General features: G+C 44.2%; 1 protein-coding gene across 1 annotated transcript; it reads left to right on the top strand.

The window, feature by feature from the left end:
- The first annotated feature begins 49,358 nt into the window (after positions 1-49,358).
- Positions 49,359-141,387, top strand: SPRED2 (sprouty related EVH1 domain containing 2). The gene is made up of 6 exons (XM_088477251.1): positions 49,359-49,829; positions 101,853-102,027; positions 108,767-108,935; positions 113,772-113,836; positions 131,438-131,644; positions 133,744-141,387. The coding sequence occupies exons 1-6, from the start codon at positions 49,804-49,806 to the stop codon at positions 134,389-134,391; spliced, it is 1,290 nt and encodes a 429-aa protein (XP_088333377.1). The 5' UTR covers positions 49,359-49,803; the 3' UTR covers positions 134,392-141,387.
- Positions 141,388-144,179: the final 2,792 nt, after the last annotated feature.

The raw sequence follows: 144,179 nt of genomic DNA, 5'->3' as shown, positions 1-144,179 counted from the left end.
GAACAGAAATAACTAGAATAGACTCATGAGATATGTAGAATAGGATAGCAGGGTGAGGAAAAAGAATAGGAAAGAGACAGTAAAAGTAAGTTTGAAGCAAAGAAAGCAGAGAATGTAGTCAGTGTAAAAAACAAATGCACAGATCACTTCCCTAACTCCTGGGCTGGAAATTTCCAGAAACAGAGAGGCTGAGACTTTGAATAACAGACCTAATATACCAGCAAGGCCCAACCCCCAAAGAGCCCTATAGGCCAGTGGTTCTCAAACTCAGTCCTCAGGACCCCACACAGTTCACTTTTTGCAGGTCACCCAGCAGGTGCACAGGTGTATTCATTAGTCACTGACATGTTTTAAAAGATCCACAGGTGCAGCTAACTGTTTCACTAGTAATTATGTGAGGAGACCTGCAAAAACATGCACTGTTTGGGGTCCTGAGGACCAAATTTGAGAAACTGTGCTATAGGCCATACTTGCCAACTCTCCCTCATTGTCAGGGAGACTCCCTGAAATAGCAGCAATCTCCCTGTCTCCCTGCAGAGTCTACCAATCTCCCTCATTTCACCTTACCACCATTATGACACTGTTATATAAAAGAAAAAAACATATATACATTCAAATGGGATCATTATTATAATTTCACTGCCTTGGTTATAAGGCACAATGATCTCTATGGTTACATGTATTTTCTGAGAAGTATCATTGTGTTTTCATCAACAAGTAGATATTACTAACTGCTTTGGGGCTTATTTACATGTGGATGTAAATCAATTTTATGACACGCCTCTCAGATGTAGCAGTACACGCCCACTTTACCGCCACGCTCACAATCTCCCTGAAATGCTTTTTCAAAAGTAGGCAAGTATGCTATAGGCTAAAGCTGGCCACACATCTAAAGATTATCTGTCCAACCAGCCAACTAGTTGATTGGTTGGAATGAAAATCTGGTAAGGTATGAAAGCAAATGACAATCAGCAATTTGCTCCCAAATGCTGTAAAATGGACCAAAACTGTTGTTTGAACAAATTGTTTAGATCAAACATTTAACAAACTTGTCTGAACGACCATTTTCATCTGTTTTCTGGCATTTAGGAGCAAATTGCTGATCATCAGTTACTCCCATTCCTTACCAGATTTTCATTTCAACCAATCAACTAGTTGGCTGGTTGGATGTAAGTTGGTCTAGTGTGTGGCCAGCTTAAGACTAATGATTGACACCAACATCAAAGTCCTTAAAGGTATAGTGCTACCACAACCACAGGGTTTAACCTGGCTCAGTCAGATTGCACCTGCCTTACGCTGTCCTTCTCAAACTTTTCAGGATCAGCTGCACTCTAAACTGTACTCTCACCAATGATACCCGAGTCTCTCAGACCTCAGGGCACCTCTCTCATTCTGCTCCCAACACTTGTCTGATAGTCACTTGATTCACTCTGAACTTTCAACTCGTCATACTTAAAACTGGCAACACTTCCATTCTTAGTGCTGCACCCTTATGCCAAAGGTGGGAGCGTTGCATAAAAACTGCATTTTCCTCTGCTCTGTATTATGACTGCACAGGTGTTACCTAGATTGTTATTCAGAAAGGATACATGCAATGTGAATAAGTATTCAACAGCAGAAGTTCATTCAGTACTGTAAAATATTTGTTAAATAAATGAGCCTAAATATCATAGTTCCTGTGGGTAATGTGGTTTTACAGTTACAAGATACCTGTTAGATATCAAACCAAGGAAATCCTGCTCCACGCTCAGATCTGTTTGATCTTTTCTCATGAGACGCAGTTCAATAGTTCACTGAGAGATGTTCTTTTCTGAAATCAAGCAAGCCCTTCGCATTTAGGGGCTGATAGTGAGTTGGGAACAAAGCAAATAAGAGCAAATAACTTTGCACTTTGATAAAACCATGTTGCACTCTGGTGGTGGAGGAGGATCAGATGTAAAATGTGCATAGGGATTTAGATGTGAGAGGGGCGTGTCCGAATTCAGAACTGTAGTGTATAAGTAAAGCTGTCCAGCGTTTGTGGGCTACATGCAAAAGCAGCCAGGATTTACCCTGCATGCAAAAAATACATTTATTTTAACCCCTTGCATTGCAAAATGGCTTGTTCCAGATACAGAGTTACTTTCTTTTTTCTTCTTTTTTTTTTTTGCTTTCTAGCTCAGAATAAGATGTGATGCCCCAATACAGACTGTCTGGCCCTAATGGAAGGTCTTGTTTATGTGAAAGGACACTGGCATTGAGGGGGTTAATCATTCCCCTCACATTGTGACATCAGTGGGTAGCAGGAGGGCTTTAGGACCCAGGGGACTCAAACAGAGTGAGTGAGAAGCAGGAAGAGTCCTGCGAGAAAATAGCAGCCTGACCTGTGAACTGAGGAGGCGGAGCCTGTTAGGAGGGAAAACAGAGCTGTGAGGAGAGCTGGGCTGACAGGAGCAGGCACGGAGCTTGTCAGGATCCAGTGTGAGCTGCAAGAATCAGCGAAGAGCGGAGGCTGAAGAGGCTGCTGAGTGAGCAGGTGTCAGTCACTCAGATCAGGGGAGCGGGTAGCGAACGAACACACGACGGGCAGGAGCCGCGCCTGTGATACTGCCACGGGTCTGGGACTGACGGCAGGGGCCAGAACACCAGTTTTAACCAGGAGCCACAGACATCCGAGACAGCTGATCCTCCAGGTAAGCCACAGGGGAGACCAGCTGAAGGGGGTGGCCAGATAAAACAGAGATAACACAAATGGACAGGTCAAGAGCCCTCAGTGCTCATCCCCAATTGACAGCCCACTAGTTTGTTCCTCACTGAGGAGTGTTCCAGCCAACCCTGCACCCAAGGGAAAGGACTTTCATTAACTAGGTAGCCAGTATAAGCTAGCTGCAGTATTCAGCCCTACCCACTGTAAGGAAGTGAAAACTGAACTTATACTCACTACTCTAAAGGGGGGCATCCACTACACGATTTTAGCAGGCGATTGCACGATAACGACGTTGTTATCGTTCAATCGTTTAAAAATTGTTTATAAATCGTCCAGTATTTGGTCATTAACGATCAACGATGAGCGGTCCCGCTGGTCATTTAATCGTCTCATCAGTCGACTGAACATGCAGGTCAGTTTCACTTGATCTATTAAAGATCGTTTGTAAATCGTTCAGACTGAAAGATAAACTTTCAAGGGAAAAAATCAAGGGAAAATCGTTAGAGATTGGAGAGGGAGTAGATCGTCTAGTGGATGTGCCCCTTAATGCTATAAGGAGATCTGTATAACCTGCTGTACTAATTCTACAGGTAGATTGCCATAACTTGCTATCCTAATTCTACAAGGAGATTTGCATAACTGGCTATCCTAATGCTACAGGGAAAACAGCAATAATTGCTACCACATACTTTGAGAACTGTGTTGTCTGCTACCAATACTAGCAGGGAGGACTGCTATATCTGTTTCACAGTTAGCTAAGAGTACTGTCTTGAAGGGCTATGTGAATATGTAATGCATGTAATGTGATCCTGAGATTGTAGTTGCATTTGTGAATTCTGTTTTACTCTGAAATGCAGTTATAGCCAACAGTAATTCCACTACTGTATGTTGATTTGCATAACTGACCTTTTATTCACCAAAGTACCGTGACACAGTGTTCCAGTTAAATAAAATTCATAGTCACTGTCCAAACGTGTAGTGACTTTGCTGGGGGGTTCTCTGGGGGGTCCTTGTCTCTCTGCACACCGACTAAGGGATTCCAGGAGTGGAGCGTGGTCCAAAAGCTGACGGAAGGTCCGGACCAATTACAAGTACAGAAGGAAATTGCTAAAAGGCCAACACAGCAAACGCAAGTTATGAGTATATGAACATGCAGGCCAATAGGAAGCTTTTTGTCCGTGCAGTCACCTACAATCCAGCCTCTTTCTGTTCATATGCGATGCATGAGCAGACAACAGAACTGCGGGCACAAATTTGTAAACAAGGTTATGGTATTGATACATCACCATATAGCTTTAAGTATTGCACTCTATTAGATGGAGTCAAATAAAGTTGATTAAATACAACAAAACAAATTTCCACCGCAAGCTGAATCCAACAGCATTACATCCTATGATGGTGAGTCAGACATGAGTTGGTGTAGAAAGCTCACCATAGGTATCAGGAGCAGGAAATCCCAAAGAGAACAATATAAAATTTAGATCTACCATTGCTACTGAGTCCTGCTAATTGAGGGGCTAATGAAGAGTTCACTGTAAGCCCATATGCAGGACACAACTTGCATGTTGTTTGCTCTACGCATACTCTGGAACCGAGTGTAGACAAGGATGGGCGATGGAGTGTCCTATGCAATTCAGTCCACTTGTGACTGAAGGGATGTAATTGGGTGGTAATGGGGTTGTATTGACGGATTTACACACACACACATATATATATATATTTACATATATATCAAAATCAAGAGGGCACTCTTTTCAAAATCTGTTCCAAAAGAAAAAAGACATCTTCATCACCACCCAGTGTAAAGCAAGTTTAACTTCTGGCACATGTTGATAGTCACGCCAAAAAAACAATGTAGATGAGTATTCCTCTAACTGTTAACATGGTATTTGGATCCATTTAATAGCAGTAGACAGGCCAATGCATCTCAAAAAAATCAATGATACTTATTCAGACTGAATAAGTATCACTGGGCGGAATTCAATTGATTTCGTGGCCCGCATCTCCCGTCTAAAGTGACAGGAGATCGCGGGCCGCTATTCAATTGTGCCAGCGTTTCACGCTGATCGTACCCAAAGTGGTCGGGTTTAGCCGCGTAAAAAGGCTAACCCCGACCAAAGTGCTGGGCGCGATCGCGAAAAGTGCCGTTTGGGCGCCCAAACAGGACACTTTTCGCCGATTTCAGCCCGCACCCCTCTGGGGCTGCGAGCTGAAATTGAGCACTAGCAGCTGATCGCACCCGACAGGAGCAACAATAGAATAGCTCCGTCGGGTGCGAAGGGGGGAATAATCAATTGAATTCCGCCCACTGATTTTATTGAGATGCATTTACAGTACACTGGGTGGTGGTGAAGATGTCTTTTTTATGAATGAATTAAAAGAAACTTTTAGAAAGAATGCCCTCCTGATTTTGACTTATTCTGATGGCAACATTAATTTTGTTAGCCTTCTGAGTGAGCACCTTGAAGGTAGTGAATTAATTTTTGCGTATATATATATATAAGAAGGAGGAGTGAATTAACTTTTGCGTATATATATATATATATATATATATTGCAACCCGCCCCAGCTTCGCACAGGAGCAATTTCATCTCGCCACAGCCCCCTGCATCTCATAACAACCTACGCCTAGTCACCACAGTCCCCTGCATCTCACCACAGTCTCACTACTGCCCCCTGCATTTCACCGCAGCATCCTATATTTCACCACAGCCCCTTGCATCTCCCCACAGGCCCCTGCTTTTTACCACAGCCCCCTGCATCACACCACAGGTCTCTGCACCTCACCAGTGTCACCACAACCCCCACTGCTGCTGCCCTGAAGTTGGCTGGGGCCTGGCCACTGGACTGTGCTGGGAAGAGCAGGAGGATCATGGATGAGAGATTTGTATTGCAGCTACCGTAAGTATTATCACCTGTGCTTATATCCGCAGCTTCCATGTGCAACCCTCCCCAGCTGCTGAACATGGCGATGAGCAATGTCTTCTATGCACAATGTGCCCTATATTTTCTGGGCTTCCTGTTGAGCTTCTTTGCTGTGGTGCCCCTGTTTGAGAACAGAGCTGACTTCCATGGGAGGTGCCTCCTGTTGGCCGAGAGCATGTGGCTGAGCGGGAGCATCACGCTGGAGAGGGAGCACTTCACAGTGAAGGAGTGGTGGCCAAAGCCCGCCTGGAGGATCAGCTTAGGAATGAACATCGGAATCTGGTGATTACTAATCATCAATGTTTTGGTTCCGATTGTATTGTTTGTACCATTTGAATATGGGGGTCCGATGTTTGCCACTATTTAATGGAAATCATTCGATGTTGTTCCGATGGTTGTTTGTTTTATTAAATTCCTGAAAGCTATGCCTCCTCTGGCTCCTTCCTGGCTACTGTGACTGTATCAGGGCATCTTCATGGGTTCGTTGGAGGCTGTCTCTCACTACCTGGCTCCCTCCCCTCTCTAGGCTGCTGCTAAGCAACAGGGCACATTGCTAGCTCTGATTGGCTCTCACTTTGCTGGTTCAGCACCATGAGCATCTACTCTGCTTCAGCTTGGTGTAAGATTAGATATTTTTGCTGTAACTGCTTCACTAAACCTCACTGCTCAGCTCCCTTTTGAATGGTGCACACCTAATCCGTCCAGTGGTTCAAAAGCTTAGCCCAAATGAACAAGTAGACTCCAGAACCAGGAACTTTATTTTATATATACAGTGCCTTGCAAAAGTATTCACCCCCTTGGCTTTTTACCTTTTTTGTTACATTACAACCAGTCATTTTTTATTTTTTTTATCTGAATTTTATGTGATGGATCTGCACAAAATTAGTCTAATTTGGTGAAGTGAAATGAGAAAAACATATATAAAAAAGAATTCTTATAAATAAAATTCTGAAAATTGGCATGCCATTTGCTATGAAGCCCCTCAAAAGTTCTGGTGCATCCAATTACCATCAGAAGTCACATAATTAGTGAAATGAAGTCCACCTCTGTGAAATCTAAGTGTCACATGATCTGTCAGTATAAACACACCTTTTCTGAAAGGCCCCAGAGGCTGCAACACCACTAAGCAAGAGGCATCACACTATGAAGACCAAGGAGTTCTCCAAACAAGTCAGGGACAAAGTTGTTGAGAAGTACAAGTCTGGGTTGGGTTATAAAAAAATATCAAAATTTTTGATGATCCCCCGGAGCACCATCAAATCCCTCATCATCAAATGGAAAGAACATGGCACTACAACAAACCTGCCAAGAGAGGGCCGCCCACCAAAACTCACAGACCGGACAAGGAGGGCATTAATCAGAGAGGCAGCACAGAGACCAATGGTAACCCTGAAGGAGCTGTAGAGTTCCACAGCAGAGACTGGTGTATCAGTGCATGTGACCACAATAAGCCGTACACTCCATAGAGCTGGGCTTTATAGAAGAGTGGCCAGAAAAAAGCCATTACTCAGTGATAAAAATGAGAAGACATGATTTGAGTTTGCCAAAAGGCATGTGGGAGACTTCCCAAATGTATGGAGGAAGGTGCTCTGGTCAGATGAGACTAAAATCTAACTTTTCAGCGACCAAGGAATACGCTATGTCTGGCACAAACCCAACACATCCCATCACCCCAAGAACACCATCCCCACAGTGAAACATGGTAGTGGCAGCATCATGCTGTGGGAATGTTTTTCAGCAGCTGGGACTGGGAAACTGACTCGAGTCAAGGGAAAGATGGATGGTGCTAAATACAGGGATATTCTTGAGCAAAACCTGTTTCAGTCTGCCTGTGATTTGAGACTGGGATGGAGGTTCACCTTCCAGCAGGACAATGACCCGAAGCCTACTGCTAAAGCAACACTCAAGTGGTTTAAGGGGAAACATTTAAATGTGTTGGAATGGCCTAGTCAAAGCCCAGATCTTAATCCAATAGAGAATCTGTGGTCAGACTTGAAGATTGCTGTTCACAAGCGGAAAACATCCAACATGAAGGAGCTGGAGCAGTTTTGCCTTGAGGAATGGGCAAAAATCTCAGGGACAAGATGTGGCAAGCTCATAGAGACTTATCCAAAGCGACTTGCAGCTGTAATTGCCGCAAAAGTTGGCTCAACAAAGTACTGACTATAGGGGGGTGAATAGTTATGCACACTGTAGTTTTCTGTTATATTGTCCTAAATGATGTTTGATTCACAATATAAAAAAAAACACAACTTCACAGTTGTAGACATGTTCTGTGAATGAAATGATGCACACCTTCAAACAATCCATTTTAATTCCAGGTTGTGAGGCAACAAAACATGAAAAATGCAAAGGGGGTGAATACTTTTACAAGGCACTGTATATATATTTTTTCTATCTAAGCTCTGATCGTGAACAACTGCTTTAAGTGCCTACTGTACAGGTGACCACATGCCGGTAAGCGTTTTTACTTTATATTAACCAGAAGTTGTTATGGATTACCACCATTTTAGCAAGATCCCAGGTGTTTACATATAGGTTCATTGGCCCCGTATTGCATATCTTTTTTATAGACACCAGTCTATCTTCTATTTTAACTGTCTGTGTAATACATGGGAGTGTCATTTTTGCTGCTTTCAATTTTTGGTTATGTCAACTGGGATTTTATAAGTGTCAGTCATTACATGGATAAAACCAATAAACCCGCTTTTATAACTACAGGGCAAAGAAATGTCTGTGTGCTTTATCTCAGCAATCACACCATGGGCTGGTGATTTGCTAAGCCTTTTCCGGTCTAAGTACATTTTATATATGCTTCTTGCTTTAAGACATTTCAAAAACTCTGGACTCTGAAACTGGGACATAGGTGAACTGAGAAGCAGGGTGTTGCTACATTTGCACATGCAATCGATATGGGACTTGCAGTAAATTATACACTTCTAGAAGGAATAGGTTTAGTGCCAAATGTAATAGGGTGCTATTTATGAAAATTTAAAGCAAGCTTGTTTTTGCCTTTTAAAAAAAAACACTGCTTTAAAACCTGAGGTTGAATAGTTGAAAATTGTCTTTTTAAATAACTTATACTCTATTACATCACCCCCTTCATGATAAAGAGGTGTCAGTATTGTGCACCACAAATTTCTCATTGCATATTTTAGCCAAACGCATGAAATGAATTCTGCAAATATGAACTACATTGTCATGTTGACTAAAAGGACCTGTAAAGGGGCTTATTTAGTTACTTACATTTGCATATTTTACCTGGGTGCAGAATTGGCTTTCGAGCAACCTATGTTGCATGGCATGCTCACGGATGCTGCACACACTGAGCAGGCAGATCTGTAACAATGCATTATTGAGCTGGGTTAGGCCACTATCGCCTTGTCCTTCTATATCACATGATGTATTTAATCCCTTTCCCACACACAAACACACACACAGCACAAAATGGTGTTTAACACAGCTGGGTTTGCTCCTACCTCTAATACCCCTTTTACACCAGTCCCGTATCTGACTCGGGATTTGGAATACGTTTCCAACCCGGATCAGACCCGGGACAGACCCCCTTTTACATTGTGGTGCAGACCCGGGCCATGCCCTCCCCTTCAGCGACCCCCTTACCTTACTCTGCAGCGGTCCGGAGGCAGGGAGCACGGGTGTGGTGCGCTGCTCCGTTCTGGTTGGCCCGGTAGTGGACGCTTGGAGATGTTGTCATCTCCAAGTGCCACTGAAGCCGGTCATTCGGGGGGCATGCCGTGACCGGGAAAGACCCATGCTCAACCCTGCAAGGCAGCCGAGTCAGATCCCCGGGTCACTGGACCCGGGTTGATCCATTTACGCCGCCAAAAATCCAGGGTAGATGCGCGTAGCATAAACCGGGGCTCTGCAGGAACCCTTAGCGCAGCCCGATACTTGAATGTAGAATTTGCAATCATGTAAAAAATAGTTATGCGTAATAACAACATAAAGTCAATATCGGGACCTTTATATGCAGACTTTCCAGTAATTAAGGATCTGACAGCCTGTAGGCCAGCATGATGTGGGTTGCAGGTATATAAGCTCACCACATCAATGCGGTGTCATGGTCAGATCAACAGGGACAGTATAGATAAAGAATGTAATAAAGCAGAAGTGTCCTTCAAATGGGTAAACAAAGGGCCGTAGCTAGGGTAGTACGGCCGGTGCCATCGCACAGGGCACCACAGGTCAGGGGGCGCTGTTTGGGCCTGTCAAATTTCTGTTTATTGTCATTCTTGCTTGTAGCTTCCTCTTATTTCATCCCCAGCATCTCCTGGCCTCTCCTATCTCTTCCCTGGCCCTTCCTCATGAAGTCATGGCCCTTTTTTTGGGTGCATTATGTCCCTTTGAAGAATGAGGGGGGCGCCAATGCTCTTTCTGGCACAGGGTACCAAAAAGTCCAGTTACGGCTCTAGGTAAACATACCTGTGATGCAAGGCTGCAGATAAGCATCGATGTATGCAGCAATAGGTTCACACAGAGACCCCCTGGTGGAAATTATAGGCCTGCCAGGAGGTCTCTGTGAATTTTGAGGATAATATAAAATATTGGGACCTTCGGTGTGAAATATTCAAAACTTTCTGGACCTCCTTGTCGATAATGCCCTGTGTCACAGCCAATTCTAATATAGTATCAAGTTCACATTGAAACTGGTAGGACCACGGTCTAAAACAGCATAAGTCTCCTGTTCTGCCAATAAACAGGAGCATTCCTCTCTATACATATTCACATCCATCACATCGATGACTCCCCCCTTGTCCGCTCCCCAAATCACTATATCCTGTCGCTCACGTAGCGATTTCAGAGCCGACTGTTCATCACTAGATAGGTTCTTAAAAAATGGGGGATTAAACTCCTGGGAGGATTGCTCTAACATTTGAGAGAACGTCTTTATGGATGCGTTAGAGGTTTGTAGGTCAAATGTGGATAAGGTACAACTTCTGAACTTGTTGAAGAAGATCCATCTTGTTGTGTCCAGGGTAGTTTAAACGTTTTCCAAAAAATTATCTTAACCGCAATTTCCTTTGAAGCTTGTAGTTATCAACTTTCCATTGAAAAGGGTTATATCTGTTAGCCGGTACAATACTCAACCCTTTGCTCAAGACACATTGTTCCTCATGAGATTAGGGGTTTTGGATAAATTAAATACTAGATCCTCAGTTCTTTCGGGGGCTTGTTGCCTTCTCTGCCTTTACGATTGGCCCCCACGTTTAGTGGGTTTGTTCTTGATCCTGCCTGTGTAGCAAGGGTATCCACCCCTAAAGGGACAGCATGGCTAGGAGTAGCATTAACTTGTGGAATATCATAATCACTGGCCGAGGTGCTTGAATAACCTGTGCGCTTTGGTCCAGGATTACGTCCATGCACTCTCCTCTGTCTTGTCTCACCTGGGAGTCTTGTAGCTGTATCTAGCCAATTATACACTTTGTGCTGTGCATAGAGCATAGTCTTGTTGGACTTTAATTAGTTTTTCTTTTTTGTAGCATATTAACTCTTATGTCTCCATCAGATTTTTTTTAATTTCTCAATCCAGTTGGTGGAGGAATCTGTACATAAAGTGCTTAAGTGCTTAGCTTGAGGTCAGGATCTTCTCTCTAGAATTATTAAGCTCCTTGGTGGACTCAATAACTAAAAGTATGAGGTCCATGGAGCATTTATTTAAAATTGAAATCCACTTGGTACAAAAGGAGCTCTATACTTCCCAATCGTGAGAGTGTTATGCACTCTGAAGCCCCTGGGCAGGGCCGGCTCCAGGGGTTGGAGCAACCTGTGCCGGGCCTTAAGTAGGTGCCCATACATCGCGCGTGGAAAAATTGGGGGCATGGCCTAATTCCCATAGACCACGCCCCCTATGTGACGTTGTTTGGAGGCGTGCCTGCATGCCTCCAAATAACGTCAGGCTGGGGGTAAAGCCCAGCCCTCCGTCACTGGCTGGGCTTCCCCCAGCCCTCACCCGTCAGTGAATGGATGCCACGCGCATGCGCGCAGCATACATTCACACTCCGGGTGTCCGCACCGCCGCACAGCTGTGGCGGTGGGGGTCCTCAACCTCCCGATCTGACCACCCGCGGGCCACTTCGGCCCACAGGTGGAACAGCAGGACAATACTGTCCCGCTGAAATCAGGATGCTGGGGAGGGGTGCGCCCTCTACGGGTGGCGCCCCTGTGTGACCGCACTGGTCGAACATGCCTAGAGCTGGCCCTACCCCTGGGGATTTGTTTGTTGCGACAATAGTCTAAGAGCGTCATCCCATGGTATAAAAGGTGCCTTGATGGTCCGCAGTGTTCTTAGCACAGAACAAACCATCGACTTCAACAAATCCGGCACTCAACATGCGAGCATAAAGAATTACTTACCAGGGTGCCCTCCTTGTGGATAGCACACCTCAAGCATAAAATCCAATAAAGAAAGGCGGCACTCCCGAGCTTGCAAGTGCAAAGTAGCAGGTGCTTTAATCAACGTTTCGGGTAGGACCCCCCTTCATCAGGACACACAAAAGAAGTACAGAACAGTGCTAGTATATATACTGACAGAAGGTGAGCTCTCTCTGCAGCGTGCAGCCCGTTATCCCTGACGTCCGACCACTTCCAGTTTTGGGTGTGACGTCGTACTGGAAGTGACGTCCTCTGGGTCCCGGGACTGACGGCGCTGCAATGAGAAAATTAAAAGCACATAAACAAAGTGTCATATTGCACTGGTGTAACCAGCTATAAAAATGCAAGGAACATTCCTGAGTACAACAAAAAACTGAAAGAGGATGTGGGATACAAAATATAAATGATCAGAGCTGCACTTGGCACCCATGGTATAGCCAAATGGAAGTCAACTGCTAGCATATAAGATTTAAGTGCTAACCATAGTATAAAAACTACTGTATACAGAAATAAACAATATATATGCTAAATGTCAAGTATAACAATATACACAGGAACTTATTAGATAAATATACAGTACTATAATCCATATGTGGCATGCAAAAAGAGCTGATATTCCTTAATGCCTAGACTGTTATGAAGCTGTATCAATGGACCAAGAATGTATAAATATACCATAAACTCTGCTCTTCATAACAAAAATCATGTAAGGATAAACTACAGAAAACAAGTTCAATGCTTCATTCAACTCATTGGGGATAAAAACTTTATAGACATTCAAATTACATTAAACAATGGTCTAATTAATACATCGCTTTATACTAAACCTACAGACCGCAATAACTTATTACATATGAAAAGTTTCCATCCCTATCCACTGAAGATTGGACTGCCTTCATCACAGTTATTGCATATCAGACTTACTACATCTGATCCTGTTTTGGCAGAATCTCAGACGGATACGATTATACATACATTTCTTGAGAGGGGCTATGATTTGAAGCTCCTTAATGAAGCTAAGGCTAAAGCACTCAGCTTAGACAGAGATACTCTCTTTTCTCTCTCATCCACTAGGGGACACTGGAGGTGCTTACGCTGGGGTATAGAGGCGTGGATAGCTGGAGCTGGCACTTTAATTAATTTAGAAGTGTGAAGCTCCTCCCCCTCTATTCCCCACCAGCCCTCAGTTTAGAAAATGTGCCATCGGAGCTGGTCACAATTTGCTGTGATCCAGCAACACATATGTTTATTGTTTTCTTTTATTTAGGATATTTATTTATTTTCCTACATCTTTTACATTTACTAAGTACCCTTCGCCACCTCTCTAAAGGTGGGGTCCGGGTACCTGGCGCCCTGTTCTTAAAAGAACAGGAAGGAGTGCACAGGGCTTATTAAAAAAAGCGCTGACAGCTCCTTTATCGCCACAGCACATCACTAACATCAATGGTTTACCTGTTTCCTCCGATTCCACTAATTCCTCGTCTACTAAAACGAAGGAAACACGAGTCGGCCTTAGTCATTCTCGTGGCACCGACCTGGCCTCGGAGGAGTTGGTTCTTCGGTCCTTCTTGTCAATTGATCCGGGCCACTTCCTCTTCGTCCGGACCTTCTGCAGCAGGGTCCTTTAGTCTACCCCAACTTAGCACAACTGCGTGTAACGGGGGTGGCTCTTGAATCCGATAACTTAAGACGGAAGGGCACCCCAGACTCGGTTATTCCCACCATGCTTCGTGCCAGGAAACCGGTTTCGGCTGCGCATTTTCATTGCAAATGGTGTTACAGTTGGGGCCTTCCGTTGGGGTGTTTCGTTCTCCCATTTTTACTTCTCTCCGAACGGGATTAGATTCTAGTCTTTGCCTGGGATCATTAAAAGTGCAGATTTCTGCTTTTTCTATTTTCTTTCAACGCAGGTTGGGCCTCCTACCGGCGATGCAGACATTCTTCAGGGGGTGTTGCGGGTGCAGCCACCTTTTGTACCACCTATGGTTCCCTGAGTCTTGGTATTTTTTTTTGTTTCTTCAGTCTTCCATGTGTGAACCTCCCAAGAGGTTGATATTAAGTATTTGTCTTGGAAGACGGTCCTCCTCCAGGCTTTGGCTACGGCTCGTAGGGTTTGAATTGGGGGCTCTGTCTTATAAGCCTTGTGTTTCATGATGCTAGGACGGAACTCAGGACACAAGCTACTTTCCTAACTACGGTTGTGCCTGTTTTCCACATAAATCAGCCTATTGTGGTACCTTCTTTGGTAGGGGACGCTGGTGTTTCTTCTACCCTAGAAGTGGTTAGAGCTCTACGCCTCTGTTGCTTGGACGGCGTCCTTACGCGAGTCTTAGTTGTTTTTTTTTTCTTTTTGTGTCCTTTTATAATGCTGTTCGGAAGGGTTAGCCAGCATCCAAACAGGGTTTGCATGTTGGCTTAGACTGACAATCTGTCAAGCTCTTCTCAGCAATTATCGTCAGCCTCCTATGTCCATGTCGGCTCATTCCACACGTTCTGTGGGTACATCATGGGAGGCACGTAGGGGTGCCTCAACTTTACTATTGTGCCGTGCGACCACTTGGTCATCGGTGCTCACTTTTGTGAAGTTTTATAGATTGATACATTTGCGGCTTCAGCATCATGTTTTGCCGCCTTGTACTGCAGGTTCCTCAGAGCATTCCCATCCGTGGAGAAAACTTTGGGGCATCCCCAGCATAAGCACCTCCAGTGTCCCCTAGTGGATGAAAGAGAAAATAGGATTTTGGTACTTACCGGTAAATCCTTTTCTCTGATTCCACAGGGGACACTGGACGCCCACCTCAGTGCCCTTCGCCTGTCTGTTCAGTTTGTTCCATATGTTGTATGGTTTTGTTGGTGTGTGATATTCTCTTCCTTTCACTCCGGTTGTTCTCCATCTCATCTCGGTCTTCATTTTCTAAACTGAGGGCTGGTGGGGAATAGAGGGGGGGGAGCTTCACACTTCTAAATTAATTAAAGTGCCAGCTCCAGCTATCCACGCCTCTATACCCCAGCGTAAGCACCTCCAGTGTCCCCTGTGGAATCAGAGAAAAGGATTTACCAGTAAGTACCAAAATTCTATTATCTAAGCAAAATAAAATTACCATTCTTAAATCTTCACCGTGGTGTCAGGATGCAGTCTGGGATCGGCCGTTACTCACGTCTGCGATGGCGTCTTCGGGCTCCTAAGCGTCCGGACGCCAGCCGTGGAGACAGGTAGTGGCTGAGTATTCTGCCCAGGGACTGCTAGAGCTTTCATGTGTGCATCCTGGTTGCTGCAAGTGTAGTCCTGGGTGCTGCCATGTTGGTTCATGTCATCTGATCAGTATCCTCCTATGGTAGTTCTGTGGTCAGTCAGCTGATGTCTCTGGCCAATGACTAGCTACCAAGGGGTATTTTAGGGCACTTCCTGCAGCAGGAAGTTGCCTGTACAACTTTGCTCCTATAGTGGTTTCTACTGTGATTGCGTCTCATGCTCCGCAGTGTTCCTTCCCAGTGAAGCCTCGTCGTGACTATCACCGCTGTTCAGCTATTCATTCCAAGTGCTGACTATCACTGCTGTTCAGTGTTTCATACCAAGAGCTGACTACCATCGATTCACAGTGTTTCATATCAAGTGCTGGCTACCTTTGCCTCCGATGTTACTCGATGTTACCGATTGTTTCATACACTTCCTGGAGATGACATATGTTACTAAGGGAAAGTGGGCGTCTTGTGACAGGCTGGTGGGCATCTAAATTCATAATGTGAACGCACGGCAAGACATAGTGGGCATGCTAATGTCTTGTTAACGATCGAGGTATTTGCATACTTTGTCTGCTGACGGCTGCGTGCAAACGCATCCTAGCGAGCGGGTCTGAATCAGGCCCCAAGTTCCAGCAGTTGTAGCCTATATACTGGGCGTGACACATGGGTCACACAATTTAATACCGCTAGTGCACAGATCAATCATACATCCAAGCAGCTATGGCCAATGATTCAATTGGATCCTGAATTGAAGTTAAATGATGTTAAGTTAATGGCTAGCTACAAAAGAGGCCGCAATCTTAGAGATTATTTAGTTAAATCTAATATTACCAGGCCAAAGACCTCAAGCATCAGCCATTTCCTTATGGGCAATAAAGATTGCATTAAATGTACATGCACGACATGCAAGTACCTGATTCCGGGTGATGCATTTTTCCATCCGCACTCAGGAAAGAGATACAGTATACTATTAATTACAAACTGACCTGTAACACTAGGTACACGGTCTACCAAATTATATGTCCATGCGGGCTTTCCTACATAGGGAAGACAGCGTACCTTTAAGGAACGCATGGCTGCACATAGGTCATCCATACGTGCAGCGTTACTAAGTGGTAATAGCAACCAGCCTGTGGCACGACATTTTTGCCAAGCCCCACATCCCCTATCAACCTTACGTTACCGCATGATTGATCATGTCCCCCAGTCCATTAGAGGGGAAGATTGTGCGCATAAATTGCTCCAATTAGAGAGTCATTGGATCTTTAGGTTGGGGACCCTTGTTCCCAAGGGACTCAACGACCATCTGGGATTGCATAATTTCTTATGATAGGTGGACCTTAATATTCACTTCTTTTTTTTTTTTTCTCTCTTTTTTTTCTTTATATATTTAGAATAGACCTTTGATCTAGGTTTGTGAATAAAACTTAAAATTAAAGCCATGATGCGATTGATTATACTAGCCAGCCGATAATACAGTAGATGTACTGTACATCCATGTAGGTAATATAAGTGATATATATTTCACTGTATAATTTCCACAGTGTAATTCAGGATATACAGTATAGTACTTTCCATATAGGCAAATGTCCTTATACGTATTATACAATATATAATTTTTGATACAAGTGACAATATCTGCTTTATCTATGATGTATTAGTGTAACTATTTTATAGAGGCCCTTCTTTATGTACGGTGACGTTACAGCAAGTTATTCTGCTCATTTGTAATGTTTAGCTCTCTTATAGAGCTGCCATACATGTATGTGTTTTGTTTTTTAGTAACTATGGTGATGGGCACTGAAACGTTGCTACTGTTCAACTCTGATGTATTAAAGTTCATTACAAGTACCCTTCAAATTCTTCAGCGATGGTTTTCCACTCATCCACGGTTGTAGGTAACTAGAAAAAGATTAAAATATCGGTAAAAACATGAACATAAATTTTTTGATTATTTTTTTCTCTTCAGACTCCCACCCAAGAACTGGATTTGTCGGGGATTCCTGACTGCAGTCTGATTGGAGAAAGTGAGGTTGATGTATCACTTTCCCCATGCCCACCAGCAACTGCTACTACCCAGAAAAAATGGCGTCAGCAGGGAAGAAAGCAGCCACACACCACGCAGCCTGCAGATGACTTCTTGAGGTAGGCTGACGCGGACTTAAGAAGGCCCCCCGACCACTGTGATCACCTTGCTTCCCTCATAAATAGCTCCTTGAGGCAGATGAGGCCTAACATGCAGTGGCGGAACTATGGTTTTTGGAGCCCAGGGCAAGTTTAAGAATGGCGCCCCCCCACGCACACATATAAACACCCCCCAAAAAATGGGGTGTGCCAACATAACACACCACCTTTTTCTCGTCACCTGGGAACATTCCTTTCCATTCCATATGCACCTTACCTATGCGGTGGTTTCTCACAATGTGGTACCTCTGAAGAGATGTACGATGGGTCTTCAATCGGTATTCAATATTCTGGAAGATGCCTGTTTGTGTAAGAATATTAACATGGTCATCATCATACAACAGTGATTCAACGAGACTCCTTCCCCCTGTGTAACTTCCTTCCCCCTGCGTTTCCCAGCCACACAATCTCCCCCTTGTGTTGTCTCTCAGCCACGCCATCACCCCCCCGCGTCGTCTCTCAGCCACACCACCGCCTACCCCCCTGAGTCATCTCTCAGCACACAATCATCTCCCCCCTGCGTCATCTCACAGCCACACCATCACCTCCTCCCTCTGTCGTCTATCAGCCACACCATCGCCTCCCCTCCGTGTCGTCTCTCAGCACACCATCACAGATACACACACACTGACAGACACACACTGACACAGATACACATACACACTGACACAGAGACACAGTGACACACATACTGACAGATACACACACAGTGACACTGACACAGACACACACTGACAAAGACACATTCTGACACAGACACACACAGTGACACACGCACACTGACACACACACTGATACATACACACACAGTGACACGCACACTGACACACATACATACACACACTGACACAGATACACACAGTGACACATGCACACACTGAAATGGATACACACACACAGTGACACACATACACACACAGACACAGATACTGACACACATACACACAGATACACACAGTGACACACGCGCACATTGATACAGATACACTCAGTGACACACACACATACTGACAGATACACACACAGTGACACTGACACAGACACACACTGACAAAGACACATTCTGACACAGACACACACAGTGACACACGCACACTGACACACACACTGATACATACACACACCGTGACACGCACACTGACACACACATACACACACTGATACAGATGCACACTCACAGTGACACACATACATACACACAGTGATACACACACACATGCTGACACACTGACACAGATACACACACAGTGACACACATACTGACACAGTGACACACACCTTTCACACAGATGCAGCCAGCCAAGTAAAAACAAGGCTGACATCAATTGAAAGTTACCCCCCCCATCCCACAACTGGCAGCCCGACCTCCCCTCCCCCCACCAGCAAGACACATTCTGACACAGACACACACAGTGACACACGCACACTGACACACACACTGATACATACACACACTGACACAGATACACACAGTGACACATGCACACACTGACATGGATACACACACACAGTGACACACAGACACAGATACTGACACACATACACACAGTGACACACGCGCACATTGATACAGATACACTCAGTGACACACGCACACACTGATACAGATACACACACACCGTGACACGCACACTGACACACACATACACACACTGATACAGATGCACACTCACAGTGACACACATACATACACACAGTGATACACACACACATACTGACACAGATACACACACAGTGACACACATACTGACACAGTGACAAACACATTTCACACAGATGCAGCCAGCCAAGTAAAAACAAGGCTGACATCAATTGAAAGTTACCCCCCCCATCCCCCCACTGGCAGCCCGACCTCCCCTCCCCCCACCAGCAAAAAAAAAAAAATACTTACCTGGCTGTTGTGGCTGGTCCGGAGCAGAGACAGCGCTGGGGAAGGAGAATCATCCTGGCCTCCGGCAGTAGCTCTGAATGGCAACACTGCCTGGGAGGGGCTGCGCACTTCTGCTGCAGCTCCCCCTACAGTCTCCAGCCGCACCAGCAGGCAGTGGCACACTTGCCTGCTCTTCACAGTAATAAAGTCGTCCGGTACCTGATGCAATGGTGGCAGGCGGGCGTTGCGGGTACGATGTCCTGGCCGACTGCGTCCTCCTCTGCTGAGCCTGCCACGGCGCCCAGGGCACGTGCCCTGCTCGCCCTGCCCTAGTTACGCCACTGCTAACATGCATTTTGAATTTCAGTGTCTGCTGTATTATTTGGTGATCAGAGCGCTCAGAAATAATTTGTCTCTAGCCACCTACATCCCTAACCACCTGCCCCTCCTGCCTCTGTGATGCCTCCCACCCAGTCACAGCATACTCCCTCACCCACTAACCCGTCTACCTCAGCCAGGCTAATTATAGTGACTTTTTGGAACCTGAGGAGGAGATTCTGGGTTTTACAACCTTTAACAGTTTTATGTTTTTATACAATTATCAACAAGTTTTATCTTTCTCAATAGCTACTCTATGGTATATGGTGGTGACGATGCTGATTGGACACGGTCACTAAACACATGGCGTAAGGACAGATTGATGGAAGCCGGGGCCACAATGTGTACTTGCACCATGTGTTTCTTGGACTATTCAATCCGGTGTCTGACCCACCGTATACCATAGAGCAGCATAGCTCTATGGGTTAGGGTTAGGCTAGGGAAACGGTGGGTTAAGGTTAGGCACCCCCAGGAGGGTTAGGTTTAGGGTGCGGTAAGGGGGGGTTAGGGTTAGGCACCCCCAGGGGGAGGTTAGGCACCACTAAGGGAGGGTTAGGGGGGTAGAGGAGTAGGGATAGGGTTCTTACCTTTGGACTGCCGGTGTCGGGATATGAACAGCCGCGATAGGTATCCATCACCACAAAATACAGGATAGAATGTAGTATAGAACACACTTTGTTAAAGGCAGGCCAAAAACAAAGCAGAGCACAAAAGCAATGTACAGTGGGCCCTCCCACCCACCCTTATGTTGTATAAACAGGACATGCACACTTTAACAAACCAAACATTTCAGCGCCAGGGTCTGCCACACGACTGTGGCTGAAATGATTGGTTCGTTTGGGCCCCCACAAAACAAGCTGGCAATTAATCTGTCCCTGCACAAACTGGCTCTACGGAGGCAAGATGTCATCCTCATCCTCCTCATCCACCGATTCCTCACCCTCTTCAGTGTTGTGTACATCCTCATCCTCACATAGTATTAATTCTTCCCCGCTGGAATCCACAACCACAGGTCCCTCTGTACGTTCTGGAGGCTGGTCTCCCTGGAAGAGTTGATAATTCATTTTATGAACATCATCTTCTCCACATTTTGTGGAAGCAACCTCCTACGCCTTTCGCTGACAAGGTTCCCGGCTGCACTAAACACTCTTTTGGAGTACACACTGGAGGGGGGGCAACTCAGGTAAAATAGAGCCAGTTTGTACAGGGACCTCCAAATTGCCTCTTTTTCCTGCCAGTACAGGTACGGACTGTCTGACATGCCTACTTGGATGCTGTCACCAATGTAATCCTTTAACAGAGAGACGCATGCTTGTCGCTGCTGCTTTGAGGATGCAGATGCGGCTACAGCCCACACAATTCACAAAGACAGAAGAAAAAGAAGAATTTTTTAATTTTTGTGGAGCGCACTTTGAGGGTTACACCACCCTTTAACAGACAAGCGCACGCTTGTCGCTGCTGCTTTGAGGATGCAGGTGCGGCTACTGCGCATACATTTCACACACAAACACAGAAAAAAAGAAGATTATTTTTTTTTGTTGGGGCGCACTTTGGGGGTTACACCACCCTTTAACAGATAGACGCATGCTTGTTGCTGCTGCTTTAAGGATGCAGGTGCGGCTATACCCACGCATTTCACAAAGACAGAAAAAAAAGAAGAATTTTTTTATTGTTTGTGGAGCGCACTTTGAGGGTTACACCACCCTTTAACAGACAGACGCACGCTTGTCGCTGCTGCTTTAAGGATGCAGGTGTGGCTACAGTCCACACAATTCACAAAGACAGAAAAAAAATAATAATTTTTTTATTGTTTGTGGAGTGCACCTTGAGGGTTACACCACCCTTTAACAGACAGACACACGCTTGTCGCTGCTGCTTTGAGGATGCAGGTGCGGCTACAGCCCACACAATTCACAAAGACAGAAAAAAAAGAAGAATTTTTTTATTGTTTGTGGAGTGTACTTTGAGGGTTACACCACCCTTTAACAGACAGACGCACGCTTGTCGCTGCTGCTTTGAGGATGCAGGTGCGGCTACTGCGTATACATTTCACACACAAGCACAGAAAAAAAGATTATTTTGTTGGAGCGCAATTTGGGGGTAACACCACCCTTTAACAGACAGACGCACGCTTGTCGCTGCTGCTTTAAGGATGCAGGTGCGGCTACAGCCCACACATTTCACAAAGACAGAAAAAAAAGAAGAATTTTTTTATTGTTTGTGGAGCGCACTTTGAGGGTTACACCACCCTTTAACAGACAGATGCACGCTTGTCGCTGCTGCTTTAAGGATGCAGGTGCGGCTATAGCCCACACAATTCACAAAGACAGAAAAAAAAGAAGAATTTTTTTATTGTTTGTGGAGTGCACTTTGAGGGTTATACCACCCTTTAACAGACAGACGCACGCTTGTCGCTGCTGCTTTAAGGATGCAGGTGCTGCTACAGCCCACACATTTCACAAAGACAGAAAAAAATTTTTTTTTTATTGTTTGTGGAGTGCACTTTGAGGGTTACACCACCCTTTAACAGACAGACGCACGCTTGTCGATGCTGCTTTAAGGATGCAGGTGCTGCTACAGCCCACACATTTCACAAAGACAGAAAAAAAAAGAATTTTTTATTGTTTGTGGAGCGCACTTTGAGGGTTACACCACCCTTTAACAGACAGACGCACAGTTGTCGCTGCTGCTTTAAGGATGCAGGTGCGGCTACAGCCCACACATTTCACAAAGACAGAAAAAAAAGAATTTTTTTATTGTTTGTGGAGCGCACTTTGAGGGTTACACCACCCTTTAACAGACAGACGCACGCTTGTCGCTGCTGCTTTGAGGATGCAGGTGTGGCTACTGTGCATACATTTCACACACAAACACAGAAAAAAAGAAGATTATTTTATTTTGTTGGAGCGCACTTTGGGGGTAACACCACCCTTTAACAGACAGACGCACGCTTGTCGCTGCTGCTTTGAGGATGCTGGTGCGGCTACAGTCCACACAATTCACAAAGACAGAAAAAAAAAGAAGAATTTTTTATTGTTTGTGGAGCGCACTTTGAGGGTTACACCACCCTTTAACAGACAGACGCACGCTTGTCGCTGCTGCTTTAAGGATGCAGGTGCGGCTACAGCCCACACATTTCACAAAGACAGAAAAAAAAGAAGAATTTTTTTATTGTTTGTGGAGCGCACTTTGAGGGTTACACCACCCTTTAACAGACAGACGCACGATTGTCGCTGCTGCTTTAAGGATGCAGGTGCGGCTACAGCCCACACAATTCACAAAGACAGAAAGAAAAGAAGAATTTTTTTATTGTTTGTGGAGTGCACTTTGAGGGTTATACCACCCTTTAACAGACAGACGCATGCTTGTCGCTGCTGCTTTAAGGATGCAGGTGCTGCTACAGCCCACACATTTCACAAAGACAGAAAAAAGAAGAATTTTTTTATTGTTTGTGGAGCGCACTTTGAGGGTTACACCACCCTTTAACAGACAGACACACGCTTGTCGCTGCTGCTTTAAGGATGCAGGTGCTGCTACAGCCCACACATTTCACAAAGACAGAAAAAAAAATTTTTTTTATTGTTTGTGGAGCGCACTTTGAGGGTTACACCACCCTTTAACAGACAGACGCACAGTTGTCGCTGCTGCTTTAAGGATGCAGGTGCGGCTACAGCCCACACATTTCACAAAGACAGAAAAAAAAGAATTTTTTTATTGTTTGTGGAGCGCACTTTGAGGGTTACACCACCCTTTAACAGACAGACGCACGCTTGTCGCTGCTGCTTTGAGGATGCAGGTGGAATCTAGACGGGATTTGGAACCAGGGACACACTACCTCCATCAATTGTCTAAATCCCACTGCACTAATGGCGGATACCGGACGCACGTCTAACACCAACATAGCAGTCAAGGCCTCAGTTATACGTTTTGCTTCAGGATGACTGCTGTCGTACATCATCCTCCTCGCTAGGGACTGTTGGAGGGTCAATTGTTTAGTAAAAGTAGTGGTGTTCCTACTTCCTCTCTGGGATGATGAACAACTCCCAGCAGCAGCAACAGCACTAGGAGGAAGTGGTTCTTGATCTTTCCCTATTTTATTTTTATCGGAGAAAGTTTGGTCCTCCATTTATGTTATATTGATATATACGTGCAGCTAAGGCGCACACAAACGCAGAAAATATTTTTTTATTTTTGCTGGAGAGTAGTGCACTTTGTGGGTTACACCACCCTTTAAGAAATGAGCCAGCCGGCCCTTTAGTTATGGGACACAGGCGCACGCTTGGCGCTGCTCCTTTGTTGATGCACGTGCAGCCACAGTGCACACAATTCACAAACACAGAAAAAAATGTTTTATTTTGTTTGGAGTGCCCTTTGGGGGATACAGCACCCTTTAGTGGTCAATCCAGCCGGCCCTTTATTTATGGGACACAGGCGCACGCTTGGCACTACTTTGTTGATGCACGTGTGGCTACTGCGCACACAATTCACAAACACAATAAAATATATATTTTTATTTTGTTTGGAGTGCCCTTTGGGGGATACAGCACCCTTTAGCAGTCAATCCAGCTGGCCCTTTATTTATGACACAGGCGCACGCTTGGCACTACTTTGTTGATGCACGTGCGGCTACTGCGCACACAATTCACAAACACAGAAAATATTTTTTTATTTTGTTTGGAGTGTACTTTGGGGGTTACAGCACCCTTTAACGGTCAAGCCAGCCGGCCCTTTACTTATGACACAGGCGCACGCTTGGCACTACTTTGTTGATGCACGTGCGGCTACTGCGCACACAATTCACAAACACAGAAAATATTTTATTTTTTTTTGCACTTGGGGGGAGCACCCCTGATGGACAGAGCACCCCCTGGACAACACTACAGCACCCCTTTAGGACTGGGACTTTGGAGTGGACACAGCCCCTATGGACAACTGACTGCACAACACAGTCCAGCCAGCCCCTATGGACTTTGGAGAAGTGGACACAGCCCCTATGGACAACAGCAGCACAGCACAACACAGCCAGCCCCTATGGACTTTGTAGGTAGTGGACACAGCCCCTATGGACAACAGCAGCACAACACAGCCAGCCCCTATCAACTTTGGAGGAGTGGACACAGCCCTTATGGACAACAGCAGCACAGCGCAGCACAGCACAACACTACACTGCACTACACAGCCCAGCCAGCCCTAACTCCCACCCTCCCTCTTCACTGTCCACAGCCGAGTGAGAAAATGGCGCCGACGCGGGTACCTTATATAGGATCCAAAACCCGCGAGACCCGGAAGGCGGGATGATGACGTTTTGCCCCCGCCTGACTCGGATCTGCCTCGGATCGGGGGGGTTCGGATTTCAGAAATCCGAACCCGCTCACCCCTAGTCAAGACCATCGGGCTTGCAACGAGACCCTTGTGGTAGAGTCTCATGGCCGCTAGCCCCAGAGAGCTTCTGGCTCAAATAGAGCCGGAACCTCTTCCACTGACATCACTGGTGATGTCAGTGGAGCCGCCCACAAACAGCAGGCGTTCGCTTGGGAATGCCTCCGTTGTGAATCCACCCCCCCGCCACGCCTACAAAATGGGGCGAGCTGTCGATCAACATCGACAGCTGCCCCTTTTGTAGTGAGCCTGCACTGCGCGAGCCCTGGAGTGAGCACAAAAAGCACTCGCTCCGGGGCTCACGCACGAGCAGTGCACACTCCGCGCGAGCGCACTGGGCCACCATCGACCCTCTTGCGAGCGGGTCTGAATCAGGCCCCGTGTTCAGCAGGTATAAACCAAGCCTCACTAGACACAGAGCAGACCTAAGTGCACAGACCTAAAATGGCGCCTGCTTTATATACCCCCTAGTTAGGCCCGCCCATTATTTAAATTTTGCTGATATCTTGAAGATCATCGTCAGGTGTTTGGTAAGCTAACGATATACCGTGCATGAATCATACAGTATGATCTAACGATAGATCGTTAGATCGTTGGTCAGATTGGACAGTTTTTAGCAACATATCATGTCCTGGAGTGCCGGGGAGAGTTCAAGGGAAATCACGATATCACATCATGAGCACATTGGCCCTCATTCAGAGGCGGTCGCAAGAAGCGAGCGCTCGCTCTTAATGAGAGCGGTCACTTGACTTTTCAAGTGCGGCCTCCTGGTCGCTAGCTAAGCTGTGGGTTACCACCCACAGCTTTAGCGACCGACCAGGTTGATGGTCGCGATGGTCAAGACCATCGCGACCATCGGGGCTTGTGACAAGACCCTAAGGTTGGGTTTCGGCAACCGCAAGCCCCAGGGAGCTTCCTGCTCTGATCGAGCAGGAAACTCCCCACTGACATCACTGCTGATGTCAGTGCGGCCGCCCACAAAACGGCAGGTGTTCCTTAAGGAACGCCTCCGTTTGTGAAACCACCCCCCTGCCACGCCTACAAAACGGCTCGAGCTTTCGATCAACATCGACAGCCGCCCCTTTTGTAGTGAGCTCCGGAGCGAGACAATTTCTCTCTCGCTCTGGGGCTTGCGCACGCGCAGTGCGGCCGCTGCGCGTGCGCAGGGCCTAAACATCGACCCGCTTGCGAGCGGTCAGCGCTTGCGACTGGGTCTGAATGAGGCCCATTATCTAGTGTGTACGCACCCTTAGATCTGTGAATGCTGTGCAAGCAGTCAAATTATCTGAACTAGTGCCCTCAATGTCACTCAGCAAGGCATGTCCCCAATGCACTCAGCTACCACAGATGCTGCGTCCATGAGTGTGTCCATAAAACCAAGTGAAATGGTGCAAAGGTAGTTGTATTATGTCACAAAGGGCCGCACTCAAGCAGCGTTACAATTCCGTCCTTGCTAATATGCAAATGCAGCAGGAGGTGTATGATACCCTTGCTGCATTTGCGATCCCAGCACTGCGATCGAGGTCGCAGGCTGGGATCACCATCGCTACCATTGGTTACATTGATGGATGCCGCCGGGCCGCCGGCCAGCTTAGTAAGCCTCAGCTTACTCAGGGTGGCTGGCTTGCGAGGCCAGGAAACTGTATCTGTGGCCTTGCCACTCGTGGAAAACGGAACCAACGCTCCGTTTCAGGCAACGCCGGCCGTCCCTGCCCCCGCACCCCTCCTTAAATGCCTCTGCCTGTCAATTAGGCAGAGGCATAGCAGGGGCTGCGTGTAATCACACAGGACCCATTCTGCCCATTTGCAGATCGTGTCCTCCGCCTGTGCAGATTCCCGGTAATCGGGCATCTGCTTTCAGCATTGCACATATGACTTAGCCCCAAAGAGCATTGCAGTTTGTAAATCACACTTCCTAATGTAGTGAATTGTTGCATTTTACAACTGATGCAAATATAGTTCAAGAAAATTAAATTTTAGTGCTCAAAACATGAATTAATCCTGCCCTACATCTTCATCAGTGTACCATAGTGTATATGAACTAGTTTCTGTCCCTAGTGATAAAACCAAGCTGAAAATCTAGTTCATATTGGTTTCATCGTAGTTACAAAATAAACTTAATTCGGTTTCTTTTGCATTAACCCTTTCACTTGCCACTCGATACTTAGCCAAAACCGTGCAGGACATGTCATGACCCGTCGCGGCAGAAGGTAACGATGGAATTAATCATGAACATAAAACATTCCCTTATACAGGAAACATTTGATTTCCTCCTGCCTGATCCTGCAGACATTGCTGTACAGTGGATGCGGTGTTGACTTCATCAATTCAAACAAACAAATACATTGACACTACAGTACTTCAGTGACGATTGCTGACTTTTGTTAAAATAAAATAAACGTTGAAAAAGTGTTAGTAACACAAGAGTGATTATATAAGATCCGCAACATTGAAAAAGCGTTGTTAACACAAGAGTCATTATATAAGATCAGCATAATTGGACAGTACAAAAACAATCCCATATCTATATCACAGTTGCCTACCCTCCCGATTTTAGCGGGAGGCTCACGGTTTTTAATGAAGCCTCCCGCTCCCCCGCAAAGTGTACATCAACTCCCGGTTTGTGGGCGGGGCCTGTGAGGGGACATCATGACGGCATGTCATTTCACTTAAAAGTCAGCCACCGCGGGGTTGTGGGTAGCGGTGGCCGGCGCTAGTGAGCAGTGCGCACACAGAGTGTGCTTGGGTGCGACAGCGGTGGCAGGCGGAGCCTGGTAGCAGCGCAGGTGTCAGGCTTCTGTGAGTAGCCGCATGGAGACACCAGTGTCTGGCTCCAGCGGCAGTAGCAGCGGATCCCTCCCCCCTCTCCTACCTGCACATGGGAGCTGCGGCGACTGAGACATGGTGGAGGAGTCCTGTTGGAGCTGCAGAGAGGAGCTCTGGTCTGGCGGAGACAGCGCTGTGCTGTTCGGTGGAGAGGCTGGAGAAGTGCCCGGTCCCAAGGTGAGTGCACTAATCTGTGTGTGAGTGTGTTTGTGTGAATGTTTGTTTGTTTGTTTTGAATGTGTATGTGTGTGTGTTTGGAATGTGTGTGAATGTATGTGTGTGTGTGTGAATGTGTGTGTGTGTGTGTGTGTGTGTGTGTGTGTGTGTGTGTGTGTGTGTGTGTGTGTGTGTGTGTGTGTGTGTTTGGAATGTGTGTGAATGATGTGTGTGTGTGTGTGTGTGTGTGTGAATGTGTGTGTGTGTGTGTTTGGAATGTATATGTGTGAATGTATCTGTGTGTGTGTGAATGTGTGTAGGGCATCAAGTAATGTGAATGTGGTAGGGCAGAGCTATATTAATGTCTGTGGGGGAGCTAGGGTCTCAGTTTATAGGACTATATACACCCATAGGTTGAGCTAGACATGCCCTTTGGGGCAGGCCACACCCCTGAATGGCGCGTCGCGATTTGCGCGGCGCATTCTGCTGCAATCTCCCAGAAAGTATTTTTCAAAAGTAGGCAAGTATGATCTATATACACCCCTAGCCAAAAGTAAGTAGATACCCCTTCTAATCAGGGCGTTTGGCCAGTTCAGCCACAGCCATTAAACAGGTGCATAAACTCAACCATAGACCAATGCAATCTCCATAGTTCTTTGACTTTCAACATGGCAACTTCCCAACAAGATAAGCTTATCAAATTCTACCCTGCTAGATCTGCTCTGGTCAACTGTAAGTGCTGCTACTGTGAGAAGGAAATATGTAGTAGCATCAACAGTTCAACCACCGGGAGGCCACACAAGCTCAAAGAATAGGACCGCCGAGTGCTGATGTGAGTAATGGGTAAAAATTGTCTGTCCTTGGGTGCAGCACACACCACCAAGCTTTAGACCACCTCTGGAAGCAACATCAGCACAAGAATGTTCGCCAGGAGCTTCATGGATTGGGTTTTCATGTACGAGCATCTGATACCAGCCTCAGAGTACCAGACACAATGGCAAACATGGTTGGAGTGGTGTAGAGCACACCATCATTGGATGTAAGCAGTCAGAAAGCACCAGAATGTCGACATGGTGCCAGAGCCTACTGCACATGTGCCAGCGCCGTGTTCCCAGTGGCTTCTCTATTGCACACGCACAAATCTCCAGGAAAATGGCCGCTGCTACATTTTCCCTGTGATTTATGCAGATCCGACGCAGGAATCCGGAGAGGTGAGTATAATATATGCACCTATTATAGATACGCCACTAGAACTGAGTGTGTTTCTTTTTCAGCTAACACAAAAGTTTGACACAGATCATACCTAAAATGAAGAAAATTATATTTGCAGATGAACAAAAAAGTGACTAGACAATAAGCTTTCTAGAAGCACAATAAATTCTGGGGGAGTACCGGGTATGTGTCCCCCGTGTCATGTGGGTCTGGAGCTGACCCAATCCTGGTTGGCATTATGGTGATGGTATCGCCATGTGCTCTGCTCACACTGGGCCTGACTGGGTATTGCACAGCCGAAAAGAGCGGCTGTGCAATACCATACAACAAACTGCAAATGTAGCAGGAGAGGTCTATAGGAAATAGACGCTTCCTTCATTGCATTTGCAATCCGAGTGCAGCGTCCATAGACGTTGCCTCAGATCACCATCGCAACCAGTTGCTCCTTTGGCAAGTCTGGTCAGTGCCTGGTCACTTGCGAGGCTAGGAAATCTGCATCCACCGACACAGACCCTGGCCTCATCCCTCCTGGAAAACAGGCCAGCCATGCCCCCGCTCTGGCCCCCAAATGCCGCAACATGTCAATCAGGGGGGACTGTGAGCCCCTTATCAGCGGTGATGAACGCTAACCATTGGGTTAGTGTACATCTCTGAATCAAGCCCACTGTACACATTTAGAAACTACAAGTCCCAGCAACACCTTATGTCTGGGGTGAGACTCAGTGGTGAACGAAGACGCGACCTTGGCTGCACCTATTGGCGGTCGTCCGTCTGCGTCATTATGCAAATGCTTATTCCTTCCCTGGTGTACATTTGTGCATATTGTGATACCCTAAACTATTAGTTTATTCACAATGTAATCAGACAACATAGTATAACAGTAAAGACAGAGATAGTGAATAATTTCTTATGATTATTTTACTTTGCAAGAACAAAGAAACACTTGGCAATATTCATATATCAACAATGTATTTCAGTAGACAGTAACACACACATTAACACTCTCGTTTATTTTATTCTTCCGGAACCTGAAGATCACCAGCGAACTCTGGACTTTGAACCTGCAAACTATAAATGGGTAAGTATTCTCTAGTGGCAATTATCAAATGACTAATTTTGCAATTCCCTTAACATCTCTAAAATATATACAAACAACCTCACGTGAGTAGGATAAGGTTACATCAAGAATACAATTGCAAACTTGTTTTACTTTTCTATATACCTGTTTAGGAAAACGTTTTCCTCACACCACTGCTCTTTACAAGTCTTATACAATGCTAGTTCAGCGCTGAAATAGTTAATAGGGTGCACCCTTCGTTGCCCGGGATATGAAGAACAGTTCTTTGGGAATGATTTAACTGGCAATCTACTCTGTATTTGCCAAGTCCTGTACAGATGTTCTTATACTGTTCCAGCTACAGTACTTGTCTGTATTTAATGCAACACTGTAATCCTCTGTATATTATCCTGCTGCGATGGTGTTGGTGCTACTGTCAGTTCCTTCTCTGCTTAGCAACCTTAGTTCATAGCGAGAGTATTACAGGTGCTGGCACTGAAGTGTCGCCCTAACACTGCTGGTACCTGTTGTACCTAACCTCCAATATGCGGTATCAGGGGGTTACTCTTACTATTATGATGCAGTCTATAAACCCCAGGCTGATCTCTGCAGGGACTGCTGTGCATATGTAATGGTGGATAGCTGTAGGCCTCCAGTTAATAGGAGCTAATGTCACTGAGTGTCTATTTGGGAGGTTGCAGCAGTTTTCTTACCCCTCCAGTATCAGCTCTCAACCTCCGGCTCCTTTACAAGCTCGGTCTCTCTATATTTCCGCAGCTCCGCCTGAGGCACTCCCTTAGGGGTCGTCCGACACACCCCTCTTATGCTGATTGTTCTCAGGAACCTCCCCGGATGACACAGCTTGGTCCCATTGGATGTTCCCCACCTCAGAGACCTCCGCTGCTCGTCCCGGAGTACGGCCGCAGCCCTCAGGTAAGCATCAAGGCAGCGCAGCCCCTTCTCCTGTCCAGCTACCTCACCAACTGCACACACCAACTGCCATTTTTCTCTAGTTCAAATCCTTGAGCCTGCTACAGTACTCACTGGTCCCCTGACGTCCACCACCACTGAGGGGGCAGTGCAAATAGTCCCTGAACATTAATGAAACCAGTGAAATCATGCCCTATATTAGACAATGGCAGGAGTCACATTAATATTTTACATTTTCATAGAGGCACATCAGTGTGGGTAGGAACACAGGGTGTTGGTGGGGTGCCACAATATGAATGTGAGACGCCGACTATGAGTGTCTGCAGGCACTGTAATACCACCTGATGCAAGTTTAGACACCACCATCGAAACTTGCACCAGCCACATGCTAGGTAAAGCTTTTCCATCTGAGTATGGCCTCTTATATGAGCGATTAAGCTCCTGAGTTAGCAACCAGTTCAGCGACGCGCCCGTGACACTCCCATACCACGCCAATAAGACGGACCCTCCTCGTGCGTCTGAATAGCCACCACTCAGGAATTCCCAGCACATTTCCTATACAGGTGGTGCATAGGAAGAGCTGGTGTTGTCCATAGCAACCAATTATTCTTGTCATTTCCTAGAAATTGAAGTTTAGAAAATGAAAAACAATTGTCTAGTAATAATGTTATGGACAACAGCACCTATTTTGAAATGGGTTGGCTACGGTATCCCGACGGTCAGGATGCCGACAGTCAGAATACCGACAGCAGCATCCCAGCAGTCAGAATCCATACAGAATTTCGTAAGTAACCCTAACCCTCCCCCCTAACCCACCTTTCCCGCAACCTAACCCTTCCCTCCCGCAGCCTATCCCTCCACCCTACCCGCAGCATAACCCTAACCTTCCCCTCCAGCAGCCTAATACTAACCCTCCTCCTAGTGCCTAACGCAATCCCTAACCCTAATACTCACCGTCGGGATGTCAGTGGTCGAGACTCTGGAGCTGGGATTCAGACTGCTGTCGGGATTACCGTGCCGGGATTCTGACCGCTGGCATCCCTACTGTCGGGATGTCGACTAGACCACACTGAAAATTATTTCCAATAAAGAATGCTAGACAGCACCAATACCGGAAAAGTTAGTGATGCATAATATTTACCGCTGAGGAAAAGCAACACAACATTTAACTACAGGGCTGTTTAGTATTATAGTACATGATTCAGAGCTGGTTGCAAAGGCGAATATGCACGCAGACCGATCGATTGTTTGCCATCACGCATGAGTATAAGCCGCACTGCGGTTGCGCAGCGATTGCATTGCGACTACGGACGCACAGATGAATCCATCACAGAGCGATTGACAGGATGTCAGCATTTGGGGGGGTGACGGACGGTAGTCTGAAAAACGCAGGCGTGCCTGTCCGTTTCAACGCTGTTTCAAGGGCATGCATAAATTAGCCACTGCGATTGCATCTGCAGCTCTGCGTGTCAGAAGAGCTCCCAAGGCTGCGGCAGGTCAGACCTACCGCAAGGGCAAAATGGCTTTTCGATGTGCGTTGATGTTACCAATATTTATACAGGTAAGCGACGTTGTGCGCATATGAGAAGGCAGCAGTGGATGTCCTTATGCTCGGGAAAGCTTTGTAAAAACATTTGCATATATTTACAGCTGCGTTCGCATTAGCGTGCGTCTCTGAATCAGGCCCATAGATTGTCAGAATAACAAATTAATGTTCTCTTGATTATAAAATGACAACGGTGGGCCTGATTCAGATGTGGACGCTATTTCTATGTCCACGCAGCTATTGGTGGACTGCGCACGTGTCTTAGCTGCAAGGCGCACGCGCTGAGATTGAATTGCGATCAAATACAACTACGGCTGTAGTGATGATTTATTCACACATGAATGACAGACAGGGGCCGTTTTGTGGGAGATAACAGAATGATGGCAAAAACCTGGGCGGCTCGTGACTGTTTTTGCGGCGTGTAACTGCCTACATCTGCATATGCAGAAAATATGGTGTCAGCGTCTCAGTTCCCACGGCCATTCTGCGCGACCATAGGGTTATTCAAGTGGCCGATTATCGAAGGATCTGCGACCACCGCTCTGTATTTGCCCTGGAGTCTATTTCGCTAGATATTAAGGTTGTCCCCAAACTTTATACTTTTTCACCCCCTTTTTCAAAGTAATTTTTGGGGGTGTTCTTAAATTTTTTTGAATTTTTTTTTTACACAGTTTACCTTTGGGGGCCTGTCCCAAGGGAGCAGGGTGGTTCCCTCAAGATTTCACCCCAAAACCCCAATTCTGCACTCTTTTTCGACAGCTTTCATAGGCAAATCTTTTTCGCCTATTCCAATGCATTGACTTTCCGTACCGGCGAAAAGTCTTTGGAATTGAATACGGGGATAAGTTTTCACTGGGTGAAATAACGTCACCGGCAATACTTTTCCGCAGAAACTGGCTTTTCGTATCTAATTGAATACGGCCCTCAGGCTCTGTACTCATTAGTGTAACAAATTTAAAAACTGGAAATATTATTATAGAACTGTGTAGGTTAACTACTAGATATACTATGATCAATTTTGTTTATTAAATACTTCATTTTCTGTTGTGACACTGGGCCTGATTCAGAGATGAAGGCAGTGTTTGCGCAGTTGTCCGGTGTTTTTATACTGCGCATTCATCCCGATGGTTAACGCCGGCCACCGCAGAATGAATTTGTATGCAGAGAGACACAATTTTGGTGGGTTTTCCTGGGAGGGAACAGGGGGGGTCGGCTAGTTAGGCGCAGACATGTCTCGGCCGGTGACTGTGTCCAAAGACGCAGTAGCACCGGCGGCCATGTTTTCTACAGACATTCTGAGCAACCATAGGGCTGCTCAAATGTCCGATGGTGCGACCGAGGTGAGTTCGATGGTGTTACTGTGGCGGATTACAGAAACAGCCAGTGGGTGTCTCAGTAACAAACTCATCAGCTGCGGCATTAGCATAAATTTGCAGTTGGCCGTCTGTGGTCGTTTGGGTGCGGAGAGGGGATGGCGACAGGCAGCACTGCATAAAACGAGGGCGTGTTACCACCATTTCCTAGGTATGCTGAAGCCAGTGGCTACGTCTTTGGACAAACTTGGGGAGAAGACCCAATTCGGGACTCGGTTTGACTCAGAACTCCACAGTGATCCAAGCTGGGACCCGATTTGACTCGGAACCCCAAAGTTCGGGTGTGTTCAGTTTTCAGAAAATTGCTGAACTCTACTATTTACACAAGACACCTCCTGCATCATTAGCATATTATCACACATCCGCTGCCGACAAAGACACAGTGGCTGTGTTATTAGGGGATGTTGTCGGCATCCCGGTGTGCTGGGCGCTGACGGTATGAATACCGGCGCCGAAAACCAGGCAGGTCGGGATCCCGGCACCAGTATCCCGACCACCAGAATCCCAAAGGTAAGTATCGGGGTGTTAGGGGAAGGTTAGGATTAGGTAGCGGGGTTAGGCATTAGGGGGTGGGTTAGGATTAGGGTGCGGGGAGGAGGAGGTTAGGTATAGGCACTGGGGAGGGGGTGTTAGGTTTAGGGGAGGGGGAGGTTAGGCTTAGGTACAGGGGGGAGGTTAGGTTTAGGCCCTAGGGAGAGGTTGTTAGGTTTAGAGGATGGGGATGTTAGGCTTAGGCATTAGGGGGGGAGGTTAGGGTTATGCACTTCTGGGGTTAGGGTAGACATTAGGAAAATACTTACATTCCTTCCTATGGGTGTCGTGATTCTGGCTGTTGGGATGTCGTTGTCAGTATTCTGACCAGCAGCATCCCGACAGCCGGTATTTCATACCCAATCCGTTATCATTGTGCATTTCTGAATCAGGCTCTGTCTGTGTCATTTCACCATCTCTTTAGGTTGTTAGGTTGTAATAACCACTGAAAAACAGTAGGAGGTGCTCACATAATTTAAAAGATGGGATTACCAGTAGTGCAGTGAAATCTCTGCATTTGCTTGTCCAGAGTAATGGAATTCTAAGCTGTAGCTGCAAAGGAACTGAAAGAGAAACTGCATGAGGATGTGATTTACCTACAACATTTTATAATTGTAAGGAAATTAAAAGATTTTGTATGGATATAAGAACAACTGTGGTGCATGCAGAGTATAATATAGTACCATCTACTCACCACTAAAAGACATTTAGAACTTTACAGTAAAACTTTTTTAAATGATCAAAATATCACACTGAGGGCCTGATTCAGAAATGTACGCTAAACCATACATGCCTACCCTCCCGGAATCCGCGGGAGGCGCCCAAACCCCCCGCGCCCCCAGAAGGGTAGGCATTTCTCCCGCATTTCTGCCCACTTCCTAGTGAAGTTGGCAGAATGGGGAGCATTTCCGCGGTGATCGCGGGTCTCCATGTAGGGGGCGGGGATTAATGATGCGATTCTTCACTAATCGCTTCATTTGGCCCCGCTCCTATTTAGATTCGAGCCAATCGTGGCAATTTACTGCGATGGGCGGGGCTTAATGATGCTAATTGTCAGGCCCCCCCGTTGCCACCCTCCTGCTTCTCCCGGGAAGAGAAAAAAAAGTAGGCAAGTATGCGCTAGCCTGATAGTTAGCGCACATCTCCGATTGTTTGAGGACTGCACCTGTGCAGGATGTGTACTACATGTGTAGCTCTCCATCTGCAAGTCAGCTCGCAGTGTCTACCAGCCGCAGCTTGATTGACTGGCTGCAACATTTATTAGGACGGAGCGGGGGCGTTACTGACGTGTCGCCTCCGTTTTCTGGGAGGGACAAGGCCAGGGTCTAAATAAAACACCACAAAATGGATAAGGCATAGGGCCTTATCCAGCAGCGCACGCTAGTGCACTGCTGAACGCAGATTCCTGATGGTCAGGAATCTGCGCAGGCGCCGGATCCGTACTGCGGTACAACGCAGCTCGGATAAGTAATGCATGCAGACGTTATGCCTTCGGCTCTATTACCATAATTGCAAGGACAGAATTGCAAAGATGCTTGCGTGCAGCTTTGTAATTCCGTCCTAAGCTGAATCAGGCCCATAGGACTATGGGCCTGATTCAGAGCTGAACGCTCTGACCAGAGCGCTCGCTCTGAATCAGGGCCCTACTACCTTTTTTTGGAGCGTCCTCATGGACACTCGCATAGCTGTGGGTTACCACCCACAGCTATAGCGAGCGTCCATGATGATGGTCGTGATGGTCTTGACCATCGCGACCATCGGGCTTGCGACAGAGACCCTGCGGTAGGGTCTCGCTGCCGCAAGCCCTGGAGTGATTTTGGCTCTATCAGAGCCAAACCCACTCCCACTGACATCACTAGTGATGTCAGTGGGGCCGGCTTGAGACGGTAGGCGTTCCCATGGGAACACCTCCGTCTGGCAGGCACGCCCCCGGCACGCCCACCAAAGGGGGCGTGCTGTCAATCAACATCGACAGCACGCCCCCTTTGGTGCGAGACCTGGAGCGATGGTGAGCCCGTCGCTCGCCGGGTCTCGCGCATGCGCACGACGGAGCTCCCTCCGTCGTGTGCATGTGCAGTGGGGAACATCGACCCACTTGCGAGCGTCCTGCCGCTCGCGAGCGAGTCTGAATGACCCCCTTTGCCCTCACAGTTCTGATAAACCTTGTCAACCCACCAATTAATTCTGTAACCAGTCCCATGATTCAGTATTCACTATATAGTGCTGCACATTGTGTAGGCGCTATATAAGAAACTGTTAATAAGTAAATGGAACCAGGCTTTCATGTTTGTGGAACAAGTTAATCCCAGCCATCACCAGCAGCATAAATCTAATGAAGCTAATAATTATGTCTAATATTTGTGATCTTAGCTATAGTTTTATTAGAAGAAGTAGTGTAGAATACCTCCAACATGATGCGATGATCCATTTAGGCCCGTATTCAATTAGAGGCGAAAACTCAGAAAGGTTTCACCTGTCCTACTGTCCGCCTCCTTCACCTGTTTCAGAGGCGAAAACTTTTTGCGTCCTCGCTTTTCACCCTATTCAATTCCAAACCACGTGAAAACGAAAAGCGGCGAATGCGGAAAGTACTGTCAGAAGTGGAAAAATCAGCCTGTACCCCAATAAAAGATGCACTAACAGGGAATCAATGTATAAGTGTACTAAACTAATAGCCCTAATAAAAGTGTTTGGTGTACTTAAGTAGTTTAAATTGCTTCTTATTAACGTCTATGCAAAAGTGGTGAAGAATGGCATAAAGCAATATTTTTGGGTGAAAATATGTAGTCCAGTCAAATTTGGGGTACTTGAAACTGGGTGCTAGCATATTTTTATGTTTCTAAAGTGAACTTTTAAAAAAATTTCAAAAACGCACCTGCAATCCTAAAAACACCTGACCCATCCTTGCAGACCCCCAAGAAGTCTATTTCGCTAGTTTTTATGCTTATACCCCCACTTTTTAAATTTTCACCCCAAAAATGAAAGTACTTTTTGGATGTATTCTTCGTTATTTGTATTTTTTTTTTGCCACATTTACCCTTTGGGGGTCTGTCCGAAGGGTTCTGGGTTGTTTCCCCACCTTTGCACCTCAAAATAAAGATTTTGCACTTCTTTTCACCTGCTATTCTTAGGTGAATCTTTTTCACCTATTACTTTGCATTGAGTTTCTGCTTAGGCGAAATCCGGCTGGAATTGAATTTGGAGATAAGTTCCGAACAGGCGAAAAGCGGCAATACGCAAAACTTTTTCGTCGATTACGGCTTTTCCCCTCTAATTGAATACGGCCCTATAGTAGTTGCAGAGGGAAAATGTGTCAGTGGTTTTTGAGCAAGATTCCTAATCTATCAAACATTAATCAATAAGACTGGACTAAAGCGTTATGCATAAATTGACGTGTAGTTTAATTATAATAAGAGATTTTATCATTCCAGAATCCCACCACTGTTGGAGCGTACCATTGAATATAACTTGTCCATCTGGCCATAGCCTTCAAAGCATACTGGAGAGGAGGAAGGGAAGAATGTACAAACGCTGGCAGGGATTAATGCCAATACGTCTGAACTTTGGGCCTGATTCAGACCCGCTCGCGAGCGGGTCAATGGCCGGGCAGTGCGTGAATTTTCACTTGCTGCAGGACTCACTACAAGACGGGGCGGCTGTCGATTGTGATTGACAGTTCGCCCCATTTTGTAGGTGTGCACTGGGGTTGCTGGACAAACTGAGGCCGTTTGTGGGCGGCCCTACTGACATCACCAGTGGTGTCAGTAGTGAACTTCCTGCTCTAATAGAGCAGGAAGTTCACTGGGGCTTGTGGTGGACGAGACCCTACCACAAGGGTCTCGTCGCAAGTCCGATGGTCGCGATAATCGCGACCATCGCCAGGCCCCCTGCTAAAGCTGTGGGTCATCCACAGCTTAGCGAGCGGCCTGGAGGTGGGGGTTAAAGAAAAAACACCCTGATTCAGAGCGAGCGCCTTTATACAATGCGTCATTTGAGTTTACACAGGGGGAGATGTACTGAGCCTTGGAGAGAGATAAAGTACCAACCAATCAGCTTCTGTCATGTTACAGACTGTGGGCCTGATTCAGAGATGGATAGAATTGCACAGCCGCACACAAGCGGATCTGCAATTCCGTCCATTTAAAATGCAAATGCAGAAGGAGGTGTCACACACCTCCTTGCTGCATTTGCGTGATCCCAGCGCTGTGACCCAGGTGGCAGCCTGGGGTCACCATCGAAACAATCGAGACCATCGGTCACGATTGTTGTTGATGTTCCATTGGCCAGGCTGTGGGAGCTAAACCTTCCCGCAGCCTGGCCGGGTCCTGGCAGCTTGCGAGGCCAAGAAGTCTGCATGCACCCACGCAGACCCTGGCCTCGTCCCTCCCGGAAAACGGGGGCCACGCGCTGCCAGGGAACGCCCCCGCCCCGCCTCCCAAACCCCACAGCCTGTCAATCAAGCTGTGACTGGGACACACTGCAAGCGGGTTTCCAGTCGGAGGGCTGCACAAATGCGCATTACACCTGCTGTGCATGCGCAGTCTGCCAAACATCGGAGATGTCATCTCTGAAACAGGCCCTGTGTTTGAAAAATGACAGTTAGGAGCTGATTGGTTGATACTTTATCTCTGTCCACTTTATCTCCAAGGCTTAGTACATCTACCCCACAATGATATAGCTTGAAATATTTGGATTTAGAATGGATTTGAAGCAGGGGCATTTCAAGAGAGGAGGGGGTCCGTGTGCACATCTCCGTCACGGGCCCTCCTCTCAGTCTGGCGGCCGACAGCGCACTGAGCGCAGCGCGGCCAACACCGCACTGATAGACTCTGGGCACTAGAGTGTGCCCAGAGTCTAAAGCACATGCACAGGTCAATTTCCTTGTACTGCGCATGCGCAAAATGACGGGCCGAGGCGGCCATTTTCCAGGCGTTTTTACAGCGCTGACACCGGTGCTGACGAGGGACTCCGGAGAAGTAAGTATAATATGGGTGCACCGCACACCCTGCACCCATTATAAATACGCCAATGATTTGAAGGGAGGAACCCGGCTTGATCTCCCAAGCAGGCAAAAATATGGTTATCCCTAGTCTCTGACGTTAATCAGAAGTGGCTCCTGCCTACATGAGGGGGGCTGCTGCTGGTCTGCCAATGGGCAGCCTGGTCCCGGTGCTTCTGCAATGAATCTGGCAGGCGCTGGGACCGGCGCTGTGCATAACACTGGCTTCTGGGACTGCATTGGTTGCAGCCCCAAGAAGCCCTGTAGGGCTGCTCGAAAGGTAGAGCACTACTACTGGAAGGCACTCTCTGCTAAACGGCAATGATGTGCGTTCAGGTGAGGCAGAGCCTTTCCTGTCATACTTCAGTATACTCCAGAGTTTTGCCTATAAAATGATAAGAAAACATTTAAGAAAATATTATAAATATCTTCTTTGTATTATTCTAATCATTTTTATAATCAAAACTCTGGAGTAAAATGTGTTTGGCAGGTGAGGCACTGCCTCCCCTTACTACCTTTTCCACGCATCCCTGATCAAAACTCACCAAATTTCCAGCACTATATACTGCTGCACCTTTGTATAATGCCCATATGAATCCTCGGGTTCATATATGTGTAAATATGGCTCTGATACTAGCCAGTGGCTTCTCAGCCATTTACCTCACCACATGTCACTGCTAATCGCCGCCCGGACTGGCAGTCCCAGGGGGAGGAAACACATCCCCCTGGGGGTGCCTGCCCTTTGCATGACTGGCAGGTGGCGCTTCCAATGGGAAGACACCTCCAGTCATGGTGAAGTCCAGTGCAGTCACAAACTGCAACTGGCTCACTGAAGTAGTGAGATTTACTGTGGGGGGGGGCTGCAGCCCCTAGGTAAAATCCGCCACTGATGTTAGAAGAAAGCACTGGTGAGGAAAGAACTCAAAGCTCTAGCTTTGGTATCTCCTGGATATCTTTAAGTTCAAATGTTTCCAGAGAAGATGTTTAACCAAGAAGAAAAGTTTCTATTCAATGATTCAAGTGACGGTACCAAAAATGTTCATAAGGATTTATATTGGCAGTGGATTAAAGTAGGTGGAAACCCCACATCTGCCCAGAAGTCCCCCATAGTGAAAGCAGACACTGTATTGCCCATTCAATGCAGTTTGCTGGCTTAGCGCGGTGCTAACAGCCTTGTGTCTGGCATTTTAGTGAGAGAAGCCGGCTACCGTGACTAAACACCTAGCTTATGGCGCTGTAACTGGCATTCTCCAACTTAAGTGGTTCTAGTCGGGCTTAACAGTGCAGTGGATTGAATAACTCCGGGAACTCCTTCCCGAGGCAATTCAACATTGCGCTGAATTGAATCGCCCCCTATAAATGTGAGTCAAAATATATGTACACTGTACATTTTTCCTATGAAAAAAGGTACCGGTATTACAATGCTTGGCTAGATTACATTATGTAACCAAGGCACCTTACTGGGGCAGCAGCAGGGTACCTAGGCCTGTTAGCAGGTGATCTGTATATTATACAAATCAGTGGGCCTGATTCAGAGTTGTACGCTATGCCGATATTTCCGCAGATGGCTGATGTCTTTATTACAGTACATGTGTCTAAGTCGAAGGGCGCATCAGTCCCGGTGCCTCTGTGATGTCGCTCGCAGAGAGGTTTGAGCGCAGTGCGATTGACCGCTATGGGCCGTTTGTGGATGGTAACGGAGGGGTGGTTAGTAAAATGCAAGCGTGTCACAACCGTTTTATAGTACGGTCAAATCCAGCGACTGCGTCTTTCTTATTAAAAAATAATGTGGATATAAATCAATAGGTCGTCTTTTTATTTTTCTAATTCTGTTGCACAGAACTTTCTTGGAGCTAGAATAAAATGTATATTAATAGAACATACATCGGATTACTCGGCATTTCCAAGTGTGAATACTTCATTCACATGTGTGGTTTAGAGTGTAAACATTCCTGGAAAACAAGACAGAAATACAATTAAGAAGGAACAAGAAGGAACACTTAATTAAAAGCAGTGATGTGTAAATTATATTGTCCTGCTTTTGTTTATTAGAGGTGCTTAAACTGTATCCATTTTCTTTACTTAATTGTGTTGAGTACATAGGGAATATATTAGACACAGTTTTACACTAGCCGTACCTCCAAACATTCACTGTTTGGGACTAAGGAGCAGGGGTGTATCTAGGGATCCAAGCGCGCCTGGCAATGTAATGGACTGGCACCCCCCTAACCCTCTCCCCTATGCTGTGCCCCCAGTAGTAAACCCCCTATACAGTGCCCCCAGTAGTAGACCCCAGTAGTAGTCCCTCCTATACAGTGCCCCAGTAGTAGACCCCAGTAGTAGTCCTCCCTATACAGTACCCCCAGTTATAGTCCCCAGTAGTAGTCCCTCCTATACAGTGCCCCCAGTAGTAGTCCCCCCTATACAGTGCCCCCAGTAGTAGACCCCAGTAGTAGTCCCTCCTATACAGTGCGCCCAGTAGTAGTCCCCCCTATACAGTGCCCCCAGTAGTAGACCCCAGTAGTAGTCCCTCCTATACAGTGCGCCCAGTAGTAGTCCTCCCTATACAGTACCCCCAGTTATAGTCCCCAGTAGTAGTCCCTCCTATACAATGCCCCCAGTAGTAGTCCCCCCTATACAGTGCCCCCAGTAGTAGACCCCAGTAGTAGTCCCTCCTATACAGTGCGCCCAGTAGTAGTCCTCCCTATACAGTACCCCCAGTTATAGTCCCCAGTAGTAGTCCCCCTGTACAGTGCTCCCAGTAGTAGAACCCCCTATACAGTGCCCCCAGTAGTAGTCCCTCCTATACAGTGCCCCCAGTAGTAGTCCCCCCTATACAGTGCCCCCAGTAGTGGCCACCCCCCCTAAATTGCCCCCAGTAGTGGCCACCTCTATACAGTGCTCCCAGTAGTGGCCACCCCTACATAAATTGTCCCCAGTAGTGGCCACCCCTATACAGTGTTCCCAGTAGTGGCTAACCCCCCATAATTGCTCCCAGTAGTGGCCACCCTATACAATGCCCCCAGTAGCGGGCACCCCGCTTACACACAAAGAAGAAAAAAAAATTCACCTTACCTGATCCCCGCTACGGACGCGACCGCCGCTGTCTGCTCTAAGTCCCGGCCCGCTCTTCTCCTGCATGGGAGAGACATCATGACGTATGACGTCTCTCCCATCACATGCTGCGGGGGGAGCCGGAACACGGAGCTCATGAGTGAGCTACAGCCGGCTCCCTCCGAGGATGATGCAGCAGCAAATGAGAGTCTGTCTGCCTATCATTGGCTGGTTGCTATTACAAACACACAGCCATCGCTGGTGGCTGTCTGTTTGTAAACTGTGTAGGGCAGACCGCTATCACTGCGGTCTGCCCTACACTTGTGGGCCCGGGGGACTTGTCCACCCCTTGGCTGCTGGTGGAACTGCTGGACGGCGCCCCCCCTTTGGTCGGCGCCCCTGGCGAGTGCCATCCTGGCCAATGGGCAGATACGCCCCTGCTTAGGAGCTCATTCAGACCCGGATGCTAAGCTGCGCTCTCACGCAGCTAAAAGGGACCGGGTATGCAAATGCTGCGATCGCACTGTCTGGTCAAAGGACGCCCTCTATGTCTTAGAGAGTGACGGCAGAGCGAAAGCACGCCAGAGTATAAAGATGCCCACCTTTCTATCTTAGCACACGTCATCTCCAGGAAGTGTGTGATTAATCGTTAACATCAAGAGCTATCGGAACTGCACGCAGCGCTTGAGGTAGACCCTACCCCACCGCAAGCACTGCGATCAGTGCTGGCTAAAATACAACCAAGTGACGTGTACAGTAATGTAAAGAATGTGAAGAAGCGACCAATAGCAGCGAGAAGGCTGCTATTGTTGACTTCTTCACATTTTTACATTATGGCTTGTCACTATTTATGGTTATTTTATCATTTATAATTATATTATATTTTTATTGATTTTCTTTTTTTTGTATGGCCATATATGAAATTATTTTAATGGAAGTTAAATACAATTATTTTTAAGATATATATATTTTTTCATTACAGATCGACATCAGGATTTAAAATGAATGTCTAAGGCGCTTATGCAATTGGAATAAGGTGAGCAGGATATTATTTACTATTATTCTGACTTGATGACAACCGATTTGCACTACGGAGGCATGTTTTATTTTCTCCACATAACGACTACTGTCAGGATTTGAGACCCATCCAGATCGATTCATCGTTGCTATTGCAACCACCGTAGGACCACGGTGTTGATTTGTGTCCATTGTACTGATCTCACCTATAAAGGGTGAGTATATGTCTATATACTTTCTTTTTTGGTATTTATCACAGATTTACACTATATTTTTTTCCATTCTCTTTTTTTCCCCAAAATAACACGGTTCCTTGGGAGCGCCGGAATACTTCTATACAAAAAATATATATATTTCTGTACAAGCAACGGGCAATTTAGTGGCTTGTGTCTCTGTTTTAAACCTCAGGACATGGCTACATACCTAATGGTAGACGTCTCAATACATATACTGATGTCAGACCCATCCAGTGCTATAAAGTGGCTCAAGTAATTATATTTGAGAGGATTAGTACAAAGGAATAAGGATACCAGGAGGGGATATATGCAAGTTAAACTCTGGAAATAGATTTGGTAACAGTTATACAAGTATGTAACATGAATAATTTCATAACGATATGAGAAAAGCACTTTATAAATAAAATTATTAGTAGTACTATTATTAATAATAATAACAATAGATTTACAGTATCTCTGAAAAGTGTACAAAGGATAGATAAAGGGGAGTACGATTCACTGAAAAGGTAAGTTAACACTCTCACTCTTCAGCAAATGTATTTTAATACATTCCATCAGTATTTGGCCCTGCTTCACCTTGATAATGGGCAAAGCAGGGCCATGTATTTTAAGATCTTTAATGGCCACTTTGATACATCTCCTCAGGGCCGGCTCAAGGCATGTTCGACCAGTGCGGTCGAACAGGGGCGCCACCCCATTGAGGATGCACCCCTCCCAGCCATTCCCGATTTCAGCGGGACAGTCCCGTCTTTCGAGCACTGCCTTGCTGTTCCACCCGCGGGACGAAGTGTCCCGACAGTGGTCGGAAGGTTGGGCACCCCCATCGCCGCAGCCGGCCCAGAAGAAGAGGAATGACGTGCGGCATCCATTCAGTGCAGGAAGAGGGCTGAGGGCAGCCCAGCACTACGTTAACGGGAGACGTGCCATACGGGCACAACCCAGTTAACGTTATTTATGGGGCATGGCCTATGATAATTAGGCCACACCCCCATTTTCAGAAGCGAACGGCGAAGCCTTGCGCAGGTAACGGACCCATAAGTCCCGTCCTGTACAGGGCACAGCTACCCCTGGAGCCGGCCCTGCATCTCCTTCTAAATTATTTACAGCAGTGGATAAGTTTGCATAAGTGACCCTATTTTGCATATTTAGAAAAAAAAGTCCATTATTACTGTTTATATCAAGAAATAAATGACTGAAGAGTGGAGAATTTGCAGATCTGCTTGCAGGACAGTCATTTGTAGAATTTTCCAAGGCAGGATTGCAATATACAGTATATGTGTCATGAGTACATAAAGCAATAAGTTATATACAATGACCGAGAAAGTCCAACATTACTATCGAGGATTAATTTCTTGCTGTACTATTAATCACTAGCACTGCAACATGACATGCTCATGACTTGCGCAATGGGCTTCTTGCTCACTTTTCTTGATATTACAGTACAGAAAACATTGCTCATTTTTGCTCAAACTTCATCAAAAATAAGTAATGTTTAGTACCACCAGTTATATCCAGTGGAAATTCAAGCTTAAGACTTCGACAGGTCACGATTAACTGAATCTGCCCCTCTGTTTTCTAGGGTGAACCTGTCATCTACTCAAAGTTAAGGCATCCATTTTGTGAGCCAATAGGCAGCTTATCCATTTGTTTGGAGCTGATGACATCACTAAGGAACTGCCCGAATTATATTCCTCAGGAACGCTTTATAGAGAATGGATAGGCTATACTCTGACTAGGTACAGCTTATTTACTGATCCAACTCATGATAATTTAACTAGAGGTGAAGTGCAACAGTCACATCATGAAAGCCTAATTACAGACAGCGCGCCTATTTTATGGAACTATAAACATTGATGTATAATTGTTGCAGGGACCTGGAAGCTCCCTACTGCCTCAGGATAGGTGTACAGAGATGTTAAAAATAAAGACTTCGAATTGCAAGACGTGATAAATAAAAGCGCTAATAAGGGATGTGCTTCTCTATATATGACTGCGTTCCTGATTTCAGTGGGCACCACAGGACTCTCAAGCTGTGCAATGAGACCAGAAACTTAAGGTGCCTATACACGGCACGATATAGCACCTATATCGTGCCGATCCATTGGCACGATATAGGTGCTATATCGTGCCGTGCATGGGCACGATATCGTACCTGATATTAAGCTGCGCGCTCCCACGGGATTGTAAATCGCATCCCCAGATCTTCCCGCAGGTTGATATGATCTGGGATGCGATGTACGATCCCATTCAGATGGTGGAGGGGGCAGCCTGCATATCGTGCGGTCAGCGGGGACCACGTGATTGTCAGCGGGGACAGCACGATCTGTCTACCGACGGATCGGCAGTCGCCCTACATGGTGCATCGCACCATGTATGGCCACCATTACAGGTAACAAAGAACAATAATTTCATGATTTTTTTCCATAGAGACACACTACAAACTATGGGCTCGATTCAGACCTGCAAGCTAGATGCGTTTGCACGCTGCCAAAGTATGCAAATCCGCAATCGTACAGTAGCATGCCCACTATGTCTTGGCGTGCAATCGCGCTGTGTATGCAGAAGCCCACCTGCCTGTCTTAAGACGCCTATTTGCGCACGTCATCTCCAGGAAGTGTATGCAACCATCGGTAACATCGAGTACCATTGGATGCATACACTGCACTTGTGGCTGACCATACCCTACCGCAAGTATTGCGAGCGCTGCAGTGTAAAATTTAGCCTAGTGACGTGTACTATGACGCTGCCTCTTAATTATGCACGCCTCTGAAACAGCGTTAAGACGCTCAGGCACGCTGCGTTTGTACCTCCACTCCCCCGTTTCGAGTGGCCAGCCCCTGTCACCACTTCTCCTGTCACTCATTCAGCCGGGCTGTTTATGCACAGCGAGCGAACGCTTCCCGATCGCTTGGACTGGTTCACGCACTGCGATGCGTACACATGCGCAGAATGCAAAACATTGGCTGGCTGCGTGCGAACGCATCCTAGCGAGCGGGTCTGAATCGGGCCCTATTTGAGAAATGAAACTAATATATTTAATAAGAATAATTTTTAATTTTTGACTCTTGAAATAAAAGCAGCTGCACTATGCCCATACCACTATATGAAACATGAATGACTGTGAAACAAGAAGCATATTGGGAAAATATTTAAATAGGAGAGATAGGATGAATGTGACAGTGGACACACACCACATGATAATCCTTCAGATCCGGCCGATGAACAACAGTTCTGCAAGATTATCATTCAGTGTATACACATGAATAATGATCATTCTTAGCCGCGAAAAGCCGAGATCGGTGAAAAGCGCAATGTTTTTGCCTCATTTGCATGTTTTGAGGCGAAGTTTTCGCCTGCTTACTCAATGCCCGCACCCGCTTTTCACCCTATTCAATTGTAAAACAGGCAAAAACGCATATTGATGAATGCAGCGAATTGCGGAACTGGCGAAAAGATCCGTTTTTTGGGGGAAATCAGTCTGTACCCCCAATAAAGCCTATCTTACCCGGGGAATCAATATAGAAGTGTATTAATAACCCTAATAGAAGTAATTAGGGTACTTAAATTGAGACAAAGGGCTGTTATATGCATATTTGCATAAGTGTGGAAAAATTATGGTAAGCATTTTTTTGGGGGGAAATTGCTGTAGTTAATTTAGGGGTACTTTAAAATGGGTACTAGTATATTTTGGTGTCTATAAAATGCAGATTTAAATGTTAAAAATACACATGCTGCGGCCACCTGCAATCCTAAAAACACCTTCCCCATCCATACAGCGCCCCAAAATACCTGTCCCAGTACTTTAGACCCATTTTCCAACACTTTTAACATTTTCGCCACAAAAATTACGTCTTTTTTGGGGTGAATTAAGATAATTGTTTATTTTGCCTAATTAGCCATTAGGGGGGTGTCCAAAGGGTTCTGAACCAAGGCCCTGATTCAGAGCTGGACGCTCTGACAGAGCGCTCGCTCTGAATCAGGGTCGTCCTTCCTAATTTTAGAGCGGCCTCCTGGCCGCTCGCATAGCTGTGGGTGACCACCCACAGCTATAGCAAGCGGCCAAAAAGATGGTCGCGATGGTCAAAACCATCGGGCTTGCGACGAGACCCTTGTGGTAGGGTCTCGTTGCCGCAAGCCCTGGAGTGCTTTCGACTCTATCAGAGCCGAGAGCACTCCCACTGACATCACTTGTGATGTCAATGCGGCCGGCCCCAGACTGTAGGCATTCCCATGGGAGCGTCTGTCTGGGCAGCCACGCCCCCGGCACACCCACTAAAGGGGGTGTGCTGTCACTCACCATCGACAGCACGCCCCCTTTGTAGTGAGACCCATAGCGATGGCTTGGCCGTCGCTATCCGGGTCTCACGCATGCGCACGACAGAGCCGGCTCCCTCGTGCGCATACGCACTGGGCTAACATCGACCCGCTTGCGAGCGGGTCTGAATTATGCCCCAAGTTCCCACATTTGTACCGCAAAATATGGATTTTGCACTGCTTTTCTCTTGCCTTTTGATAAAGAAACTTTTTCGCCTAGGCGAAAACGTCCTGGAATTGAATAGGGCGATACTTTGGAAACAAGTGAAAACTTTTCGCCAATCGCGGCTTTTTGCCTCTAATTGAATACAGGCCATTTGCCTGATAACAGCTGAAAAATAGTCTGGATCATAAAACGTGATTATAAAACCTGTCCCATCCTCCTGACTTGTCATTCAGCGGATTCCACAGTGGAAAGCTCATTCCCATAGATCATGCAATGTATGGAGGCATGACAATTATTGTTCAAGTGCTCAGCTCTGAACAATCCGTTTCGATGGATGGCGTGGTTCATCGTGCAGTCTATGGCCAGCATTCATGGTGACCGTCCCACTTTTCAAACCGCAAGGCCTACAGCCATGCATATAGGTGGATGCTGTCCTGTGCTAAGTTTTGCTTTTTGTAAATTATTGACCCTTGGAAAGAGTGTGAGATGGACTTTATGATGGCACCAACCACTGGATTACATCTGGATGAGTTTGTGAATATACACAAATAAGTAAAAGTTGAGCTTCCCTTGTACAAAATGTTTTTTTTTTGTTTTGTTTTTTAAGGAGAAATGCGGATCCCTAATGCGAGAGATGAAAATGACCTGAGCACAATTTAAAGCCAGTCAGCAGTGTAACGTGCAGATCTGTGCCAGAGAGCTTCTATAGTGCAACTATGCTCAACCAAACAATAAAGAAGAATAAATCAGAGGTAGCCAGCAGACATGTATATAGCATATGTGCACAGTGATGATCCTCTCGTACTTCCTGGCTGGGTGACATGAATGAGCCCTCCCGCCCCCCGAGTTGTGGACCCCAGCCAGCCCCATTCCTCCCCTCCTGTGTGCCGTGTGCCTGCGCTCTCCCCTCCCGCAGCTGCCGCTTGTTGCTGGGGAGGGTGACGTCATCGCTTCCGCCCCGCTTCCTCTCTGTCTCTCTCCTCCTTGTCCCTGCGGCGGCGGTGGCGGCGGGTGAGAGGCTGCGCACACCGGCAGGCACACACAGCGTACTGCGAGAGAGGCACCGCGGCAGCAGCAGGCGGCATGGAGTAACCGGAGATGGGGCTCGGACGGGGCCACCACCAGCAGCCACACGGGCGGGGCGCAACGGCAGCCGCCTGCGGGCTACTATAACCCGTTCCCCACACACCGGAGGAGGAGGACGACGACGACTGTGTAAGGGGCTCCTCTATCCATGCTAGACCAGCAGTCCCCTTCTCTCCGTAGCCTAGGAAGGATGAGCTGCTCGGAGCCCCCCGAGGCGGGAGCCAGACGGTGATCAGGACAAGATGAGCGAGGAAGCCCCCCCTGAGGAGTAAGTGCCCCTCTCCCTGCGCTGCCTGTGCCCGCTGCCGGTTGCTCCTCTCCCCTGCTAGCTGCATGGCTGCAGATGCTGGCATTGCACGCAGCATGGGGCACAGTTACAGCCCGGTTGCTGGCTGCATGGGCCGCAGTGCTGTTGCCATGCTACTGGCAGGGCGGCTGCATCCACATACATGCCTAGGATGCATAAGAGCATGTGGGTATCGGGTGGCAACTTGTGGCAGATGGCACAGATGGCATTACTACTCTACAAGTAGCTGCAATGTTAGCATGTTTATGTGCACTAATATATTATGGGAAACGTATGTTTATGTGCATATATAGATCATGGGGAATAATGCTGGTATGTTTATGTGCATCTATAGATAATGAACATACTAACATTATTCCCCATGTGCATATATAGATCATGGGAAATAATGATAGTATGTTTTTGTGCATTTATAGATCAAAGGAAATGCTTCTGCATTAATGCTCCTTGTGGAAAAATAATGGTTGCATACAAAATAATAGTAAATGCCAGGCTTGCAAGCCCACAGAACAAGTGGCAAATAGTGAGATTAGTGGACCTAGGCACAGCTGCTGCAGAAACTCATGTTACAAACGTCAGTCTCTTATAATGGCATTGTTTAATATAGCATGTTTGAGTGGTAAATGCATCTGTGGAGTTTCTGCTGCAATTGAAAAATGACATGCGGATGGCCGCAAGTCGTACATGTCACCCATCTAGTGGGCATTTGACATTTTAAACCTGTATATGGTGGTTACTGCTGAGACTGTTATAGGGGCTTACCTGAGGCATTGACGCATTTTCATGTGTACAAGTTTCATAGCAATGATGGGCTTAGCTTCGACTAGTACTGTGATGCTGGTGCTTGTATTGCAATTTTGCAACATACAATTTTGTATATTCTTATCTGCAGTGTTTTTATAATGATCTGCAGTTTACATATTACATAATGCATAAGTTCACTCTTCCCAGGCTTGCCACAGTTTGTGGTGGGACTATGTAGCTGTGATGTTTAGCAAAAGTCTCGTAGCTGTCAGAAGTGTATATTATATGTATCGTATTTATTACATAATGGCCATATATCTGAAATCTTGCATCGTATGTATGTTTTACAGTTGTTTCTTGTGAACACAGCTGTGGAGTGCTGCAGAACATAGTAAGTTGGGGCATCCTCTGAGCATAGATTGCAAATTCCATTACTGAGTAGTGAAATACAAACCGAGTCGTGTCATGTTATTCATAATAATGCAACATGGGTCATGTTTTTTCTCATGTTGTTATGGGTTGTCATAATGTATCTATATGCAGCTCTGACACATGACCTGGCATTTATATTTACTTATCATCCGACCTAGTACAATCTATTTTAATTTTATTTATTTTTTTTTTTATTTTGTGTGCTTCACATGACAAACGACTTTTAAAAAAAAATGTAAAACAATTACAAGAAAACAAAAATATCAGGTTTGGTAAAGATAATCTCTCAGGATGTGAGAGATGCTATCATTCATAAAAAATATAATCTACAGTGTGATAACATTGGTGTCCACATAGACTGGAATTGATGTATCTTGAGCCCCCATCTGCTCATAGTACACATAGGGAAGTCTCTGTTTTTTCTTTCAAGCCACAGTGTGAAATATAGTAATATCTAACTTTATACATTGAATATCACGGTGTACTGCTTATCCTGTCAGGCCACACTAACTATGCACTTTGCGCGTGGGTTACCTTACCTTAAGGCCTGCCATTCATTTTAAGAATTTGGTTACCATGTAATTATAAACCATTCAGTAGGCTTGATGCGTTGAAGGGCCCTGAGGGGAAATTATGTATGACTTGTCATTAGATACCAGCTGTAATAAAATGTTTGTCTCTCGGATGGTTAGTTTGTCGAGTTCTATTGCGTATGCGCTTTCCAAATGGTGTTTCAAAAATTCTGTATCTGAAGTGTGAAATGAAAACAGAAAGGGTCACGGCTCTGGCATCGAAGATGTTTTACATGCGCACTATATTATTATACTGTCATAAATATAGGCTGTATGTAGTTATTACACAGTACTGTAATGCTGTGGTAAGATGCACAGTGTGTTCATATATTTGAGTGATTATGCTGATATTTATGACTAAGTTATTTTTCCTGCTTGGGGCTAAATCTGTTTTTGAACATGGTAGTCATGGTCGTTTTATGGAACTTGAAGATATTCTTGTTTGGCTTCAGGTAAATTAATGTTTTGACTGATAAGTAGTTATTTCACTAGGGATGTACATGTGTTAGGGGGTCTCCCCTCTAAACTCTAGAAAAAAAGCGTTGTGCTGAATTCCTTGTGCTAATTTTCATCCATAAATATTACCATAGCACAGTGCTTCCAAAACTTTTTTTGAATCATGGCATCCTAGAGTATCAACATTTTTTCATGGCACCCCTAGGCCAAAAGTTTCTTATTGAGAAATTCAGAAACAAAAATATTGAATTAAGTAAACAGACCTATCTGGCGTCCTTAGGTTCAGTTACGTGGTGGTGGACAAGGTTGCACGTCTGCTTGTCCACATTTTATGATAGGCAAAACCAGGGCTAGTGGCTGCCAGTCACATTGGGCTTGGTTCAATTCAATGCAAATTGAATAGCGCCAGGAATGAGCTCAATTCAGTGCGCTGTTAAGCCAGACCCTCCTGTGGTGCGAGCAGAAATCGACAAAACTCCTGGCGCGATGCTGTTGTCTGCCCTTAGCGCGGCAAAAACCGGCTTGCGCCAGGCAGTCAAGTCAGATAATGGCCATGTTTAAGGCGCAAGAACGAGCATTCTCTGACGTAACAGCGTGCTGAATTGAATAGCTCCGGGAGCTCCTTCTGGCGCTATTCAATTTGCGTTGAATTGAATCGTGCCCATTGACCATAAAACATTTAATTTGGTCTTGGGCAACCAACCTGTGGCACCCAAGGGTGCCATGGGGATCGGTATGAATAACTGCCGGTCCTATGCGTGGCTGTTCAAATCCCGACAGTGGATGCCCGACGGAGGGGATCCCGACAAGGTAAGTATTTTACCTATTCCTAACCCTCAACCCTCCCTTAGGGGTGCCTAAACCTAAGTCTCCCAGGGGGGTGCCTAATCCTAACCTCCCCCCAGGGGTGCCTAAACCCCCTTCCTCTAGCCTAACCCTCCCGGGGAGGGTGCCTAACCCTAAGTCCCCACTGGGAGCCCTGAAACCCAACCCTCCCCCCTGTGCGGCTGTCCGCGCCCGGCTTACCTTCGTTTGGTATGTCGGGCTCCCGGCGATAATGATAGGCGTTGGTATTTTGACGCCTGTCATTAGTCCCCATTCGGAATTAGACAGTCGGAAATTGCGACCGTCGGCTTCCTGACTGCATCCCGTGCCATGGCACCCAGTTTTGTAACAACTGTCATAGCATATTTTGTGAGCTCATGTGGGATATGGCATATGCACCACCATGAATAAATGTGTACAGACTATATAAAGATTACTAATTTTTGAAATGCATGGGGTAGATTTCATTAGCCACAATGTTTTATTGGAACTTCACATACTAACACTACGCAGGTTAACCGGGCAGAACAACCTCTTGTTTTTGCTCGCATCCCATATGGGTACGAGCACAAACCAAGCAGGCTTTTTCCTATGTGTGCAGCCGCATGTCAGAACCTCACACTTAATTGAATCTGCTATTTAATGTGTTGGGTGCTATGTGTTTTTTGATTCCTGCTGGTTTTCTGAAGGTAATGTCACACAGGGCAACAAAATGCTACCATTTAGTGACTAAAGAAAGGCAGCGTTCACCACTATTGTAATATGTGGATCCTGGGTTCCTCTGGGTTTTCCAGCTCTGCATACATAACAATGATTAAAAAGAGGCGCATATGAAAGCATCTAGCATTTTGTAGCTTTTTTTTTTTTTGGCATGAACATTACCCTAGGCAAGCAATATTGAAATCTGCTAGATATGTCACATTGCTTATGCTGGACATAAATTGTATAGTGTATCTGTCCAATCTGGCTGGTTCAATCATTATATGGTTTTAAATACTGGAAAACAGACAAAATTGATTGTTCAAATTGGATAAATGTGTTTTATTTAACCAATTTGTCTGAACGACCATTTTTGTCTGTTTTCCAGTGTTTGAACAAATGTTCGACTGTCATTTGCTCCCATACACTTCCAGATTTTCATTCCAACCAGCCAGATTGGACCGATATCTGACAGATAATTGTATAGTGTATGCCCAGTATTAGTTAAATGTGTTTTCTGTACTCCTGTCCAATTCAGTTCAGCGTGATATGAATAGCACCAGAACAGAGGGCCTGATTCAGAGCCGGACGCTATGTGCGCTCGCTCGCTCAGAAAAAGGGGTCGGCTATTTAAATTGAGCGCTCGCTCTTTGCGGTCTGTTGACGCCTCTATGTCTGAGCGAACGAAATATGCGCTCGCTATTTTGTAAAGAGGCCCCCTGGCCGCTCGCATCATACGTCATCTCCGCTATTTATTTGATTAATCGAGTACATCGAAAGGCATCTGAACTGCTCGCAGTGCTTGTGGTTGGATTTTCCTACCGCAATCATGCGAACAGTTCAGGCTAAGAAACAACCAAGTGACGTGGTCGATGACGCTGCTTTGTTAATTATGCACACCCTTAAAACGCCCGTTTTGACCTTTTGGCACGCCTGCATTCGGATCTCCACTCCCCGTTTTCAAGCACCTTCCCCCGTTACCACCCACAAACGCCTCATCCTGTCACTCAAATTAGCAGGCATTCGCTATTTTGCAAGCACACAATTTCCGACCGCAATGAATGGTTCGTGCATGCGTATTACAACCCATACGCATGCACAGTTGTGCGAACATCGCTCGGAGCAAACGTCTGTCTGATTACCGCATAACACTTCGTAATGTAACTGTCCAGTATCAACTTTCAATTGAAAAGAAACTTGGGTCAATGTACTAAGCATCATTTTTCAAAGCGGTCATTTGAAAGGCAAAATCAATCTGGTTTTGCATTTTAAATGACTGCTACTTTAAAACATTGAGCAGTCTTGCACTGGACTTGCCGATGCTTGAAGTCCACATCCTATTACGGGTGTATTATGCATGGCCGGCGGTTCAAATCCCGACAGCAGAAGCCCGGCTGGGTTGAAGATCCAGAACGTCAAAATGTAAGTATTAACTAACCCTATTCTACCCCATAACTGTCCCTTAGGGGTGCCTAACCCTAACCGCCCCCCTTCCCTGCAGCCTAACCCTAAGTCTCCCTGGGGGGTGCCTAACCTCCCCTTCCCCTAGCCTAACCTCCTGGGGGGGTATCTAACCCTAAGTCCCACCGGGAGCCCCCTAACCTAACCCTTCCCCCCCCTCCCGCGCTGCTGTCCGCGGCCAGCGCCCGGCTTACCTTCGATAGGTAAGCCAGGTGTCGGGCTCCCGGCGTAGGTCTACTAACAGGCGTCTGGATTTCGATGCCTGTCATTAGTACCATGCCGGGATTAGAAAGTCGGTTAGCCGGCGGTCGGGATTTAGACCGTCGACTTCCTGACTACGTCCCCCTATTACATATACCCCTGTGTCTGTGGTTACAGCCACTGGCTTTAAAGAGGCAATAATATTAAATACAAAAACATGCCTGGTTTAGCATTTATTACTGTTGTCCCTTTTAAAATAGTGGCCAAAGACGCGTCTGCTTAGTAAATTAACCCCCTTATGTTTATCTGTACACCTAGGGCTATTGATCTTCCAGATGCTGAAATAATGGAAAATATATGGGGGGGGGGGATTTAATTATTCCAGCATGACACCATGTGCTGTTCCCCATTGGCACCTTGTGTTTATCTGCATTGAAAGTTTTCCCTTGCCACCCATAGGGGTGCGCAGGGACATTTGAGATGTTGGTACTACCGTGTCTGGCATTTATCTGTGCGGTAATTGAAGTGTTATTAGGGCGCTATTGCACCTCTGAATTACTTGTTTAAAATGTTTCACTATAGTGAAATATTCTATATAGCAGAGGTTCCCAAACTCTGTCTTCAAGGCACCCGAACAGTCCAGGGTTTAAGGATATCCATGTTTGACCAATGGTGGCTTAATTAGTACCTCAGCCAATTTGATTTAACCACCTGTGCTCAACCATGGATTTCTCTAAAACGTGAACTGTTAGGGAACCTCTGGTATATAATATACAAATGAACATTGCTGGTATGAACACGGCAAGCTGCGGTTTCCATGTAGGTAATGTAGTACTATTGTGTGTTGTGGAGGCTTTGCCTGTGTGCCAGTGTTATGTAAAGCCTGTTATTGCAATGCTGCAGAACTCACTGCGGAGGCCATGAATGAGCCTCTGGCAGCCGAGGGGATGTCCGAGCGCCCCCTCCCCTCCATTTCCAGCTCTGTATATGGAAATTAAGTATGCTAAACTTCCCAGGAAGCTAGTGCTGAGTCTCTCCTCCCCCGGCCCCCAGGTCTATAGGTGGCTGCTTCCCCGTCAGGTTGCCCTGCCTGCACCTACAGCTGTCCCTCTCTCCCTGCTGCCCCCTTGTCGGCAGGGGAGAGTTTCCTACGTCACACAACACCCGGCTATGGGCCAGGGCGAGCCTGGTCGGTGCTATAAGCTTGGGCTGCAGCTGACCAGTATTTGTGCTGTTGCTGTGTTTGCTCCTCTTCCTCCCTCCCCCGTCCGCCATCTTTCCTTTTGACTTGCCCTCATTTGCATGCTGCAGCTCTCATTCATAAAAAGAAGACTGAAAACATTAGTGCAGCCTGGTTGTTCGACATAACCTGCGGAGGCATGGGGCACCAACACCTTCCCACTTCTACCTTCCCTGCTGCTCTGCCTTTGTCACGGTGAACAAGTCCCAAGTACAATGGGTGGGGTCGGATGTAGGGGTTGAGTGAGTGAGGGGGGTGTTGCAGGATCCTGTGTCTGCAGTGTACAGAACAGAACTTTGTGAATAGAAAAGAACATCGCAGACCCGGCCGTCACGTGACCGCGGCCATTCATAAATCCCACAGCGGCCTCTTCCCAGGATCACGTTCTATCTACGGCCGGCGGGCGGCTGCAGTGCTGCTCCGTGTGCCTGGCTTAGTGCTATTCGCACCGGTCACTGCCTGTAACGTGTGGGTGACTTACACAAAATCTGGGTAGCTGTGTGTAGGGATATAAACAGTATGAAAAAACAACTTTAGTTTCCTGCGCATACATGTGTTATCTGTGCATGTGCAACACGTGCGGATGTGTGGACATACGTGTATCCTAAAATCGGACCAAATAGCCTCATGTGGTGTGGCACGGCCTTTGCGATTTAGCTGCACTATGCTACTTAAAAGTGTGTGTGTGTGTATTTTTGTAACAAAGGAATTTGCGACTTTATACCAATTCCTTTGTTCCAAAAATGGTAATCCTAAATATTTAGTATAATTAGGCAAATTAAGATGCAAACTTCAGGAGAAAGTATGTGAACTGGGTAAAAAGGCAAAAGAATGTGACCCACGTCAGGACTCGCACCACGTATACTTGGGGGGTCTATTTACTAAGCAGTGTTAGGAGACCAAGTGAAAAGTGATAAGGTGCCAGCCAATCAGCTCCCAACTGTCATCTCACAGTCTGTGTTTGAAAAATGACAGTTGGGGGCTGATTGGCTGGCATCTTATCACTTTTCACTCTTGTCTCCTAACACTGCTTAGTAAATCAACCCCTTAATCTGCAACTTTATTCCAGTTTCTTTGTGACAAATTACTAATCCTAAATACCTAGTACACTGAGCAAATCTGTATGTGACTCAGGCCCGTATTCAATTAGAGGCGAAAAGTCTGACAAGTTTTGCCTGTCCGACTTTCCGCCTCCTTCACCTGTTTAGAGGCGCAAAGTTTTTGCGGGTCCCCGCTTTTTGCCCTATTCAAGTCCTAAACCTGCGAAAACGGAAAGCGTCGAATGCGTAACAGTAGTTAAGTACTGTCGGAAGTGGGGAAATCAGTTTGTACCCCAAAACAAGATGCACTAACATAGGGAGTAAATGTAGATGTGTACTAATAGCTCTAATAAAAGTGGGGTACTTAAGTTATTTAAATTGCTTTTTATTAGTGTCTTTGCATAAGTGGTGAAGAATGGCATAAAGCAGTATTTTTGGGTGAAAACAAGTATTCCAGTCAAATTTGGGGTACCAGAAAATAGGTGCTAGCATATTTCTATGTCTCTAAAGTGAACTTTAAAAAAAAAAGTCAAACGCACCTGCAATCCTAAAAACCCCTGACCCATCCTTGCAGACCCCCATGAGGTCCATTTCGCTAGTTTTTATGCTTGTACCCCCACTTTTTACTTTCCCCCCAAAAAATAGTACTTTTTTCAGGTGTTCTTAGGGTTTTTTTTTTTTATTATTATTGGTGTGTGTTTTTTTTTTTTTTGTAAGATTTGGCGTTTGGGGGACACTGCCACAGGTTCTGGGTCGTTTTGCCGCGTTTGCACCCCAGGATAAAGATTTTGCACCACTTTTCACCTGCTATTCTTAGGAAAAACTTTTTCACCTATTACATTGCATTGTTTCCACTTAGGCGAATTCCGTCTGGAATTGAATTTGGAGATAAGTTCCGAACAGGCGAAAAGCGGCAATAGGTGAAACTTTTTCGCCGATTACGGCTTTTCTCCTCTAATTGAATACAGCCTTAAAATGCAAAGTTCAGGAAAAAGTAGGCAAGCAAGAGATTCGCCACCCATAGCGCATCATCTCAGTTGTGCCTGGTGTCTTGCGCCATATATGCTCAAACAGGATCAGTGTATGAGGACACATCCTGTATGTACCCTTTTAAATGTTAACCTTTTTTTATTCTCTTATAAGTGGTTTTGTTATTAATCGGAGAAAGTAGTGTATTGACTTTCACCGCATCCTAGTGTGACTTAAAATATTTAGGGCATTATTCAATTGTTTTATAGCGCCCAATCTCCCGTCTACAGTGACGGGACATTGCGGGGCGATATTCAATTGATTCCGATTATCGTGCCCAAAGAGGTCGTAAAAACAGCTAAACCCGACAAAGTGCTGGGCGCGATCGTGAAAAGTGCCATTTTGGTGCCCAAACGGGTCACTTTTCGCGCATTTCGGCTAGCCACCCCAGGGGGGTGCGAGGTGAAATGCTGGCGCTGCCAGCTGTTCGCGCCCGACAGGAGCAACAATTTAATAGCTCCGTTGGGCGCGAAGGGGGGGCAGTTGCCGGTGCCAACAATTGAATACCGCCCATGTCAATGGGCTCAATTCAATTAGGCGCGACTATATCACACCAGTGAGTATATTCGGATATTTGCCGAACTCTGGGATTTTTATACAAAGCCCTATGGGAAAGCGAACAAAAATCCACGAGTATGGGAGATTGTGCCTCGAGGAGTGCTAGTTCTGCTGCCGTTGCAACTCGCTTCTAATTGAGTTGACCCCAATGTCTCTTTGTAATACGCTCTGTTGTTACTCTTAAAAAAACAATTAAGAAAAAACCTGCAGAAGTTACAGAGAAGGGCTTGGAATTAAATTTTTGTTTAAATTATTTTTATTTTTCGCACCATTTTCTTGCTGATTTTTTTTATTTATTTTCCTTTTGAATGACGTCTAAAACAGAGTAAAATTAATGATACTCTGCTACTAGAAAAATAGTGTTCCTCATTGGCATCACTGACCTGAAATATGCAAAACATCTCCCCTTACCATAATAACCATATCAAAAGATGTTAAATGTTGGTATTTTACATACAGTAGGTGGCTAAATTAGTTGAGATCCGGCAAGATGGTTGCTATCATGACTGAGACCAGTTACTGTGTTTGGAAGAGGGCGATCATCGTTATCTTTTAACCACATTTACTAACCTTCCTGATAATGAAGATTCAGCCAGACTGTTGGGTATTGTTGGTGTTTTCTGGCCTCATATAATGGCCGTTTGCCAACCTATAGTTTAGTGATCTTTTGAAACTTGTTCAGCGTCCCTTAACCATAAACATTAATTTAAATTTTGCCCCAATAAGTAGAAACATCTGTCTAAATTCCATATGTTGATTGCTGCATCTGCTTACCAGCTTTCTTGTTTCCTGCATGGAAGATCTACCATAAAGTTATAAGTTAGCACTTTCCATCTGAAATCTAAAAAAATAAATGCTTTAATGTTATTATTTAACCTGTATTATGCATATAAGAACCCAAATCCGATTGCTTTAAGAGAAAAGCTACCTTTTTCCACTATAACTGACATGATTTGTTTTATTCTTGTTAAGTAATATTTAAAAATATAGTGACAAACTAATAGTAAAGTCATTTGAAACTTTGTATATAACTTTTTTCTTCTTCTGCCCACACTGACCTGCATTAGCTTGCTAAGCTTTCCCTATTAATAGTAATATACTTTTGAAATGTTCATAGCATCCCACTGTGCTCACAAAGCTATTTTTACTAATAGGTTTACAACATACGGTAGCATTGATTTTATATCTCTTCCCAGTTTATTTTCCCTGAGGCCCGTTTTCGCTGATTTCCACACCCATCATCACCTTTTGACATGTTTCTTCAAGTTATGGCACTTGTACATCGTGCGTAAAACAAAATATGTTTGTGTAGAGCTCTGTAAAACTGCAGTGTAGTGGCTGGTAAGGATCGCAGATTGTCTAGATGATACTTCCTCAATGGATATTGAAGACGATACTCCAAGAACATATCCTTTAAATAATTTTAAGAGCGGCAGTTACACTTTACGGAGTATGAAGGAAGAGACAATTGATGATGAAATACTGCTAAAACTGCCAAATAAGGCAAAATTCTTCATTTACAGTTCAGGGTTTAAGCTAGTTACACACTACACGATCGTGTACCCCGCCGACGGGATGACACGATGTAACAATACATTCAGCCATCTGTACACATTGCGGTGTATGATGGCGTGATGTGTCGTTCCATGGCGTCGTTCAGTGCAGCACAGCAGATGAGACGATGCGATGAATGACCCATGGGTACTTGCGATCGGGCATATACACTATGGGTGCGATTCAATTCAACAGGAATAGCGCAGGGAAGGCAGTCCCGGAGCCATTTTCTTCAGCGTGCTGTTATGTCGGAGAATGCTAGTTCTCGCGCCTTAAATATGGTGTTTAGTCGTGAGAACGGGCATTCTCTGACCTAACTGCCTGGCGCGATGCTGTTTCCGCAGCGCTAAGGGCAGAAAACAGCATCGCGTCACCCAGGAGTTTTGTCGGATCTCTGCTTGCACCCCAGGAGGTCGGAGCGATACTATATATCATAAGACGGAACGCATAGTATACACCCAGTTTTAGATTTAGTGCAGTATTCAGCTGAATAAAAGTAAAAAATATAGGTTCACTGCTTGACTACCATAGTCTAGGCTCCACATTGGTCTTTTTGGGGAAAAAAAAATGTTTTATTTAATAACTCTCACCTCCTACAGGGGGAGATTTATCAAAACTTGGAAAGTGATAAAGTAGGGAGAGATCCAGGGGTAGATGTATGATGCTCCATTACAGGGTTTAGCGGTATCTGCGCACGTTATGTGCTGTTGGTACCGCTTTTCCTCATGTATTAATGTGGGGTTATGTGTTAAATTACTGGGGCACTATCTACAAGATAGTTCACCGATGTGCCAGCAAATGTATGAACGGTCAGTGGCCCCACCATAGCACTGTCCCTGACTGCGGCCGCTGAGTTCCAGGCTGTGCAGTGGAGATTTTGCGATGCTTGCGACATCTCGTGCATGTCCACTGGAGCCAGTCGGGAGATGATAGACAGCGCATCAGCACTAGGCTCTGGCAGACGAGATGTTAATACATCTTGTCATTACTGCTTCCGGCTTCGCCTCAGTAAAGGGGCGAAGGAGAGAGCTATAGTGGCATGATCCGTGCCACTATAATAAATCTGTCCCATTGTACCAACCAATCAAATAAAATGACATGGCTCAATCTAATTAGGTGCGGTGTTCTCGCCTCCGTTCAAAAATCCACAAATATGGGGGCGAGATAGGGCTTTGAGGGGGGTGAGTTCCGATGCCGGCGTTTACAGACACAAGAAATTTACTCGTCACTGTGCTCAATAAATAGAACCATGCACAGTCTATAATAGACAGGCTCGAATAGTGCATTACCAGGGAACACCATTCATTTTTAACGTCTAATTAAAACGAGCAAAAGAGAAGTATGTATCAACAGGCTTGTCTGACAAATCTTCCAGGCGCTGCGATCTAGATCTCTGCAGCAGAGAACGGCGACTCCACCTGTTTTAGCACGCCCGATCTCCCGTCTAAAGTGACGGGAGATCACGGGGTGCTATTCAATTAATGCAAATCTTCGCGTCGATCCCGCCCAAAGTGGTCGGGTTTATCCGCGTAAAACGGGGGTGCGAGCTGAAATGGCAGCTGATCGCACCCGACAGGAGCAACAATGCAATAGTTCCGTCAGGCGTGAAGGAAGGCTCACACAATTGAATTCTGCCCATAGAAACTCTCCCAACCAAGGTGAATGAGATTTTGGGCTCGATTCAATGTGAATTGAATTGCACCTGGAGGGAGCTCCCGTAGCCATTCAATTCGGCACGCTGTTTTGTAAGAGAATGCCGGTTCTGGCGCCTTAAACATAGTGTTTAATCGTGAGAACTGGCATTCTACGACTGAACTGCCTGGCGCGATGCTGTTTCCGCGGCACTAAGGGCAGAAAACGGCATCGTGTCTGGAGTTTTGTCAGATTTCACCCCAGGAGGGATGCGAGAAGAAATCCTTAGCAGCACGCTGAATTGAATAGCGCCGGAAGCTCCCTCCTGGCACTATTCAATTCGTGTTCAATTGAACCGCGCGCGTGTGTGCTCTCTCTAGGTCCGGCAGCAGGCAGGCTGCTGGACCCAGAGTAAGGGCACTTCTGCGCGTGCCCGAAAAGGGGGCGTGTCTTTATGGCGCATCCCCCTTCTCGGAACTTACGGACATGCCGGGCAGGCCCCATGCGCTGCGGTCATTGAATGGATGCTGGGCACATGCGCCTGGCGGTGACCGCTGCTCTGCCGGTTTCCCAGCTTGCGGGACACTGCGGCCCGCGGGTGGACAGACCCCGCAGGGTGCTTTCTACCCTTCAGAAATAGGACAGTGTGCGTCGCCCTGCTGAAACAGCCTAGCGGGAACATATATATATTATAAAAAAACTTTATATTTTTATATGTTTTCCGATGATAATTATTATGCAAGAAGACATCCTTTAGATGGACTAAATAGCACACTGCTAGCCTCCCGGGTCTATTCAGCATCGTACTGAATTGAATTGCCCCCTATTTTTCCCATGTCATGCCTCACATTTATGTTAACACCCCCTCCTTGAATATTCCACATTTTGTTTTTCTGTGTGTTGCATTGTAATAGATATAAGATTTATATTTTAATAAACCTTTCTTTAGTACACCATCAGAAGTACCCTACTTCTCTCTTTTCTCCTTTGATTATAGAACCATTTGGGTACACAAGTTGCAACTTACAAATCCCCTTTTGTGCGGGAGTGGTTGTTCTGTACGCATAATTAAAATACTAGTGCGGATGATATTTTTTCTTATTTATTACATAAAAGATTAGAATAAGTGAGCACATGTATTGTACGTTACGTTAAAAAAAAAATCATGAATAGCCTATGTGGTTTGTCCTTTTTATATAAGAAACTGTTAATAAATAAATAAAATTGTGTGATATTTATACAACTTGCAATATGCACTCTGCGTGTTTTTCATGAGCTTTTTGCACGTCTTAAGATTAGCCATGGTTGAGTCACTGTTAGTACAATGTGTGTTTTCCAAGTACTTGTTCCTTGTACTGTGTAAATAATAAAAAAGGCAGTGTACTAAAGCAGCCTCCTTTTTTTCACAATGATACTTATGAAAGTCATTTTTGCTTTGTGTATATAAGAGGCCACTGAAGTAGTTATAACCATCTGTGAGACATTTGGAAGTGTATCTGTCCATTTTGTGGGCTGAACTTCTACAGTATAGATTCCGTAGGAAGCAGTGACATCACCAAGGTGTGAGGGACTTCTTGCACAATATAGGGCTCAACCAGATTACACGTGATGTACTTGTGAGTGCGAGTCATCGCGACAACAGGCACACTTGAAGGCAGCCAGAATTCGCATACAATTGCTCGCAGCCCCATAGGGCTCAATAAAATTCTGTGAATTCTGGTTCAGAGCTGGCCACGAGGGGTGTGAGATGCCATGCCGTTGGTGTTTAACGCCATGGCAATGGCAACTTGCACCATTCGCAAGCATTTGGATTGACACAAGAATACAGTATTAAACAGTACAAAACAATGCAGGGCAAGGACACTGTTTATAAACATTACTGCATTAGCTATCCTAACAATTAAATAAGCAGCAGGGCATCAGCAGCCAAGGGGTCAATCCAATTGGGTGCAAATTGTGAGTAGCGTGTTTGTTTCTTGAAACTCACAGACTTCACACCAATGTGCGCTCCCGAGAATTCTCCAATCCAATTAAAAATGCCTATTCGCGGTACTCTCAGCAGAGGGGTGCGGATTGACTGCCAAATTCGATGTGAGAGAAGTGCATGAAAAAGTGGGTAAACCATCCTGGACCCCCTACAATTGATAATTTTGTTAGCAGGACTGCATAGAATGCAGTTTGTAGGCATTAGGAAGGTACTGTAGGTTTTTAAATGTTGTCAAATGGCTGATTTATTCTTTTTTTTTTTTCTTTTTTTTAACAATGCGAAATAATTATAAAATAATTAGGGAGAAAGGTGATTTTGGGGTACTTTGAGGGCACCTTGAAATTTAAAAAAAAAAAAATCCTTTTTTTTTTTTTCCCAATAAAAAAATATTATTTAAATTTGGGGTGCCTAAACTAACGAAAGTTGATTTTTGGGGTAATTTGAGGACAATTTTTTCATTTTTTTTTTTTTACCCCAAAAAATTACATGTAGTTATAGGACTAACCTAATTATAAACTTCCAATTGCCTAATTTGTCATTATGTGTGGGAGAAGGGGCCCAAGGGGTTCCTCAGGGAGTTGCAAATGGAAAAATGCGAATTCAGTCTGACTGGTTCAGTGCGAATTGCTAATTGGATTGCAAAATAAATTTGCTTTTCAAATTAGAAGAAAAAATAGCACCTCGCATTTCACACCTAATTGGATTGACCTCCAAGTGTTAGGTGCTGTTGTAGGGAGTTAGGAGTAAATTATAGTATAAGTAAGGGTAGGAAAAGCACATGAGGGGAGAGGGCCCTGCTCGTGAGAGCTTACATTCTAAAGGGGAGAGAGACAGATGGGGTAGACAGTGTGGAAGTAACACGGAGGATTGAGTTCGGATGATGAGAGCCGAAAGAGTTTGATGAAGAAGTGGGTCTTGAGAGTCCGTTTGAAGATTTGTAGAGAGAGTCTGATAGAGGGAGAGAATTCCAGAGGTAGGGAGAAGCACGGGCAAAATCTTGGAGATGTCTATATACTTTTTTTTTATTTTTTGCTCTTTACAGAATTTTCATATAATTTTTAATATTTTGACCTTTGATGTGCTCAGATTTGACTTGGGTATTTTACTGTTCGTTTGCCCCAGTTCGTAATTGATCAGAGAATTACATATGCATTTTCTGACTTCTAGTGCGGGGCACGATGCTGCTACGGAACGTGATGCTTCCCCGAGGCACTAGTTAAGTCTGATTTGTGCTCATACCTCCAGGAGGGAGTGAGAAAATAAATCTCTAGTCAAGGATTTACAGTGCGGCCAAGTGAATAGGTCTGGGCACTGATCCCAGGAGCTACATCACCGCGCTGGCCATTGAATAGCCCCCAATGAAACCTACAAAACAAAACTGATCATAAGGGGCTCGATTCAAATCAGCGCGATGCTGAGTAGCCCCCACAGGGATCTCCCAGAGCTATTGAATTCACAGCACTGTTTGGTCCGACTAAAGACTTCTCGCACCCCCCTGAGGGTGCGAGGAGAAATCTGACAAAAGTGCCGGCCAAGCGGCTGTCTTACTGCTTAGCGCGGCGCTAGCAGCCGCGCGGCCGGCACTTTAGTTGGAGAATGCCGGTTCTCCGACTTAACTGGCAACTGTCGGTGCAGTGAATTAAATAGCTCTGGGAGCTCCCTCCCGGGGCTATTCAGCATCGTGCCGAATTGAATCAAGCCCAAGGAGTATTTCTAATAGTTGATGCTTGGCATGAACAATACTGCTCTATGTGGTACTCTGTTTTTATTATTGTTTTTTTATTTTTGTTCCCTAATATGATGGTAAATGTTTGCAGAGTTTGAGAGACTATGTGCTAGTGATTTGGGTCACTATTTGCCTACAATACAATTCATTTTTCCAGTGCTGATTTATTTTCCGAAACAAGTTAAATTATATGAATTTTTTTTTCACTGGTGTTTAAAATAAAGGGCTCTGTCTGAATATCTTTATGGGAGGTCTCTGTTTCTGAACCTTGTGTTCTTAATTATATGCCTGTGATAATTGCTTTTCTACTTCAGGGTCCATAGGGTATCCACAGGATACCTTGGGGTATAGGTGTGACGTCAGTCGCAGGGCACCAAAGAGTTAAGCTTTCAGCCTCCCAGGATGCACTAGGTCCCCCTCCTATACCCCGCCCCCGGGCCAAGGCACCTCAGTTTTAGTTTGGTGCCCGGCCGGAGTCGGGTGCACCTGTTGGAGTGGGGGCTAGAAGAGCCCCTGAAGCTTATTCTTCATGCAGCTGTGGCTGCACATCTGGATGAACAGCATGGACAGTCAGTCCTGACGTCCATGCTGTCTTCCCTACACCCCGCCGGTACCAGAACGCCGGTACTGATCCGGGGATGCTGGTGGGCGTCTGGGGTCACAGCTAGCGGTGACCCCAGATGCTCCGGACCATGGCCGGATTCAAGGGGGACAGAGGTAAGCAGCGGGGTCCCGCGGTGGGTCCCCGCTGATCACATGGTCCTAAGTCCCCAGGCAGGGGGCTCCCTGGGGACTGGCTGCAGCGTGGAGCCAGGCGATCGGTAGCGCTGCGGCGTCCCAGGGGTTAAATGCATGCCAGGGGAGCGCGCCTTCCCTGTCTCACAGCCGGCGCCTCCCCCGCTGCACACAGCCCTCTCTGCATGCTGCCGACTGGTCCTGTGGCAGCGCTCCTCCCCCAGGCCAGCCTCCTCTCTGCTCCTCGGCGGCCATCTTCTCCAGAACGCATGGTGAACGCTGCTGGAAGCGCTGGACGGAAGCATCGTGGTCTGGGTCCCCCCGCATACCTCTCCTCCGCTGTGGTCAGGTCTGTGTATGCAGCGCTGTGTCCTACCAGGCCCTGTGTCTGTGTAGTTGAGTGATCAGCGCTGTTAGTGCAGGAATTGTTATTTCTCTGCATTGTATGTGACTGTGCTAGCGCTGCTGCCTGTAACTTTTCTTCTCTAAACTGTCAGCTTTATTACTGTCCCTGTTCTTCTGCTAAAGCCCTTGCGGTGCGGTGCTGCAGGGTGGTCTCTCGCCTATTTAATACTTAATTGGTGAGAGAGGTCACATACGTGGTGCCATCATGTCTGAAAGTGATTTTCCCCTCCGGCTACAGTGTACCACGTGCAAAGTACCGTTAGCGGAGGGGGAGGGTAGCGCGGAGGGCCTTTGCCGGCAGTGTTTGTCCATGGCGCGGCCTATTACGGTTACAGCACCGGTACAGGAGCCGCCCTGGGCTTGTTTTGCTCAGGCGTTAACAGCTTTAGTGGGCCAGTTAGCTCCGCAGCCCGCGTTTACTCCGATGGGTTTGTCCCAGCAGTCTGTGGTGTCGTCACCCATGCAGGGGTTCCCACGACAATTGGTGGTACCCCACAGTCTCCCTATTTCCCCGCTCCCGGGTTCTCAGGAGCCAGCGTGGGTTAACTCCCTGACGAGTTCTGTACAGCACTTGTCGGATGTGTTGCAAGGGTAGTCTGTGATGCGGCCTCATAAAAGGCCGGTGGCGTCTCTGTCCGCTCCTTATGAGGATGACGAAGGGACGTCTGATGATGGGGAGATTCTTGATCCTTACGATCAGGAACCTCTCCATACTAAGGACGCTGATGCTAAGTCCAAAGTATATATTCCTGGACTTATTCGGGCGGTCCGCACAGCCTTGGTGATTGAGGACGAAGTTCCCCCAGCGGCTAAATCTAAGTATGCCTTTTTCAAAGATGTGAAGGGCGATGCCACAGTCTTTCCTCTTTCGGGTCAGTTGGTGGACCATTTAGAGGAGGCGTGGAAACAACCTGGCAAAAGATACCAGCCGCAGAGACGCCTGGCGGTGGCTTATCCGTTCGCGGATAATTATTTTGCTAAGTGGGAATCCCCTCCACAGGTGGATTCTCACGTGACCCGTCTTGTCCGTAGTGCCACATTGCCGATGCCATCCATGTCCTCCCTTAAGGATGCTACGGACCGCAAGGTAGAAATCTGCCTGAAGTCCGCTTATTCCCTTGCAGGGGGGGCAGCACGGCCGGCTATGGCCATTTGCTGGGTTGCCAGAGCGATGGAGCGCTGGGCGGATTCATTAGAGGCTTCTTTTGAATCCGACTGTCCGGCCGATCAGGCGGAGTTGATTGGCAATCTCCGTGATTCGGCCACCTACATCAACGAGGCGGCTCTAGACATTAGTACTCTGGTGTCTAGAATTTCTTCAGCAGCGGTAGCTGCTCATCGCACCTTGTGGCTGCGATCCTGGAAGGCGGACGCAGATTCCAAGAAAGGTCTGGAAGCGTTGCCGTTTACCGGAGAAGTTCTCTTCGGTCCGGATCTGGATAAGATTGTGGCCACGCTGGCGGCAGCCAAATCTGCTTGTCTCCCGTCGGCCGCTGCTCCTTCTGGTTCGGGACCATCGTCCTTTCGGTCATCTAGGGCCCAGGGCAGGCCCAAACCACAGTCGTTTCCTCGACAGGCTGGCCCTAAGAAATCGGTCAAGCCCCGGAAGCAGGCATGGAGTACCAGACGTCCGGCCCCCAAGCCAGATGACAAGCCTGCGGCCTGACGGTCCGGGCCTCCCTTTGGGGGATCCCAGGGTGGGAGGCCGCCTGCTACAGTTCGCCCAGTGTTGGTCGACCACTACGACAGACACATGGGTTCTGGAGGTGGTTTCCCACGGATACGCCCTCTCCTTCCGGCACAGACCCCCGGCTCGCTTCTTCACCACGGGTCTCCCATCAGACCGGAACAAGGCTACGGAGCTGCGGAAGGTATTGCACACTATGCTCCAGGCTGGAGTTATAGTGGCGGTTACATTCTCCCAGAGGGGCCAGGGTTTCTATTCAAATCTATTTTTGGTACAGAAACCCAATGGGTCATATCGTCCGATTCTCAACCTCAAAGCACTCAACAAGTCTTTGCGGGTCCCGAAGTTTCGGATGGAGACCCTACGGTCCATCATTCTGGCGCTGGAACCAGGGGACTACTTGGTGTCATTGGACATACAGGACGCTTACCTGCATGTCCCTATTCTTTGGCGCCATCAACAGTTCCTCAGGTTTGCAATCCGCAGCGACCACTTCCAGTTTCGGGCGTTACCTTTTGGCCTGGCAACAGCACCACGTGTTTTCACCAAGGTGATGGCGGTCATGGCGGCTTCTCTGCGGCTGCAGGGAGTCCGCATGTTGCCGTATTTGGACGACCTGTTATTGGTGGCAGGATCTCCAGAGCTCCTGTTACGCCACTTGGACCTGACCATTGCACTGCTGCAACGGCACGGCTGGCTAATCAACTGGCAGAAGTCCACTCTAATCCCGTCTCGGAGGATTCTGCATCTTGGAGCCTTATTGGACTCGGGACAGCAAAGGATCTTCGTGACGGAGGACAAGATCTCTGCTTTACAGTCAAGGGTGCGCAGTTGCCTGCACAACCGCCGGGTGTCCTTACACTCGGCGATGAGGTTACTGGGCTCCATGGTGTCGGTGTTCGACATGGTGGAATACGCCCAGTTTCACTCCAGACCTCTGCAGCACCTGATCCTGTCCAAGTGGAACGGGCTGACTCAGTCTTTGAAGTCCCAGACGATTGTGCTCACCCAGGAGGTTCGCCTGTCCCTTGCGTGGTGGTTACAGACGACCCACCTCAACAAGGGACGTCCGTTCTGGGTTCCAAATTGGGTCCTGTTGACAACGGACGCCAGTCTTCGGGGCTGGGGAGCAGTTTCGGGTCCACACTTGTTCCAGGGCAGGTGGACGCCGACAGAAGCGGAGCTTCCAATAAATATCTTGGAACTCCGTGCGGTCTTCAATGCTCTCCAGCAGGCACAGCGGTTTCTCCAGGGTCGCCCGGTGCAGGTCCAGTCGGACAACGCTACCACCGTGGCCTACATAAACAGGCAAGGAGGAACTCGCAGTCGGGCGGCTCTCGTAGAGGTCTCTCGGATCCTGGTTTGGGCGGAGCGCAATCTTCCGGCCATATCAGCGGTCTTCATCCCGGGAGTGCTAAATTGGGAGGCGGACTTTCTAAGTCGCCAGGACGTTCATCCGGGGGAATGGTCCCTGCACCCGGACGTTTTTCAACTACTGGTGGACAGGTGGGGTCTTCCAGAAATCGACCTCATGGCGTCCCGGCACAACAACAAGTTGCCGGTGTACGGGTCTCGCACAAGAGACGAAGGGGCGTCTCTGGTGGATGCTCTGTCCGTCCGGTGGACGTTCCGGTTCGCATACCTGTTCCCTCCGGTCTCCCTTCTTCCACGGGTAATCCGGAAATTCAAACAGGAAGGAGGGACGCTCCTGTTGATAGCTCCCGCGTGGCCCAGACGGCACTGGTTCTCAGACCTTCAGGGTCTGTCCGTGGACATTCCTCTGCGGTTGCCGCTACGACCGGACCTTCTGTCTCAGGGTCCTTGCCTTCACCCGGACCTGACTCGGCTGTCTTTGACGGCGTGGCTGTTGAGACGGCCATGCTGAGGTCCCGGGGGTTTTCCAGCTCTGTGGTGCGTACCATGTTACGAGCTCGGAAACCGTCTTCCGCGAGGATATACCATCGCGTGTGGCATACGTTCTTCCAGTGGTGTCGACCGAGAGGTTATGCACCGCGGGAGTTTCGTCTGTCTCGGATTCTCGCCTTCCTGCAAGCGGGACTAGATCATGGGCTTCGCCTTGCTTCTTTGAAGGTACAGGTTTCGGCCCTATCTGTCTGGTTTCACCGTAGGATTGCTACAATCCCGGATGTGCGCACCTTTATGCAGGGTGTTCTCCGCATTCAGCCGCCCTTTGTTCCACCTGTGGCGCCTTGGGATTTGGCTGTGGTCCTGAGGGCTCTCCAAGGACCGCCGTTTGAACCACTGGGCTCAGTGGATCTTAAATGGCTAACAGCTAAGACTGTTTTCCTTCTGGCCATTGCTTCGGCCAGACGTGTTTCTGAGTTAGGGGCTCTTTCTTGTAGACCCCCTTTCTTGGTTTTTTATGGGAACAGGGCAGTGCTCCGCACTCGGCCCGAGTTTCTTCCCAAAGTTGTTTCCCAGTTTCATGTTAACGAGGAAATAGTTGTTCCGGCCTTTAACTCACCGGGTCTTTCCGTGGGTGAGGCCTCTTTGGATGTTGTGCGGGCCTTAAGGACTTATGTTGACCGCACTTCTTCGTTTAGGAAGTCGGACGCTTTGTTTGTCCTCTATGGCTTCCGTAAAAAGGGTTGGCCTGCTTCAAAGCAAACTTTGGCAGCCTGGATCCGTATGGCTATTTCTGAAGCTTATCTTCATGAAGGCCTACCGGTCCCTCCTTCTCTGAAGGCTCATTCCACTAGGTCTGTGGGTCCTTCGTGGGCAGCTCGACGTGGTGCCTCGGCAGTTCAGATCTGCAAGGCTGCTACGTGGTCTTCTGTCCATACCTTCGTGAGGTATTACAGGTTTGACACCTTCGCCTCTCAGGATGCTTCCTTCGGGCGGCGGATTCTCCTTTCTGCACAGGAGCGTCCCCACCCTTAAAGGATACTGCTTTGGGACATCCCCAAGGTATCCTGTGGATACCCTATGGACCCTGAAGTAGAAAATATGAGATATGGTAAGAACTTACCCTTGTTATCTCTATTTCTACGAAGTCCATAGGGTTCCACAGGACTCCCGCCCTGTCGCACCTGTGCTGCAGATGGGCTTTGCTCTGGTCACCGGTTTTCCGTCTCCCTCTGGTGAGAATGTGATTCTTGTATGTGTCCAGATCTTTGTTCTCTCTCTTCCTTCTCCTCCTCCGGCCTATGGCTTGGTAACTAACTGAGGTGCCTTGGCCCGGGGGCGGGGTATAGGAGGGGGACCTAGTGCATCCTGGGAGGCTGAAAGCTTAACTCTTTGGTGCCCTGCGACTGACGTCACACCTATACCCCAAGGTATCCTGTGGAACCCTATGGACTTCGTAGAAATAGAGATAACAAGGGTAAGTTCTTACCATATCTCATATTATCCATGGGCTCGATTCAATTCAACGCAAATTGAATAGCGCTGGGAATGAGCTCCCGGAGCTATTCATTCAGCGTGCTGCTAAGCCCGACTAAGGATTTCTTCTCGCATCCATCCTGGGGTGCGAGCAGGAATCCAACAAAAGCACAGGCGCAATGCTATTTAGTGCCCTTAGCGCGGCGGAAACAGCATCGCGCCATGAAAGTTTAGTCGGAGAATGCCCGTTCTCGCGACTAAACAGTGGACGGGAGAACGGGCATTCCACGACCTAACAGCGCGCAGAATTGAATAGCTCCGGGAGCTCCTTCCCGGCTCTATTCAACACGCGCTGAATTGAATCAAGCACCATATCTACATGTGCATCCGGAAAGTATTCACAATACTTCACTTTTTCCACATTTTGTTATGTTACAGCCTTATTCCAAAATGGAATAAATTAATTTTTGTCCTCACAATTCTACACACGATACCCCATAATGACAACTTGTAAAAAAAATATTTTTTTTTTGAGATTTTTGCAAATGTAATAAAAAAACAAAAACTTAAGAAATCACACGTACATAAGTTTTCACAATCTTTTCTCAATACTTTGTTGATGCACCTTTTGGCAGCAATTACAGCCTCAAGTCTTTTTGAATATGATGCCACAAGCTTGGCACACCTATCTTTGGGCAGTTTCGCCCATTCCTCTTTGCAGCACCTCTCAAGCTCCATCAGGTTGGATGGGGAGCGTCGGTGCACAGCCATTTTCAGATCTCTCCAGAGATATTCAATTGGATTCAAGTCTGGGCTCTGGCTGGGCCACTCAAGGACATTAACAGAGTTGTCCTAAAGCCACTCCTTTGATATCGTGGCTGCGTGCTTAGGGACATTGTCCTGCTGCAAGATGAACCGTCGCCCCAGTCTGAGGTCGAGCGCTTTGGAGCTGGTTTTCATCCAGGATGTCTCTGTACATTGCTGCATTCATCTTTCCCTCTATCCTGACTAGTCTCCCAGTTCCTGCCACTGAAAAACATCCCCACAGCATGATCCTGCCACCACCATGCTTCACTGTAGGGATGGTATTGGCCTGATGATGAGCGGTGCCTGGTTTGCACCAAACATAATGCCTGGCATTCATGCCAAAGAGTTCAATCTTTGTCTCATCAGACAAGAGAGTCCTTCAGGTGCATTTTGGCAAACTCCAGGTGGGCTGCCATGTGCTTTTTACTAGGGAGTGGCTTCCGTCTGGCCACTCTAATATACAGGCCTGATTTGTGGATTGCTGCAGAGATGGTTGTCCTTCTGGAAGGTTCTCCCCTCTCCACAGAGGAATGCTGTAGCTCTGACAGAGTGACCATCAGATTCTTGGTCACCTCCCTAACTAGGGCCCTTCTCCCCCAATCGCTCAGTTTAAACAGCCGGCCAACTCTAGGAATAGTCCTGTTGGTCCCGAACTTCTTCCATTTACAGATGATGGAGGTCACTGTGCTCATTGGGACCTTCAAAGCAGCAGATATTTTTCTGTACCCTTCCCCAGATTTGTGCCTTGAGACAATCCTGTCTCGGAGATCTACAAACAATTCCTTGGACTTCATGCTTGTTTTGTGCTCTGACATGCACTGTCAAGTGTGGGACCTTTACGTAGACAGGTGTATGCCTTTCAAAATCATGTCCAAGCAACTGAATTTACCACAGGTGGATTCCAATTAAGCTGTAGGAACATCTCAAGGATGATCAGTGGAAACAGGATGCACCTGAGCTCAATTTTGAGCTTCATGGCAAAGGCCGTGAATACTTATGTACATGTGATTTCTTAGTATTTTTTTTAATTAAATTTGCAAACATCTCAAAAAAAACTTTTTACACGTTGTCATTATGGGGTACTGTTTGTAGAATTTTGAGGACAAAAATGAATTTATTCCATTCTGAAATAAGGCTGTAACATAACAAAATGTTGAAAAAGTGAAGCGTTGTGAATGCACTGTATGTTTTATCTTCTTCCTCTCTCAGATATCTGTATTGTACTGTGGCGAAAGTCTCATGAAAGTGTTTTGTTGAAGGAAGTTTGCACCCTAAAATGAAATCCGTTTACATGAAAGTTAGTCTCATTTTCATTATAAATGTGATGCCAGATTGCGGTTACGTACAGAGGTTTATAAAACTTTGCTGCTGTTATACGCCGTCATGGAAGTAAAACTATATTCCATTATATCATCGATGTTGCCCCACTGCGCATGTGCACGACGGAGGGAGCTCCGTCGTGCGCATGCGCGAGACCCGGATAGCGACGGACTCTCCGGGTCTCGCACCAAAGGGGTCGTGCTGTCGATGTTGATTGACAGCACGCCCCCTTTGGTGGGCGTGCCGGGGGTGTGGCTGCCAGATGGAGGCGTTTCCATGGGAACGCCAACCGTCTGAAGCCGGCCCCACTGACATCACTAGTGATGTCAGTGGGAGTGATTTTAGCTCTGATAGAGCCAAATTCACTCCAGGGCTTGCGGCAGCGAGACCCTACCGCAGGGTCTCCGTCGCAAGCCCGATGGTCGCGATGGTCTTGACCATCACGACCATCATCATGGACGCTCGCATAAGCTGTGGGTGGTAACCCACAGCTATGCGAGCATCCATAAGGCCGCTCCATTTTCATGTAGGAGGGCCCTGATTCAGAGCGAGCGCTCTGGTCAGAGCGTCCGGCTCTGAATCAGGCCCAGTGTACAAATAGTTCGGCGGTACAGTAAGTGCAGCACTTACCTTTGTACCTAATTGAATTGATGCCAGTGTATTTTCAATTTATTTTACTGGGTATTGTGGTATAAAGATATTGCAATATTAGTTTATTATTGTTCTTTATGTTTTGTTTATATGCTTTTCATAGGAATGAGAAAACTGCTGCCTTGATCATGGCTCCATACTCGTTGAAAACATTTGAGGTTTATATTTGCTACAATGTTAGATTGCTGAAACAAGTGTAGTTTGTAAACTTCTACAATTGAACTTACTGTAATAGCGATAGTAACTACTTGTAAACTTAAACTGTGTCAGTTATCAGTGTGACTTTATTCTAAGGCCACATACCCAGTGTTGTCAATGTAGTTGTTTTTTTTTTTTTTGTTTAATTTGCATTGTAAAAGTTTAACACTCATGAAAATGTCGTCATTTTAAAACTGTTGTTCCCAATCACCACATACACTCATACATTGTGCAGGAGTGTTGTGGTACATGGCATAGTTTACTTACACAGGAGACCATGTTGAGTTGTCCCCTTGGGTCCCTCCTTCCTTGCTCCTTTTCTCCTAAACCAATGCCTGATAAGACATGGGATACTGGAAGAGGTGCGGGTAAAGGTAGGATTCACACACACACACACTATATACACTCTTAAGATCTGGTACGACAACCAGAATAATGGTGATGCTTCACTAAGCGTCAGGTTCTAAAACCCGGCGCTTCCGTTTGCGCTTATGCCCGAAATTTTACATTTTAAACGTTGTCAACTATTCCCTCCCATGCAGAATGCAGCAATTATAAAAAAAAAAAAAAAATTCAGAGTAAAATGACCACTTGGAGGTACTCCTCATATAATTGACTGTTTAGTTGAGAAAAAGGCATCTGCTGCCCAAAACTTCACTGCAGATACATATTGATGTAGTAATTTCTAGTCACAGGCAGATGAAAGGGTCACTTGGAGTGTGTGATGGGTACCAGCTTGTACCATGGCTTGAAAATGTTGTCAGATGTCGTGCCCAACTGTCCGCAGAAAATTTGCCTGACACTTTGAATTTCGACAGTGGCACTGGGCTCAGACTGTGTTCCCTTTGTCAGGCTTGCAACTTTAAATCTTTTGAAGTTTAAAATGATCTAATGGCAACCGGATGGAAAGCTTCATCCGTGATGATAAACAATCAGGTTGAAGCAAATCATTGGAATAGAAGGTGGTGGTGGGGGATTGCCTTCAGCTATTGTCTGCACACGCATCTGCAACAGACTGAGACTTGCCGGAGATCTTGCAGTAATTGTTTACAGTCCTCAGTCACAATCTGGAAGTAGTAGAATCTATCCCACCAACCACAGTTCATTCTTATCAAACAATTTGTTTTTCGGCCCAGAATGTTAAACATGCAATGTTTTAAATTACTCTTTCTTTCTATTATATATACATATAATGTCTTTCTTTTGCTCATCAAACACAGCACCTGATATATGCAAAGGAAAACATATTATTTGTGACACGTCAATGGAGGATCTACTCTTTTCAAGCCACTTATGCTTGTTATATAAAGTTTAGTAGATACTACAGTTGCAGTAAAATCTACAATGAAAAATACTGTGATTTATCATATTCAACACTAGCTGAAGTACCCGGCGTTGCCCGGGTTTAAATCGTCAAGTAATTACTTTTTATGTGATGTGATCCAAATCCATCCAGTGGAAGGCTCAGAACCAGGTCAAAGTTCTGCCCAGCATACACCAACGGGAGGTCTGACCGGGACCCTAACCTCCCCAAAACCTGTCCAGGATTCAACTGGACCACTTCACGTTGGTTTCATCCCAGTCAGTGCAGGGGTGTCCGAACCAGACAGACATTTACATAAACAAACAGACCAATGATTTTTATATACAAGATGGCTGCCAACACTTTAGAAGCCAAAAGGCCACCGTGCTTAAATTTTATACTATTGGTGATTAATGTTGGGCACACATTGCAGTATTGCAGCTAATGTTGAAACAGTGGCCTGGAAACAACTGCCATGGCTGGATTTGAGGTTGATCTGGATCATTATAGTTGGTAATGTTGGAGAAAGACAAAAGTCCATCAAGTCCAATCTTTCACAAGTTCTTGCTGTTATAGTGCAGAGCCTGGCAGAGCAAACCAATCGCCGAGGCAGTTGGTAAATGCAGTCACACAGTGGCTTCGACTGTGGTCACCTTTTAACCATATTAACTACAGTGATGCCATCGTTGATGTGGCTAGGGGGCGTTGGACTGTCTTATCCAATTTTCCCACTTGTGCACGTAATTGAATGGAGCACGGATGATATCTGTTCAGGATTGTTTTGTGTGTTGCAGGCTTAAGCTGGGAACAAACCGGGCGATATATCTGCTGTTCAATCGAATGGGCGATACATCGCGAGTGTGTTGGCGTGTGTGTACCCCCAATATGTCTGTGAACGACGGTGAACAGTCTCTGGGGGGTACCTAGACACGCAATGTGCGGCACACATCGCGGTCCCCCACTAGCACAGCCCACCGCTGGCAGCACTAGGCAGCAGACAGGTTAGTGTTTCCTGGCACCCTGAGTAGCAGGGGAGCCAGGAAGATGGGCGGACATGAAAGAAGAGGTTGCCAGAACTCAGACTACTATCTCAGAACCAGATTGGGCACGTTCATTAGCCAGATCTGTAGAGGGGCTCACAAAAGTTATGTCGAGCCAGGTCCCTCCTGCAGCCTCGTCTTCTAATGTCCCTACTAAGAGACTGATTTATAATCTCTCCAGGTGGAATGAATCTGAGGAAGAGGACATGCAGGAGCCAGAGGAAGGCGAGGTTCAAGAACCTGAGGAGGAACAGACTCCAGAGGAGTCGGAACCTGCAACTCAGGGCGTAGAGGCGCTTATTGCGGCGGTACGCCAGGTGTTACATGTTGAAGACTTAGACTGCCTAGTAGCCACTGGATCTATCTTTAATAAAAGATATAAAAAGTTCCAAATATCATGGAAACTTTTATCTTATTATCCATTTCCCTCAGAAAGCAGCAAATTACGCAAGACTCTTCCTGCAGTGGAAGTGTCCCGTCTTTCTAAGAAGACTGTACTCCCCCGTGCCAGGAGCAGTTTCCCTAAAAGAATCTTCAGACAGAAAGTTAGAAAACACCTTGAAGTCTATAAATACAGTTGCAGGGGTGTCCCTTCGTCCCGCGCTTGTCAGCTGTTGGGTCAACAAGGCTGTAGAAGCATGGGCTACACAGCTTTCAGAGGGCCTTAAGACTGGGGTCCAAACGTAGGAGCCGATTCAGTTGGCAGAGCAACTTGCAGAATCAGCCACTTTCCTCAGGGAAGCTTCAAAGGACATATGTAGCTGTCCGCTAGATCCTCGGCTTTGGCTATCTCAGCCCGTAGGGCTCTTATGGCTGCGACAATGGCAGGCTGATGCGGAATCTAGGAGAGCAGTGGAGGCCCTTCCTTACACAGGGGAGGTTCTGTTCGGATCCGAATTAGATAGGTGGATTTCACAGGCTACAGGTGGTAAGTCCACTTATCTCCCATCAGCCGCTCCTCCTCCCAGGAAAAGGCTGCAGGACTGTCCTTTCGGTCCTTCGTATTCCAGGGAGATTCTGACATCGTTCCAGAAGAGCTTCTGCTGTTTCCCATGGATCCAGAGGCCGAGGTAGATCCACTGCATCCTCGTCCCAACAGGACAAGCCTGTGGTTAAACCCTCTGCATGACGCACTCTCTTTTCACTTGGGGGACCCCAAGGTGGGAGCTCGCCTCCAGAACTTCAAAGTAGTATGGATCTGGTCTTGCCAGGACGCCTGGGTTCGGGACATCATTACTCGGTTGAATCTTGAAATCCAACTTCAACCCATCTCCTTTTTCACGACCGGTTTGTCACAGTCAGTGGAAAAACAGGTTGTGATTCAGGGAGCAATAGACAGGCTTCTCTTGTCTCGAGTGGTAGAGAATGTCCCAACCCATCAGCGAGGTCAAGGTTTTTATTGCAGCTTGTTTGTTTTTCCCAAGCTGGACGGTTCGGTGAGACCCATTTTGAACCTGAAGGATCTCAATCCTTATCTGCGTGCTTTCAGGTTCTCCAGTCTGTAATAGCAGGCCTCGAGAAGGAAGAGTTTCTCGTATCCTTGGATATAAAGAATGCCTACCTTCACATTCCCATCTGGCCTCCTCATCAGGCAACCCTTCGGTTTGCAGTACAAGACTCTCATTTTCAATTCCAGGCATTACCTTTCGGTCTTTCCTCAGCACCGAGAATTTTCACGAAGGTCATGGCCAGGATGATGGCCCTGCTTCGGTTTCAGGGGACGATCTTCTTATCAAAGAACAGTCAGTAAATCAACTGTTGCTAGATATACAGTTAACTCAGAGTCTGCTCTTGCAACACAGTTGGATTCTCAATTTCCAAAAGTCCTATCTACAACCAACACAGCGTCTGCCATTCCGGGGGATCATTTTGGACACTGTGGAACAGAGGGTGTTCCTTCCTTTAGAGGGGGAGGAGGTAGCTACCATTCGAATTATTAGTGCCAGGTCCCGATTAACCCACATCTATACCCACTGTACTAAGACTCCAGTGTCCCCTGTGGAATCGGAGAAAGGGATTTATCGGTAAGTACCAAAATCCTGTTTTTGCTATTTGGCCATGCTAAAACTAACGCAAGGCATGCTGGGATTTGTGTTTCAACAACAGCTGGAGAGCTACTTATTTGCCCACCCCTGCCATGAGTCTACGTTCTTTAAGGTTTGAACCACAATATATGCATAAATGCATTTTTCACAATCAAATTTAAGTAAACACATTTTTTTTTATTTGATATTAGTAGAGACTCCTGCAAATGTGCTCTTTGCCTAATTAACAGAGTTAGTTATGATAGTTTTGTTGCAGTAATGACATCTGGGCAGAATTAAATATACTTATCCAGAGTATTTAATTTCTGCCAGAGGTTAGATACTGCTCTCCCAGACACCATAATTAAAGTGGTACAAGAGAAACACGGGAAATGAAAGCACTTAAAATAGTCAGCTTTTTTTTCTTTTTCTTTTTTTAAAGTTCTTTGGCCTCTTGGGGATCATGCGTAATTATCTTTGTGATCGATAGATAAGCCCTATTGCTTCCTGTCAGACTCTTTTCTCTTTGTCCTGCTGAAAATTCAGGATGCTGTTTAAAGTATGGCGACACAAGGCCTATGAATTTGTTTTGCTTTGTTTCAACTTATTTTGTAAGGATTCGTGCAGGTTTGGGCAGCCTGTAGCTGCTGTTGATCTATAACTTCGAGTACATTCATCAAGACATCGGACACCCCGAAATCAAATGTGGTAGACATGCACAAGACGTAAAATATGTGAGGCCTTTTAGGGGTGTCCGTCAAGACATTTCAAGTTTTAAAGTATGTTCCAATTATACGATGGAGACCAGATTAGATGCTTTTGTAAGCCTCTCATTGCAAGAATTCTCGGCAGTCTCAGACAGAAGCATCTACAGTACAGTATATGTTCCTAATAATATTGTCGTGTGTTTTTTGTTTTTTTGTGCAGAGATCAGTTCATTGCTTTACTGCTCCTCTTAAATAAGCACCCAAAAGTATATATTTGTTCTAGTTACTTGCATGCATCCCTTCTATATTTATACAGTGGAATCTAAAGAAAATGAAGATTGTATTAATGTGTTAATATTGGGTATCAATATATGTTTAGGTGTAGAAGGAATTTTCTATTACATTTTTGGCTCTGTTTGGCTGAGAATACCTTTTGGCGCCCATTATTTCTGCTTGCCACCTTAGTTTGGCTTTTCGCACAGTTTCCTTGTTGCGCCCAGCAGTTTACACGGGTTTTGCCGCTTTACGCGGCTCAACGGTCTATTTGGGCACGACCAGGGTCAAATAGGAATGGGCGCCCAGTGCTGGAACAAAAATTGACTATCGTCCCATCTAAAGTGACAGGCAATAAGGTGCGACTGTGCGCGCTAAAACAATTGAATTACCCCCAAAGAAATGGGCGTAAGTGACACATAGGTATCCATGAAATGTATCTGGCGTAAAGCATATGTTGCTCTTGCCAACAAGTATGTATTTTGAGTTTTGCATATTGGTGGAAATACGCAATTTCTGTATGCGACTTTTTCAGTCGTAAATTGCGCTTATTTTGTGGTCAACTCTGCATAAGCTCATAGGTGGCTAAAGTCAACCTGTAGACAACATTTGAAGGGGTACATTTTGTTGCTGTGGCTTAAGTTGGTAATCCTTCTAAACACATCTGATTTGTTTTATTGTGGGTAGCGTTAAAGTTAATGGTATAAAACCTTCTGAGACGTGATGTGCTTGCTGTTCACTGCAAACAAGTCGGCTCCACCTGTATGTTGAATGGCCGGAATAGTTGCAGCAGTACTTTGTCCGTTCCATTTGCCTGTGTCGGACATGAGATTGTTAAAAAATTATTTGTGGGATGAATATAAATTTATTGCTGTTTGAGCAGTTTTGAAGTTTGGTTTTATCAGTAATTTAATGTAAAACACACACACACTTCTTTTGGAATGATCATTTGCCATGAATTTCATATTGCAGTCAATAAATTACAAGACACTCGGCATGCATAGTAACACATTTTATTTTTTGTACTTTCTGTATCCCGTTTTTTGTATTTTCTTACCACAAAAGAAAATAGCCTTGCAAAAGCCTGGTTTAGATAAAACTTACCACAACAAAATGTATGGGGCTTCTGGATGAGTTGCTCGCTGATGATAAAAACAGTATATGTTTTTGATTAAATAGCCTCAAAAGATATGTCTTTGAAGTAAGGAAACGTACAGGCGCTTTCATTATTATTGTATGTGGTATACAACCTTGAATGCAGATTAAACTCCACTCCTATTAAATAAATGGCTTTTTATTTAGCATGCAAAATACTGATGGTAGCATGAGTGGGAAACGCAAAGCTTAGGGCATTACACTAAAGGTTTGTGTTTCCACCTCATATGTTGACATTTAGGAAGGCTTCATCCTAATAATTTATCATTGCATGTGTATTGAAATATTTATACTTTTTAGTGGGGGAATTCAAGTGCACGTGATATGCCTCCACAATGCCAGTTTGTGCACATATCGGGCACTTACGATCGGGCAGTTACGATAGTGCCAATCTCTCAAGTATTCCCTCTCACCGAACTGGGGAGTTAATCTATTGTTGCTCTGTACCTCTCGCCCAATGCACCGTGTTTAGTCGTGTAAAGTGACCAAACGCGTCTAAAGTACCATGCTGCTGCCCAAACAGCCAACTTTTTTAAAAAAAATTCTAATTACCACCTCAGGCCGGTGCAAGCAGAAATCTGGGTGTCCGCAGCACTCACTGGGTGCCCAAAAAAAACAATTGAATTCCCCCCTCCCCTTTGGGGCACAAGATAAAAACTTGCAATGCCGTTCCGGAACAGCACATCGCATACAATTGAATTACACCCTAAGTAACTAGTGGCTATGTAGCCATATTTTGCAGAAGCAAAGGTGTATGTAAAATAATGGACAAACTAGTATATTATACCCTACCCAGTGTTAAGCTGCGTATCCACTTGCAGATATAAATGAGCGATAACGACATTGTTATCATTCAATCGCTCACTAATCGTGCAGTTTAATGTCGGAAACTACCATCGATGTGTGCATATGAATCGTGACTTGTATGGGGGCCTTAAGACACTGTTCTATGTTAGATCCTTTGCATTGTCTTTGGCTTGGTTCAGCCAACAGAATTGCTGTCGCCATTGTGGTTTAGTTGATAAATTCATATTAAGATTACATAGAATTCTGTTTCCCCGAGGATATTGAAAATATAAATGGGTGTTTGTCGTCGGTAAAATATAATGCCATCTATGGTCTTTATCACTGTGTAAAGAATCCAAACTGAAATAGACTGTTAGGATGAAACCTTCCTAAAATGCAATATATAATCCCCCCCCCTCCCCCCAGAATTGTAAAAGTAAACTTCCAGCTCTTCCTGTTTTCATAGCTTGCCTATTTCCTTCACATTACGTATTTTGTCAGTATTGCTTCATTTTGTAGACAATAAGGACACAAGAAGTGTTTCCTGCAGATGTTGTTCTTTAAATATATCCTATTGAACCTGCTGCTCTAACATTCCCCAGCCTTATTCTGCCCGGATAACCGCACATATTTGCACAAAATTATTAAGGGCGATTTGTGTTCTTCAATGACAGCATTGTTGTGATAAACATGCGTGTCGCTGTTAAAATGACTAAAGGGAGTATACTTTTTCAGTGTATTACGTTAATGTAAACTGCAAATTTTGGGGGTTTGGATAGTACGGTCGCCCCAAAGACTTCATGAAGTGTAATTTCTAATTATAGACAGTTTTTGTTTTATGTTTCCATTCTTGTTGCGGCATGCAGCGAGTTTTTCTTTTTCCTGCTGTAAAGGCATGCATGACATTCTAAATATTGTCACAGTTCTTAGTTGTGCTAATCACCAAGTCCTCCGTATATACAAGCTCTCTCCTAATTTCTGTTGACCTTGGTGCATTCAGTTACAAAACCCCCATTTTTCACAATTGGTCTGTGTGAAATATCAGCAATCTGGGTGGCATTTATTATTGGTCCTAATACGTGAGTGGTGGGGGGGGATCTTTGTATAAACAGCCAGGAATGATATTCTTATCTTGATAACTTCTTCTGAAGTCATGAAAAAATAGTGTTTATGTATAAACTCCTGTAAATAATCTGTATAAAGAGAGAGACGATATAATGTGAGTACAGTCAGTGCATCTAAATGTCATCACTTCAGGGTTCATTAGGAATATGTGCGTAGTATTAAGAATAATGCACCTTTTATGGCAATATTTTAGTTCCAGAGCTCCTTAGTGACTACATACATATAGTTTACAGTACTGTTTGCATTATGCCATATTAGTTGGTACAGTAGCCAGGGCAGGACATTTCTCATTCATGCCAGAGTGTTAAACTGAGTACACACTGGAAAGATATCGGTCCGATTTGCCATGTTGCAACAACAAATCACGTATGTCACTCAGTGGGGCCAATTCAATTCAGTGCTCTGTTAATAGCGCCTGGAGGGAGCTCGCGGAGTTATTCAATTCAGCACGCAGCTGACATGTTGGTAGACCACAGATCTCAGCTGTTGGCCTGTGTGTACAGCCATCTCCCAAAGAGATGGGGGTGATTCAATTGTTTTGGAGCGCTCGTAGCTCCCGCCTAAAGTGACTGGGACCCAGCCCCACGCTGGTCACTATGTCGGCACTTTGCACGGCTAAACCCGGTGCTGCTTGACGCGAACACCCAAAAGGAGCAACAATTGAATTGCTCAGTCGGGCTAAGGAACCTGATAACTTAATTGAATCACCCTGTTTTGGCTAGTTTGATAAAAACTTTTTAACGCTGACCTTCCATGTTGAAAAATGCAATATTCATGAGTGCTCAAACACCCCAGTAGTGATAGGTTGAAGTGAACATTTCTCCACTGTTGCACAAAATCTATTTTAGCACCAGAAATCTGCCATGGTGACTGTGCTGCCATGGCTTTCCAGACAGAAAAGCATAGCGTTACAGGGACTGGATAATTCTTGACAAATTAGGATTCTCCTGCTGTTATGCATCCTTAAAACTGTGTTAGCAATTTATTTAGGCTCATGTCGAATTTTAGTACTAGTATAATGCTGATATTCAAAACATCACCCCTGTCTGTCCTTCTGTTTTATACCTGGGGGGAGATTTATCAAGCCTTGGAGAGTGATAAACTGGAGAATTTGCATAAATCAACCAATCGGATTCTATCTAGCACCGTGCTTATTGCAGTTAAAAGCTGATTGGTAGATTTGGGCAGCTTTTCCACTATACCGCTCTCCAAGGCTTGATACATCTCCACCCCCCCTGGACTTTAATGGAAAGGATTGTCGCAAATACAAAGGGCTCGATTCAATTCACTGCGCTGTTTGGTCCGACAGTTGCCAGTTAAGTTGGAGAGTGCCGGGTCTCGTGTGAAAGTGCCGGCAGGAAAACAGCCACGCAGCCGACACTTTTGTTGGATTACTCCTCGCACCCTGAGGGGGTGCGAAAAGTAATCCTTTAGTCGGACCAAACAGCGCAGTGTATAGAAAAGCTCTAGGAGCTCCCTCCCGGGGCCATTCAGCATTGCGCTGAATTGAATCAAGCCCAAATAGGCGCACGATGAAGCAATTCAATTGTTTCTCTGTTTCGGCATCCATTAGTATTTACCACACCCAAAAGCCTCTGGTTTAGCCGTGCAAAGCGGCTAAATCCCGTCTAAAAAGTGGGTAGGATGCCCAAAACAACGGACTTTGCACACATTTCTTCTTGCACCTCAGGAGGCTGCGAGAAGTAATGTGATCTTCTACCACTGCTTAGAAAAACTTATTAATTTCAATGGCAGTCTACCAAAGAGCAATAGCGCTTTGTGTAAGGCAAGATAACTTTAGGATAAATTAAGTATCCTCTATAGACTGACCCCACTCTTCCCACATCCCACTCATGTTCTGTGAGTTCATCTGTTTTCTGTAGGGAAGAATGTAGACTAACCGTTTTAGGAGAAACTGATGATTTAGGGAGATGCAGCCATAGTGCTGTGACTGAGCGAGCGACTCCATTATTTGTACATGAGATGGCTTCCCTTCCCTTCCTAGCCCAGAAGACGGGGGAGACAGGATACACATGGAGGAAAGAATGATCTTGTATATATGCACCCTATGTGCTAGTGCTGTGAGCGGATAAAAATTGAGTTGCTAAGAGACCACCTCATCATAATAGAAACCTAAAAAAAAGCTTACCGTTTTCCATACAAAGGGCGCGATTCCTTTAAACAAGACGGCTAGAACGTGGTCCTCAACATCGCTATTTTTTCCTTGAACCTCATAGAGGTGAGCGTGAAAAACTTGACAATGTTGACCATACCTTGATGGGCAAATATGTATACAGCCAAACATTGCGTTGATAGTCGGCTGCACATTACCCTGGATCGGATCTGCCCAAAAAGAAAATCTGCCAGGTAGCAGGGGTATTCAAACTTAAGGTGGGGAGGGTGTTAAAATACTGAGAGGAGGCTTGTCAGGCTGAACTGCTTAGACCATTAGACCAGAGGTTCCCAAACTCCGCCATTACAGTCCAGGTTTTAAGGATATCCACGCTTGGGTCCAGATGGTTAAATCGAATTGATTGAGGTACTAATTACATCACATGTGATCAGGCATGGATATCCTTAAAACCGGGGACCGTAATGGTGGAGTTTGGGAACGTCTGGCTTAGACATAGGAGCCATCTCTGTGGGTGCCTGACTGTTTGTTTGTGTTGCTGCATGTCTGTCTTGTCATGTCCGTACATGGCATATTTCAGTCATATGGAGGAAAGAGGAGCAGAAAGGGGGAAACGAAACACCCCAAATTATTTTAAAAGTGAATTCCTGTGGCTTAAGGTGTTCGCACTGTAATATATGCCTTTTTTTGTGACCGTTTCCCATCTACATTGTCAATGTTCACTCATGCGGTTCAGCGGAGAAGACCCAGCATGACCTTATTGTTGTCAAATACATTTCAGTCTTCACAGAAAACATGAGAAAAGGGCGAAGTGCGATATTGTGCCATGTGATGTAAGTGCCGTGAAATAGCCTCCTTTTATGTTTCAGATAGTCTTAAGTCAAAGATTTAGGCATGCTTACATTAGTCAGAGTTTGGCGCTCAGTACCTTCTCATTTTTATCTTCTGGTCACCAGCTGACTACATTGTCAGATCATTCTGTTCTCTTGAGGTCTAAGGGATACCCACTTGTCTTAATACTAACCACATATGGGTGAGTCCTTTTAAACATCGGGCACAGAAGATGGAAAAACCCACATTCATGTGAAACGTATTAGATGTACGTAAAAGAAAAAAAGTATGCTCTTTTCATGTGATTTCAAAGGTTTTACTGACCGCATATACTGTAGTTGCTAATGCTTAAACGTTCCAGTTCTGATAAACCATGCCGCAAGGCTTTAGAATCCATGTGCAAGTTAATGCATTTTAGCTTTGCTTTTAAATGTTCGGCAAATCACTAATATTTGAACTTCATGCTGCATCAATCACCATAGTCAGATGCCAATAAATGTTTATACATTTTATTGTATATTCACTTTACAGTAGCTAGTAAACTTTTTCTTGACACAGCTTGGAATACCATGCACCTTTTCAACTAGCCATTGTTGCGAGGTGCAATGAAGGTTTTATCTTTTCAGCATGCTTTTCAATGGTAGCGGGTCAATTCCATTATGAGCAATGTGTGTGTGATGCTCGTGATGTGGCGTTGGAACGCCAGCAAGCAAACCCTTCACGATCCCTAATTAGCGGCAATTACACCACTTTTAGTTTACAGCCCCATAGGGAGGTGCGTATTAAGATACACAAATTAGGGGCAAACTTAAGTGCGGCTGATGTACACACTGCTTTGCTGGCATTGCTTCGATTTGAATCGTCCCCTAAATGCTTAATACATGTAGTGTATAGGCTGTAGCATGTAGCTAGGATGTCTTGGGGTGGAGCGCCGTGCCCTGTCTGATTTTAAAGGGGAAAAATGCACCCTGCCCTTTTAGAGGCGCCCCGCTAAAACAGCCTGCCCGGTGCCTTACCCACCCGCGGGCCACAGTGTCCCGCAGGAGGCAAAAGTTGCGGTGACGGGTGAATAGATACCATGTGCTCACTGTGAGGGGAGAGCATGGGGGAAGCCCAGCTCGGTAAGTTCTGGGCACGCCTAGAAGGGTGACAATTTGGGGGCGTGCCACATGCAATGATACTCCCTGCCCACACCCTCAGCCTTGCCCTGCCTGTGGTCTAGCGGGAACACTATACATGAGCGCCTGGTTTCAGGATGCATGAAACACAAAGCTGACATTCTATATTTCTTCTTCAGGTTCCATAGGGTCCACAGGAACTACATTGGGGGGCTATATGGTTGGAGAGATCCAGGCACCAAACAGTCAAAGCTTTAGCTCCCAGAATGCCCTGGTCCTCCTTCATATATACCCCGCCCCCAGCCACAGGCATTCAGTTTTTTGTTTGGTGTTCAGCAGGAGTTCAGTTTCATTTTATGATTTGTTTTAGTTTACTATTTTACTGGGATAGCAGTGCTGAGCGTCCCAATCAGACGTATGTACTGCGACTCCTTCTACCTCCGCCGATGCCGCAACACCGGTAACGTCTCTGGTGATTTTGGCGGGTCACAGCGACGCTGAAGGCCCGGACTGCAATCGGACGTACAGGTAAGGCAATTCCTCGTTTTCGGGGAATTACGCGCGAGACAGTCCTTGTGTCCGGAGCTGGAGACACACCAGAAGCCGCTGCAGTGAAGGCCCGGCCTCTCCCCCACTTCTTCACTAGACCACCGGGGCGTTACCGTCTGACACCGGGGCTGCAGTAGATGCATCTACTGCCATGACGCCAGCGTACCCGGCAGGTTGATGCAGCTTATGGAAGGTAGGCTCTCCCCCGGGCCACTCCGACCCAGGCGCAGACCCTACGAAAGTATTCCCGCATATGGGTTACTCCTCCTTCCCGCCTCGTGTATATGAGACGCTTACAGTCCACCATCGGTGCTCTGCTGAAGCTGTTTGTTCTCAGAAGGTTTGGGTTTGTCTCCCTGTATACCTCTCCCCTGGGACAGGTATATAGTGCTACATCCTACCAAGCCTTTGGTGTTGGTCAGTTGATTCCAAGCTCATTGCAATTTAATTGCATATGTATTGTATGTGACTTGTGCTAGCTGCTGTTTGATACTGCCTTTTATTTATGACTGTCAGTGATAACTATCACTGTTTTTCCCCTCATCCCTCTGTACAGACTGTGTGCTGTTTTCTGTGTACTACACAAATACAGGTACTTGTGAAGACTGTCACATTGCATCTCATTTATACCTTGTACCTTACCTTTTATACATTGATATGTCAAAGGTTAAGGATAACCGGGACGCTACAAACAAGCAAATCTCCCCCTAAGGGAGGCACATAATTATTCCCAATCCATAATAGAGAAAAAAAATTAACAGTACATTTTTTAGTTATTTACAGTTATATAGGGCTGGCATTTTCCATTGCACTTTACAATTGGGAATAAAACTGTAATTAAACAATACTAGGTAATAACAGGCAGACAGAGAGATAAGGCTTACAGTCTATAGGAACATTTTAGTGTGTACACTTTTTGGTAAGTAACCAACATTTTAAATAGAGAAGAAAAAATAATCCTGATAGTGACGAAGGTGCTTAATCAGAGCCCATTGTTGCAGCACAGTGTTGTCCGGTCTCTTGATATAAGGATGTAACTAGACTTCACAATTGTAGAGAATCTCTGGTGCCATAGTCGGCAAGGTTCCCTGACAGGAAGGACAACACTGCGTCTGGTAAACAATCCTCTTGGCCATGGTAACAAACTACAGTCTTGAAGAGATTCTGTCCAAATCAATGTTCCTTTTGTTGTAGAGACGCGACTGTGAGCTTTGTCTTTCACGCGGTCATTCAGACAGGGTTCCGAGGCAGACATGATGGGAGTTGCTGCCTATCTACAAAGTAGCTTAATGAATTACTGAATAAGAATATAATCTAGATATGTTATGAATCATCAACATAGCACTCTTTGTTGCCTGAGGATGTAGGAAGGAAGCTATATTCTAAAAGACATGTTTTATGACCGCTGCTACAATAATTAAGAAACGTTCAAGCTAGTGTTTCAAGACTAAATAGAATCGATTTGTAATTTAGGGTGTTTTGGGGCTGGGGTTAAGTGTTTAATACCTACAGATCTTAGTGGCCGCACCACTTCCCTTGATTTGTTAGCACGGTTAACAGTTTTTTTTATTTCCTTTTCCTGGAACTTCGATTCTTTTGAGGTGATTCAATTGTTTTCCACGGCGGCTGTTACTAGTGGGCACCCGACGGAGCAATTCAGTTGTTGCTCCGTTCAGGTGCGAGAGCTCCTGGCGCCAACATTTCTTCAAGCAGCCTCCTTAGTTGGCGGCCAGAAGTGTGCGAAAGTGGTTTGGGCGCTCTAACCATGGACTTTAGACGGATTTAGCCGCTTTATGTGGCACAAAAGCACAATAATTAATGGGCGGCCAAAAACAATTGAAATGCTCAGTTGGGCGGCCATTATTTATCTGCACCAAAAAAAACTAAATTCACCAAAATATATTTAGAAAGGTAGGCATTTAAGGGGGCAATTCACATGTTTCTCATGCCCCCTGCTGGCCCTCTATACAAATAAGTGCCAGACAGAGCAATTAAATTGTTTCTTCATTCAGGCGCCCATTAGTATTTAACACAGTTACAAGCACCGGGTTTAGCCGCGCAAAGCAGCTAAACCCATCTAAAGAAGCTGTTAGGACGCCCAAACAGCCGTTTGTGCGCCCAAACCAACATTGGGGTGCCCAAATAAACAGACTTTAAACACATTTCTTCTCACACCTCAGGGTGCTGTGAAAAGTAATGTGTTCACCTGCAGCTTTATGCATCTGAATGGAGCAGGAACGTGTAGGCAGGGGAGGCTGTCCCCTGTCATACTCCTTGTCAGACTGCAGAGTTTTGACTATAATAATGATTAGAATAATACACAGAAGATATTTATAACTTAAGATAAATATCTTCTTTGTATTATTCTGATTGTTTTTATAGACAAAACTCAGCAAAATTGCAGCACTCCCTGGAGAGAGGAGACAGAGCTCAGCCTCACCTGATAGCTGAGACACTGCCTGGAGCTGGGCCACGAAGAAGCCAATAAAACACAGAGAAAAAGAGCTAATGGAGGCATGCCTCACTGTGAGGGGGATGTGCCTTGAGCTCTGATGGACACCTCTGATGATCAGGTGACCAGTCCAGAAAGTACTCGGGCATCTGAGCTCAGCAGCAGCACTGAGGAGAAAATTGGCATATGCAGAAAGAGGAAACACACAAGGGAGAAAAAGGTGAGGAGTGTCCGCTGCTAGGGGGAGATCTGTGCAAGTGGGGCAGGTTCATATGTTTGTGTAAATCTGGCTCTGATACTAGCTAGTACCTCCCTATCCATTGTCTTACCACACATCCCTGGAACGGAGCAGCAATTGAATTGCTCCATCAGATACCTATTCACATAGACGCCCAACAGGGGACGTCTAAAACAATTGAATCGCCGCCTAAGTGTGTGTGATGCATTTTAACTGATCTGCAGTATGCACATAGGGCCTGATGCAGACGTAGACGGGGTGCCTGTTTGTGGAGAATACTTTGCTTGTTTTAACACTGCGCAGGCTTTTGAACGAAGCTTATGCAAGTATGGGCAGAGTCATACGCATTTCAGGCACATCTACACTTGTGTCTGAAGAGGTGTTCTAGTGAGGCCAAAGTTTAGAAAGGATGTGTTGATGGAAATGCAGGTCATGCTGAATTGGGCAGAAACAAAAAATGTGCCAGTTTTTAGACTTACCATTTGCACCAAGTATAACTAAGTGCGCCCTTGTGAGTATAAAACAAAGCATACGGACAATTTTAGACACACTGCAAAGATGTGCGCAATTTTATATACTGCGAGTAAACACTTTTTTGTGCATGCAATGCGGGAGTAATTATAGGGAACTTAGATCAGCATTAGGCCTATAAGGTGGAATATTTATTGATCTCTGAAAGTATACATGCTGTTCATATTGAATGTTGAACAGATCTTGCCTAGTGATTTTTTGCTTCTATTACATATACTCTATTTAAATTTTTGGTGTCTACGACTTTGGAAGAGGTCTTTGTTTTCAGGGTTTTTTTTTTTGGGGGGGGGGGGGGGTTGCAATCAGGGCAGTGAAGATGCAGCCATGCAACACCTTTCTTCTATTCTGATTTATATACTTTTTTTTTTTTTTTACCTCTTCCCCCAGTGACTGAAAGTTTTTTAAGGCTCTTGGGTCTTTTGTATTCACTTTTCAAAACACCACCATTTTCATAATCCTTTTAATCTTCTGGATTTATTGATATCTCTCTGTTGCAAGCTATGTCGTGCAGCTTGGCATGCAGGAACCTGAATGTTGTACAAGCCATAAAACAACTTGTGTAGCCTCTGTAGCTGTGATTAGTGTTCTGGGGATGCTTGGTGGAATTCGGTCTGGTCTATGTTTTCCAGTCAATCCTGATATCCATCCATCACTTGACCTACAGACATTATTGCTACATGGTACAAAGATGAATGATCCTCTTACACATTAGTACATTTGTGGTGATTCCTACCCCAGCAATCCCATCTATGGCTACACAAGGCTTCTGGTTCTCGCTGGGTCTCTGGACCTCTGCTGGATTGCTGCTGTAGAAATTGTGAGCGCCCATATAATACTTGCTGTGTGAAAAGCATTAAATCAATCATATAATCACTATGTTTAGGATGTGGAACAAATACAGTATGGATATTGTTTATACAAGACGTACCAATAATACTTGTGGTCAATGCAACGGCTTAATGGGTTCAAGAGTGGTTCAGTAATCACCGGGAAGCCAAATACATTTGTTGGCCCCAGGCTTTGGTTTTTAAAGAATAGCACTGTAAACCTTTATAACTGTTCAAGAAGGAGTGAGCTGTAATTTTATTTTATTGCATCTTTAAAGCTGTACCACCAGGTCGGTGGAAAATCACCTTAGCAAGGGCACAATGCTGCCATTTGTACCATGGCTCAGTGTTTGCTTATAGAAACCTAAATTTCCTGGTAATGGTATTATAGTTGCTCGGTCCATTATAATGGGGAACATAAAGGTTGATATAGAAAAATAATAATTTAATGGGCGGAATTCAATTCTTTCCAGCCCCTATCGCGCCCGACAGAGCTATTCAATTCTTGCTCCTGTCGGGCACGATGAGCTGCCAGCGCTACATTTCAGCTCGCTGCCCCAGGGGGATGAGAGCTGAAATGTGCGAAAAGTGACATGTTTGGGCGCCCAAACATCACTTTTCGCAATCGCGCCCAGCACTTTGGTCGGGTTTAGCTGCTTTACGCGGTTAAACCTGACCTCTATGGGCGCGATCAGCACGAAAATCTTGGACAATTGCATAGCGGTCCGCGATCTCCTGTCACTTTAGACGGGAGATGCGGGCCGCGAAAACAATTGAATTCCGCCCTATGTGTCCGAATACTGTATAATTACTTTTTCAGTTGAAACCATCCCATGTCCACTATGGTATGGTATCAGACCCCCCCCCCCCCCCTCCCCTTATTTAAATGTTTTGTATGAGATTATTCATGAAGAATTCAGGAGTCACTTTATACAAGGCAGATGCAATGGGTGGGTGTGTTACAATATTTCATCTTGTGGACATAGGGCATATGTGCCAACTCCCTGAAATAGTAGCAATCTCCCTGATTGCACCTTGCCCCCATTATGAAGCTGTTATATATGTGTGTGTGTGTGTGTGTGTATATATATATATATATATATATATATATATTAAAAATAAAAAAACAGAGATATATACATTCAAATACATTAGTATCTTTTTTGCTCCATTGCTTAGAAGGCACAATGATCCCTATGGCTACATGCATTTTCTGAAATGCATCAGTCTGTTTATATCAACAGACTGTTTTTTGTCATGTGCCCTAATTAAAGTATATTTTATGAGCATGTATTAGTTTTGTTTTGACAGTTGAAGGTACTTTCTATGTAGTTTGCCATGGTCAGAACTAAAGGTGCCCATACACGTTGAGATAAAGCAGCCGATCCAACGGATTGGTACGATTTGCTGTGTATGGGCATGATATCGGCCAGTGCGCGTACCCGTGGGGTCGTACATCGCACCCCCAGATCTTACTGCAGGTTCAGTCGATCTGTGGATGCGATGTGCGATCCCATGCAGCGCGGTGGGGGAGGGGGGAGCCAGCATATCGGACAGTCAGCCACCCGATTGCACAGTGTGTGGGGACCGACTGATATGTGGGACATCGGATCACCCGTCGCACCATGTATGGGCGGCTTAACCACCATGTTGGAACAATCCATCACAATGTGATTGTGTACCTTTTAGGTTCCCTCTAACATCTTTTGTGTTAAAACTGGGGCGGGGGGGTCTGTCGCTCATTCTGCCACTGTTGAAAACCCCCCTCCCTCCTACATTCCTTCATCCTCTGGGTAATTACAGCAAGGTGTACACCAGGTGTGAGAGCGGCTTTTATTAGTGTATTGTATCTTTGGGATTGCCACACTGAGACAAGGATGAGCATGGGCCATAAATCGGATTGGTGCAGCAGGTCCAGCTCGATTGTATGCAATCCTTTTGTGCTTCACTGAACCATTTCCTGACCTTTTGGCCCACATCAGCCTATTTCAGGCTGTAAACATTGTGCTTACAGAAAGGTCCTGATTGCCAAGATATTTCCCTCCTTTCATTGTCTGAACATGTCTGCCCTTTCAGCTCTGACAGATACCTTTTTATTTGGTTAATCCTTTCAGACAAGTTATTTTAACCCAGCTACTGCTGGATGTCTCTCGTGTGCTGTGATTTTCATTGCTACCTAAAGAAATTGGGGCTTTTCTTTTCTTTATATTTACCTTTTTTTTTATATAAAATGCAGAAATGATTGGTGTAGCTACACAGATAGTTGCACGTGCCAATTGGGATAACTGTACAAGCATCACTATAATCACGATGTCTGAAAGGGTTTGTTTTATTTTTTGTTTATGCACGTGCGCCAAGTTAAATATTTTAAAAAATAAATAAATAAATGTTTAAAGACACCTGTCATGTACCCATAGTGGAAGCAGCCATTTTGTGGGCTGATTTCTGTTTATAACACATCTTCGTTTACTAGGAAACGGTGAACACGCTGAGTCAGCCATTTTGTGGATAGGACTATAAATATGCATTCCAGCGGGTCCCTAGAATCAGGTGAGATAGGCTGCGTTTTTGTGACTGCTGGTTCAGACCACAAAATGGCCTGTGTGTAAGCAGAGTGCAGCTAAACTGTTTTGGGATTTCATGTGGCGAATGTCACATGGAGGGGAATTCAATTAGGTGCAAAAAGTCGGAACATCTTCGCCTGTCCGACTTTTCGCCTGTTTCAGAGGCGAATCATTCCATGCGCGTCCCGCTTTTCGCCTAATTCAATTGCAAAACAGGCGACAACGGTATTAGGCGAATGCGGAACAGGCGAAAAGTACTAAAAGAATTGGGGGAATCAGTCTATACCCCAGAAAAAGATGCACAAACATAGGAAATCAATATAGATGTGTACGAATAGCTCTAATAAAACTATTTTGCGTGCTTAAGTTATATAAATTGCTTGCTGTTAGCGTCTTTGTAGAAGTGGTGAAGAATGGCATTAAGCAGTATTTTTTGGTGAAGATAAGTAGTCCAGTCAAATTTGGGGTACATGAAAATGGGTGCTAGCATATTGTTATGTCTCTAAAGTGAACTTTTAAAAAAAACGTGAAAAATCCACCTGCTGCATGCACCTGCAATCCCAAAAACACCTGACCCATCCTTGCAAACCCCCAAGAAGCCTATTTTGCTAGTTTTTATGCTTGTCCCCCCGCTTTTTGCATGTTTACCCCCAAAATGATATGTCTATTTTGGTGTGTTCTTAGGTTTTTGTGTTGTTTTTTTTTTATTTTCTTTGCAGATTTGTCTTTCGGGGGGCTGTCCCAAGGGTTCTGAGTTGTTTCCCCATGTTTGCACCCCAAAATAAAGATTTTGCACTTCTTTTCACCTGCTATTGATTGGAGAATCTTTTTTGGAGAATTCAATGCATCGAGTTTCCGCTTAGGCGAAATTGTCCTGGAATTGAATTTGGCGAAATTTTTTTTAGGCGAAATGTTCTCAAAAAAACAGGCTTTTCGCCTCTAATTGAATATTGCCCATGATCTCCATGTGTACATTCACTCAGAAAGCAGATTACTGCATGTACTGAATCTCTATCAGACACCATGCAATACTGTGGTCTCCCTATAGAGTAGTCTTGTACATTTTGCTGTAGAACCTTAATGTGCAACAAAAAAGCCCCTTGACCTTTAAAGGGCAAACCAATAGTAAATATGATGGAAGCAGCCACTATCATATCAGGAGGACATCTCCCAACATCCCAGTATAACCAGAAAAGAGGGGTCAGCATTTGTTTTTTTGGGGGGAGGAGGTTGGGTTTCATTGCGAATAGAAGTCAGAGGGACATTTTGGGATGGGGATGTGGGGTTGCAGAAGTCATTTTATTTTTTAGTAATGTGATTTAAGAGTAATGGACATGTCCTTTTGGAAGGTTTAAATGCATTTCTGATTGTGTGAGTGGGTACACACCTGAACGACTTGTAATTGGACCGATTTTACATCTAATTTGCCTTGAAGCCAGGACATACGAATGCTCCGAGATTAGCCTCATATACCAGTGCAAACTACTGGGCGCGCTGCCCTGATGGCAGTTTGGGCACCTAACACTACCACTTTTTTGGCGGATTTCTGCTCACCACCTCTGGAGGGTGCAAGTTGAAATAATGGGAGCCCACAGGAAACACAGTCAGGCACAAGCAATTGAATATAGCCAGTCACATTGCCTGCATGGCATGTTCTCAGATAAGTGTGTACGTTGTGTTTCGCAGACGTCTATGTGTTGGAGCAGATGAGAATGTTAATGTTAATAATAGCGCAATTTTGAACTTTAGCTCTACCAAAGCCGCCCAGTCTTGATGTTCTTGATGCACAAAGGTGTCTTCAACCATGACATTCATGTTTCCCCTGTTGCAGGGGATAGGGTTGTTGATGACCTGAGAAGGGTTAGGTATCGGGCCACTATATTTTGCTATTAGGGAGATGGAGGCTGCATGGAAACATTATAATTGTTTAATTTTCCTTTTGTGTAGCATATTCCAAAGTAAAACCTAGTCATACATTATAATATATATTATATATTTTTTTTACTAGGCTATATCCTAAATGGAGGACGAATGGTGTCATGCAGTGGTACCCAAACTGGGTGCCGTGGTACCCTAGGCTACCACTGAGCATTTGCAGGTATGCCACCGGTTGTTGGTTCAGGACCAAATGAAATTATTCATGGTCAGTGTGATAGACAAAACCAATGTTGGTGGCTGCCAATCATAACATATAAGGACAAACAGAAGTGCAACCCTGTTCACCACCACATGTACTTCATTTAATATGAATAAGAAATGTTTAGGGGAACCACTGGTGTAATGGCTAGCATTACTGCCTCACAGCACTGAGGTCTTGTGTTCGAATCCCACTATTGCCCTAACTATGTGGAGTTGTATATGCTTTGGTTTTCTCCCACACTCCAAAAATATACTGGTAGGTTAATTGGTTCTCAACAAAATACTTAACTTAGTTGTATATGTGTGGTAGGGAACAATGGGGGCAATTCAGTTGAACGCAATGTGAATAGCGTTGTGGAAGGAGTTACCGGAGCTATTCAATAATTAGTCAGGAGATGCCACTTAGGGCACCATAAGCCGGGTGTTTAGACTCGCTAACCGGCATTTTCAAACTTAAGTGCCAGCTGAAACGTTGTTAGCGCCGCGCTAAGCTGAAAACCAGCATCGCGGCCGGCATTTTAATCTGATTTCTGCTCGCACCCTCAGGAGGGTGCAAGAAGAAATCCTTTAGTTGGGCTAAAAGCATGGTGAACTAAATAGCTCCCGAAACACCTTCCCGAGGTTATTCAGCATCGCGCTGAATTAAACCGCCCCAATACACTTATAAGCTCCACTTGGGCAGAAACTTATGTAAATGGCTAAATATTCTCTGCAAAGTGCTATGCAATATGTGTGCGCTATATAAATAACTGACTGTATTAAATCGGTGCCTTACTGTATATATGCAGGTTCAGAGCCGTAACTAGACTTTTTGGTGCCCTGTGCCAGAAAGAGCATTGGCGCCCCCCTCATTTTCAATGGGACATAATGCACCCAAAAAGGGCCATGGCTACATGGGGGAAGGGCCAGGGAAGAGATAGGAGAGGCCAGGAGATGCTGGGGATGAAATAAGAGGAAGCTACACGCAAGAATGATAATAAACATATTTTTGTTTGGGAGGATTTCCTTCTATAAGAAATTAAAGCTGACTTAGGACCAAACTATGCAAGAGAGGTTCATTTAGGGGGAGATTCAATTGTGTCTACAGAATTTCACATGATCAAATCTGACGGGATTTTAATCGGACAGAACCAGCATTGGTCGTAGCGTTGTCCTAAGCATTTGAGCTACATGTGCAAAAAGTAATGGGTATCCAAAACAATTGACTGTCGCTAGCCATACACAGTGCGATGCACCGTGTAGTGCAACTGGCGTGTAGTGCAACTGGCGATCCGTCAGCAGATGGATCGTGCCGTCACTGCCGGCATCCCAGGTCAGATGGTTTTGCAGGAAGACCTGGGGATGCGATGTACGACCCCGCGGGAGCGCGCTGCACGATAACTGGTACGATATCTTGCCCATACACGGCACGATATAGCACCTATATCGCGCCGATCCATCGGATCGGCACGTATATCATGCCGTGTATGGCCACCTTATCTCCCCTGGTCTCCTGTCACTTTTGACAGGAGATCGGGTGCAGAAAAACTATTCACAAGTAAAACTAGTGTACCTGGCTGTCAAAACTTGTATCTATAAAAAATTATATCACATTTATAGCCATAAACTCATTTTATATCAGCTTGAATAATAATTGCTCCGATTAAGCAGTGCATATCATGTAAACAAGTGAGCTATGAAAGTGCACTTTTTCATGTTTCCCATGTGTGAATGATGGTTTCTGGCAATGTAATGTCTAGATTGATGCAGTGTACTGTATTGAGTTAGAGCTGAATTACTGGAGGGAAGGCCCCAAAATCTGCAGAGTCTTGGTAATGAGTTTGTCCTCAGTACATTGCTTGTTTTTACCCCTGCATAGGTTACAGCAGAGGTTCCTAAACTCCACCATTACAGATCAGGTTTTAAGTACCGTATATCCATGTTTGAGCACAAGTGACTTAATTAGCACATCAGTCAATTTAATTTAACCATCTGGGCTCAATGGATAATCTCAAAACCTGGACTGTAATGGCAGAGTTTGGTAACCTCTGGATAATAGTGTGGGAATGGAGAACAAGCCTTGCACTGCATCTTTGAATGCTGCTTTTCCACACTCTTTAATAGAGTTGTACCACTGGTCGTCACATTGCTGGGCTGTCTCAGCAAGGAGCCTCCCCCTTCAGGGCCAGGGAGCCCTCCTCCCCCCCCTTTCCCCCCCCAAGGCTAATGTATTTCCAAGTAAAACTGGCATCATATAGGGGCAAGTACTTGCTCCCAATGCTCAGCCAGGTCATTGCAGTCTTTCTCCTCCACAAAGTTTATTTTATCGGCGCATAGTTCTTTTTGTTGCCGGATTATTAATGATAATTCCCTAGGACAAATAATGAAAATTTCTCTAGTGGTCACCCATGGAACATAATAAAAGGACAAGGAACATAATTTATGACTGTATATACTGTAGTTTTGGTGGCTATTTGTATAATTTGCATTGTGGCTAGTGTTTAGCTTTTTTTTTTGTGGCTATTGCAAAGCTTTTTTGTATGTTTGTTTGCTGTGGTGATTTGAGAACTGAAAAGACGCGTCTCCTATGTAACTTCTTTAAGGGGTGGCTTTGTGGTCTCCACAGTCATCCGCAGCTGAAATGCACGTACTATTATGCAGTTGGTATGTTTCGTGCGGCTCTTCAACGCTGTCAGGCAGAGTGACATTTCTCTGCACGCCTTCGGCAATGTTGTTAAGCAGCTGCTTTTACAAAAACTCCTTTGGTTTCTGTAATCCTTAATTTCCTGTCATTCTGTATAGGTAGTGTTCTTGTGTACAAAGAAAAAGAAAGCTTTAATGCAGGAACTCCATTGTGTGCACATGATACAAACATTTGGTGGCTGGCTGTGGAATAAGTATTCATGCTGTCCTTATTGACCACATTTATTAATCCACTCATTTTTTATATTTTTCCTGGTTGTCTGTAGATATATGAAGCCTTTTCTGCAAAGATATGCTTTCTCTGGTTGTATAATAAAGTGGCGATAAATGTTTATTTCAGTGGTTTTCAAACTCTGTTCTCAGGACCCCACACATGTCACGTTTTCCAGGTCTCCTGGCAGGTGCACAGGTGTAGTCATTACTCACTGACACATTTTAAAATATCCACAGGTGGAGCTAATTATTGCACTTGTGATTCTGTGAGGAGACACAAAAAACATGCCATGTTTGGGGTCCTAAGGGCCGAGTTTGAGAACCTGTGGTTTATATGATAGTTCAAAGGCTACAGTCTAGTCCAGTGTTTTCCAAGCTCATTCCTCAGGGAGCACTAACAGTGCATGTTTTCCAGGTCTCCTCACAGAATCACAAGTAAAATAATTAGCTCCACCTGTGGATCTTTTAAAATGTGTCAGCGAGTACTGAATACATCTGTGCAGTAACTAGGAAAATAGGAAACCATGCACTACTAGTGCTCCCTGAGGAATGAGTTTAGGAAACACTGGTCTAGTCCAGTGTTTCCCGACACCAGTTCTCAGGGATCGCTAACAGTGCAAGTTTTGCAGATCTCCTCAGTATCACTAATGAAATAATTAGCTCCACCTGTGGATTGTTTGAAATGAGGTCGCCAGTAATGACTACGTCTGTGCACCAACTAGGACAGAGGTTCTGAATCAGGGCCGGTCTTTTTTTTTTTTTTTTTTTTTAGAACTGCCTCCTGGCCGCTCGCATAGCTGTGGGTGACCACCCACAGCTATAGCGAGCGGCCAGGAAGATGGTCGCGATGGTCAAGACCATCGGGCTTGCGACGAGACTCTTGTGGTAGGGTCTTGTGGCCGCAAGTCCCAGAGAGATTTTGGCTCTAACAGAGCTGAAATCTCTCCCACTGACATCACTCGTGATGTCAGTGGGGCGGCCCCAAACGGAGGCGTTCACATGGGAACGCCTCCGTATGGGCAGCCACTCCCCCGGCCCGCCTTCCAAAGGGGGCGAGCTGTCACTCAACATCGACATCTCGCCCCCTTTGTTGTGAGATCTGGAGGGACGGAGTGCCCGTCGCTATCCGGGTCTCGCACATGCCGGCTCCGTTGTGCGCATGCGCACTGGCCCACCATCGACCCGGTTGCGAGCGCACAGCGCTTGCGACCGGGTCTGAATCAGGCCCTCTGTCCTCAATGCACCTTACAGTCCAGGTTTTAAAGAGAGCCATGCGTGACTTAATTAGTACCTCAGTCAATTTGATTTAACCACCTGTGCTCAGCCATGGCTATCTCCATTTTAATTTTATGCTAAACTAGAAATATTTTTTTTTTAAAAATCTCTTTAACGTAAAGAGCTAAAACGAGTTATAAAACAATCAAATTTGCTAAATCTAATGGCTAAAGATCTGTTAATTTACAAATAATCTTAGAAGACAGATGATTAGTTTTTCATCTGTATTTCCAGGAATTGTTTATCGTGGTACTCTGAGGTGGTTAGCAGCCTTCATTATTGTGGTCGGCATGCACAAATTAATGCCTAGGACGTACTTTTCAGGGGGGTATGCATGGTAACCGTCTTGGCAGTTACAATTGGATCGTTATGTGGACATATTTGGGGGTCACACAGACGCAGTGACACCTGCACAATATATATCGCTATTGACACACCGAGGCTGCATCGCTTATGGCCCCCTGTCCTGTTTCACTGATGTGCCCTTGTATCTCTTGAGAGACCTTTGCGCTCAGGTGATGAGTACTGATCCCGTTCACATAATATTGTCATTGTTAGACTACGCTGCACCCGTTACAGGCCCCATCGCGGTTGGGCCTGGTGCAAGGAATAATGAACAGTTGAAGGTATTAAGTATACAGCTGCATTCATTATACATTATGCTAAGAGCTTATTTTAATTCTGTTGCCTTTTTTTTTTTTTTTTTGCCTTTTCCTACAGTGACAACTACATAGTGCGTGTGAAGGCTGTGGTTATGAGCAGAGATGACTCCAGCGGGGGTTGGTTACCACATGAAGGCGGGGGAATCAGTCGGGTCGGAGTCTCCAAAGTTTACCCTGAGGGCTGCGGGAGAAGTGACTTTCTTATTCATGGAGAACGAATAAAAGATAAGCTGGTAAAGATACTTCTTTTTTTTTTTTTTTATGCATTTTAAGGGGCTTTCCACAGACTTTGACATTTTTATTGCAACTTTTACCTAATACATTGCTGTCTCTTTTTAGCTTTGTTTAACGTTTTTTTGGCCGTTCATTTGTGTCATACTGATTAGGTGAAAGCTTCTGTAGATAGAACCTCCTCTCCATAATAGAAAAAGATTGTTAAAAGATGATCTGATGGTGATCAGCGCTCATCATGTGTGTTGATGCCAATCTGTGTTTTTTGTACCTTGTATAAGGAATAAATAAGTACCTTGCAGCCTAGGTGCAGAAGAAGGAGCTGTTCCATAACTATTTACCTTTTATAGCACAGAGCTCCCCTCTCATCATATAGGGCTGTACAAAATCACAAAACAAAAAAAAACAAACGATTCATTTGTGTATATGTTTTCTCGTCCCTTAGCTTCCCTTACTTTGGGGGATAAACTGGACATGGAGGTCAGACCACAGCGGGGCAGGAAAGAACGAGACGGGGCCAAGCAGTGTGCTGACTGAGGCGACCCCACACATGGGTCCCTGTACTAATATAATATGCAAATTCTAAGGAGGGGGGGGGGGGGGAATTCAATTGTTTGGGCACCCGTCAGAGCAATTCAGCTGTTGCTGGAATGGGCGTCCATTATGACAAAAAAAACATCGAGTTTAGCCGCGCAAAGTGGCTAAACCCGCCTAAAGTCCATGGTACGGTGCCCAAACCATGGACTTCTCAAACAATTCTGCTCGCCACCTCAGGAGGCAGCGAGCAGAAATGTGTGCAGCTACAGCCATGGGAAGCCCAAACAGCAGAACAATTGAATTGCTGCCGGTGGGCGCCATCTAGTGACAGGCGCGAGAAAATAATTGAGTTCTCCCCTAATAATAATATATTGTCAGCATGGAAGTTTTAAAATTGTATTGAACCGTAAATTAGCAATTGGATTGGTGAAGTAGCTCACACAATCAAAAGAAAAGAAAGACACTAGCTTTGGTTTGCAATAATAAATGATGGGGGAATTCAGTTCTGCACGAAGAAGTGCGGCTGGTTGAGGCACAATGCCTGGCTGTGCATATCGGCCAATAAGGTAGTGCTGGCATTGCCGACAGAATGTGATGTGCTGTTCCAGATTCCATGTAAGAAGGGTTTCATTCTAAATATGTATATTATGTATAGGGTATATATGTGCAAAGATGGTGATGGTGTGTGTAGGGATATAGTCAATATCCCGGTTGGTGCAATGCCAGCACTGACATTACCAGCGCTGAAATATCAACGCATATCTCAATTCTGGCGCCGACATCCCGATCGCCGGAATACCGAAGGTAAGTAGCGGAGTGAGGGGAGAGAGGGTGCGGGGTTAGGCACTAGGGGCAGGGTTAGGCACTAAGGAGGAAGGGTTAGGGTGCAGGGAGGTTAGGTTCAGGGACCAGGGGGAGGTTAGAGTTGGGCATAAAAGAGGGGAGGGTTAGCATACCGAACAAGTGTCGGTTTGCTAGCCCTGACGGGATTCTGACAGCTGGGATCCCTACTGCCGGGTTCCCATACCGTTTCCGTGTGTGTGTGATATATAGATGTATATTATATACAGTGCATGGGTGTGTGTTTTTCTATGTATGTACTAAACAGTAATAATAATCTTCACACTGACAACATTATGAGGTTAACCAAGGTTACAGCCTGTGCACAGCTATGGGAAATGAAAATCACTAGTTAATGACTTATCCGAACATAGATTTTGTAGGGCAGGTTGAGACACTGAGCAAATCCCCGGTAATATATATATATATATATATATCTCACACTAAATCTCTAGTTCTCAAGTATTTGGAGTGTTATATAATTGCAGGAACAGCGCATATGTTCCTTTTTTCTTTGCTTTTACTCTGGGATCAGTTCATACACATTGTTTTGTACTGAAAATAATTCTAAAACAAACGGCAAAGTTGATGAGCTAATGTATTTTTGTCAGCAGGATTCTGCATGTGTCTAAGTGTAATCAGAATATTGTCCACACCCAAGGTGTAGGCTGCTGCTTAACCCTAAGGGTGAGGGATTTTTAGCTTGACACATCTCCACCTATAATTTCCTTTATTTAGTAACCTAACCTATAGCTTAAGCAACTATTTTTCTTGCCTGTGGCAATAGGTAGCTGCTCCTTTTTACTATTTGTAGTCTTTGCCTTGTGCTTGTCACAAGTCCTGTTCTTGTACAGTACCTTTCAAAATTTTGGGCCTATTTTGGAGACGATAATTCTGGTTACCAGTTATGCAAATTTCAGACTGCTACACATACCTGAACTCGTGACAAACCTCCTGGTGTAAATAATTGTGAATATTTATGTATACTATGCATGGATTGTGTGTAATAAAGCAAGATTTCTCACTTTACTGTCAGATTTGTTATAATATATATCTATCTATCAATAAGGCATTATGACAATCTTGAAATATGCTTTCCATGGTTTTGCTGTTTTTGATTAGGGGTGAAGTGCCGGAGAAACATCCGACACATCGCACAACTTTGAGGAGTCTATTGATTAATTATTAGAACTTGCCAGTGGATTTGTGGGTATAGAAGATATCTCCAGAGTTCCTGCATTCCTGCAGGTAAACTCAATCTAAACTGCTCTAATCATTCACCTGGTTGCTCTACGCCAGTTGACCTGTTGGTCATTGGTCATGCGTTAATGATAAAGGTGCCCATGTAGAGGTCCGGAAACATCACTGATTATTCTGATCTTTGATTTGTAAAGTGTCACAGTGCTCTATAGCACCACACAGTGGGAAAAACATGGCATACATACAATAAGACAACACAATATAGACCATTTAAATGCAGATATGAAAGCAAAGGGGAGGGTCCTGCTCATGAGGAGGAAAGATGATTGATACCATAAGCAAATACAGCCTTACTGGTACACACACAGATGTATAGGTCATTCTTCTCTGGCGGTGGTAGTACAATGTAAGCGAAGCCGCTAATGTGTCTGCCATTAGGCATTGGCGCCTCATTGGGTTACGTGCAATAGCCTTCTCTATCCTAAGCAAAACAAGTGGTTGCATTTCCACTAGGCCATGCCGTTTATCCAATCCTCAATACTCTCCACCATCTTGCCTTCTACTCCACTCTGTTAAGGTGCCCATCCACTTGCCGATAATGCTGAGCGATTGCACGATTACGACATCGTAATCTTGCAATCGTTCAGTTATCGGCTGCAAATCTGGCATTTAAATGTCTTAAAATGACCAGCTTGGCACGTGCCCGCTGGTCGTTTCCGACAGCCATCATCGTCCGAACATGACGGTCAACCTGATGACAGTCGTCGGGGATGATTGATGTGCATACACTGAACGTTCACCCCTGGGGAGACGACTGCGTAATCGTGCCGTCGTCCCCGCATCTACAAGTGGATGGACAGCATTACTGTAGCAATTTATTGTTCATTTTAATTCATGTTAATGTTAATAAACTGACTTTTTACTCCATGTGCCTATATTGTCATTACTGTGACTGAATAAACCGTTTTATGACATTTGTTTTAATCACCTTTTGACAATACAAGAGTCTATAAACAAGACAAGGTGGAGCAAGGTCATACTTTGGGAAAGCAAGGGGTCTGAGATGGTTGTAGCGGATGAGGCAGGTGAGTGTATTAAGGAAGATACCAGAAGAAGGTGGGCGGTGCATGCTGGGATGTACATCCTGGTAATTACACAGCGGACAGCGTGTTTTGGTTAAAAAAAAAAATCAATATTGCAAATAAATGTATTTAAAGTGCATAACTAGTTTTGTACATTATATTTAAGAATTAAGTGGCTGTGAAACAGTTGGGCCATTTTTTTTTTTTTTTTTTTTTTTTTTTAAAAGCATGTTCTAGATAAAAAATAAAAAAAAATGTTCAGTGTCCCTATCTAGACCATACTGCAGATGACATGCGAATATGTGTGTGCCCAACAGCAAAATGCCTCTGGAAATGAATGTAAAATGTTGGCGCGATTTGCATCCTGTAGATCTAAAAATCATTGTACCAAATGAGACCATACATATGTTAGTTATTATATGGGTTTAATTAGCGTGTAACGCACCTGATTTTATCCATCGCAGTTGAAATCTAACATTAATGGGGTGATTCAGTTCTTACAGGGGAATCTCAATCACGGGAGCTAGTCCATTGATTTCCACGACCAGCTTCGATCCTGCACGTATTGTGGATTTGTGCTCACACCCTCCTGAGATGTGAGCAGAAATCAGTGTGGAGTAGGGCTTCAGGGCTGGACGCACTGTAACTGCATCACGCTCGGCACTTAGCATGGGACAAGCTGTTTAACACTGCTATTTCTGTGCGTTCTCCTGCATTCAGGGCCTGATTCACTACAGATCGCAGCTGCGATTACGCACGGAGGTCTGCTGTGAAAATATGCTAATCACAGAGCCGTCGCTCAGCCAGCATAGAGACGCCCACTACCGCTATCTCACATCTGTGATACCTTGCAGTCCTACGTATACATCGGTAACATCGAGGCAGGTCGGACCTTACTCAGAAATTGCTAACCTTGTTGCGCGCAGTGAGTACTAAAGTTGCATATGCCGTCTCAGTGGCTAATTTATTCACACCCATGTAACGGCGTTCAAACGGACAGGCACACCTGCGTTTCTCCGACTACTCCCTCATCATTCCCCCCCCCCCCCATACATACACACACACACACTGCAAAGCATGCGTAGTACGCACCATCGACCGATCTGTGTACACTATTGCAGTTGCAATCTGTGATGAATCGGGACCTTAGCCAGGGAGCTAAATTACTGTCTAACAATTGACGATTGCACGGAGATGCACTTATGTGATTATATTTGCATTTCCACATGTATTTGTCTTAGAAAAAATTGAGACTGTCCTGTATGGTAACAAATGCTTATAAAAAGGGAAAAAAAAAAAGTTTGAATGTACTTTTAAACAAGTCTAAATGAGTAAAGACAATTCGGTTTGTATGTGTCTTTTTAATTGCATTTTAATAAGCACAAAAAGCATTACGAAGATGTGTGTGTATCTATCCTTAGTGTGTCTACATACGTTTCCTCTCCTTAGGTAAGGGGAGGTGTCTGTAAGTGGCAGAACCTGTTCTCCTATGTCAGATGAGTATTGTAAAATAAGAGAGCGCATTACTGCACTGGTCGTATTCATTTAAAACATAGCTTTTATTATCTCAGATTAAAAATTACTAGTTTCCTTAAAATCACACACAAAGAAAATACATAGGTGAAATGTAGATTTATTCAAAGTGAAATAAATGAGCATTGGGGATATGTTATGATGTAACTAACTATTGAATTGCCAATTTGATCTACTGTGAAAAACTACATATTGAGACACGTACGCCTGATTTCCAATTAAAATTGAAAGAAAGAAAAAGGGAGAAAATAATTTTTTCCTGGTTTCCTATTGAACAGTCCCCGTATATTTCATTTTGAATAATCTATATTTCTCTGATGTATTTTGTTTATTTGTGTATTTTAAAGGAAACTATAGTAATTTTTATGAGATAATAAAACCTGTTTTAAATTAATACGACCAGTGCACCATCTTTCTTCTTTTTCAATACTCGTCACTAAAAATATAAATTATGATATATTTTAAGGCATGTATTGAAGAGAAGGTCGTCTTCACTGGTTCAGGTGTCTTCTCTTACATAACCCCTATGTCAGATGGTCAGAAATTGGGCTGATCTGCTGTAAAATGACCATGCCTTATGGAATTCTGTAAAGTAATTAGAAACTGTTTCTGATTTCTCTCCCGTTTTATGTTTTTAGTTTCAGTCCTGTTTTAAGACTTTAATACTTGTTCACCGAATTGCATGTTCATTAATCTATATTAAACAAGAGAGGTGGTGGAATGTCCAGGAGGTGAAGTCAGGTTAATTGCATACAGTCACATGCCCCTGGGCAAAGCAGCTGCCATGTAAAGGATTGGTTGCAGTAACTCTTTAAGTTTACCCGCATCACAGATAAATGTGTTGCCGTCTCTATTATTTTTTCTCCATTTTTTTAAAACTATCTTACCAAGTGCGTCTGGTTTTATTTGTGTTTTTTTGTTTTTTTTGTGTTGGTTGAATATTTTTTGAATCCTACTTAGGTAGAAGCATATGTAACAGTGCATTCTAATGACCTGTTCTCGGTGAACGTAGTAATAACACTCGCATGCCTGCAAGCTACTTGTACAAATGCTATTACTCCTTGAAGTCAAAAAGCTTCTTTATTGTGATTCATTTTGACCATTGGAGAATACTGATGAATTGTCTATTTTCCAGTGCTATGCATTGTCACCTGTGGTAATAAACTGAAATATGCATGTAACACCGAAGGAATCCGTCATAATAGTATTACTTTTAAGTGGGGTGTCCTTTTGTCTCTTAAAAGATCAAAATTGATCAGATGACTATTTGGGCATGTTAGAAACTACTGACAATACAATGGTAATACCCGTTATAACGTGCTGACCAAAACGTACAATGCCCTTACTTTCTCTGGCTTTTGTCCGTTTTTCATGCAGTTTGTGACCAGTTCTCTCGAACACATCAAATTTGTAGAAAGTTGTCGTTTTTACTACCATTCCCGATAATCAAATGATGGCAAAAGTAACCTTTTTAAAAGGTTTATTTTTTATTTTTTTCCTTCATTTTTAATACAAAGCCATTTATTATTTTTTTCTTTTTACATGCTAGGTGTTATTGGAATGCTATTTAAAGAAGGACTTGGTGTACCAGAAGGCAACTCCGACGTTCCATCACTGGTCTGTGGACGAGAGGAGGTTCGGCCTCACCTTTCAGAGTCCTGCCGATGCACGAGCTTTTGACAGGGGCGTGCGCAAAGCAATCGAAGACCTCACAGAAGGTAATGAAACTTAAGACCCGCATTCCAACTATTCTATGCTTTGGGGTGTGGAGCGTGCGCCATCCGTCACATTCCACAGGCTCCTTTTCATGCTGGTGATATCAGAAGATCCCTGAAGCTGGATGAATTGTTGGCAGGCAAAGAAGGGAGGTCTTTTTCTAATTTCGTCTCAGGTTATCTGTGTGTATGAGGGAAAGATAAAGCAACCACGTATCCCTGTAGGCAGAGGGATGAGCAGTGCGTTCCACTGCCAAGTAATCACTTTTCTTGCCAATGGGGACTATTTAGACTATTCTACGCAAAGCGCACGATCTTCCCGATAATCACTCAAGACTTTGGATAGCAAGAACATTTAACAGATGATTTTTTTTTTTTTTTATTATGTCTCCAACATGTATACTGAGCAATGGAACCCTATTACTTTTCAGGAATACATTTCATCTCCCTGCTTAAATGTTGCCATAGCATTGAAGGGAATGAGACTCATGTTCTCCGCTCTTTATAACGTACACTTGTCATGGTTTGTGTTGTCTTTCCTATACCGGCCCACGTAATGATCTACTGTAATTCAACAATTGTGTACCCGACTCTTAAGCTAGGTACACATTAGACGACTTGCAAGCGATGCAATGTCGTCAACTATTTCCCTTGAACTCCTGGGCAAATGATCTAGTGCATACACACTGTGCAATCTAACAAACGACCAAACGAAATATATCTTGCATCGTTTTATGGTTAGATCGTTAACTATATAATGGGCACGATTCTATTCTACGCGATGTGAATAGCGCTGGGATTCAGCTCCCGGAGCTATTAAATTCTGCGCGAAGTTAGGTCGGGGAAGGCTCGTTCTCGCGCCTTAAACAGGGCATTCTCTGACTAAACTTCCCGGCGCGATGCTGTTTTCCCGGCGGTGAGGGCAGAAAACAGCATCGCGCCTGGACTTTTGTCGGATTTCTGCTCACATCCCCGGAGGGGTGCGAGAAGAAATCCTTAGTCGGGCTTAGCAGCGCGGCGTATTGAATAGCTCCGGGAGCTCACTCCCGGTGCTATTCACATCGCGTACAATAGAATCGAGCCCAATGTAACCATATTGTCTGATCGTTTGGTAGAGCGTACACACTGCACGATCTGCGAGGAATGGTTAACGAGATTGCCAGATCTTCCTGCATGTACAAAAGATCTGGAGATGCGATGTACGACGCTGCGGGAAAGCACATGGTGCGCACTCACTAGACGATTTGTACGATTTGTCGTACCAATGTGTCAGAATCTCCTAAATCATTCAAAATATAGTCTAGTGTGTAGGGGCATTTACACCCAGTGGATTTCATCCTATGAATTTGCTGGTAAGACCACAGGTTTAGTATGAAATAGAATATATGTATGTCTATATAGATAGTCAAGTAAAGGGAACCCGGGTCACATCAGTGCCTGCGACTGGTCAGCCCTAATCCCACTTTGTCCCACTATCCCTCCCCACCGGTCTGTGTTTGTATCACGCTCCTCCCACACATTCCCAGTGACATGTGCCTCCTGCTATGCTAGGGTCTGCCCCATCTCCCCAGAAATAGGCACTGCGCATGCATGTTGGATTTGGGGCTGACCTTAGCAAATTATTACACACAGTGCGCATGTGCCAGGTCTCGCATGCGCAGTGGGGACCAGGACTGGCCTAGTAAGTCCCTCCTTACCGCAGCCTGCCAGCATCACCAGGGCACAGAGCAGTACTCAGTTGCCCCACAGAAGTTCCCCTGCTAAGTTGTGGCAACAGGAGATTTTATCGCAGCGATAGACAATCTTTTATGGTTGACACAAAATTAGCTTTCCTTCATTTAAATATTAAGTCTTTCCAAAAGCGATGCTGTCCCCATTCTGAAAGTGTTAACATTTTACTCTAAATACGTATGGTTCTCACACCATTCTATAAACTCGTGTGCGCCCCCCGTAGGTTCAGTGACTAAACTGGCAAATTAAAACAGCCACTTCAATTTTTGTAATTTTTGAGGTTTTACAAAAAATAGAAATACCATTTTTTTTTTCTTTACTGTCATTGGCCCTCTTTGTCCATGGTGCTGCTTATACCATCAGGGTGTGTCATTGAAAGCAATGCTGGGTGCACAGTGACCGACATATCGGCCGTTCAATTGAACGAGCAAAATATCGTGGGCACTTCAGCGGGGTGTGTACCAGCGATATGTCTGTTCACGACATCGTTCACAGACATATCGTGTCTGCTGAGCAGCACAGCCGATGCCCAATATATCTGCAGATATATAGGCGTGTTGTGTGTACGGGTGGTCAGGCGACCGCCTGTACACTTGCTGCAGAGGCCACCAGCGATTGACAGCTGAACTGGACAGGCACATGTAGATGCCAGCCCAGTTGTACTGTCAATCATGATGCATCGGGCCGACAATTGGTAAGTGTGAATGCACTTACCAATTGTCAGATAGGGCGGTCGGATCGGATTTGATTAGGTCACACTTTGCTTCTGGATTTAGAAGGAACAGGTGTTGTTTTTTTTTACTCACATTTTGTTAACTGAAGAAAATGGGACAACTATGTCTTCACAACTCAGCCCCATAAAGAGGTTTTTTAATGTGTAAATCGTTTGAATTTCTGCTCTCCAGCCGCTGGCAGCAATGCGAGTGGTTTGCAGGATTACCAGGCGACACTACTCCACAGGGCACAGCAAGAACTTTTACAAAAATGCTCCCTTTTAAATCTTAATATAAGCGAACTTGTTTGCTGCACAGGACTTTTCACTTTAATTATTTTCTTTGCATCTGAAAGCCCTTCAAAACTTGCATTTCTGAGCGGTGTGTGTACCCATAAATAGACAAAAAGAACATGGCTAAATTGTGTTTCCATTCAAGCTTCCTGCATATCAGATTTCTGCCCTAAACCACCTAGTCTACCTGGAAGAAAGGTAGGACTTGTTCAGCTAGAGACTGGCAGGTCGCCTAGGAAAACTTGGTTGCATTTTTTCATTTCATTTTCATTAAAATACTAAAACATATCTTTTATCTCTTACGAACATCTTGCCCCACAAAAACGTAATAGCTTTCCGGAGGGTAGGCGTGATTAAACATCATTCTATACTTCACTTGTTTTCTCACTATTGCCTTTATTCCTAGATTAAAAATACTTCCCTATGTACACTCTTTGTTTATAATATAATAATATTAATAATGTCCTCTCGTCAGGTTGATTAGCATTGGTCACATTTACAACTGGTTATAAATAAAAAAAAACTGAACAACCGGTGCTGGCTTGCACTTTGTTAATGATCCAATGCATCATATGTGGTTGTGCGTGGAAGTTGGTCTGTATTGGGGTGGAGCCCAGCAAGAACGGTACAGGCCAACATCCACATACTAAGAGCCTTTACACATTAAAGACCAGAAACATAACTAACAACATACATTACATTTATATGAAAGGGGTCTCTTGTTATAGATACAAAACCAAATATACAGTATGTGCTCGAAATGATTTGATAGCCATTGGAGAAAAGCATTGTTTCCAAACTGTTTCATCGTGATGCGCATTAAAAGAGAAATTAATTCATACTGTGATTGCATCATGTTAATTTTAAATGAGCAGGCTCTTCACTTCAGGTGACGGGGGTGGGGGAGGAACTAAGAGTAGTTTTGAACAACAGAGGCTTCGCTAAAGGTGGAGTTGGCTGTTGACACCTATGATCTTTTACTGTGCACTTAAAATAAGACAGTGCATGTTTTCTGACGCTAGTGCAGTGATTCCCAACCTCGGTCCTCAAGGCACACTAACAGTCCTGGTTTTAGTGATAACCATGATTGAGCATAGATGGTTAAATCAAAATAACTGAGGTTCTAATTAAGTCAGCTGTGCTCAAGTATGGTTATTTTTAAAACCTGGACTGTTAGTGGGCCTTGAGGACTGTGGTTGGGAAACCCTGCGCTAGCGGATAAGGGACATTTATGTACTGACTGAAGTACCCGGCGTTGCCTGGGTTTATTATGTGATGTTGTCCAAATCCATCCAGTGGAAGGCCCAGAACAGGCTCCCTGGGTCAAAGTTCTTTCCAGCGCACTCCGCCGTGAGGTCCGACCGGGACCCTAACCACTCCGTTAGGCATCCCAGACCAATTGCCACCCCTCTGTGTTTTCCTCCAAATCCATCCAGTGGAAGGCTCAGAACAGGCTGCCCGGGTCAAAGTTCTGCCCAGCGTACAATAACGGGAGGTCTGACCGGGATTACAACCCCCTAGTATGTCTTCTGGGATCCAATGTTACCACTCTGTGAAGTTTTTGTCCAAATTATGTAATGTCCAAATCCAGTGGAAGGCCCAGAACAGGCTCCCTGGGTCAAAGTTCTGTCCAGCATACCCAGGTCAAAGTTCTTCCCAGCGTACACCATCAGGAGGTCTGACCTGGACCCTAACCACCATAGACCCTGGCCAGGATCCAACTGGATCATCTTGCATTGGTTTTATCCCAATCGGTGCAGGGATGTCCAAATGCATAACCAGACAGATAAATAAACAGACAGACCAATGAATTTTATGTATAAGATGCTTGTGTGTCCTTCCGTCCTCCCTTTGTGAAACTCTATTTCAGTTATGTTGGCTTTAGTATTGGTAATTTCAACATTATCTCGCTCCAGTTAAAATATTGTACGTAGATGTCCGTAACACGTACGGTTAGAACCTATCGCCCTTCAATTCTCCGTAATATGCTGCCATAATATTCAGCTGTATACATTCCCGAGTTTTGCGGTAGCCCAACCTGCAGTTGAATCCCCTCCTCCTATTAGTTCTTTTAATCATTCTTAATGTTTTTTTTCTTTTAGGATCCACTACATCATCTTCTACAATTCATAATGAGGCTGAACTTGGGGACGATGATGTCTTTGCAGTAAGTAATAATTACAACTAGATTAAACAAACTGACCCTGAGATTCTTTTTATTAATAATAATAAAAATATCTTTTTACTTTTATAAAATAATTAATTCAAACATTTTTAGTATAATTAATGTATTCATGTACAAGAGCAGAGCAGTGTTACATTCTGCATTAAGTTCTTGTGATCTTGTCATACTTTTAAGTTCATTCATTTTGCAGGTCACTCACGCAGCTATATCGATAATTTGTTCAGATACTGGTGCTTGTGAGGCCGGTATAAGCACTGTGAGAGAATTGCAAATGTTTTCAACTTAAGGATGTGGCCTGTCATCTTTAAGAGATTGTGTTGTGCTCCTGAAATCACAATTTATAATAGATTTGTTTCTTGCTGAACACATGAATAAAAAAATCACACGTTGTGGATTAAACAGCCTCCGATAATTTTAAATATAACATAAATAATAAAAGCAGCAGAAAATCTTCTCAAATAACATTTTGGACAAAAGTAACTACTTTTGAGTGATTTTATACATTTTTGATTATAAACCCTGTGAGTTAATTCGAGGCAACGCAGCCAAGCATCACCACAATGGGGAAGATTCAATTAGTATCGCAGGGCTAAGTGCCCCCAAGCTGATAAAGTGACTTAATCAAACGTGGCACGTAACCTGGGAGATGCATTTTACAGTCACTAATGCCTGGGGCTTAGTCGCAGTAAACTGCACCTCCCATATTAAGTGCTGGGCGCGATTCTGTTACCACACGGTGTTGGATCGCAACTAGCCTTGAAGCACTAGTTAGCGCTGATTTTTGCGCTCACCATCTGGAGACTGCGAGCAGAAACCCACTAGTTGCAGGCTACCAGCGTGAGCAATTCAATGGCTCCGTCCACTTAATCCAGTAGCTCCATCCTGCAATGCTAATTGGAATTCCCCCCCCAATGTTGGCAACTCTCGTTATTATCTACTGGCTAGGATACACAGCGTTGCCCGGGTTGAAGAATGGACCTTGAAGTACTTCTGCAGCCTTAATTTTTTACACTGCAGACCAACATTGGAGACCATGGTATATGAAAATGTGCTTGGAGGAAATTCGTAACTGTCAGTGCCGCGGCTATTAAAAACCCTGACTACCTTCAGCATCCCAAATCGGGGGTACCCATAGTGATCCCCAATGTCTGGACATCTTTAGGCGGCTGCCAGGATGATATCCCGGAAATTCCCTGCACTTTTCCGTACTTACCTTTCCGCCGGGTCCCGTTTTCGCCGGATCCTAATTGAATAATTGGATAAAGCCGGCACGCGGTTGATACTTTATCCCAGTAAAATCGGTTCTGATGGCCCCCCAAAAATTTAATACCCCCCCAATGTCTGGACCGACATTGAGCAGCAATACACACTGAACGATATCGTTAACTGTATCGTTCAGTTACGTCACCTGCCACATCCCTGAAATTGCAGTGCCTGACCATATCATCAGGTTTATTTTTTAGTAGGGGAAAGAGGGATTTTGATACACAGCACTGAGGGAATTATTGGATTTTGTTTAATGGACAATGATATGCTGTACTGTAATGTTTTGGTGAGGGTGCCCCCTAGGAGCAAAAAACCTGAGGTGATACAAATGCAAAAAGAGAAGCACTCCTGTGTGCAGAGGCACACTTCAAAACTATTAGTAACTTAAAATATAACCTTTAATTAGTGTATCTCATAAAATCAAAGGGACTGCATAAGACTACACGCATGAGCTCAACAGTTCATTTGCATATGTTCTTGTTAATCAGAGGAAATATGGCAATATATATCACAGTAATAAAAGAGAAGCTGAAAATATGAATAAATGAAAATAACAATTGATATAAGGTGAAAAAAATTATAAATTAAATTATACATAGTGTTAGTTAGTGATTGTATTTACCACCTGGATAAATATCGGCGAATATATTAGTGAGGATATATAAAGTGTTAAACACACAATTTTAGAATTTACACCTTCAACCAGACCATAAGCCCTTGATATGCAGATGGTTCATGGTTTAGTGAGGTGTCCCTCAAGCAGCTGGGAGTGTGATTCTGTATCAATACTGTAATAGGTATTCTCAGGTAAAATAAATTTTTGTTTGGCGTGTAGATAGTAAATACAGTAGCTGTGTATTTATATGTACTGGGATCTGCTTTCCCCAGTCTTGCCTTGAATCTGACTGGGAATGAGAGTCCTGTGCAACAGCACAATTAAGGTACAACAGAGCTGTTTCTGCTGCCTGCCTGTTGCCTTGGGTTAGCATACTTACCTACCCCAGTCAGGATCTCTTCATGTCAGGCATCCACTGTTGGCATTTCAATCCCATTCCGTCACAAACTAGCAATCTTCTTTGATAAAATCTCAAGTATATTACTTCTGTTTTGTGTGTGCAAGTTATTCAGCAAGAATACATTTATGAATGAGGCCTAGATTCATTAGAATTCATCAACTGTGTGGACAGCATTGCTGTATCTGCTCACACGTTTTCTAGTTTAACATTCTCTGCTTTAAAGTTGAAGTATGCCTTTTAATAGAATACGCTAAATTTCATTGTATATATTAACTCAGTGGTTCTCAAACTCTGTCCTCGGGACCCCCACACAGTTCACTTTTTCCAGGTCACCCAGCAGGAGCACAGGTGAATTCATTACTCACTGACACATTTTAAAAGATCCACAGGTGTCGCTAATTATTTCACTTGTGATCTGTGAGGAGACCTGGAAAACATGCACTGTTTGGGGTCCTGAGGACCGAGTTTGAGAACCTGTGTATTAACTGATTGATTCAAAAGTAAGACGACTTCCCTGCTGTGGGAGTGCTATTATAGTGGTCCTCTATCAACAACATTACCATCTCCGCTCCATAATCTACACTGCTAATTGTAGCTGCCCATCACATGTTCTAGGGCAGGGGTTCTCCATTCTATGGGGGCGATTCAATTGTTTAGCCGGCGGCTATATATTTTTTAAGACGCCCGACAGAGCAATTAAATTTCAGCTCCATCTGAGGTGCAATAGCTGCCAGCGGCGGCATCTCTCAGGAGGGTGCGAGCAAAAATAGTCGAGAAACCCATGGTTAGGACACTCTAACCGGGACTTTAGACGGCGCGTGAGGAGGGCGATAATTAATGAGTGCCCAGAACAGTTGAATTGCAAAACTGGGCGCTCATTAATTATCGCTGCCCACGCAATCGCCCTCTGTGCATCCCCTCACCCCACCCAAGTTTTTGGGATTTTTTTTTTTAAATCTAAGGCTTGCTTACTTATACATTAAGAGGTAGAGAAATAATGGGCTGAGAGGGGGGTAGGAGATGTAGGTGGGGCAGAGAAGATAGCTGAATGCGGGGTTAGAAGACCGGATGAATGTTAGAGAAGTGAAGTATGCTTGAATAGCAAATTAAAGGGCAGCGGTGTAAGATGAAATAATGAATATATAATAAGTGAAGTCTGCTTTGTAGCAAGATTTCTTTACTGCAGTGGCGTTCATCACTTAACTTTCTTTCTCTTCTATGATTTATTATTTATTTATTACCAGTTATTTATATAGCGCACACATATTCCGCAGCGCTTTACAGAGAATATTCGGCCATTCACATCTGTCCCTGCCCCAGTTTAGCTTACAATCTATATTCCCTACCACATGCTCATACACACATACACACTAGGTGTAATTTTGTTAAGAGCCAATTAACCTACCAGTATATTTTTAGAGTGTGGGAGGAAACCCACGCAAGCACAGGGAGAATATACAAACTCCACACAGTTAGGGCCGTAGTGGGTATCAAACCAACGACCTCAGTGCTGTGAGGCAGTAATGCTAACCATTACACCATCTGTGCTGCCCTATGATGCAGTTTCCTGTCCCACTCTCTTCCTCCAAACACAACCCAGACACCTTTCTTCCCCCATTGCTTTCCATCACCTATTCTCCGCATGATGCAGCGAGGCTCTGATGCTGATTGGCAGACACATAGCCAAATAGTGATGAACCTTACATCAGAATGTCACCTGCAATATCCCCCCACTATTCCAGAGGGCAAAGACAAACTGTTTTTGATCCTGTTGAAAACTGGTCAGTGGCAGCTGGATAGCCAGATTCCACCACTTAACATTCCCACTATCTTGATCCTCTGTGGGTACAGTCTCTGTGCATGAGATGAACAGTTAAAGTGGATTTGGTTCAAGTGCGTAGTAACAATAGCTGGCATGTAGCAAGCAGCGCAGGGAATTCCAGGGCTGGCTGGCCTGGCACATCTAGCTGTCAGCTCAGTGGCGGAGCTTAAGGTCAGAGTACAGTCCTTGTGACACATTTGGGAGCTGGATAAGGAAGCATCACTTCCACCCAGCCGTAGTAGATGAGTCATGTAAAAACTGACGCGAACATGATCTTAGTGGTCAGATCAACCAAGGTCATGGCAGAGCAAGAGAGGAGCACACAATCCATGCTGTTGACACAGTGAGTCATCAGCTTCCTTTTTGTCAAAATGTAGCACCCTCTCTTCCTCAGCGGGAACATCAAGTGCATTTGAAAGGCTAACGATAGTGAGAGACCACTGCATAGCTAACCTATAATTCATTAGAGGACCTGCTTATGTTGTGCATTGCATCAGCAAGAACGTCTGCACGGCCTGCAAAAAAATGCAAACACTGCAGAAAGGCCCGGGCGGGCGTCGGTGCAGTGGTGATGAGAGGTGTGTCGGAGGGTCCTTTCAGGTTTGTAGCCTTTGCTGACCAGATGCTTTCAGCAGTTGGCATTCTGTTCCCATCTGTTCTTTTGTCCCGGGTTTTAAAAGACAAACAACAGCAGGCTGGGTTAAAAGGTGACTTCCTCTGCTCCAGAGTTAAGCTATCATTAGCAGCTGCTTCCCAGCTACCTGCCAGATTGATTTATGGAACAAGATAGGGGAGGGGAAGGAGCACAAGTCTTCTATGAATTAAATGGCTTTGCTGTCTCCACTCCACAGTAACTGCAGACTATGGCACTCCCTGCTTGGAGGCCGGGCTTACAAAACAGTGTGTAAATAGTTGTATGGGCTGACCCCAGTAAGCATAGCCTTTTACTTGATCTAGTTTAATATTATTAGTGAGTATGTCCTTATTCTAAATGTAAATGTCAGTAAAAAAAAAAATTTGTGGTTATCTTGATCGTCGTCCTAACAGAATCCCAGGACTAGACCAAATGAATTAGAATTTAAATTGAAGTTAGATATCCACTTTTATATAACATAATAATAAATATCAATTAAAGGGGAGGACTGAAAGATAAACACACGTTACTTGAAGTTGGCTTTGTACATAATCTCCTGTAGCAAGTCTCTCCATTTCTTCCTCAGGACGCATATTGCTGCAAAACATTTACAATGTATTTTATTACCAGTGATTTATATAGTGCACACATATTCCGCAGTGCTTTACAGTGAATATCTAATCATCAGTCCCTGTCCCTGTGGAGCCAACAATATACTGTATATTCCCTATGACATGGTCACAAATATACAATAGGGTTGATTTTTGTCAGAGGGCAAATAACCTACCAATATATTCGTTGATTGTGGCAGGAAACCAGAATACTCGGAGAAAACCCACGCAAGTATGGAGAAAACATACAAACACCACACAAAATAGGGCATTGGTCAGGAATTGAACTCCTGACATAACCAGTACAACAACTGTGCTGTAAGATCAGTTGTTATGGGGTATTTAAAATGTAAGCTTAAGAATTCAAGTTACTAATGCTGGGTACACACAATGCCATATGGCATTCATACATTCGACAAACGACATATCGCATAGAGAATTTACTGTTGTGTACAGGTGATATGTCTGTGAAGTACGTAATTCAGACATTTTATGTTGGCTCTGCAGCACAGCCAATGCCGATATATCTTGCAGATCTATCAGTACATCTGTTTGTGTGTACAGGCAACCCGCCGACCGCCTGTACGCTTGCTGCAGAGACTGCCACTGACTGACATTGTAACTATCCGGGGTAATTTAAATGCCTGCTCAGTTGTGATGTCTGGCCAGACACAATGAGCGGCCGATTGGATAAGCTATACACACTTACTAAATCAGCAGCTGGGTCGCTTAAGTGTGTACCCAGCTTAAGATGCACATAACTAAATGCTGGCAGAACAGCTTAAGCTACTATATTCAGTAACAAACCAAAGTACAGTGAAGTTAGTGAATCGTACATAGGTGGTCCACTTGGCCATCTTTTTGTCATGTGCTTAAGCTGGGCATCCACTATACAGTTTTCTGTAAGATATCTGTCCAATCAGACTGGTTGGAATGAAAACCTGGTAATGTATAGGAACAAATGACAATCGTCCATTTGCTCACAAACACTGGAAAATAGGCAAAAATGGTTGTTCAGACAAATTGGTTAATAAAACACACAAATGTAACTAATTTGAACAGTGTTTTTTGTCCTTTTTTCAGTGTTTAAAACCATATGATCGACTGTCATTTGCTCCCATACATTACCAGGTTTTCATTACAACCAGCCAGATTGGACAGATATCTGACAGAAAATTGTATAGTGGATGCCCAGCTTTACTGAGTGAAATGTATTGCATAAAATACTTCACAACTTGCTTGTACTGTACAATCCTCATAGAATGAACTGTGTATGAAAAGCCTATTCCCAAATCCATCACAGAAATTCCTTCACATGCCCCAGCTTTATTCCTGGGTTTGTGAGAATTCAGCCCTATTGTCTTTCTTTGCTGAAGCTGATGAAGCAACGGACTGTTCTGTGGAGTCTTTGAAGCACAAGGCTCAATGAATAGAGCAGTGTGCCCTTATGCAAACACTGTAAAAAAGTAAACTTGCAATAGGGCAAATTTGGGTTTTTTGGTGTCTTTGGTTTTTTGTCACGCTTTGGATCTTCAATAAAAAAAAATGTCACCCCAGGTTTTCGTATGTATGTACTGTTTAACCCATTTGTTGCCAAACTCCCTTAGTTAATGCTGGCCCTCTCGTGTTAGAGGCGCAGCTTCCTGGAGCTGTTATACGTTTTTGTTTTAGGCTGCAGCTTGCAAATGTCAGATTGTGAAGTGTGCTTTATCTACTTTATGTTTATGTTGTAAGCTCTCTTTAGTAGTACCATCTACACATTTTGTATCCATACGTGCCATCCATCTTTATTGTATGGCCTTACTTAATAGGTTGGTACTTCCTGAGTATTTTGATCTCCCTCGTTCTTGTTGTTTCCTTCGTTATATGTCAGATAATCCTATTATTTTACTTGCATACACTTCAAAGTGTAGATCGGGGGAAATTCAATTCAAGGGGAAGTGCCAATGGGCATCAACGCGATGCCCAGCTAAGCACTAATCTGTCATTTACTGTAGTGCCAATATTGACAGTTTGAGGGAAAACATGCGATGCCAATGGGAGCAATGTGCTGTTCTGCGAAAACACATTGCGCTGATGCCGGCAATTGAATTCACCCATTGGTGTCTCTTTCAAGTAGATTTGTCATTGTGCAGCGATGACCTAGAATTTCTTTTGCTCTCTTAATTGATTATCAACCCATTTTTTTTCCTGAGAGGTGTCCCCAAGAATAGCCAGTGTGAACCTTTATAGAATGGGAGAAACCCTACCGGTGTATCATTTTTTATTTTTTTGCTCCCTTTAATAAATAGACCTTTTATAATCATAAAAATTGGATAATAATTCTAAATATTGGCTCGGTTGCTTCCAGCTTGGCGGTGTCTACTGGTTCATCGTAAATTGATTGGGTGCGTTTTCATCCCTATATGTTCATCCTTTAAAATGGCTCCCACCACTGTGTGTAGCTGCTGGTCTACATTCATATTGTAGAAAAGGGTAGACACCTGCATATAACTGACATATGTGGCTCCAGTAAATGAGTAATTGTCTGATTCCAAACACAGGTTATTTGTAGCCTGTGCACAAGGATTTCCTGAAGGTGCAGGAAATTATACAGGATTTAACAGTCATGTGAATCAGGAAAGGGTGTCATCCAATTCCATTTTACAGCAAGAGCTGGTTAGGTTGGTGGATTCCGAGAAGAGACTGTGTAATCTGCTGTCAGGATTATATTTTCCATAAAGCCTATTTTATTTGCACAGTTCTAACTGCACACAGCTCCTTACAGAGTTACAATAAAACAGTAATCCGGTACAGCAGAGAAAACAAAGGTAGGACTGCACAGCTAGGTAATAATGAGGAGCGGCTTCTGTCACATCTTAAAATGAACAGGGCACCTCTCCCAGAGGCCAAATAGCATCTAATGACCACTACTGCCTACTGCTGGTACAATGTAAACCCTTGTGGGTTGTTTTTTTATTATACTGCCGGAGCTGAAGAGTCTGTGGGCAGAACTATGTTGTCAGTCAGATGTTTCTGTCATTAAACTGATCTCTCACAAGGCAAATACTGGCTAATGTGATTCTACAGATTAGCAGATTATTCTGTGTGTCGTTAAAGCACTCTCTACTGTAGTACACATGCTCAACCTATGGAATGTCCTATGGCATGTGGGAAGTAATTATATATATATATATATATATATATATATATATATATATATATTATAAAAATTATTTTTTTTTTTACGTTAACTGCTATAAATTCATAATTTGAGTTAACTGCAAACACTAAACTAAACTATGGGAAGAATTCAATAGTTTTTTTTGGCACCCGATGGGCTATTCAATTGTTGCTCTAATCGGGTGCGTGTGCCGCAGGCACCAAGATTTCTGATTGCACCGTCCTGAGGTGCTGAGCAGAAATCCACAAAAAAGTCGGCCCAAACTTTTTTGCGGGTTACCGCTCACCACCTCAGGACGGTACGACCAGAAATCTGCGCTACATGGTACTTTAGATGGTGCATTTGGGTGCGACAGACGCGATAACCGATGCACTCACGCCTGGTCAGAGCAACATTTGAATAGCTCCCCATAGCAGTGCGAGGGAAAACTTGCGAGGTCTTTATTGAATGATATGCACACTACACATTTGGGAACGCTACACAGTACTTTAGGTGGGTTTAGCCACTTTAAGCATTTGGGCGCCCATGACTATCGGCGTCTGAAAAACAATTGAATTCCCCACCCCCTCTGTGTTACTGCTCTTTAATATCTGCTCTGGATATCTAAATAATAGGATGAGAACAGCCAACTTCTGTCTGCAGTTTGTAGTCCAAATCACAGGAGCTGGTCATAACCAGGCAACAGTCATTGCGGCTTCATGTAAATGGGCTTTAGATTACAATACAGTTGCATTTGGTTGGTAATTCAAATGTTAAATGCCGTGTCTAGCAGCTTTTCCCTCACACTCAGAGTAGCAGAATCCATACTCTCTCCCAGTCTACGTTGTACTATAAAACATTATTATTCCTTTATAACTATAGAAACACTAGTACATATGGTCATTCTCAAGGCAGTTTAGATGTTGCATGTTATCAGTGTTTGATATCAATATGAAAGTGACCCATGTGTCAGAATACATTGCTGCGTCATAGCACCCTATTACTAACCAGGCACAAACAGTAATATAGAATTGTATTTATTTAGTATAATTATATGCCTTGGGTACTGCAGTGAGAAACACAACAGAATCTGTGAAGAATCACATGTAACACATTCATTCAAATTGTATTTGCAGTATATTCTTTGCTACAACAAGCAAAGTGAACAAAGTTCCAGTGTATCTCATTTTGTTGGCAGCATTAGCCAAATTCTAGTTCAAACTTGGGTTCCTACCACTCACTCCCATGTCACAGGTGGAAACCTCAATTTCCAGTGCCAGGAAGCAGTGCCTGTTATGTTCGTTCCTTGTGTTTCTCTTTGCTCTCTTCCTAAACATCCTGTTTTCTACAATAAGTATTTGTTTTTGCTTCGGTGAATGTATCTTTTTTTGGAACCTTCCGCTGCGGTTTTTATAGTGATCACAATTCCGGTTAGTCACTTTTTATTTACAAAAAAAAAAAAATAATAATTTTTCCATGTTGTGTCCAGCATAAAGAAAAGCAGAACACACTCCTATGGAATCCCATTCAAGTGAATGGAGAGGTATTTTAGAATGAACCTATCTGAAGTGGAATAGCTTCAGTGACTATCCAAAAAATGGCTGGTCTTGACACAGCCTTAAAGATTATAAAATAATTGACCTAAACAATTTTCTATGTCATAACGGATCGTTAGCCACTACTTTCAGACATCCTGGCCATCCCAATCGCCAGACTTCAGACAGTGCACCTTTTTGTTGTGTGTGTGTGTATAATATATATATATATATATATATATATATATACCCACACACACACACACACACACACACACACACACACACACACACACATGGTGTAATGGTTAGCGTTACTACCTCACAGCACTGAGGTCGTTGGTTCAATGCCCACTACTGCCCTAACTGTGTGGAGTTTGTGTATTCTCCCCGTGCTTGCGTGGGCTTCCTCCGGGTGCTCTGGTTTCCTCCTACACTCCAAAAATACACTGGTAGGTTAATTGGCTCCTAACAAAAATTACCCCCAGTGTGTATGTGTGTGTGCATGTTGTAGGGAATATATATATATATATATATATATATATATATATATATATATGAACCAGGTGTATAGTGTAGGATGTTATGCCCTGTCAGATCCGAAGGCAGCATTAGAAAAAATTGTGCTGGCTTTTCCACTCAACATGTTATCGTCGGCTATAACGAATGCTGTCCAAATTAAAACTGTGGATGACCACAATGGAGGACACACTGAACATTTGTTGTGCTATTCAAGCGATTACCACCTGGTGAAAATGTTAGCCACCATACAGCCACACATGGAAGGTCTGCAGTGAATAATGGAAGAACAGAGAAGGAGAAATATACTAAAAGGGGACACAATTTAAATCCGGGACTGCTTGAGGTGTGTTTGAAAACTGATTACAAAATCCTGTGGTTATATATATATATTTTTTCTTTTTTTTTTTAGTTATTGATTGTTTAATCCAGTCAAAACAGAATAGCAGTAAATTGTTTCTTTTACTTTGACTGTGTGTGTTGGGCTCTTAAATGTAAGGTGGGTTTTTGGAACAAGTTTTGGTCCTGTGGCCTTGAAGGTGACACTTGAGGTAAGGCTGTGTATACAGTTTTCTGTGGAACAGAGGTGAATGCTGGCCCAGTAACAGGAAGATGATTGACAGCTTCCTGTTTGCACAGTGCAGAAGATTAGAGCTGCCTTTCAGTGTACAATGGAGTGATGGCCAGAGAAGGGAGTAGAGGAGCCGAATTCCGGAATCATTCTTCTATGCAGCATTACGCACTCTGGCCCACAAAACAAAAAACTGCACTGCCCCATTGTATGAAATGAGTGCTCCAGTTCTCTGTTACATCTGGACAAAACTCTCTTTCCAGATTCAGTATTACTGCAGACTGCTAAATCTCTTGGAGCAGTTGATTTAAAATTCGCTTCTTTTAATGAAGACCTCAACTGGATACCTATTCTCAGTTTTATACTGCTCATCATGTTTTTAATTTTAATTGTGATTTGTTTTTTCCAGTCAAACTAATGCTTTATGCAGCTATTGTTCAGTGTCAACCTTCACACTTTTTGGTTACATTGTATAAAAAGTGTGACACATGTAGCTACGTGGCTTTTTACTTTTAATGGAGCTAAATTTAATTTCCATATCCTGACTGCCTTAGACAAAAGGAATCCTCAGTAAAATCTGTCATCAGTACCTATATGCTCCAATTTCTCTGTAATGTAAACAATTGTCAATATTTTTACTTGTAGAGACTTTTATAGCCATGGTTTTCTCCTATTCTGTTAGACAGAACAGGTCGTCTACGTAAATATGGTTCCATTGGAGAGCTAGGGGCCTCTATTGTTTCGATCGGCTACCTTTTTATCTTCCGGTTTTATGTACAATGCATAAAATAAATAAAAAATATAATTAAACTAGAACACCTCACTGACCAGCATTTCACATGGTCACAGAGGGAAAGATGCCTTATTTCTACTCCTAAACATGCAGACATCTGATGCGAATGGGTATTGCATACAACACATACTAATCACACATTATAGAGTATAAATCAGCCCCTAAATACAGAGTTCTGAGCCCGTATGGGCTGAGATATTGTTAGTCAGTATGTTAGAATTCCCATATGGCCAGTGATTTGAACGTCTTAGTCACAGACGATGTGAATATAGTTGCGGCAGTTAAAAAAAGATATTTTGCGTGCTCTCTGCCATTGTTCGGTAAGCTATTTCCTCGGATTTACAATTGTAGCACAAGTATATGCTAGGCATGCTGATTGCATCAGCTGTTGCGTTTTATTTTAAGCTCTGCCTCCAGTGAAAATACAGGGTAGTGAGCTCAATGGTCTGTAAGTGACCACTGCTAGACCTTAAAATACCACTTCTGCTTGCAGTGTGGGAAATGCGTGTGTTGAATAGTTTTCAGAAAAATCCCCCCAGATATGTATTTATATAGCTTTGAAGGACGGTGAGATCCGCAGTTATAATACAATGTTATAAAACAATAATTTGTAGTTTAATGAGTTGGTCTCTTAAAGGAGAATTTGATTCAGCGCACGTTTGTTAAGCTTCCAGGATGAGTGCGATCCCAATGTTGTTACTGCAGACAATGCTGCGCCAAGGCACTAGTTAGCGCAGTTTTCTGCTCGTGCCTCAGGAGGGTGCGTGCAGAAATCCGCTACTCGCGGAGTTAGAGTAGGCAATTGAATTACAGCAAAGGGACTCATATTGGGAACTTAACAAACTTGTGCTTAGTTGAATTTTCCCCACAGACATTGGTATTGAATGTGGTTTAAGTAATGCATTAGTAATGAAATACAGCTTTGTAAATGCTATTTTGAAGTGTGATATAACTACATATATGCAAGACCTTTTCCCCTGGTCAAAGTTGCCATGGACTAAGGGAAATATATGCACTGTATTAATGGGTTGAGTACAGGATGCGGTCAGAATCCCATGGTTTAGGATACCGACACCTGTCAGTGAGTATCCTAGCGCTAACCCTTCCTCCCTCACCCCGTGCAGCCTAACCCTAACCCTCCCCTGAACCCAATACCTACCATCGGGATTCCGGCGCTGGCATTCTAAGACAGCTAGATATAAACTACATCCCGTATTAATAGCGTCAAAATATTACACAGAAATTGTTTTCGGCCCCTTTCCAGTACCCCTTGCAGTTTAATTTTTCTATCGCCCACACTAGGGTAAGTTTTATCACAGGACTCTTAACCTACCAGTATGTTTATGGTTTATAGGAGGAGGCCAGACCATCCAAATGAAACACGAGGAAAACATACAAACTCCACATAAACACTTAAGAATATAACCCATAGCTCCAGGCAGGACCGTAACTAGGGTAGTACGACCAGTGCCATGGCACAGGGCACCGCAGGGCAGGGGGCACTGTTTGGGCTGGTCTATTTTCCTATTTATTATCATTCTCACTTGTAGTTTCCTCTTCTTTTATCCCCAGCATCTGCTGGCTTCCGCTATCTCTTCCCTGGCCCTTCCACATGAGGCCATGGCCCTTTTTCAGGTGCACTATCTTATGTCCCTATTTAAAAAATGTGGGGGGGAGGCACCAATGCTCTCTCTGCCACAGGGCACCAAAAGTCTAGCTATGGCTCTGGAGCCTCCAGGCTCTATTTAAAAATAAGCAACGGTGGGCCAAATGTCATTGTTTTGGAATCCCAAAAGAACGGGTTCCCCATAGAAAAGTATTGCATATCTTACAAATGGAGTACCCCAAAACAGATTCTGTTACCCGATTGGGAGTGTCAGCTGGCAGTCCTCAGACCTTCATCCGAACTTTTCCGCAGGTATTTTCTGACAAATGCAGAGGTCTTAATGAATGAAAGCTGGGATGTCTCTTGGCTGAAAGGCGGAAATACGCCATTACACATTGTTTAAAGGCAGCTGCATTGAAGAGTGTGGGAAAGGTGAAATATTTCATTTTAAATCCATGCTTTGTGGCTAAAACGGCTGCGCTGGTATTGGTGAGAAGATTCTGAAACACAAATACTGATTGCAGTCCTCTTATCCTGCCACATGCAACCCCCTGGCACACATTGCAGATACTTGTAGCTAAAACAGTTTCTTAAATTCTTCAAAGTTCAAGCATATGGAACTCCTTACAGGTGTCTGTGCATGTTAGTGTTCGGTCCCAAGTAGGCACTGAGTACTTTTAATATAATTACAATGTAATTTACAGGACACTTCCTCTCCATTCCAGTCAAAAGATCAGGTAGATTTTAAATCTGCACCATGTTTTTGGAATTAATTGTTTTAAAATTCATCAGCAATACACACAGTACTTCTGTCCATACTCTGATGGGTCAAAATAGTATATGCTGCTTTTAAAGGTCCATCTGGTGTTCTCAACAATTAAGATGTGCACCTTATTCCCTTCCGCAAAAAAAAAACAGTGTAACAACATTACACCCCAAGAATCCTGTGTGGAATGTAATTTTCTGTTCCTTCTCTTGCAGCCAGAATGTTCAACTCGGAGTAGTTGGGGTTTATTTACTAAGAGCCTCCCTGGTGGGTTGAAAACTGCAGTGTAAAAGGACAATGCTTTTCATAGCAAAACACCCCATATTTTGCTATTCAAAAAAAAAAAAATGTTTTTTGTTTTCAAATTACGTAGCTTAGCAAATAAACCCCTTTGTGTCATTTGTACTATTATTCAGACTATTTGTAACGATCTTACTATTGTTAGGAATTACTACAACACTCAACAGTCAGTCCACTCCTTTCCGTGTTAATCTGGTGTTATGTAAATGCATATTAGTGTTTAAAGTCACTAAAAAAGACATGTAAACGGTATGTTTGCATGTCGCCATACCTACCTCCACTGGTTCTAACCACATGCTCTTTGTAAATGCCAGCAATGAACTTCTAGTGAGTTCTAAACACTATTAATAAATAAATGCATATGGAGCGTTCTTTTCACTGCAAGGCTTTTGTGTGTATGGCCTTAGTCATTAATTTGTTTAATGCTTCTTATACCACATATGAGACCAGTACATATGTATAATATGTGTAATGTCATCAGTGACTGCTTCAGCAAGAGCTGCTTTATTGGCATATGTTCTATTTAAGGGATTATGTGCTATATCCAATTAGCTACGAAAAGTTTACACTTGTGCAAACTTTTTGTCAGAAATACGTTTGGATTAATTCGGCAAATACACGTCATTTTTGGGATGAAAAAGTAAAATGTGTTGGAAAATGGGTTTGAAGTAGTGGGATTGGTACTTGGGGGGCATGTAACAGGTGTGTTTTTAAAATTTTTCAAAGATGCACTTTTATGACACAAAAACAAACTTACGTCCAATTTATGTACAGCATTTATTTTTCAAATAAAATATTGCTTTAAAAAAAAAAAAAAAAAAAAAATTCACTACTAGAGAAAAATGCATATGAAAGCTGTTTGACACAATTCGACAGCCCCGAACCCTTTGAGTATGTCTCCTAACAGACTTCTATAATGTTACCCTATCTTAATTGACCTTATTTTGGGGTACATGGAAAGGTCCCCATTTTCAGATGTACTTCGCTGTTAACACCATGGTATTTTTTCGGGGACGAATGCCATATTGCTTCTTTTATAATAGGATTGGGCGAAGAACGGCAGACGCGATAGTCGCAGAAGGTGACACATTCGGGCAAACAGTGCGCAAAGTTTTGGCATGCGAAAACTTACCGTTTTCACGTCTGATTGGATACGGCCCTAAAGGTCTAAATTCCCGTATAGACGAGGGTTGGCTAATTATTGCCAAACCACACAGTCTCCCCATTGGTCCAGCAGAATCGTTTCCCTGTTCTTAGTGTCTTGTATTCAACGATTGCAAGACTATGACATGATTATTCGGTGTTGAGGACTTGCGTGATAATGGATAATATTGAAATGTTAAAGTTTCCCACTCGTACTTCTTATTAAAATATGTTTTAACAAGTAGAGCACAATGTCACTTTGGGATTGGTTCAAAGTTCCATATAAGTCTGGGTTTTTTATTTTTGCACTGCGCATGCTCCCTAGCTGATACTACAAAACTTTGGGCAAGTCGTACACCTCTCCACCATTCCTGGTCTGTCCTGCTGAATGGGTGTCACTGGAGGCCACTTGGGCTAAGTGTTCTGTTTGCTTGTGGTGGTTGTGCAAGCGGAATTGCTGCCTATTAAGAGTTGAGTGTACGCAGAGGTCAGTAAATGTGCGCTGATTTCTATGACAGCAGGTTAAACAAGCAGAAGGTGCTATGCAGCCAGTCCTGAATACAGGTGGCTATTTGCATTTATTTAAGTGCGAGCAGCGGGGGACGGATCTGCACCTTGCATGCAGGTCTTAATCACCCCTTTCATACTGTTTTTTTTTTTTTTTTCTTTTAGTAGCAAACTACAGGTTTTGACATATTTTACATAATTAACCAAATTTAGTTTTCTGAAGAAAATATAAGTAAGCAATCTGTTTCATGACGAGAGATCCTTAGATTTTACTGACCAATTTGCAGAAAAGTATGCCACGGAATAACAAAAGGTATTTCCCCTTTAAATTCTTGATTGTGAGTAACAGGTTGCAGACATGTGGGAAGAGACGACATGAGAGTTTTGCCCCATCAGAATTCTGTATTCTGTTCTGGCCCAGGAATTCCAGCAGCAAAAACGACTTTTGGCTTATCCAGGTTATTTTAGATAATACCGTTCCTTGTTTGTCAGGACCGCAGCTATCTTCATGTGCAGTGGGTGGGGGTTTCCTGTCTGCTGGTGGCCTGACCCTCAGATGTTCCTATAAATGAATGTCTCAATGGATTAGAGAGATGCAGGTTATGATTCACGGTTCACGTTTCAGCCCTCTTTCCTTTTACGGCTATTTCGTACATTTATCCCATTAAAAACAACAACCTTTTCCTTTTAAAACTTAAACCATCCATCCCAAAGCCAGTTCCGCGGTTGGGTCTTTATCCCAGTCTTAAAAATGTTTTGGATCTGTCGGTGAGTTAATATAAAATTAGTATATAGTTATAAAGCCCTAGGATATTGCTAGAATGTCTATCGGCTTAACTTCCGGGTCCTGCTCTTGGTTTTTTATATCGCATGGAGTTTTGGTCACTCACTGTAAAACTGGGAATGAATGTCGGGAACTATGTAAGCATTTATATAATTGTACGGGATATAGTTGGGATCCCGGCGCCGGAATCCCGATAGGGGTGAGAATGCCGGCACCAGTAATCCTGCCATGTAAGTAATGAGGGGGAGGGTTAGGTTGCAGGAAAGGTGGGTTAGGGGTTAGTGTATTAGTACTTATGTTTGGGGCGTCGGGATTCTGATTGTTGGGATGCTGCTATCGGTATTCTGACCGCCGGGATCCCGTACCCGACCCAACTGTAGAACTCAATAAAGCTACCTATTTCTGACGATACCGGGCTATTTTCAGAGTTAATCTGTTACACACCGTTAGCCACGACATCAAAGCAGATTTTCGCATAATTTGTTGACGTTGCAGTTCTGTAGGAACGGTTTCCCCTTCATGATAGAGGCACCTTTATACAAAACTGCTCTTTTTTTTTTACTTTCAGACTGGCACCGATAGCTCTTCGAACTCCTCACAAAAAAGGGAGGTGCCAGTGAGGATGACCGCTGGCACCGATAGCTCTTCAAACTCCTCACAAAAGAGAGAGGCACCAGTGAGGACAATCTCATCACCCCTGATGGGCGGGCATTGTCGATACAGCACCCTGAGCCATATTGATCCCTATAGCTTGGAACACTATTCTCCAGAACAAGTAGGTATCTTTTTTTTTTTTTTTTTGTGCTACAGATGTGTTCTTAGGTCGTGCCAATCAGCTCTTTTCAACGCGCCAGGTCCCGAATACCGAGTGTGTCTCTCACTGAAAATGTGTGTTGTATTCCCATAAATAAAAGAGCTGGAAGCAACAAAATTACTTTACTAGATGGACTGATCAAGTTTATGTGTGACATTTGTTCTTCTCTGTGCAAATGAGTCTGAATCTGTATAAGAAGAGATACAATGCAGCTTCCGCGGCTTTTTCTCGCTCCAAGTTCCGTTGTACTTCAGCTGCGAATTTGTATGTTTAAAATGAATTCCTGTGCGGCTAAAGTTACCTGCTGGCGTCTCTAGTACACTGAGTGGTAAGCTGCGTCTGCGATGCGAATAAGATGCAAAATGTAAAGAAAAACACGGTACTGTACACTTTTTGGATCGGATCCGTCACGCTGGGCAAATTCGCACTGAATGGTGTATAGATGCTAGGGGCTCAATCCAAGTTGCTGCGAGTCCTCTTGCGCGAGTAAGTGTGGCTGTATGTCCAGGGATGAGATCAGGCCACGAGGTGGGTTAGTTGTGGGTGTTTCTACGCTGTTGCAATGCCAACTTGCCCCCTTCCTCGCTAAATTGAGCCCTAGGTGTATGAGGGCACACTTGTATTTTAAATTTAATTGCAGAGTACCCAGTTTCTACACACAGTTGACCTTCTATAGGCATAACTTCCGAAAGTTAGACACCGACATAATTTGTTATTTATTTCCTGGGATTTGATCTGCCTTAATCTTTATCAGTTAGTAACCTAAAGATGTCTACACACTTGCAATATATTGCTTGTCAATCAAATGAACAAATATTGACGAGTACATCAGAGGCCCGGCCAGTTGTGATGTCAGGCCAGACATATTGTGCAGCCATTTGATAAGTGTGAATAGTTTAAAAACCAACCACAGTTGGTGGATCGGTCTTCTCACCGATTCGTGTGTACCCAGCATTAAGGATCTGTACAACCCAAGTCTGCTCGGATAGTTAGTAAGACCCCTTATTCCTTTTTTTTTTTTTCTTTTTAACTTAAAAGCACACTTGTTTAGTACTTTCATATGTTTTATAATTATGTATGCTGTATTGGGTAAGATTTATTAAGGGAGGCCAGTTATACTCAATGTAGTGGCATCCATTCCAGTCCTCATGTTGTGATGGGTGTCCTTTCTTTTCAGAGAGTGCTTCATGGTTAATATGTTATTCCAATGTTATGTTAGCAGTTATACAAAAGTCATAATAGTCCTTTATTACTTTTTAGCTTCTGGCACTCGGGCAATGTATGTATCTGAGTAGTGTCTGCAACTCTCCCCGGTTTCCGTGTCTTTCTCCACTTCTGTGCATACAGATGTGTCCACATACATCTATCTCCATGCGCTACAAGTCGTGCCACACATAACACGGGAGCACCGTGTGCCTCTGTAGCCCCGAGCATATTTTTGTGCGACTTCTTGCCTTCAAATGCATCTTATTCACACAGTGTGTATAGCTAGCACAAGCAGCTTCTGCTGACCAAAATGATATGCAGCATGCCTATGTTTTCTGTGCGTCTGCGGGTGTATCTGCATTTGAAATGCCACGTTACAGTGTCAGCGTCTGTGACACTGTAACATAGCGTTTTGCATGCAGATACACCCGCAGACGCACAGAAAACATAGACTGCATATCATTTTAGTCAGCAGATTGTGCTAGCTATTCGCATCACTGTATGAATAAGACTCATTTGAAGGTAAAAAGACGCACGAAAACACACTCCGCGCTACCGAGTCACGCCACGGCATGGTGCGATTAGAAGGGCTGTTTAACACGCAAGGAGACTAGATGTATGGGGACTCATCTGTAGCATTGTGGTTCTATCCACTCTACACATCAGCAATACAATACAATACATATCACCTTATTTTGTCAATTGCTGAGCAAAATATAGGTTTTCCTCCTGTTTACTATTACTACACAATGTAATACCATAATTTGAGAGGGCAAGGTATGCATTTGAACTTTGCATCTATCCCTGTAATTAATTGACCAATTAATTCCAATTAATTAATGTTTGTCTTTCAGTCATTACCTAGACTGCCTCGACATGTCAGCTTTCCAGATGACGACGATGAAATTGTCCGCATTAACCCAAGGGAAAGAAACTGGCTCACCGGTTATGAGGATTACCGTCAGGCACCGATTTACCGTAAATACCCAGATACTGAGAATGCAGACTCCTATGTCCGGTTTGCCAAAAGTGAATCTTCAAAACATGATTACAACTACCCTTACGTAGACCACACAGACTTTGGCACGTGCAAGGACTTAAAGGGCCCAGTCATAAACACACAGCCTAGCCGATGCAAGCCCAGGAGGAAAGATGGGGAAAGATCCAGATGTGTCTATTGCAGGGACATGTTTAACCATGACGAGAATGGTCGGGGACAGTGTCAGGATGCCCCAGATTCAGTCCGTGCCTGCATCCGCCGGGTCAGCTGCATGGGATTTGCGGACTGTGTTCTTTACCACTGCATGTCCGACTCTGAAGGCGAATACACAGATGCTTGTTCTTGTGACACAAGCGATGAAAAGTTTTGCCTCCGGTGGATGCTGCTCGTACCTTTGTCAATCATTGCCCCTGGCATGTGCTGTTACCTCCCACTCCGGGCTTGCTATAACTGTGGTGTCATGTGCGGGTGCTGCGGTGGCAAGCACAAATCGGTGGGGTGACCACGCGCAAGTGCTGTTGTATGTTTCTTGTAACGGTTTGCTGGGAAGCGTTTGGCGTGAAACACTTCCAGACTTGGGTGGCACGTGCCCAAGCTCAAGTCAGCTGTACCAGGGCACAGCAATTTCAGTAAACTACTTTTCAGCTTGGAGAGATGTAATATGAAAAAGTAGCAAGACGGCATTTAAGCAAATGTAAGCTGTATGAGTGGGAGGTGGAGATGGTAAATCTGCCGAGTCGTTTTTTGCCAGTGTAATGTCACCTGTAAATAGTCTTGGCACTTCCAGAAATGTGGTATGCAAGCTCCATATTTAAAGGGGAGTCTGGTTATGGGACCTTGCAGGGCCTTGGAATGAAAAGGGTTATGTTGAATTAATGCGTATTTTAATCTGCAACCAGGTATTCTGTGCTTATAACATAGGGTAACAACAGCCCCATAATGCAGTATTGCTATTTCTCTATTATGCCAAAATCAATTTATTTATGCATATGTAGTATTTGATGTCCATTAGCATTTCTTTCTTTTTTTTTTCCTGGTTTTTATCTTTATACTGTCCGGAATAAGTATAGTTTGGTATTCCAGGCTTTCTTAATTTATATGGAAAGCATTAAGTATAGTCTGTACACTCCTAAGATACCTAAAAAAATTTGCACAGTACTTTTAATTATAGGAAATTTATAGTGGTTTGTTTCATGCTGCCATACTTTTACAATAAGGCACACTTTTTATTTTGAATTTTGCAGCTGTAGGCTCCTTATAATCATAGTAGCTACAGAGAGGTGTGTTCCCCCTACTGCATTTTGTTAAATCTTATTGCAAATGGTATGGAATGCCCAAATTCATTTATAAATGTTATTTGACCTTTATTTTAAATTTGTCCTGAAACGAGCATTACTTTTCATTTTGTTGTCCTTTTTTTATTTCATGTTTTTGTGAATCCCTTTTGTTTTTTGGTGGTTGTGTTTTTTTGTTTTTTTTTGTAGTTTTGTTTTGTTTTTTTTAAAGCAAAACACTAACATTTTGCTACAGTAGTACAGTGTTGGGCAGACACATTTTTAAATGGCAGTTGCATAAACAAAGGCTGTTGTAGATGGAACCTTTTTTATGCTGTGTTTGTGAAAAGTTACTCAACACTTTTCCGCAGACCTACCAGGCGGAATGTAGATATAATTATAGTACATATATAGCCAAAATACTTTGTTCTTATATTAAAGAGAACTTGGTACCATTCACAGTTCTCTATGTAAACATATACCTATATTTACAGCTTAGAAGACTTGAAACTGTAGTGACTATTTTCTACACAGTCGGAAGACATGTTCCTTTGTAAAGCTGTATTTTGTGATGAGTTCTAAAGAAAATGTCCTGCTTCCATCATAGATAGGCTTATTGTACTGTAAGACATTACCATACTCTCCTTATATTTATCGCCAGCATTCAGAGAGAGCAATTTGCTTTGCACTGGTCCCTGGTTGTAAAACAGTTCCTGGGTTATGGCTTCTATACTACCTTTCCAAGTTATAATGTGAGGCACATTCTAGTTTACCATATAGGCTGGCACTGAATAGCACATTATTATCATTTATAGGTGGTTTGGAGACTCGAAACCAAGAACTCCATTTAACTTCAGAGGAAGCAGCAAAGAGGCAGTGCCATGGAGTACAGTAAACTAGTCTGCCAACTGGGTAGTAATTGTGTAAAAACATAAGTATAGGACCCTTTTAGCTATGACTACAATATGGAGAAGTGAAATTGAAGTCCACACCAGTGCTAAGATGACCACACACACTGCAACCTTGTAGCTTGACCGAGTGTAAGCGACCGGATTGTTGTCCACTAGTGACCACATTGTTTCCAGTATCACAAGGGCCTGTTAGAGCACTCGTAATGTGCAGCACACAGGCCAAGTTTGGTCACTTGTCCACTACTGTTTCCAACATGACCAAAAATTAATCCAATCAATTTCAATAGAAAATATATCATACATTACAGTTCATGTATCTATATCAGGCCAATTGACGAACATCACAGCGTGTGTGGTCAGCAGGTTTATTTTTTTTTCTTTAACTCTTAATATTCCTTTTTATGCTAATTAATTAAACAAAACGTAAACTTGGACAAACTGAATTTATTTTTTTTCTGTGCTAACGCACTTCTACATTTTACAGTCATTATGTAAGATAGAACATATTTATTACAGAAAAGAAAATCCTAGAATGTCTATCCTAAGTGCCAGCAGAAACATTCTGAATGGAGCTGAATAAAACAATATTATACAAAGCAGTGTGGTTATGTAGCTGACAACTTGGGGTGGGGGGGTATTCACTTTATCTTTGCTGCCCCATGCATCACAAATTTATTCCATGTAGGTGTTGCTTTGCCATAATTACCGGTGATTTGCTTAGCCAAACATCACCGATAATTAAATACACCATAAAATCTAATTTTGTCTAATAGACATTCCCACCATTCACATTTATATCTATAAATTCTGCTACAAATCCAAGATGATTTAGCAGTAAGAGAAGCTTAATATCTGGTTTCTCCTGAATTAGTAAAGTCCACAAAATTGCTGTGCTACTTTACAGTAACCGTATCACTACCAGTACCTGGGAAGTCCCTTTGTTTTAGGCAAATTGCAATCTTGTAATACAGACTGACAGCTTGTTGCATGCATTGTCAACCTTACTAGCCCACAGTCACTCGCTGGTAGTTTATATGCAAGAGCAGTATATACATAAACATGTCTTGAATGAAAACCACAACTATTGGTACAACCTGTAGAGGTTTCATACTAGCCCCATGTTCAGTGGTCTATAAGGTAAAGCTCTAAGGTTCTTTGCAGTCTGTTTCTTGTTCAGAGATGAATGCTGCCCTCCCATACACGGGCAGATTCACTTGCTCAGACAAGGATGCAGGTTTGAGAACACACTTGTGCCAGATTGAAATAGTTATAGGAAGATTGGACTTGAACTGAAATAATCCATCCATTAATTGCTGTTAGCTGATGACTTGCGCGATCTGTCATTGTGTGCGGTTATCGGCCCAACACATTTTTCAGCCAGTACTGCTCGACATTTAATAAACATTAGATGTCGGCTTTAGCTGACTTTCATTTTGGGCCCATTCAAATAGCAATTTGTATGCGCAACAACTAAACCAGTCGTCTACATTCACTACATGTAATGGACATCTGTAGGCTGCAAAGAATTTAGATATGTTTAGATATAACTATTTTAGTTATTCCAAATATAATTTAGATTTATGGATTGTTTTCTTTTTAAACCTAAGACTGTACAGTATTTTGACACATTGTCCTGCTTCTCAAGTGTAAACACTAATGTTCCTTCATCCTGTATGGCATATTGTGCATCACACTGTACTAAGCAACATAGTTATCGCTCTGACAGCTGTACAACTGTTTCAGAAGACCTTCTCATTACTAAATAGGATGCGGTCAGGATGCCGGTGAACGGGATGCCGGACGTCAGTATACCGACGCCGCCGCCGCCATCCTGAAGACATCAAGATACCGACGTCGGCATCCCGATGAACAATATGAGAGATAGGGTTAGGACATGTATGAGAGGTTAGTTTTATAGACCTCCCGGGTGGGGTTAGGGTTAGGCACCACCCGGGGAGGGTTAGGGTTAGGCTGTCTGTAGGGGGGATTAATGTTAGACACCATCGGGGGGGGAGGTTAGGAGGGGAGAGGGAGAGGGTTAGGCTACTTACAGGCCCCTATCGGGATTCTGAACATCGGGATGCCACTGTCTGTCTTATCGTATGTATTCCTATCAAATGTCCATAGAGGCACACATATGTGAAGATGTCTTCAGTGCCACAAACCCAGTAGGTGAAAAGGTATAGAACAGAGCGGCAACCCGTGGGGTGGTCTAGCTATTGATGAACTACATGTCCCAGCATGTTCTGCCAGCCTGCTATAGAACTTGTAACTCAGCAACAGTTTATAGAGCCACATGTTCCACGAGCCTGGTATACATTATTTCATCGATACTGCTGTAATGAAACTGCACTTTTAGCATCAGGACTGTCCTTTGCAGCTTTGGGTACATATGGACAAAACATAATACTATAATTGTGCTGTGCTCATCAATGTCGCTCAGCTCTCTGCGAGGCCTGTAAATAATGGGGAATGTGGAAACAAAAGGACAGCTTACTTTTTGGGGGTGTTTTTTTGTTTAACAAGAAATATATTGCGAGAGTAGCCAAATAAGTTTTGTATCTTAAAAATAAAATATAATTATATATATATATATATATATATATCTTGAGATAGCTCTAGCTTACTAGCATAGTACAATCTGAATAATATGAGGCAATTGGGGACTGGCTTCCTAAAGTTGGCATTTCTGTTCCTGCCATAACTTCTCCTTGCAGTAAATCGCCAGCGGGTGCGTGCCTTTCCCCCTTCCTCTAATTGCACATTGACACTAGTCTTAAGTAAATTTTGTACGCCAAGTAGATTTGATTTGAATCATGATTTCCCATTAATAAAGTAACTGCATAGAGAACTTCCTTTTAACTCGTGTATTCCCGAAGTGGCTTTGTTTTGCTGTGTGTCGCAGGACCTTTAATATAAAATTGGATTCTTGTATGTGGATATGGTTATGCTGGTGCTTAAACATTCAACCTATATTTAGGCAGAATGTGTGTCTCCAGCTGTTCACCTACATCTTCCCGCATGTTATACCAGTGTGCTATCCACATGTTGCGCTTGCTTATACATTAACACTTTAGCTGAATGTTTTTATTTCTTCATCCTATGACTTGTGTCCTCATACACTGTGACTTCAGTCGTGCCAAATAGCCCCTCTCGGCGCGCAGGGTCCTGGGCAAATCGGCCGCGCCAGGCATCCTATTTGCGTTTTTATTCAAACAAATAAAACAACTGAAAGCAACAAAACTACTTAGCCAGACTGAGTTGCGGCATTTGTACATCTTTATGCAAATGAACCTCATCTGTATATGAAGTGCCACTATGCAGCGGCCGCGTCTTCTCATGCCAAGTTTCGTTGTAATCCATCTGCGACTTTCTATGTATTTAAAACGTATTCCATGTGCCGTGAAAGTCGCAGCTCCATCTGCGATGTCAATAAGACACATTTACAGAGAGTTGTCGCGCTTCACCTCGGTGTGGCTCAGCCATGATGGCCGACTCAAGCTATATGGCGTATTGAAGCTTAGTGTACGAGGACACATCCGTAGGTCACTGAGGAAATGCATTTGCTGTATTATGGTGTTTTAGGGTTGTAGAGTTCATTGGTCCCTCTCACGACTGTACCAAATACGGTGGTCTTTGGTAAAGGTATAGTGCACATAACCAGTGCATTTCCCGTTCTTGGTGCATGTCTCATGGGGAAGTGAGAACAGCAGTACAGAAACAACTTTCTTACAAATGCCAGAGGGTAAAACCTCCCTATAGTTAATCATGTGCATCCTGCTTACGCAAGATGTTTAAAACTAAAAACTAAGGGGTAGATTTCTCAACAGGAGAGGTGAGGAGTGTTACCCATAGCAACCAATCAGATTCTAGCAACCGTCATTCTAATCTATTCTACAAAATGATAGCTGGAATCTTATTGGTTCCTATGGGTAACACCTCCACTTTTCCTATTTTGTTTGGGAGTTTTTGCACACCCACCCCTTAGTGTTTCAACTAAAAATGATAGTATTCCGAACAGTCATACGTGTCATCTAAAAGTTCATCAAAAAGAAATAAATGAAAAGGAGAACACTAAATAGATTGGATTGTTTTGGATATTCATCAGCATTTGTAACCAGGATGTTCTCTCCAATATTCCCATAGTGTAAGAGACTCCGTTGGTCATTTGGCAGCGATAATTTCCACAAGGTAGGGCAACCTCTGGCACTACAATGATTGCCATGGTGACATCTGCCATGGAGCTCAGCTGGCCACTTAGGTTAATTAAAAAAAATAAAAAAAATAAAAAGTCATATTTTAACAATAAAACCTTTCCCTCCAAATAATAGAATGATGGAAATCAGGCGTCAAGGACAATCACATTTTGGGAGATACACCCCCTGTCGCCTCAATAGCTGTCATTTAATGCTGTAGACACTCATGTCCATAGCTACTGCGTTGGCCTTCCTATTGCTGCTCTCAACACACAGATTACAGCAGGAAATTGGACCTTTGGGTAGATACTTAGAGATGAGTATTTGCCGAATGAAAGTGATCCAGACATCAGACGCTTGGCATTCTGCTAGCTGGAGGGGGGGAGTTTTATTACAAATTTGTTACCATGACCAGAGTTTTAGCTTTCTTGCTGGCTTCAAGTTGACCAAATGCTTTGTGTTCCACAGGAGGAACATTAAAATCATTATATTCCTTTAAAATACTTTGTCCGGTCCTCACTCTACTCAGAAACATTTTTTATTTATTTCTATCTGTGGTAAGGGATTAACCAGTTTTGTTCTCGGTTAGTGTCTTGAAAATACGTGTTTATTTTTTTTAATGTTTTTTTTTCCTTTCTTGCAGCTATTGCTCACATTAACAAATGAAAGTGCCTAAACAGTATATTCATTATGTATTTGTATACTAAAAAGTAAAACCTGTTGTAGTAATTTTTTATAAGCATTTTTACTTCTGTGTAAAAAAAAAAAAAAAAAAAAACCTATACATACAAGTGTAATGATGTACATTTTTAGTTAACTTTTTTAATTGTTTCTAATATGTATGATCAACGTAGTTACTGCTTTACCATGTAAATACAAATACATAATATGAAATATGTTTGTCTTAAGTTACTTTTTATTGACAAATCTCAAATGTTTGGTGACTATTAAGTTTATGTACAAATGTATAGTAATTTTAGGTGCCTCTTCTATTGGCAACGTGTATTGAAGTTGCAATAAAGTGTAAGCACTCCAACTTAAAATATGTTCTCGTGATTTCCCATGCATGCTTATAACACCATTCAATACAGTGCAATATTTTTTTAAGTAGGAACATTGTATAGGTCTTTAAGCAGATTCATGTATAAGCAGACTGAGTCTTGCTGTCTGAAGAAGTTAATAAAGTTTACTCAAGCCAGCAGTGACCTCTATTTTGCAGATAAGCATTGGGCTCTTCACTACAGAAATTCACATTTCAGTGACCATAATCAAGGCTGCAATTCAAAAACACTTTGAATTCCATCTGAATGACCCAAATCAAGACTGATACAAAGACAATAATTTCCGACAGTTTGTACTCACTATAAACAAAATAAGACCTGAACATGCATCTATAAACTAAACCATTGGTATAAGATATATTAAATATTACATGGCTATATATATATATATATATATATATATATAGATAGATAGATATATATACATATACACATGTTCATCTTATACCTTCCTTTGGTTATTTATAACCATTACAAAATTATTGTCATCTGCATAATAATCCGCTAAGGTCTGTCTGCTTCCAATATGAAGGTGCAGTGGGAGCTGGGGGGGCGATGGCCTCGGAACAGCCCTGGATGGACAACCACTGTGTACCCAGAAGTATGTACAGTGGGACAGACTGAGGTGACCCTGCTATACATGGAACGATATACTAGTATAAAAGTTATTTAACCACTTAACTGGCTAATATTTTATTTAAAAACTGCTCCGAAATTTTATTTATGATTGAATTAAGTAAGGAACAGCTATTTAAAATGTATACAACACCATTTTATTAAAAAAATATACAGGATATTTTTGAAACTCAACATTAATATTGATTTTTAAAACACTGGTTGTCTACGTATCTGGATAATCAAATATTTACTTTTCACCCAATGACTGCTCCTCTCTGTAGGCATCTGCTATACACTGGGGGGCTGAAGGCTGCTTGATTTACATTCCTACGCATAGTTGGGGGTGCTGCTGGGCTGGCTGATCAGCAGGGAACGGCTGGCTGCACGGCAAGCACGGGGAGGATGCAGAGAGGCCGGGAGGTCCCTCGGAGATTGGTCGCTTCTGGAATATTTTCATCCAGCAGCTACTCAGTTGGGTGTTTTTGACTGATGGCATCAGATGCGACCACGTCTGGAAAAGACCAGTCAGGCAAAGGCATTGGGGAGAGCTAAAGCATGATAAAACCCAATGAATAGAATTAGAAAGGTTCCCTTCTAACTGAAGCATCTGCATTTCATGGGACAACTAATATTTCCCTTATTTTTGTCATATTATGATCGTCATTTTATATTAACTAGGTTAATTCTCTTACTTCGCTTTCTCCAAGTTCAAAATATAGGTAAGTATATTAAACATATAAAAATGAATACTCCTTTCATGAGAAAAAATGTCACGTTGTAAAAACCCTGTGACCCTTTTTTTTTTTCTTTAACTCTTGCTAACCACTCAAAGCCTTCCCCTGGTATATTTCTAATGTTCTGCTGGAGTTTAGTTAGTGAATTATATTGTAACACTCCTGGCTCACCATTGTACTCAAATCAATTTTAATAGCAACAAGTTTAGTGCTTCCTCTTTCTGTAAGGCTACCTTTTATCTTTGCCACTAATTCATTTATCCTAGTAAAGGAATCCTGGGTTTCATTGATCACACAGTCTAGAATTTGATTATTCCTACCTGTGGGTATAGTGCAGAAGTTCTCAAACTCGGTCGTTAGGACCCCACACAGTTCACTTTTTACAGGTCACCCTGCAGGTGCACAGGTGTACTCATTACTCAGACACATTTTAAAAGAGCCACAGGTGGAACTAATTATTTCACTTGTGTTTCTGTGAGGAGACCTGGAGAACATGCACTGTTTGGGGTCCTGAGGACCGGGTTTGAGAACCTGTGGTTGTATAGTGCATAGAAAAACTCATATGGGGGAGATGTATCAAAATATCTAAAAAGAACAAGTGGGGCAGGTTTCAATCAGATTCTACCTATCATTTTGAATGTACTAAATAAATGGTTTCCAAACTTTGTTCTCAAGGCACCCTAACAGTCCAAGTTTAAGAATATCCATACTTAAGCACAGGTGACTTAATTAGTACCTCAGTCAGTTTGATTATACCATCTGTGCACAAGCATGTACACCCTTAAAATCAGGACCGTTAGGGTGCCTTGAGGACTGAGTTTGAGAAACCCTGTACCAGATAAATGACTACAAGCTAATTAGCTGTTATGGGCAACTTCTCCATTTGTCTGATACATCTCCCCCGAAGACTTAAGCTATCCATTCCTGAAAACAAATCTATAAAATGTATAAATGGTAAAACTGCTAGATTTCTTAAATCAGGCAATGGAAAGAAGTCAATCTGTAAAGCTGGGCATCCACTATACAATTTCCTGTCAGATATCTGGCTGTTTGGAATGAAAACCTTGTAATGTATAGGAGCAAATGACAGTCGATCATATGGTTTTAAACACTGAAAAAAGGACAAAAAAAATGATCAAATTGGGTAAATTTGTGTTTTTAACCAATTTGTCTGAACAACCATTTTTGACTATTTTCCAGTGTTTGTGAGCAAATGGACGATTATCATTTGCTCCCATACATTACCAGGTTTTCATTCCAACCAGCCAGATTGGACAGATATCTGACAGTAAAGTGTATAGTGGATGCCCAGCTTTACACATTAGACACTAAATACCTGTGAGATTCCCTGCTGTTACTTTAGCTCTGTTGGTTGCTATCCTATATAGCTTGTTGTCAAAGTGTTGTGCTATGGAAGAAACCACAGGGCAACTATTCTGTCGTACCACATCAATCCTTTCTTCCTTACCTCTGTGAATGACCCAATGGGTACAAGT

This window comes from Taudactylus pleione, unplaced genomic scaffold, assembly GCF_031769625.1.
Source record: "Taudactylus pleione unplaced genomic scaffold, aTauple2 ptg000201l, whole genome shotgun sequence".
NCBI classification, from domain to species: domain Eukaryota; kingdom Metazoa; phylum Chordata; class Amphibia; order Anura; family Myobatrachidae; genus Taudactylus; species Taudactylus pleione.
Note: the sequence above shows the minus strand (reverse complement) of the source record. Positions and strands in the feature narration are given on the sequence as shown.

Coding starts and splice junctions, on each gene's coding strand:
- SPRED2 (XM_088477251.1), top strand. CDS start 49,804: ATGAGCGAGGAAGCCCCCCCTGAGGA. Junction 49,830..101,852: donor GAGGAAGCCCCCCCTGAGGA/GTAAGTGCCCCT, acceptor CTTTTCCTACAG/TGACAACTACATAGTGCGTG. Junction 108,936..113,771: donor AATCGAAGACCTCACAGAAG/GTAATGAAACTT, acceptor TTTTTCTTTTAG/GATCCACTACATCATCTTCT.